The 144,179-nt window shown below is 41.7% G+C and overlaps 1 protein-coding gene across 1 annotated transcript; it reads left to right on the top strand.

Moving 5' to 3' along the window:
- The first annotated feature begins 41,751 nt into the window (after positions 1 to 41,751).
- On the top strand, positions 41,752 to 107,082 carry TMEM132A (transmembrane protein 132A). Its single transcript, XM_075217195.1, has 11 exons — positions 41,752 to 42,187; positions 57,820 to 58,040; positions 58,660 to 58,866; positions 59,999 to 60,300; positions 60,379 to 60,522; positions 79,018 to 79,204; positions 86,539 to 86,682; positions 86,795 to 86,976; positions 93,373 to 93,667; positions 96,496 to 96,690; positions 102,872 to 107,082. The coding sequence occupies exons 1-11, from the start codon at positions 42,142 to 42,144 to the stop codon at positions 104,018 to 104,020; spliced, it is 3,072 nt and encodes a 1,023-aa protein (XP_075073296.1). The 5' UTR covers positions 41,752 to 42,141; the 3' UTR covers positions 104,021 to 107,082.
- The last annotated feature ends 37,097 nt before the right edge of the window (positions 107,083 to 144,179 follow it).

Genomic DNA, 144,179 nt, shown 5'->3' with positions numbered 1-144,179 from the left:
TGTAGGCCTCCACTCCTTCCAGGATTAATAGGCCGATCTCAGCGGTCATTCAAGGCTCTTGGCATGCAGGAGACAGTCGCGCTGCTAAGGGTCACAACCTGGGGGAATTTTAAGGGGAGCAACACCCTGGGACCCGCAGAAAATCTCTTAGGTGGGAGAGCCGACAGTCAGTACGTCTGGTCAGTATGGCCGCCAAGCCACGCCCCCTTAATATTTTCTTTTATAGTCCGAATTATTCAGTATCTGCACTATAGTAATAATGCTACAACCACTATTAATATGTATCACCCCTTTTATCGGCTTCAACCATTTTAGGGGAAGCACACTTTTTCTTGTCAGATAAATTCTGGTGTTATCACGCACAAATGTTACATACACTGCTATCTAAGGCCTTATAGTGTACTTTTCCTATGTGTTTTACAGTACTTTCACGTGGCTTGGAACTATCTTTTTCTCCTTCAAGCGTTAACTAGAAGTAATATTTGAAATCGAGGGAGAGGAAATCAACAACACAGGGGTGTGGAGCAGGTAAGTTTGGGCCATTGTGATACAAGAGGAATGGTCTACACCCTGTTGTGTTCCTCCAATAAGGTCCATATTGGAAAAACAGGCAGCGTATTTAAGCAATGCATTCTCAAACACGTTGGATGTATCAGGAATGTACAAAAAGATAAAGAATGTTTTAGTATCACCCGTTGCAAAGCATTTCTCACAGGTATATAGAGGGGACACCCTCTCTCTGCTAGCCTTTGGCATAGAAAGAATAAGATTACGAATCAGGAGAGGAGACATGGACAAGATGCTTCTCTAAAAGGAAAGTAAATGGATATTCCTAATGAATTCCCTGTATCTTTCTGGCTTGAATGAAGGTAATAGTTACGCTAGTTATTTGTAACAGACAGTGAGGACTATGAAAGATTACTCTGGTATGTGGATCACCTCTAGTATGTGACTTCCATTCTATGTCATACTTGCCAACTCTCCCAGAGTACCCGGGACACGCCCGAATTCTGGGTAGGTCTCCTGGACTCCCGAGAGAGCTGGCAATTATCACACATCTCACTAGTTTCGCCCCGTGTGGTTCACTGTGCTTTGGTTTCCCTTGGTTACCGCTATCTGCTGTTCAGCCTGGCGTTCCTTTATCAACGGACGCCATCTTGCCTAGTGGTCTGTGCATGCGTTTCCCTGGGAACCTTCTAAACCTCTGCTCCGCAGTGATTGGATCATCTGCAGCCAGTTCCCTTTATAAGGGCCCTCCTCCCTTTAATGGGTGTCAGATCATCAGGTCTCTCTACCTGATAGGAAGCATTCCCTTTGACTTCTGTTGTTTCTGATGTCGTGGATGGTGCAGCCTATTACTACTCAGAACTCCTGTGCTGCTCACTGCTTCTCAGCAACTACCTGTGCAGCTCATCACTACTCAGCAACACCTGTGCAGCTCACCACTTCTCAGCATTACCTGTGCAGCTCAGAATATCTGTGCTGCTTACTGCTTCTCTGCAACTACCCGTGCAGCTCATCACTACTCAGAATACCTGTGCTGCTTACTGCTTTTCAGCAACTACCTGTGCAGTTCATCACTACTCAGTTACCTGTGCAGCTCATTGGTTCCCAGCATTATCGCCACAGAGCATCGCTCTTTGTATAATATATATATGTGTATATATAATCCGGCTTTCGTGACAGTATAAGCTTACCATGAGGAATGGATCCTGATTGAGAACCATCAGCCAAAGACTTGTTGCAACACTTGGTGGGTTGTTTCGAACACGAGGATGCCACTCAAATTCAGACTCTCCAATGTCTTCAAGCTGTTGCATCACGTCTGGACACACTACAGGCATCGTTACCCATTCATCCTGTTGTTACCTCAGCTGGTGCGGCTCTTGCGAGAAGTAGTTAGAGAGCGCGATCCTGTATATTTATAAGTTACCTCAGCCGTGGCCAAGACCACGGTTTCTGTCAGCTTTTCCTCCCTGCGATTGCCAACTCCTCAAAAATTTGATGGTGAACCCAGGGATTGTCGAGGATTCTCGAATCAATGCTCAATCCAATTTGAGCTACTCCCTTAGAATTTTCCCACAGACCGCTCTAAAGTCGCTTATATTATATCTCTGTTATCCCTTCTGCAAGATATTGCTGCTTTCACAGCTACATTCAGGAAAATTTTCGATGAACAAGGTCGTGTCTCTTCGGTTGCTTCAAGTCTTCTCAGACTGCGTCAGGGTTCCAAGACCCTCACCCAATATGTGATCCAATTTAGAACATTGTCATCAGAACTTCAATGGAACAATGAGGCCTTAGTAGCCACCTTCTGGCTAGGTCTCGCTGGACGAATCAAATATATTACCCTCTACACTTGACGCTCTCGGTATGCCATAAAGTGGATATCCGTTATCGGAAAAGGGCATCTGAAAGGGAATCTCCACAACGTTCCTTGTCTCCTAGTTCCTCTGACGAGCCGATGCAATTGGGTCGAACCAACAGGAGAGACAGAGAAGAATCTCAAATAAATTATGTATTTACTGTGGTGAACCTGTGCATCCTCTTGCTTCCTGTTCCAAACGGCAGGGAAATGCCAAAAACTTCTGATCGGGGAGTCAGGTTAGGGACATTCAAATTCTCCCCGAATATCAGTCCATCCTCAATTTGTGCCATGCCAGTAATTCTCCATGGACCTTCTGGTCCCAAACTGTTATCAGTATTACTGGACTCTGGGGCAGCTGGGAACTTTATTTCCTCCTCAGTGGTCAAATCCTTGTCTCTGTCCACCTGTCCACTAGGTACACCTGTGCTCATTACCGCTATTGATGGAAGTCTGATTAGTAAAGGGAAAATTCTATGCCGGACGGAACCTTTGTTCCTTCAGATTGAAACATTACATTTGGAGAAAAATAATTTTTATGTATTGGCGTGCACCACTAGCCCCATCATTCTGGATCTTCCGTGGTTACAATTGCACTCCCCTCAAATTGATTGGACCTCTTCTCAGATATTGTCCTCGGGTCCTTCTTGCCATTCCAACTGCCTGATTCAAGTGAAATCTCTACTCAGCATGACATCTCTCTCCGCGACTGCCAACACTTCGCTTCCATCCCAGTATTAATCATTTGCAGATGTATTCGAGAAATGAAAATCTGAATTATTACCTCCTCACCGCATTTGGGACTGTGCTATTGATATTCTTCCTGGTAAAATACCACCCAGGGGTCGGGTCTTTCCTCTATCTGTTCCTGAAACGCAAGCCATGTCAGATTATGTGAAAGAAAACCTTGCTCGAGGCTTTATTCGACCATCTACCTCTCCAACGGGTGCAAGATTTTTTTTTGTTAAAAAAAAAAAAAGACGGGACATTACGTCCTTGTATTGACTACAAAGGTCTCAATGCTATCACCTTTAAAAAAAATCGGTATCCCATTCCTCTGGTCACCGAATTATTCGACCGAATAAAGGTGGCACAGATATTTACCAAATTGGACCTGAGGGACGCCTATAATTTTAGCAGGATATGTGACGGAGATGAGTAGAAAACGGCATTTAATACTAGAGACGGCCACTACGAATAACTGGTTATGCCTTTGAACTCAGCAATGCCCCAGTACTGTTCCAAAGTTTTGTGAACTAAATTTTCAGAGACTTTCTGTATTCTCCCGTTGTCGTCTACTTGGATGATATTTTGATTTTCTCGCAAGATTTAAAGTCTCATCTGGCTCATGTAGCGGAGGTGCTGTCTAGGCTCAGAGCTAACTAGTTCTTTTGTAAACTAGAGAAATGTGTTTTCAAAACATCGGAAACATCGGAAACTACCTTTTTGGGTTACATTGTCTCGAGACAAGGATTATGCATGGATCCAGAGAAATTCAAAGCTATTATCAACTGGCCTATTCCCTCCGGCCTGAAAGCCATCCAACGTTTCTTGGGATTCGCCAACTCTTACAGGCAGTTCATCCAGAATTATTCCTCGATTGTAGCACCAATTGTTGCCCTCACTAAGAAAGGGGCGGATACCAAGACATGGCCAGCTTCAGCATTATCTGCATTCCATGCCCTCTTCCACAGCTCCAGTTTTAAGACAACCTGTTACGACTTACCTTGTCCGTCGCTCTGTCCGGAAGCCGCACTTCCGGTTTTCACGATCACGTGACCACAACCCGGAGGCTTGTCCCCAAATGTATTTTAACTCCTCTCTGACACTGAGTGTCAAAGCAACACTTACCTGTTCCTGGCTCCTGTTCTTCGTGGATTCCTGTGTCTCCAGTCTTCTGTGTCTGCCTGTGTTTGACCCTGCTTGTTTCCACTATTCTGGCATTCCAATCCCTGTGTACCGACCCGGCTTGCTGACTACCCTTCTATTCTTGTGACCCGTGTACCGAACCGGCCTGATTGACTCCAAGTTGCCTCCTGATTCTGTCTACCGCCATTCCTGTGTACCGAACCGGCCTGACTAACTCCGCATCTTCTGCTCCTACCCCGCTGCACTACATCTTGGGGCGAACCTGAGGACTGCGACCTGCAACTCCTGGCAGCAAAGCCCATCCCGCCATGCGGCGGTTCTTGGTGAACACCGGGGAGATTGTTAGACTCTGCACCGCAGGTAAGCCAGCGCTAATCAGGATTAGTGATAGTAACCAGTATCTGTTACAGATTGCTCTGACCATGGATCCAGCAGGAAAAGATCTGTTCGAGCATTTAGTAGGAAGGATGGATAAACAAGAGGCCAACCAAGAGCAACTCCTTAAGTTCCTTAATAGTTTATCTACTCGGTTGGACGTCATCCAGCAGCAGCTTTTTCCTCTCAACTACGGATACCTACCTCCTAAATTCGATGGCAATCCTAATTGTTGCAGAGGGTTTTTGAATCAATGCTCCATACAATTCGAGCTTCTGCGAGGGAATTTTCTTTCTGAAAAGGTGTCACTCACCGGACCGTGAGTGCCTCTACTCTGGTGCGAGGTCCTCCATCTTTTCTACCTACACCTGTGTGGAATCGTGGCCGCTCGCTATCCTGCCATCTGCGCCTGCGCAGGTCTCGCTATTAACTTCACCTGTCCATGGAGGTAATTGACAGGGCAATCACCTCACCCTATTTGCGGCACCTGCAACCCTAGGTAGGGGCCTGATCTTGAAGTCTCATTCCCAGTGAACTTCTATAGGTGTGTGCAGATCCCATACTGCTTCCAGCTTTACTCGTTTGTACAGTTTCCAGACGGTGTGCAGCTTTCTCAGACTACAGCTTCCACGCTGCTCCCCTGTTGAACTCAGCGGCGGTTCCCATACCGCTACAATGCTATCATCCCGCTGATCGTGTCACAGCTTCCACGCTGCTCCCGCCTCCACTCAGCAGCGGTCCTCTTACCGCTCCAACGCTGACACTCTGCTGATCGTGTTACAGCTTCCACGCTGCTTCCCTGCTCAACTCAGCGGTGGTTCCCATACCGCTACAACGCTTCACCTCTCAGCTGATTCCGGATCTACACAACTGGGTATGCTCTACTAACTACTGACTATTACCTATTTTGCTCACATACCAGTTGCATCCATTGTTGTTTGTTGCGCAGGGTACAAGTACCCATATAGACTGTGTTACCGCATTGCTCCAGTTAGGACAAGCTGTCACTCAAGCTCGATATCTTCTCACGCTACTACTTGGCCTCATTGTGCTTAATCTGCTGTGATCAGCTTCTCCTCACTGCAAGGCACCAACTATATACAGACTATTCATTGTGCCTTCCAAGACATTGCTCTACTCGCGCTGTTCCCATACAGCCACAGTTTGCCTTTCAACTTCACTCTCCTGCACCTGGACAAGTCCTCACTCCTTCACACAGCAGTGGTACAACTTGCTGCACGCAGACCACTGACTTCCCTGCTACATACCTGCACCTGGACAAGTCCTCCTATCACAGCGGTGGTACAACTTGCTACTCGCAGACCACTGACTTTCCTATTACCTACCTACACCTGGACCCGTTTCCTCACCATAGCGGTGGTACAACTTGCTGCACGCAGACCACCGACTACCCTGCTACCTACCTGCACCAATCCTATTCTTCCCATCAGAGCAATGGTACAACTTGTTGTTCGCAGACCACTGACTCCTCCTCTACCTATCATCACCGATCCACGTCCACTTCTCGTGTCTACATTATCTTCAGTTCCAGTTTACAGCTCCATGTCGTTGATTGCCTCAGACTATCTCTACTCTCCTGCTGTTGTTTCGCTCCAATCATTCACATGCCTGCTTTGAGGTGCGTGCTATATCCCCGCCTCTCCAGCAGAGTGCCATCTGGTGAAACTCGGGTAGCAACTCCTAGTGCCCGTGACAAAAGGCTAAAGTGGCCTATGTCATATCACTGCTGTCCGGCCAAGCTTTAGCATGGGCTTCTCCTTTATGGGAAAAGAATGATCCCATTCTATATAACTTCACCACTGTCACTCACCGGACTGTGAGTGCTACTTCTAAGGTAGCTAGGAACCGTGTCCGTCCATTATAATGAGGTACTGCGCATGTGCAGTCCCTTTTAACCTTCAGTTCTGTTCCTTTAACTTAATTGGCTGATCAGGCAACACTCCCTATATTAAGCACCTGTGGTCAATACCACGTTGGCTGATCTTGGAGTCTCATTCCTCAGGAGTCTCTGAAGGTGTTCCAGTGCCTGCTCGTGTGTTCAGCTGATGCTGATTCCTGTTTGCCGTTTGTGGTTTCCAGACCACTTCTACTCCTCGTGTTCCTAGTGTCTTCAGCAGCTGATTCATATCCGCTGCCTCCGTATATCTACAGTTACAGATTACTGCAAACTCTCCTGTGTTTCATCGTGACTCCAGCAGCTGATTCCTATCCGCTGTCTCCGTATATCTACAGTTACAGATTACTTCAAACTCTCCTGTGTTTCATCGTGACTCCAGCAGCTGATTCCTACCCGCTGCCTCCGTGTGTCTAACAAGTTACAGATCTCTCCTACTCTCCTGTGTTACATCGCTACTGTTCCAGCTGATTCCTGTTAGCTACTTCAGCGTGTCTACAGAGTCCTGCTCGTCTCAGCGCTCCAGTCTGCATTCTACCTGCCATCAGCTGACCCGCTGCCTACTGCTTCTACAGTGTGTCCATTCGTGTCAACTTGCCTGTTAGCATCGAGTCTACGCTCCTCGGCTTCCAGCTCTGCTACATTGCTTCAGCTCTCCCGTGGTCTCCTGCTGTTCAATTCGATATACTACTGCTTCCTGAGTATTTGTCGTCCTTGCTGGCCTACCTACAGTGCGCTGCACCTACCTGCCGCTTCCATTCTGCAAGGACTTCTCATCTCGTCAGTTCCCTGCCGCTCAGGTATCCCTCCAGCTATCTCTAACAGCCTGCTCATCTGAACCACGGTATGCATACTTCTCATTGACTGTGCTGGTGTATTGCATATCCATCTGGACTGAGTTGTTCTCCTCCGGAGTTTCCATCCTCTGAGACTATTGCTATTATTGACTGTGTTTCCTTTTGCTGGACTATTCTAGTGACTTTGTTTATCTGTGCAGTGCTGTTCATTCATTATTATTATTGTGTGCAGTTCAACGTGGGATCAAGTTCAGTGTACCCGTGTAGACTCTGCATTGCATTTATCTCCTCGTGTCCTTCCTCACATATATATTCAGTGGTACAACTTGCTAGAGGCAAACCACTGATTCCTGTTTCCCTGTGTCACCAGTTGCATATATTCTCTCACATAAGCAGTGGTACAACTTGCTACACGCAGACCACTGACTTCCCCGTTACCTTCAACTGGATTCCATTCCTTCACTACAGACAGCGGTACAACTTGCTATATGCAGACCGCTGACTTCCACCTCCTTATTACTCCTGGACATTCTGTCTCACTATAGCAGTGGTACAACTTGCCGTGCGCAGACCACTGACTACCCTCACGTGTCCTTGTCCATCCAGATCCTCGTGTTCAGTTACCTATTGTTTACCAGTGCTGCTAGTCATAGACTTTCTGAGCATTCTCTAACCATCTGCTGTTTCCAGTTCCATTATCACCCTGCCATCAGAGTATCATATACCAACTCTACTGCTCTGATAAGACCATCAGCGGGTGATACTGGGTAAAGACTCCTAGTGCCCGTGACAGTAAGATCAGGCCATGACAGACCCAGATTCGGAACCCACAGCTAAAGAGATGCTGCAGCATCTGGTCACCCATGTGGAACAACAGGATGTTCGTCAACAACTATTACTACAATGTTACCAGACGTTAGTCTCCCAAAGAACGTCTGGGCAGAATATTACAGCTTCTGTTGATGCTCCTGTGCTTTCCTCCGTTTCCCCAGTGCCATCCCAGGTGTCTACGGCTTCCACGCTTCACCTGCCAGCTCCATCAAAGTATGATGGAGATCCCAAAACATGTAGAGGTTTCCTCAACCAATGCTCAGTACATTTTGAGCTCCAACCTCAAAACTTTTCGACTCATCGTTCCAGAGTGGCCTATCTCATCTCATTATTCTCCGGACAAGCTCTCGCATGGGCTTCCCCTCTGTGGGAAAGAAATGATCCGTTGTTACAGGATAGTGCCAAATTTATTTCCATGTTTCGTAATGTATTCGATGAACCAGGTCGTGTTATTTCCGCTGCCTTCAGCATTCTTCGTTTATGACAGGGTTCTCGTACAGTAGGACAGTACGTCATTCAATTTAGGATCTTAGCCTCTGAGCTTCAGTGGAACACTGAAGCTTTAATTGCCGCCTTCTGGCAGGGGCTCTCGGACAAAATTAAAGATGCACTGACTACTCAAGAACTTCCTACGTCTTTAGAAGATTTGATTTCTCTTTGTCATCGTGTGGATCTCAGATTTCGTGAGAGGGACTCTGAGAGAACTACTTCAGCTAAAACATCTCTTCGTTCCACTTCTCAAATTCGTCCTGCTTCACCTCTGGTAATACCGATGGAGATTGGACGTTCCAAACTAACCTCTGCAGAGGAATCGAAGAACTAAGAATAGACTTTGTATCTATTGTGCTGATGCCACACATATGCTCCAGTCATGCCCCCAAAAAATCGGGAAATGCCAGGCCCTAACTAGTTCTGGAGAGGTGAAGTTAGGGTCCCTGGAGTCCTCTCCATCTTCTACGAAATAAAAAATCTGTGCATTTGACGTTACCATTTCATTTGCTACTAAGTCTTTTGAGTCCCAAGCTCTGATTGATTCAGGAGCTGCGGGAAATTTCATTTCTGAATCCCTTGTAAATCAATGGTCCCTACCAGTGATTACCCTGAAGACTCCTGTTACGGTGACTGCTATCGATGGATCACGTATTATCAACGGTCTCATCACCCAAAGTACGTCTTCAGTGACCCTTCAGATTGGTGTTCTACACTGAGAAGAAATTTCGTTTCTAATCCTTCCTGTTACTACAAGTCCGATTGTTTTAGGCCTTCCATGGCTTCAATGTCATTCTCCCCAGATTGACTGGCGCACTCAAGTTACGTCTTGGGGATCTTAATGTCACCAACATTGTCTTTCTCGTGTTGTTCCTCGTAAAATACAGCAAACCTCCATTTCACCTTCCTCACCGGGACTTCCTCCTCAGTATGCTGCATTTGCCGACGTCTTTGATAAAGCTCAGTCTGAACGTCTTCCCCCTCATCGTTCATGGGATTGTCCGATTGACCTGTTACCTGGCAAGACTCCACCTAGGGGTCGTGTGTATCCACTTTCATTACCTGAGACTCAGGCTACTGCTGAATACATCCAAGAGAATCTCCAGCGAGGATTTATTCGACCTTCTACTTCTCCCGCTGGAGCTGGGTTCTTCTTCGTGAAGAAGAAAGATGGATCATTACGCCCTTGCATAGATTTTCGTGGACTTAATGCTATCACTATCAAAAATCGGTATCCCATTCCTCTGATTACTGAGTTGTTTGATCGGATCAAGGGAGCCCGGATTTTTACTAAGTTGGATCTTCGTGGTGCCTACAACTTGATTAGAATCAGGTCCGGTGACGAATGGAAAACAGCTTTTAACACCAGAGATGGGCATTATGAATACTTAGTAATGCCCTTCGGGTTATGTAATGCCCCTGCTGTTTTCCAGGGCTTCATTAATGAGATCTTTCGGGACTTGTTATATGTATGTGTCGTAGTATATCTGGACGACATACTCATCTTTTCCCAAGACCTGCCTTCACATCACCAACAAGTGGCCGAAGTTCTTTCCAGACTCCGGAAAAATTCATTATTCTGTAAATTAGAAAAATGTTCATTTGAGTTGCCCCAGATTCCATTTTTGGGTTATATTGTTTCCGGAGTTGGTCTACAAATGGATCCAGAAAAGGTGAATGCTGTGTTACTTTGGCCTCAGCCAACTACTCTTCGTGCCATTCAGCGTTTTTTAGGCTTTGCCAATTACTATAGACGCTTCATTCAAGATTTCTCTTCAATTGCATCTCCCATTGTGGCTCTAACTTGCAAAGGGGCCAATACTAAGCAATGGTCACCTGAGGCTCTCCAAGCCTTTCAATTTCTTAAAGAGTCCTTCTCCTCTGCTCCCATCCTTCGACAGCCTGATGTGACGCTTCCCTTCTTCCTAGAAGTAGACGCCTCTAATGTTGGTTTAGGAGCCATTCTCTCCCAGAAATCGGAGCAACAAAAATTCCATCCTTGTGCCTTTTACTCTCGGGGTCTTCTGCCTGCGGAGAAGAATTACACCATCGGGGACAAGGAGTTGCTGGCTATTAAAGTAGCATTGGAGGAGTGGAGATATTTGTTAGAGGGAGCTCGTCATCCGGTGACAATTTTTACGGATCATAAAAATTTGTCATACCTACAGTCTGCTCAATGTTTAAATCCTCGTCAGGCAAGATGGTCTCTTTTCTTTTCCCATTTTGATCTAATCATAACCTTCAAACCAGCTGCAAAGAATAAAAAAGCAGACGCTCTATCTCGAGCCTTTGTGGCGTCCTCAGACGTTGAAGAGAGTCCTAACCACTTTATATTAGACCCGAAATGTGTTTCTCTGGCTGCTTCTTCCACTAAAGTGCTACCATTTAGGAAGACCCTCGTGCCTCCTGCTCTTAGGAAAAAAATCCTTTCATGGTTTCACTCTTCTCGTTTCTCTGGACACGCTGGTGAACGCAAGACCTTTGAAATCCTCTCTCGAAGTTATTGGTGGCCTTCTATGAGGAGAGATGTCAAAGAGTTTATCGCGGCATGCGATTTATGCTCCCAGTTCAAGACCCCCTGCAGAACTCCAGCGGGGTTGCTTCAGCCACTACCCATTCCATCTAAGCCTTGGACCCATATTAGTATGGACTTTGTTACTGAGCTTCCTCCTAGTAAGAATTGCAACACCATTTGGGTAGTGGTGGATAGATTTTCGAAGATGGCGCATTTCATTCCCTTGTCTGGTTTACCTTCTTCTTTTACCCTGGCTGAACATTTCATTAGAGAAATTTTCTGTATCCATGGATGTCCGTCCGAGATCGTGTCAGATAGAGGAGTACAATTCGTTTCCAGATTCTGGCGGGCCCTTTGCAAGACCTTGGGCATACGATTAGCACTCTTATCTTCCTACCATCCTCAATCGAACGGACAAACTGAAAGAGTCAACCAAGATCTTGAGACTTTCTTAAGGATGTTCTCGTCAGCCAATCAAGACAACTGGGTAGAATTACTTCCTTGGGCTTAATTCGCTCATAACAACATGTACCATGAGTCATCATCTAAAATTCCATTCTTTGTGGTTTACGGTCACCATCCGTCTTTCCCGGAATTTCCTGCCCTCCCGCCCACCCAAGTTCCTGCTGTTGAGAATTTGTGTCAAACCTTCAAAAATATTTGGGCTCAGGTAAAAACCTGTTTAAAGAAGACATCTGCCAGATATAAGTCTTTTGCGGACAAAAAGAGACGGGCTATTCCACCATTGAAAGTCGGAGACCGGGTGTGGCTATCTACTAAGAATATTCGTTTGAAGGTTCCATCCATGAAATTTGCTCCCTGTTTTATTGGTCCATATAGGATCATTCAAGTTATAAATCCAGTTTGCTTCAAACTTTTACTTCCCAAGAGTCTTTGTATTTCCAACGCCTTCCATGTTTCCTTGCTCAAACCTCTCATCATCAACCATTTCTCGGTCCCTCCTTCAGCACCTCGGCCACTTCAAGTTCATCAGGAGGAAGACTTTGAGATTACTCAGGTTTTGGATGCTAAAATTTCACGAGAAGTTCTTCGTTTCCTCGTGCATTGGAAAGGCTTTGGCCCTGAGGAGCGTTCATGGATCAAAGCTGAAGATCTCAACGCTCCAGCCCTCTTGAAAAAGTTCTATACCAAATTTCCGGACAAACCCGGTTCCAGGTGTTCTGTGCCCACCTTTAAAAGGGGGGGTACTGTCACTCACCGGACTGTGAGTGCTACTTCTAAGGTAGCTAGGAACCGTGTCCGTCCATTATAATGAGGTACTGCGCATGTCCAGTCCCTTTTAACCTTCAGTTCTGTTCCTTTAACTTAATTGGCTGATCAGGCAACACTCCCTATATTAAGCACCTGTGGTCAATACCACGTTGCCTGATCTTGGAGTCTCATTCCTCATGAGTCTCTGAAGGTGTTCCAGTGCCTGCTCGTGTGTTCAGCTGATGCTGATTCCTGTTTGCCGTTTGTGGTTTCCAGACCACTTCTACTCCTCGTGTTCCTAGTGTCTTCAGCAGCTGATTTCTATCCGCTGCCTCCGTATATCTACAGTTACAGATTACTGCAAACTCTCCTGTTTCATCGTGACTCCAGCAGCTGATTCCTATCCGCTGTCTCCGTATATCTACAGTTACAGATTACTTCAAACTCTCCTGTGTTTCATCGTGACTCCAGCAGCTGATTCCTACCCGCTGCCTCCGTGTGTCTAACAAGTTACAGATCTCTCCTACTCTCCTGTGTTACATCGCTACTGTTCCAGCTGATTCCTGTTAGCTACTTCAGCGTGTCTACAGAGTCCTGCTCGTCTCAGCGCTCCAGTCTGCATTCTACCTGCCGTCAGCTGACCCGCTGCCTACTGCTTCTACAGTGTGTCCATTCGTGTCAACTTGCCTGTTAGCATCGAGTCTACGCTCCTCGGCTTCCAGCTCTGCTACATCGCTTCAGCTCTCCCCTGGTCTCCTGCTGTTCAATTCGATATACTAATGCTTCCTGAGTATTTGTCGTCCTTGCTGGCCTACCTACAGTGCGCTGCACCTACCTGCCGCTTCCATTCTGCAAGGACTTCTCATCTCGTCAGTTCCCTGCCGCTCAGGTATCCCTCCAGCTATCTCTAACAGCCTGCTCATCTGAACCACGGTATGCATACTTCTCATTGACTGTGCTGGTGTATTGCATATCCATCTGGACTGAGTTGTTCTCCTCCGGAGTTTCCATCCTCTGAGACTATTGCTATTATTGACTGTGTTTCCTTTTGCTGGACTATTCTAGTGACTTTGTTTATCTGTGCAGTGCTGTTCATTCATTATTATTATTATTGTGTGCAGTTCAACGTGGGATCAAGTTCAGTGTACCCGTGTAGACTCTGCATTGCATTTATCTCCTCGTGTCCTTCCTCACATATATATTCAGTGGTACAACTTGCTAGAGGCAAACCACTGATTCCTGTTTCCCTGTGTCACCAGTTGCATATATCCTCTCACATAAGCAGTGGTACAACTTGCTACACGCAGACCACTGACTTCCCCGTTACCTTCACCTGGATTCCATTCCTTCACTACAGACAGCGGTACAACTTGCTATACGCAGACCGCTGACTTCCACCTCCTTATTACTCCTGGACATTCTGTCTCACTATAGCAGTGGTACAACTTGCCGTGCGCAGACCACTGACTACCCTCACGTGTCCTTGTCCATCCAGATCCTCGTGTTCAGTTACCTATTGTTTACCAGTGCTGCTAGTCATAGACTTTCTGAGCATTCTCTAACCATCTGCTGTTTCCAGTTCCATTATCACCCTGCCATCAGAGTATCATATACCAACTCTACTGCTCTGATAAGACCATCAGCGGGTGATACTGGGTAAAGACTCCTAGTACCCGTGACAACCACCTTCAAGAAGATTTTTGATGAGCCAGGAAGAGTATCTAATGCCGCTACTGGCTTATTACGTCTCCGCCAAGGAAACCAATCTGTGGGACAGTATGTCAGTCCACTTCCGAACGATGGCCTCTGAACTTCGCTGGAATGATAAGGCCCTTGTGGCTACGTTCTGGCAGGGCCTTTCAGATTGGATCAAAGACGAGCTGGTATCCCAAGAACTCCCTACGTCTCTGGACGATCTCATCTCCCTTTGTGTTAAGGTTGACTTGCGTTTCAAGGAGCGTAATTCCGAGAGGGAACAGTCTTGGCGCAGTATGGTTCGTCTAGCTCCTAATTTCGAAACAAGGTATGTCTGTATTGTGGAGAGAGCGGCCATCTTCTGGGTTCTTGCCCCAAACGCCCGGGAAACGACAGGGCCTAACGTGTTCGGGAGCTGTATCGTTGGGCCTCTTCACTCAGTCTCCCTCAGCTCCTTGTAGTAATGATAGCCGGACTATTCCTATTTCTCTTCAGTTTGGATGTACCATCATCCAGCAGTCCGCACTTCTTGACTCCGGAGCCACAGGGAGTTTCATTTCAGCTGCAGTGGTTATGCAATTTTCTATTCATACGCAAGCCTTAGAACAACCTATCTCCCTTCTGGCCATCGATGGGGGAAGAATCCCTGAAGGGTCCATCTTGGTACGCACCAATCCTCTCCTTCTTCAGATTGGAGCTCTTCATCAGGAAAATATCCCCCTCCTTGTCATCCAGAAATCTACCAATCCAGTCATTCTAGGACTTCCTTGGCTTCGTCTCCATTCCCCATCGTAGACTGGAGATTGGGTCATATATTATCCTGGGGACAGTTTTGCTTCTCCCACTGCCTTCAAAGGATGGTTCCTCAAGAGATTCCAAAATGCTCCCAAATGTTTCCAGTGACTCTTCAGCCTGAACCTTACCATACCTTATCTGATGTTTTTTGCCAACAAGAGGCCACCAGACTCCCTTCTCACAGAATCTGGGATTGTGGCATTGACCTTATGCCTGGCAAACCTATTCCCCGAGGCCGGGTTTATCCCCTTTCCATTCCGGAGTCTAAGGCCATGGAGGAATATGTCCAGGAAAATCTAAAGAAAGAGAGGCTTCATCCGTAAGTCTGCCTCCCCCGCTGGGGCCGGCTTCTTCTTTGTAAAAAAAGAAAGATGGGGGCCTTCGCCCTTGCATAGATTACAGATGCCTGAATGCTATTACCGTTAAGAATCGGTATTGATTCTGAATGCCATTGATTTCTGAATTGTTCGACCTTATTAAGGGTGCCACCATCTTCTCTAAACTTGATCTCAGAGGAGCGTATAACCTCATAGGCATTAAGGTGGGGGATGAATGGAAAACAGCATTTAACACCCGAGACGGCCACTTTGAGTACCTGGTCATGCCCTTTGGGTTATGCAATGCCCCGGCTATCTTTCAGGGCTTCATGAATGAGCTCTTTCAAGATCTCTTGTATCAATCAGTAGTCATCTACTTGGATGACATCCTCATATTTTCTCAATATCTAGCATCTCATCGCAGACATGTACTGGAGGTTCTATCTCGTATCAGGAAGAATCATCTATATTGCAAATTAGAAAAGTATACCTAATAGCAGAGACAAATTCCTTTCCTGGGATATATCATTTCTGGCACCGGACTACAAATGAATCCCACCAAATTGAAAGTCATACTTGACTGGCCTCAACCTTTTGGCCTTAAGGCTACCCAACGCTTCCTAGGATTCTCCAATTACTATCGTCAGTTCATCAAAGGTTACTCTTCACTTGTGGCTCCCACCACTGCATTGACCTGTAAGTCTGCTGATGCTAGTGTATGGTCTGCTGAAGCTACCCAAGCTTTTATTTTATTGAAGTCTCTCTGCTCCTCAGCACCCATTCTCCAACAGCCCGATTGTTCACGTCCTTTCATCCTGGAGGTAGATGCGTCTTCCGTTGGTACAGGAGCATTACTTTCACAACGGAGCTCTTCTGGAAAACTTCATCCTTGCGGATTCTTTTCCTGTCGCCTGTTACTTGCCGAAAAAAATTATGGGATAGGTGACAAGGAGCTCCTGGCCATCAAGTTGGCTCTCTCCGAATGGAGACATCTGCTAGAAGGGGCACAATTTCCGATTACCATCTATACCGATCATAAGAATTTATTATACTTACGTACTGCTCGTTGTTTAAATCCTCGGCAAGCAAGATTGTCCTTATTCTTCTCATGCTTTGATTTTAACATCACTTTTCACCCTGGATCTAAGAATACGAAGGCAGACGCCTTATCCCGCTCTTTTGATCCAGCTGACATGGAACCTCTGGAGGACAATAAATTCATCTTAGACCCCTGTAGGCTTTTGGCAACTACACACCTTAACAAAGGGTGCCCTCCGGGCAAGATGTTCATCTTCACATGTCTGCGCACTCAACTTCTAAACTGGGCTCATCGCTCTCTCTTCTCCGGGCATGTCGGCATCCGTAAAACCTGGGACTTGTTGTCCCGAAGTTACTGGTGGCCTTCCTTACTGGAGGATGTAAAGAGATTTGTTTCTGCTTGTTCTGAATGTGCTCAACACAAGACCTCTAGGAGAAGACCTTATGGATGTTTGCTCCCATTACCCATCCCTGAATATCCGTGGTCACAGATCTCCAGGACTTCATCACAGACATTCCACCTTCCAAATCCTGTACGGTGGTGCTAGTGGTCACGGACCGTTTCTCTAAAACGGCCCACTTTATTGCTCTTAAAGGTCTTCCATCCTCCTCCTCCCTAGCGGATATCTTTATTAAAGAGATTTTTTGCCACCATGGTTGTCCTCAACATATTGTGTCCGATCAAGGATCCCAGTTCATATCCAAATTTTGGAGGTACTTTTGCAAGAAGTCCAGAATAAAACTTTCCTCCGCATATCATCCCCAGTCCAATGGGTCTACGGAAAGAACCAACCAGGAATTAGAGAAAGTGCTAAGAATAATCAAGATAACTGGGTGGATCTTCTCCCATGGGCCGAGTTCGCCCATAACAATCATTTTCATGAGGCCATCGCTAACTCTCCTTTTTTGTCCTTTATGGCTGCCACCCTAAACTACCCACCTTTTCGCAAATTGACCCTTCTGAAGTTCCGGCTGTGAACTCATTGTTTCGTAACTTCTCTTCTATTTGGGAACAGACCAAGATAAATTTGAAGGAAGCGACCATTCGTTCCAAAAAATCCTACGATAAGAGGAGAGTAGGCCCAAGTTTTTCTATCGGTGACAGAGTATAGCTATCCACTCAAAATATTCGTTTAAAGGTTCCTAGTAAAAATTTTGCTCCCAAGTTCATTGGCCCGTTCGCTATTTCTGAGATCATTAATCCGGTAGCCTTTAGGTTGAGTCTGCCTCCTTCTCTTCACATACCTAATGTCTTTCACGTTTCATTGTTGAAACCAATGGTAACCAACAAATTCTCCACTCTATCCAGAGTTCCTCCTCCAGTCGTGGATCAGGATCAAGTCGAATATGAGATCAAGTCTATTCTGGATTCTCGCAAGGTTCAAGGTGCTGTACAGTTTCTGGTGGATTGGAAGGGTTACAGCCCTGAGGAACGCTCCTGGGTAAGAGCCGTTGATCTACACGCTCCCCGTCTACTCAAATCTTTCCACAAGAAATTTCCCTTGAAACCATATTAGGTGTTCAGAGTCCACCTTAGGGCAGGGGGTACTGTTACGACTTACCTTGTCCGTCGCTCTGTCCGGAAGCCGCACTTCCGGTTTTCACGATCATGTGACCGCAACCCGGAGGCGGTCACGTGATCGCATCCAGAGGCGGGGAATTTGAATCCCAAAATGTATTTAAACTTCTCTCTGACACTCGTGTCAGAGCAACACTTACCTGTTCCTGGCTTCTGTTCTTCGTGAATTCCTGTGTCTCCAGTCTTCTGTGTCTGCCTGTGTTTGACCCTGCTTGTTTCCACTATTCTGGCTCTCCAATCCCTGTGTACCGACCCGGCTTGCTGACTACCCTTCTATTCTTGTGACCCATGTACCGAAATGGCCTGATTGACTCTGAGTTGCCTCCTGATTCTGTCTACCGCCATTCCTGTGTACCGAACCAGCCTGATTGACTCTGCATCTTCTGCTCCTACCCCGCTGCACTACATCTTGGGGCGAACCTGAGGACCGCGACCTGCAACTCCTGGCAGCAAGGCCCATCCTGCCTTGCGGCAGTTCTTGGTGAACACCGGGGAGATCGTTAGACTCCGCACCTCAGGTAAGCCAGCGCTAATCAAGATTAGTGATAGTAACCAGTATCTGTTACACAACCCAATACTTTGTTACCATTCTTTGTTGAAGTGGATGCTTCTTCAGCGGTTGGAGTCAGAGCAGTATTATCCCAGAGGTTTCCTCCAGAGAAACAACTTCACCCATGTGCCTTCTTCTCTCGTAAAATAAGGAACTTTTAGCTATGACAGAATGGAGATATCTGTTGGAAGGAGTATTGTTCCCTGTGATGGTTTTTACTGACCACAAAAATATACTTTATCTTCAGACAGCTCAATGCATGAATCCCAGACAGGCTCATTGGTCTCTCTTCTTTTCATGTTTTAACTTGCATGTTACATTTCGGCCAGGATCAAAAAATAAGAAGGCAGATGCATTGTCCAGAGCTTTTTCATGTGAACCAGAACTGTCGGATATCACTAATTGTCCCATCTTGAAACCAAATTTTTTACAAGCTTTATCAGTATCTCCTCCCCCGACGCCTCCTCCGTGGAAAAGATTTGTACCTCCTAACCAGTGCAAAAAACTTGTACGCTGGTATCATTGTTCCCGGTTTATGGGTCACGCTGGCACAGCCAAAGTCTTTGAAATAGTTTTCCGAAACTATTGGTGACCTACTCTTAGAGCAGATGTTAAACAATTCGTGGCAGCCTGTCAAGTCTGTGCGCAACATAAAACTCCTCATCATTATCCAGTTGGTCCCCTGGTGCCGCTTCCAATTCCTTCCAGAGCTTGGACGCACATCTCCATGGATTTCGTGACAGACCTTCCGCTATGCAAGAAATTTAACACTGTATGGGTGGTTGTTGACCGCTTTTCAAAAATGGCACATTTTATTCCGCTGACTGGTCTGCCTTCAGCTCCGCTGCTTGCTCAATTACTTATCAAAGAGATATTCCTCCTGCATGGATGCCCTCTCGAGATCTGTGATCAGGGAGTTCAATACACGGCAAAATTCTGGAGATCATTGTCTAAACTGTTGGATATTCAGTTAAACTTTTCCTCATCCTATCATCCTCAGTCCAACGGTCAAACTGACAGGGTAAATCAGGATCTAGGGCCTGATTCATTAAGGATCTTAACTTGAGAAACTTATTTCAGTCTCCTGGACAAAACAATGTTACAATGCAAGGGGTGCAAATTAGTATACTGTTTTGCACATAAATTAAATACTGACTGTTTTTTCATGTAGCACACAAATACTGGATAGCTTATTTGTACACTGAAATTTAAAGTTGATATTTGTGTGCTACATGAAAAAACAGGCAGTATTTAACTTATGTGCAAAACAGAATACTAATTTGCATCCCTTGCATTGTAACATGGTTTTGTCCAGGAGACTGAAATAAGAAGTTTCTCAAGTTAAGATCCTTAATGAATCAGGCCCCTAGAGACTTTTATTCAGTTATACTCTGCTTCACAAGACAATTGGGTGGACCATCTACCATGGGCCGAGTTTGCCCATAACAATCTTTATCATGAATCCACGTTATCCACCCCATTTTCTATTGTGTATGGGTTACTTCCTAATCTACCCAGCTTCACGACCGTTTCTCCAACTCAAATTCCAACAGCCAACAAACTCCACCGAGATTTCCTGTCCATATGGGATCGGACTCTCAAATGTCTTAGGAAGGCATCTCATCGATTTAAACGGTTTGCAGATAGAAGATGCCGAGCCGTACCTGAACTGAAAGTGGGAGACAAAGTTTGGTTATCAACCGAGAACATTCGTCTTCAAGTCCCATCCATGAAATTTGCACCCCGTTATATCGGTCCTTATAAAATCCTCCGAGTGATTAATCCTGTGTCAGTCAAGCTGAAATTACCAGATTCACTACGGATTGCTAATTCGTTCCATGTGTCTCTCATTAAACCTCTTATTATTAATCGGTTTTCCTCTACTCCGGCTCCTCCGATGGTGCAGCATTCAGATGAATTTGAGATTTCACAGATATTGGATTATAAGATCTCACGAGGCAAAATAAAATATCTAGTTGACTGGAAGGGATACGGTCCCGAAGAGCGTTTTTGGATCAACGCCTCCGATGTTCATGCTCCAGCTCTGATGAAAAGATTTCATAAGAAAAATCCCAGGAAACCAAAACCTTAGGTGTTCAGTGACCACCTTTTTTAGGGGGTGTGTGCAGGGGGAACAGTGGATTACAGGCGTGGGCGCGCACGTTCCGGGTACAACCGGCACATACACAGTGGGGAGAACCGCCAGGGGTGATGACATCATCACCCCTGCACCCCTGGACACAAGAAGCTCCACGTGTGTGTGGTGAATCACCACACACACGCTGCTGCTGGGGAGGCTAGGAGTTTCCAGGTCTGGACTATAAAAGGCCAGACACGGGACTCCCCCTCCCTCTCTTCCTGCCTGCCTGCACCTGGACAACACTACAAAAAACACACTACACTACAGAAAAGGGTTAATAGGAACACTAGCGGAAAGGGCAAATAGGGATACACTACACTACAGGAAAGATATAGGAAAAACAGTATACTATTAGGGATACACTACACTACAGAAAATATATGATACTACACTACAGCAAACCTACACTATGCTGCAGAAAAGGACTCTATACTACAGGACTTGATAAGTATCATTGATATATATATCTATAAAGCTATAGGTGTGTTTGTAATGTGAATTTAACTATTTATCTACATATAACTGTGTAGCTATAGTTTGATATCTGTGATAGTTACATCAATATTATAAACACTGATTCTTATCAAGGATACATATAAATCAAGGATAGTGTAAGGAAAAAGGTGGTGAACCTAGGGTTAATTTTATATTGATATACTATGTTATGTTGAACAACGATATGTGTGAACTGTGAACACAAGCTTTTCTGTGTTTACAGTAAAATACTTTGATTTACATACATATATGTTGTGAGTATTGGTTATTTAGAACGAATATATACTGTTAAGTACTGCTGAGATACAGTGATTACTGGATAAATAGTTCTGTAAAGATTGTGTTATTTAATGTGGTCAAAAGACTGAGTAAAGCAACACTGTGTAAGGAAAAGTGCATAAAAGTGCGAGTTTTATAGCGAGTGTATCTAAGAACAGAATAAGAGGATAGCGTGCGCATGTAAGGCGCTACCACAGGTCCTTTTACATTGGCGAGGCAGGCCCAACTGTTTTAATTGTAATATTTATACTAGGATATAGTAGTGAAAATTGTTATATTGTAAACCTAATTCGGTAGAGGGGCGGGGACGAATAGCATAGGTGGTAATAGGAGGTGAAAAAGGAGGTGATACTTATGTGTTATTAGCGTACGCTTTTTTCTGGAAAGAGGTTTGGACAGATAACATTGTTTTACTTGAGGCCTAGAAGAAATACAATTAATTACAGCGAATCTAGTTTAAAATTGAAAGCTTCTTGGATACTCGTTGTTTTATTTCTTTAAGAAGGAACGGTTTGTCACACTGTGAGCGTTTGTGAGAAACGTGGATTCACTTTTCAAGGTTGCAACAGTCCTTTGGAAGGGTCCTGCTGAGAGGAGAAAGATGTTCCTGAACTGAAGAGTATCTCTCTGGAAGCAGCATTTTTAAGTCTCGAAGGCTTAAAGGGACCGGTATTGCTACAGTGAGAAGTAACACTGAACACAGAACAAAAATGACTTCTGTATCTGGACAAGCGAGTATTATTATTATTATTATTAATATTTATTTATAAGGCGCTACAAGGCATCCGCAGCGCAGTACAGAGACAAACAAAATCACAATACAATGGGAGACAGCACAGTACAGTAAACACAGCAACTCAGTACGCTCAATGCACAGCTAGAGAGGGCGGGGAAGGGGGAGGGAGGATCCGAAAATGACGGGGCCCAAGAAGGGGGGCGTGGAAGACAGGGAGACCCCCAGGGGGGAGGAGGGAGCGAAAGTGGATGAATTTTATTACCATTGAGAAGTTGTCAGTAAATAGTATGTTTAACCCAGTGATTCCTAATAATTACACATCTGCTGAAACATTATGGACAACACTTTTAGAACAGGCTTATACACATGATACGCTGTGTATTAACAGGAGAACCGTGTTCAACAAAAAAACTAAACGTCTCCAAATGTTAGCTAAATTGGTACATGCTTAGGATTTGGACATCTAAACACACTGAGATGGTACTTAAAAACAAAAAGGGCACTGATGCAAATTGTCATTGCCAGTGCTGCATTGAAAAGATTAAAAGTGTTTCCATACTTGAAACACAATTGGAAAACAAAGATATGGCCAATATAGATAGGTAAAAGCAGATTTGTATGCTCAATTCCCAAATATTAGAGAAAGAAAAATATTACACAGATGTTGATAAGGAATTGGCAGAACTGTATACAGAGATCAATGTATTCAGGGATAAGGTAGCATCTAATGAAGTTCTAAATGCTGATTTACAAAGTGATTTAATCAATAGAGCACAGATGATAACTAGTATGCAAAAAATAATCAATGAGTTACCACCCTTCTCCACATACATCCATGGCTAGAAAGCAGGTATGTATAACAGATAAGAGAAGCAGTGAAACAGGGAGTATAGGACATAATATACATATGCCCATACTTACCCCTGTGATAGATCAGAGAAATCCAATAGCCTCAGTGGCTGTCCCTGTAGCACGCACATTAACTTATTCCCCAACACCCATGGGGAATAGATCTAATGGTCGTGCACAATTTTTGGATGATCAAGTTTTTGGCCTAGGCAGCGGTTGGGAAACTGTACATACAGCTCCTAAACCACAAACAAGTCACGGTAATGGCACAGGATTGCATGTTCCCCATTGAAATTATAGTATGTAGAAGACATAATTTCTGTTGACAATCCGTAAGGAAATTCCAAAATATGATCCCATTATAGACCCCTTTACCTCCTGCGATATTTTTGAGGGATATTATGACAAATTTATTCTCGACCCAGAACATCGCATGGACTAAATTGTGGTTGCCCACTCACCTCAATCAGAGGTATGCAGTAACTGGAAAAACTGCTCCCACAAATGGCCAATTACACGATGAGGATACTGCTTGATACTGGGGCAGAAATTTCAATCACTAATGTAGAACATGACTTACTACCAGACAGCCCTCAGTGTGTGGTGACTGGATTTGATCACCAACAAGGGGAGGAGGGGTAAAAGCCCAAAGAATTGAGGAAGTCACTGTGGAAATCAACAATGATTTCACCTTGAAAATTCCTATGTGGTATTATTCATGTTCTGATAACGTTATCAAAACTGATGTAATGACACAGAATGGCTGGATCTTAGATCTAGCAAACTGTTTGCTATGGAAGGGCCCACAAAACTCAAAGGTCTGTGTGATAAAGAAACATCACTTAGGACCACCCATACATGAAATTGGTGGAACAGTTAACATGGTTATACACAAATGGCCAGAGGTCTCGCATAACACAGACCTTGAACCTATTGTATACAAATTCCCAGAGCTGTGGGCTCAAGGGAAGAATGATTGTGGAAAGATGATTGATGTTCAGGTGGACATACAAGGACCAGATCCACCACCTCAACGCCAATATCGTTTCCCCCTGAAGCTATGGAACCAGTGATAGAAGCTGTGACTAACTTAGAAGCAAGGGGGGTGGTCATAAAGGGAAATTCCAAGTGCAATAATCCCTTATGGCCTGTCAAAAAGACGGAGACTAACACCTGGAGACTCACAATTGATCTCATGTCAGCACAGGTGGTAGCAGAGACACCAGACATATTGGCAAGAATAAACGGCAAAACTTAGGTATTCTCTACCATTGATGTAGCCAATGGATTCTTTTCGATACTATTGACAGAAAGCTGCCATTACAAATTTGTGTTCACTGTGCAAGATACACAATACATGTTTTGCGTAATACCCCAAGGATTTCACAGCAGCCTCACATATTTCCATCAGGCATTAGCAGAAGTACTGAGTGTATTTTCACACCCAGAATGCCTGCTGCAATATGTGGATGATCTACTACTCCAGAGACTATGGAGAAACATTTGACACTCCTGCAGGAATTTTTAGCCCTCCTTGTACGTGCAGGGCTCAAACTGAGTCCTCACAAAGCAAACTTCGCCAGGTCAGAAGTCATATATCTGGGAGTCAAGATCACTCATGGGACAAAAGGTATAATGGCCGCCCAAATTGAGGCAATGGTCAAATAACCTAGGCCAAAAACCCTACAAGATTTGCGAAAATTTCTTGGGGTTACAAACTTCATGAGGGAGTTAATAGAGGATTTTGCTACAAAAGCGAAACCACTTGTTATGTGCGTATTGTCGCTAACCAATAACGATTGTCGAACCTCGATTTGTGTTTCCAAAGCACAAAGATTTATTCGCAATAAGTGGAATAATATGCTCAAGCGAAGTAATAGTAAATACAGTCGTTACTTATCGCAGGCGCTCTGGATCCAGTGCAGTCATTCAATCCTGAAGTCTGGGGACAAGATGTCTGCACTCTGGATCACAAGCTGCTGCTTATATACACAATCAAATACAGTAATACAATGAAGATGGTATAGCTTGCATCTATTGGTCCGGGTCTCAGGAATGTCCAAGGGGTCGTCAATCATTGGCTGGTTCATCCTAAGGAATCCAAAGGAGGGGGTCATCTCTGCAGGGGGTATGCTCTGCTCTTCCCGCCCGGATTCCTTAGTCTTAAATAGTTCATAATTCCCTATCATTCATAACTTGCGTATGCACTCTGCGATTCCCTCGCAGAGTGAACCAAACAGTAGGATATGTAATAAGGTTCATTATGATACCACTCATGATGTTATTCCTTTAACCCATTCCGTGTATTTCACTAATATGCATGTAACTCTGATATAACATATAAATACTACTATATTTCGACATAACTGACTATGTGTTGCAATTACCATTAATGTGTACTATTTTATAAGTATGCGTGTTTGTGCGAATGTATGGTAAAAGACCGATTACTGTTGCTGCCACGTGTAGTGGATGCGCACGCCCTTTCACGCCGTAGCGTGCCCTTGTACGTCATAGCGTACCGTACGCATCTTTTCAGACAAAAACAACCAAGTTTGCTAGACTTTAATTGAAATGACTTTATCCAATTTGCTGACTTCGACAGTTCCACCCTTTGATAGTGTAATAAACTATCACCCAATCACCGTTTCAAGTTCAGGATTATACAATACTTCTTCACAGACCATGATCTCAGTATCTGGTACCACCCTTTCAGTCTCTTTCTCAGTGTTACTCCCATGAGACCGTTTTCCACACTTCAACACAGTAGGAACACATTTGACAACTAAACCAATTGCTAAGATGACACCCAGTATAAGGAGAAGGAGCTTACCTACACTCGCAATCATTTCCTGTACCCACTCCCCCAGACCGGAGAACCATTTTGCTGGGTTCAACCATGAAAACCAACCCGCCACCTTTTCCCCGATTTCATATAACGAAGAATTATGGCTCTTTCGAAATTCCCATTTCAGCTGCAAAATTTCATCCATCTTCCGGTCTATAACCTCTTTAGGGTCTTCAGTATTATTAGTAATGTACGTGCAACATTTGACACCGAACTGGGTGGCCAGTGTCACACAGTACCCATCAGTAATAGAGGTGAGATAATTTAGTACCAGTCTATGTTGCACCAACTCCTTTTTGTACGCTTGTAGCTCCCTTCCAGTATACCTGAAAGTGTCATCATACATCTCGGTGATATTATCTATTAATTTAGCTAGGTCTTGGATATATTTAAAGTTTAATGTTCCCCGAGCGGTCCTGGTGAGATCTAGAGCAACCATAACTTGGAAACCAGCAGTTTCACTAATCAATTTTGTAGCTATGGGTTCCTCACCAGGAATCATATTTCTCTTGCCACGGTATTCATACTGTGTGTGTATGTATGGTGGTGATGTAGTCTTGTGAATATCTACCATTTCTTCATGAGTAATAGTCATGATTTCAGGAACCAGTTTAGCTAGGAAACACAAGCCCTTGGAACTCGGAGTCACCCAGGAATAAGCTTTCCTTCCACAAACAAAATACACATCATCAGGGAGAACATAAGGAACAGTATGCCCATGAATTATATCACACAGTTTTGATAAAACTACCCATGCCTAGTGTCTCCATCTGCTCTAGACACGTGTCGGCATTAATGATATTTTCACATTTATCTGTAGAGACTTTTCCAATAGATACCTTCTTATGTTTGGTTATACGCCCTAACTTGTGACTTCCATCAACATTCCTGCCTAGTAGTGACCTTGTGAGTCTCTCTCTAAAATGAGTGTGGCGAGCCATTGTCTGATCTGATAGGTCAGCCTCCCAATTCTCCAGGCGCTTTGCATGAGATATGTTTAGGCACAGCAAAGATCTGCCTATGGAGTATTGTCGAAGCATCAGACTAGGGGACCTAGTGTTATTGTACCTCCCTTCTATGGGCCTCCCACCCCTTAATTCGAGTACTTCGGATATGTTTAGAGGGAATGGCACTAGTCCTATGTTATGCTGCCCTTGAGGCACGTGAGAGCACACCCAACACTCGGTTTGGTTTAGCACCTTACCCACCAGGGAGTGATAATCCTCCAAAGGATGCCCGCCTATATTCAGAGTACTGGGGGACTGGCATCGTTGGATGCATCTCTCTTCAACTAGGGAGTTGCAGAACTTGCAGATACAATACTCATCAGACAATAGCCCCTCACACTGCCTCCGAGTTCCTGAGCTAGCAGACCTTTTCATAACCCCTGGACCAAGTTTGATAATGGGCTGCTCAGGATATCCTATTAACTTTTCTTCGGCCTCCATTTCATCCGTATCACTCCCAGAACTCTCCTCCGTCCTCCATCCTCCTTCACAAAAATAGAATGTCCTAGAAAAAGTAAAAACAAGGAAAATCCTGGAACAAAAGAAAAACAAAAACTGCCACTCCATCGCTGGAAAGATCGTTCTGAGGCAACGTCTCTGGTTCAGGTGTCTCAACTGCAGGCTTTAGGTCTCCCGGAACAGGCTCACAAGTGACAGCTCTATGTCGTCGGTCTGAGTCTTGTCTTGCACTTTCTCCGGATTATGGACTCTCCTGCAGTGGGTGGAATGGACCCAAGTGTCTCTCTCTGCAACCTTCAGTAATGTAGTACTGGTCAGCAGCACTTGGTGCGGATCATAACATAGTATCCAGGTTCAACATCATGACAGTTCGTCTCTGGCATACCAGGTGACAGCATTTTTAGTTTTTGTTGTTGTTGTTTCAGCTGTCTACTCATTCTTATTAGATATTTTACAGTCACTTCATTATTACACTTTAAGTCGTCTTGTGGACTCACGATCAAATGAGGTTGTCGTCCGAACAGTATCTCAAAGGGGGACAGATTAAGAGGAGGTCTAGGAGTGGTTCGAATGCTGTGGAGGACCAACGGCAAAGCCTCAGGCCATGCCAACCCAGTTTCAGCCATTATCTTACCTAGTTTGTTCTTGATAGTACCGTTTACTCTCTCCACCTTACCACTGGCTTGTGGTCGGTAAGGGGTGTGGAGTCTGCTACTGATTCCCATGAGTTTACACATATTTTGGAAGATATCACCAGTAAAATGGGTACCCCTATCACTTTCAATGATTATAGGGATACCGAACCTACACACAAAGTCTTGTACAATTTTCTTTGCAGTGAACACAGCAGTATTAGTGGCTGCCGGATATGCTTCTACCCAACCGGAAAACACATCAATACACACTAACACATACTTTAGATTCCTGCACGGTGGTAATTGGATATAGTCAATTTGTATTACCTGAAAAGGTCCGTCTGTAGGAGGGATGTGGGATGGCTCAGTTGGAATAGTTTTCCCAACATTTTTCCTCAAACAAGTAAGACATGACATTGCTTTCTTACCAGCTTGAGAGGAAAATCCGGGAGCACACCAGTATGCTCTCACCAGTTTGCACATACCTTCTTTACCCAGGTGAGTCAGACCGTGTGCTGCTTCAGCCAGGCTTGGATAGTATGTTCGGGGAGCTACAGGCTTACCTTGTCCATCCCTCCAGAGTCCTGAGGACTCTTGACCACATCCCTTCGCCTTCCAGACCGCCTTCTCCTGCAGGGAACACAAATCTTGCATTTCAATTAATTTCTGCGTGTCTAATGTCTGAAAAACCATCATAGTCTCGGTCGATACAGTCATAGGTTGCCCTGCTGCCCATTTAGCAGCTTCGTCTGCCCTGTTGTTGCCCAATGACACTGGGTCTTCTTCAAAGGTATGGGCTTTGAACTTTATGACGGCTACTGTTCTGGGTAACTGTATCGCTGTCAGAAGTCCTTTTATGTGTTGTGAGTGTGCTACTGGTGTACCTGCTGCTGTCGTAAAGTTTCTAAGACGCCAAAGGGCCCCAAAATCGTGCACTACCCCGAAGGCGTACCTAGAGTCAGTATATATATTGGCTGATTTACCCTCTGCCAATTCACAAGCTCTCCTTAGTGCTACTAGTTCCGCCACCTGGGCTGAGTGAGGTGGACCAAGGGGTTCAGCTTCTACCACATCCTGATCGTCTACAACAGCGTAACCAGTACATAGCTCTCCTGTCTCTGTCTGTCTATGGCAACTTCCGTCTGTATAAAACGTAAAATCTACTTTTTCTAAGGGGGTGTCACGTATGTCGGGCCTTGCAGTAAAGGTCTGATTCAGGTGTTCCATACAGTCATGCGTGTCAGTATTCTTGCCTAACTCATCATCAACCAGGGTCTCCTCACCTCCCACCCTTTGTGTCTCTTGAGACACATACGGAAGGTATGTAGCTGGATTTAAGGTGTTACATCGTTTGATGGTGATGTTTGAGGGTGCCATCAGGGCTAGTTCCCATTTTGTGAACCTAGCTGAAGAAACATGTCTGGTTTGGGCTGAATTTAACAGAGCTGATACATCATGGGGTGTATAGATGGTTGAATTATGACCTAATACTACATCTTCGCTCTTACTTACTAAAAGGGCCGTTGCTGCTACACTTCTGAGACATGTTGGGAGTGACCTTGCCACATTGTCTAATTGTGCACTGTAGTATGCTACCGGTCTGCTAGCGTCACCATGTTTCTGTGCGAGGACACCTGCTGCACAGCCATCAGCTTCTGTACAAAATAGCTCAAAAGGCTTTTCATAATCAGGTATTCCCAATGCAGGTGCTCTTGTCAGACTATCTTTAAGGTTAAAGAACGCTTGCTCTGACTCTTCTGTGTGTACAACACGCTCTGGCTTTGAGGAAGAGACTAGCTCCTGCAATGGTAATGCTAGAATAGAAAAACCTGGGATCCAGGACCTACAGTATCCACACATCCCCAAGAAAGTACGAATCTGCTTCTGGCTCTGCGGCAGGGTCATGTGTTGTATGGCCTCAATTCTGTCGGTTGTCAGGTGTCTTAGCCCCTTAGTGAGGCAGTGTCCTAAGTATTTGACCTTAGTCTGACATGGCTGTAATTTATCCTTTGCCACCTTGTGCCCTGTTTGTGAAAGATGAAGCAACAACAATTTAGTATCATGCAAACATGACATAAAAGAATCAGAGCACAACAACAAATCGTCCACATATTGAATTAGAACAGACCCATTGTGGGGTTGAAAGGATTGCAAACAGTCATGTAAGGCTTGGGAGAAAATACTGGGGCTGTCAATGAACCCCTGGGGTAGTCTGGTCCATGTGTATTGCACTCCCCTGTAGGAGAATGCAAAAAGGTATTGGCAGTCAGGGTGAAGAGGGACTGAAAAGAAAGCAGAACATAGATCAATGACAGTAAAATGACTGGCAGACGGTGGAATCTGCATGAGGATGACAGCTGGATTCGGCACTACGGGGAATTGGCTCTCAACAACTTTGTTAATTCCTCTTAAGTCCTGGACTAATCTATAGCCCCTCCCCCCACTCTTCTTCACAGGGAAAATGGGACTATTTGCTGTACTGGCTGTACGAATTAAAATCCCTTGTTGTAACAGCCTCTCAATAACAGGATATACCCCTAGTTCCACCTCCGGTTTTAATGGATACTGTGGGATTTTTGGAGCTATCCTACCACTTTTTAGATTGACCATGACAGGGGCTACGTTTGCCATCAGTCCAGTTTCCTGTCCATCTCTGGTCCATAGGGAACCTGGTATTCCCAGCAACATCCCCTTTACTTGAGATGGACTTTGTTCTATAACAGTAGAGTGTAACATTAACCTTTGAGGGGTGTCCAATATATCCTGTACCTCATGTGCGACCTTCTCCGGCATATCTAAGAACACACCATCAGAAGTACAGTATATGACACAACCCATTTTACATAACAAGTCTCTCCCTAGCAAGTTAGTAGGAGCCGCTGCAGCCAAGAGAAATGAATGCTTAGTATGCAGAGGCCCGATAGTAACTTCGGCGGGTTTAGTTAGAGGATAATGTAACACTTTTCCCGTTACCCCCATAGCTGGAATAGTTTTACTGGTCACCTGTAGGTTGAAAGGAGAGGTTATCACAGATCGGGCCGGCCCTGTATCTACAAGAAAAGTTTGTTTCCTACCAGCTATGTCAACTATCATTGTTGGTTCTTCACTCTGACTCTCAGTTAACCTCACTGGCTGTAGACTACAGGTATGACCTGACCCCTACCGCTGACTATTGATTTCCTGCGCAGCATTTGCTGCTGTAATATGCGCGGGTAGATGTGAGTCTTCTAGTCTATGTGAATCTCTCCTTGGAGGATATCTATGTGACCCACCTTTCTGTGTATTGAGTCTTTCCTTTTTACACATTCTAGCGTAATGTCCTTCCTCGTTACAGTTGAAACACCTGATCACTTTAGGTTTCCTGTTATATGGGTTGTATGCTGGTGGTCGTGTATGCACCCCTTCTAGAGCCTGTATACGTACCGTCATTAACCTATCACTTTTCTCTTCCCTTTTTCTAAAAAGGTTCTTGTCATGCTCCACAGCAGACTCCCTAAGAGAGTCTACCGTGACGCCTCTCCAATTAGGTAATGTGGTTTGTACTCTCGTCTTTAAATTTTCTCTAAGGCCATCCATCAGTACCCCTACAGCTACCTCTCTGTGATTTGGATCCTCACTTATGTTGGATATCCCAGTGAATCGTGCGATCGCTGTTATAGCTCTAGCAAAGTAATCTGAGGCAGTTTCACTATCCTTTTGTTTAATGGTGAAAATCTTACTCCAATTTACTACTACTGGAAAACAGATGGCTAAGTGTTTGACAATTTGTTTTATATTCCGTTGGTTAATCTCATCAGTCAAGGTGTCATCTTCCTCCAACAAACAATCTTCAATAAATTTTTGTATGTTAGTATTGGGAGGAAGACACGCCCTCAACACTACCCGCCAATCCTTACTGGTTGGTTCGTGAGCATTTCCTAAGTCTTTAACAAATTTCTGACATTTAGCTAACTCTTTTCTAGGATCTGGGAATTCAGTCATAATGGAACGTAATTCTGATCTAGTCCAGGGACAATGCATTGTAACATTTCTTAAAGGAACTACACCATCCTTATCTGGTTTCCCATTGGGAACTGATATTGTGCGGACCGGGAACGCACCCTCTGGTACACTGACTTCAGGAGACACTACAGGATTTACTGGTCCTAGATTTAGAACGCTTTCACTCCTAGTGATCACGCTACTCTCACCTATCTCAGCCATTTTCTCATACTTGCGCTGAGCCTCTAGTACACTAACGGCATGGGCAATGGCCGAAATCACAGTGGGTTCATCTTCACTTTCAGATACACTTGATTTAAACTGGTTTAAAACAGGATACAACTTAGCAATTTTTCTATTTTCAGTTTTAACAACGGCTGTACTTACCCCTCCCGCCACATAAGGTGGCGGGGGCGCGCTTGCGCTGAGTTCGCCACGCTTCGCAACGGTTACATCCGCCTTGCGCGCGCTTTTCGTCACGCCTACTTCCGGTTTGCATTCGCTGCTCTGCCACGTGTTACTTTCCATTTGCCACAATTTTAAACAATCATTATGTTTATTCCTCACTTTCGTTGAGGTAATCAACCATACTTTATCTTTTACGGTATTTAGTACCTCTGCATTAAAACTTCCTATTGTTGGGAAAGGCCTATCACAAGTTTTGGTCATCTTGACCCACGTGTCACAATACACAGTTGCGTATGCACAATATTTCTTACACATGAGAAATTTCGCTGAACCAATAGGGCCTTCCTTAGGCAGTACACTGACCATCTCTAGCGTATGCTTAGCACCCATGTTGAACAATATACCTTCTACCCGGAACACAGACACACCGCAATGCTCTGTTCCTTCCGGCCAAATGTGAAATACAGACACACCGCAATGCTCTGTTCTTTCCACCTAATAATTTCAACTCTGTTGCTATACTCACCGCTAGAGATCTATAATGCTCGGTGAACGTATTTCCTTTAGCCGCGTTCACTCGCTTTTCTCACCCCTGGCGAGGATCCCTAATACAGAAATATCACTGTGGACCCTGGCTCAACCACAAAAATCTGCTGAGTTTATTATCGCTGGGAGCGCAAGTTAATACAATCAACCTGCCTTTCCAGTATAATTCCTCCTAGCTGCTTCACCAATTCGCACTAACGGTGCGATCGGATCGCACTGCCTACCAATACTAATTATTAGCAAACCTTGCGATCTATTGGTAGCGCTTTGCGAAAACCCGGTTTTCGCATTCGGTATACCTGCCCTGTATACCGTCCTTCAGTTGGGCAATCCGCCTCGTCAGACAGCAACTGAGCACAATCCACAATAAAACAGTGTATCTACGTTACAACATCACACACTATACACCTTTTCTGCGCAGAAAATCAAAAGTTCCCAACAACAGTAATAATATCTCAGAGGCTTTCACAAGTAATTATACTATACATGTACAATAACTATCAAAACGATTGTTTAACCACGTGGCAAGTCTACCGGAAGTTCGCGTATGCACAGCAGGAAATACACATACGCTAAGCAATGCAATACAGTTAAAACGCACAATGACAGAAAAAAGAAACAGTTTTCTCTTTTGTCCCTAGGTTCTAGTTAGCGTGCCCTAGATAATGCAAAACGGACATTCGGTTTCGCAACACAGAGTAAAATTCAGGTTTTGAACACCATGCGTTCTTACCCGTTTATGACGCGTCTCCACCCTTTGTTGAGGAACCGAAATCCGTTGGTCTTGCGTATCATCGGCAACGAAACCTCCAAAGCTCACGAGCCCCCAAATTGTTATGTGCGTATTGTCGCTAACCAATAACGATTGTCGAACCTCGATTTGTGTTTCCAAAGCACAAAGATTTATTCGCAATAAGTGGAATAATATGCTCAAGCGAAGTAATAGTAAATACAGTCGTTACTTATCGCAGGCGCTCTGGATCCAGTGCAGTCATTAAATCCTGAAGTCTGGGGACAAGATGTCTGCACTCTGGATCACAAGCTGCTGCTTATATACACAATCAAATACAGTAATACCATGAAGATGGTATAGCTTGCATCTATTGGTCCGGGTCTCAGGAATGTCCAAGGGGTCGTCAATCATTGGCTGGTTCATCCTAAGGAATCCAAAGGAGGGGGTCATCTCTGCAGGGGGTATGCTCTGCTCTTCCCGCCCGGATTCCTTAGTCTTAAGTAGTTCATAATTCCCTATCATTCATAACTTGCGTATGCACTCTGCGATTCCCTCGCAGAGTGAACCAAACAGTAGGATATGTAATAAGGTTCATTATGATACCACTCATGATGTTATTCCTTTAACCCATTCCGTGTATTTCACTAATATGCATGTAACTCTGATATAACATATAAATACTACTATATTTCGACATAACTGACTATGTGTTGCAATTACCATTAATGTGTACTATTTTATAAGTATGCGTGTTTGTGCGAATGTATGGTAAAAGACCGATTACTGTTGCTGCCACGTGTAGTGGATGCGCACGCCCTTTCACGCCGTAGCGTGCCCTTGTACGTCATAGCGTACCGTACGCATCTTTTCAGACAAAGACAACCAAGTTTGCTAGACTTTAATTGAAATGACTTTATCCAATTTGCTGACTTCGACACACTGTATGAATTGCTCAGAGGTGAGGAACCTTCATTGAAAGGATAGGCAGAAGCACAGGAAGAGGCATTTTCTACTCTGAAAAGAGATCTCTTTTCTGCCCCAGTTTTGGCCACTCCACACCCAGAGGGTGAGCTGGCAATTAAGGCTCACGCCGGCCCAGAGTCCTTATCAACAGTCTTACTACAAGAAGTAGGATCTGTGACTAGACCACTAGGGTATTTCTCAAGACTTCTTTCTCCTGTGGAAAGAGGTTTTGATGAATGTGCAAAACAACTGGCTGCAATACATTATGCTGTCAAAGTGCCAGAACATATTGTGGGTTTTAGAATCCTTAATATACAGACCCTACACTCTCCATTAACCCTTCTAATCCGGAACATGCTGCCTGGTGTCTCTCAACAGAGGTTTGGGAGATGGATAATGGATTTGAGTGGAAGCAATCTCAAAGTAAGTCACAAGGCCACATATGTATTATCTTAACTGCTAAACACAGCAGGGACGAAACATGACTGTGGACAAATTCCATATGATGAAACAATGACTTTGTTTAGACAAACAACACATCCGGATGACCGAGTCATCTTTGTTGATGGGTCTCGGTCTTACATGGATGGGAAATATGTGACAGGTTATGCAGTCTTGGATAAGACTATAGGGCTTCAGAGTCTTGTTAAATTACCTGGTCATATGTCCGCACATAGGGCAGATATGGAGGCAGTAAAGGAAGCCTTACTACTCCAACCTTCAGGACCACGTACTATATATAGCGACAGCTCATATGTAGTTCGGTACCTGACATTACACTTGGATACCAGGCACAGGCGCGGATTTGTGGGCAGCCAGAATAAACCCCTGCAGCATGCTTCAGTGCTCAAATTTATGAGAATGGGGAATGATGCATCCCGAAGAGGCTGCGATCATTAAAGTTCCTGCTCACCAGAAAGGGAATGATCCCCTTGTCATGGATAATAACTCTGCAAACGAAGCGGCCAAACTGGATGCTTTATCTGGGTTTTTCCGAGACCCACAATACAAAGAAGTATCATCTTATAAAGTGACGATACGAAACAAGACTCTGGAAGAAGGCCCAGAGTCATTTGAAGAGTAACAAGCAACGGATCAAGCAAAGGACACTTATAACGAGTGTATCTGAGAAAAGAATAAGAGGATAGCATGCGCATGTGAGGCGCAACCACAGGTCCTTTTACACTGTGGAAGGATCCCTACTGGCCAGAGCTGCTGGTTAGCGGGAAGAGTGGTGGTACCGGAAAACTAGGTCCAAACCTCAGGACAGCTGGGAACGGATTAGAGTTGGGTCTAATCTGAAGGTCACAGAAATTTCAGCATAGAAGAAGGTGTCAAGCAGGTCTTTGAAGCAAGTGATGTTTATTTGCTCAAGTGCCCTGATAAGGACACTTCACACCGGTTTAAGGTACCAGTGATCAAGGGGTCAGAAGAAACAAGAATGATACATTTCAGTACAAACCAGTGCTGTTTTATACATTTTTGGACACAGCCTTACAGGGGGTAAGCCAGCCCCCCTGAAGTCTGAGTTATTTTTAGTGTCAGGATGCACTATGTTTCCCCAAAAATGGATTTAAATACAATTTATACTTAACAAAATGTACACTTATCTGTGATATCCTAAAACTTGCTGTGATTTCCTGCATCCTGTTTTAGAGACAGAGGAAATCTAACAGCAAGTCTAATGAAACCTTCCTGTGCCTTCAGGTGTGTTGGACACTCACATATCAAAAGGTCTAATTAACATGGGGCCCTTTTTTCAGACAGTTTCAGCATACACATTTCCTCCCTGGCCTATGCCTCAGAAATAAATACATTTCCTCATCTATATTGCTAACTTGGGAATTCCAAAAGAAAAGTTACTACCCCAAACAACACATTTCCATACAAAACATCCCCTTGTACCACCATACGTGCATTTGCAATTATATACGTTGGTGCCTACACCACTAATTGAAATACATTTCTACATTAAATTATTTCTACATGATCCAGCCACAAATAAGTTATTTATAAGTGATCCAGCCACAGTGACAGTATATGCCCTCCTATGTTTAGTTATGCAATGGTCTCTGCTGCATTTCTGCTCGTTTACCAGCATTCTCCTTGCCAAGCACAGGTGTTTCTAAGTTCTGCATGTTGGCAGGATGTCCGCAGCTACTCTCAGGACGGTTGCCTAACTACCACATTAGTGTCCTCTCCTCCTATGCAACCAATGCTTTACTATTCAACTGGTTGCTTCAGCTCTCAGTTTCAGCTGTGCAATCACTTAACACACTCATGCAGATAATCATCCTGCAGTTTCTGATTGGTGCTGCTGCCTTTATAAACCTCTTTCTGGCTTCATACCAATGCTGGTGATAGCTCCTGCTTGACCTATTGTGCTTTGCATCCTGACCTGTTTGGTTATCAATGTTTGACCTGGACTGGTTAAAGGATCCTGCTGTCTTCTCCACTCCTGACCCCTGGCTTGTTAAACAGATCTGCATACAGGGGCGCGCTGGACCGGGGGGCAGCGGGCACCCGGGCCGCTCAGTCTAGTGGCTGTTCGGGCTGGCCTCCGCCGTGGATGCAAAAATTTTTGTTATATGTCACGCGATGCGGCCGCAACAGCGCACAGGCGGCCGCATCACATGACATGCGATGCGGCCGCATCACGTGTCATGTGATGCGGCCACCTGTCTGCATATATATCTTTATCTGCCATGACTTGCTAAAAGGAACTGCTGTCTTTTCTACTCCTGACCTCGTCTTTTCTGTTAGTTGCATTAGGTTAATGCAACTAACAGAAAAGACGATTCTCAGTTTGCAACACTACACCATCTTGTTGCGCATTACTTCCTACTTTGTTCTGTTCACTCCATCAGGCAATTCATCATCATTTCATCATCATTTATTTATATAGCGCCACTAATAACGCAGCGCTGTACAGAGGGGCTTACAGTCAAATTCCCTAATATAGACACACACTCACACACAGACATAGACATACAGGGAGGGAGACAGATGCGCAGACTAGGGTCAATTTTTGATAGCAGCCAATTAACCTACAAGTATGTTTTTGGAGTGTGTGAGGAAACTGGAGCACCCGGAGGAAACCCACGCAAACACAGGGAGAATATACAAACTCCACACAGATAAGGTCATGGTCGGGAATCGAACTCATGACCCCAGTGCTGTGAGGCAGAAGTGCTAACCACTAGGCCACTGTGCTACCAATTGTTAATCATCAACTACTAATACCCAAGCTGAAGTCCTGGGGGCAACTGAGTACTGTGGAACAAATCAAGTTCCTCGGAAGTGGCACTGCTGTAGGTGAACATCTTGAAAAGTGGTTTTAGTAATTGAGGATTACATATACTTTGCCCTTAACACCAAGGATGCCAGAAATATGCTTCACTCTACTTGGTTATGCTCCCTTGTCCAAAATTTATGCGGGTGTGAAAACAAACTGAAAACTGGAGGTGTGATAGTATAACTAAACACTATTATTTATACAATGATATATTTGGTTGAAAACAATATGCTATTTACAAAAGTGAGGGGAAAAAAAGGGGGGGGGGGATGTTTGCTGTTTGTTGCCACTGATGGTCCAGCTGCAGTGTGTGAGCACTCAGTGTACAACGCAAATTCACCAACTTCGCAAAATAAATAATATTATTTTAGCTTAATAATTTTGTAAACTATATTTTCATTCTGTTATGCGCCGGACCTTTCGTGTTCTCTTGCCAGAGTGCTGTCTGAGAATTACCTGGTGGCACTCTCTGAGAAGTACATTCCAGGCATCACCGGGTTGCCTGGGGTTCCAGCTGCCATCTTGCGTTGTGAGCACACCAACATCTATCCTTTATGAAGTCTGTTACCTTACTACAATTGCCTGGCCTCGGCCTCCAGCTTGATACTACAGGTATTTAATTAATTGAATTAGCTTGCACTTTGACTGCTTTTTGGCTCCTATAATCTGGTTCCAGACAGCAGTTACTTGCTCCTGTTACATACTTGTTTCCAGCGCCCATATATATATATATATATATATATATATATATGTTTGTGTTCATCGATCAAATATTTATATATCTATATTATACCCTATCTATCTTATAACTATCTAAGGAACAAAAACTCTGAATTTGGACATAGACACAATGGCTGAAATTGCCTCTTTTTGGACAAACCTAGAAACACTCTGAACGAAAACTGTGGATCATTGGTACCCATGCAGGAACTTTGGTGAAAAAAGTGATAACACCACACACAGAGACAGTTCAGTGATTGTTATGTAGTAAATATAATAGTGATAAAGGACAACTAACGCACAAGAAAAGGCATCTAATCCCCCAATACTAAAATATTGGATCTTCTTTGAAGGATTATAATGCTGTTTTGGATATGTAAAAGTGTTTACATTTAACCTATAATTATTTACTACACCTGTGCAGATGTTCATAACCTTTTTGCTTTTTAAATTATTGCTCACATATCATTAACATTATTACTGTTTGTCAGGAGCCGCCCACGATCTTCCGGGATGGCCGCCTGTGCCTCCTCTCCAGCGCGTCTGGTTGCCTAGCAACTCCCGGCCGCCCGGCTACAGCTACATTAGAGCGTTCCCGTTGCTAGGCAATGGGACGCTATACTCTGAGCACGATGGCGCTAATTATGACAGCGCTGCGGCGCTGAGCTTCCATTGACCCACAGTAATATATAAACCCTTCCTGGCCCTCCTACCAGTGCCAGTTTCAGGTCCCTACCTGCCTCCAGCATTTCCCTGTGTTCCAGTTCATTGCTTGTCTCCTGATATTTGCCTGCCTGCCTGTGACCCGGATTGCCTTTGACTACGCCTTTTGGATCTCCCTTTGTACCGCGCTTGCAGAACGCTACTGACCTGGCTTGACTCACCTTCCCTTCGGATTCTCCTTGTGTACCTTCATTGCCCGCACTGTTACCGAACCGGCTTGTCTGACAATTCTTTCCTCGTGCATCGCTATCTGACTCGTGGAAGGACCGCGACCTGCGTGTCTTCTGCAGCTGAGTCCATACCTCCTTGCGGGGGTCCCTGGTGAATACCAGGAGCACGTTAGATTCCGCACTTTCCTTCGAGTAGTGCCAACGATAGCAGGTACGCTATACTAAGTTGTGACACTATTGACATAGTTTCAAGTTTAGGTGATACTTTTTGTATAGCTTATATCTATCTACCTATTGCTCAATATCATGTCTCTCGCTCCCTCTCATATCTACCTATAGATCTCATATCTAGATAGACAGTTTTCCTGGTAGGGGCACGTCGATCATTTGCTGGATTGGATAATAGTGGTCAGACCCTCTATTTTGCATAGCCAAACCCACTTTACATTTTCCACTACACTTGCAACAGAACACTTCCCTTGCTCACACCTGATCCCTGCCCAACTGTCACTCACAACAATAATGATGATTTAGAAAATTATAGGGAACATTGTTAGCCACTGAAACTGGCTTTATATTGTAGTTACCAGCAGAATGAGATCTTTTTATGTACATGACAACAGAATTGACTCTATTTTGTATATTTGCCACAAGAATGGATTCTGCTTTGTATGTCATTCACCTGAACTGACTATGTTTGCGTAATAGCAACCATAACTGACTGTTTTTCTTATTGATACCATAATGTACTCTGCTTTGTGTTATAGGCACCACAATGTGCTCTATTTTGCATACTTGCCACTATTTAATTTGCTCTGTAGGCTGAGCTAAACTCTAAGGGCTAGATTTACTAAACTGCGGGTTTGAAAAAGTGGGGATGTTGCCTATAGGAACCAATCAGATTCTAGCTGTCATATTGTAGAATGCACTAAATAAATGACCGCTAGAATCTGATTGGTTGCTATAGGCAACATCTCCACTTTTTCAAACCCGCAGTTTAATAAATATACCCCTAAGTATCTGATTTAGTATTCTCAGTAGAGCTCATTTACTAATATTGCATTTGAGTGCAAAATTTGCACTAAACTATAACAAACAATACACTTCATTGATTATGTAACATGCACTAAACAGATAAAAGCTGATTGTTTGGGCTAAGTCAGTTTATTAAGTTACATTTCTGATAGTGGCCTTGATCTTTGTTATGTGGAATTTATACTTTTTACATTTTGTTATTACTTTCTTGATAATGCAGTAAAATATGCAATACAAACTAAAGACTAAGGGGTATATTTAAGAAATAACGGTAGTGCACTATCGTGCACTTACCATGTAATTTAGTCCACGATGTGTCCAACTCAAATTTATTAACGGTGCATCGCAGCAGATATCATTGATATCTGCTGCTTTTCACTCCTGATCGTTTTTGCGAGCAGTCACCATACAACAGTATGGTGACTGCTCTGGCCGCAATTTAGCAAGTCCCGAAAAAATGTTTTTTTCGGGAACTTGTTGTGTTAATGTACGCTGGCGTACATCATCCGAAATGCTGCTAAAACTTGTGTTCTTCGTTATGTCCAGCTCTGCTCTCCGGAGAGCAGAGCTGGACAGCGCATGGGCAGGGAGTGATCTTACGATCCCTCCCTGTCACAGCTTTAAGCTCTCCAGACGGCACATGCGCAGTTGCATGAAGAAGAGAAAGTACACCGAAGAGGAGGAGATCCAGAGACAGCGCGACCGAAGAGACAGTGGTGAGTATGGTTTTTTTTTCAACACAGAAACAGCAGTTTTTCGGAACTGCTGTTTCTGTGATCCATTTTTCATAAATTTGAGAAATACATCAATCCTTATCCATGCGATAAGGATTGATAAGTATTTCTCACTTTCCCCGATACATGATAAATGTGCCCCTAAACTTTATATAACAATTGTATTTACTTTTTTCAAGTAGAAGAGGTCCACATACTCTGAGGTATATTTAAAACTGGTTCACACCATAAAAAAAGAGGACAATAAATTAGTATTGTCCTCTTTTATATGGTTTGAAACAGTTTTGCAACATTTTCAGCAGTTGCATATAATGTATATAATTTATTTTTAACTCATTTTCATGTCAAATAATACTTTTATGCTTTACTTATGTGTGTATGTCAGAAGAGGGCTTTACACAGGAGACACCAACCACACTTTCATAATAAATTAGGCTGATCATTATTCTAAGTCCGTGGTGAAATACACAACCCTCTGGCTGCTACATTTTCTTACTTCATTTCCCGGTTTGTTCCTACATATCCAGGTGATTTATTGTACCCAACATGAGTCCTTATATCCATCCAAGTGTGTGTATATGTGCATCTCACCTCGGCTTCCTCCTCTCCTCCCCTCACTCCCTCCACCCTCCACTGTATCCCCTCCCTCTTTTGTCTATCCTTGCCTTTGTATCATCTTCAAAATCTGTGAGCTAAGGATATAGACAGCAAGCACAATCACATATACTGTATAGGCAAGGTGACACGTTCGAATTTGTTTACGCAGCCAATGGTCGTGTAAACACATACGCTCAATTACCGTGCAGCGCTTCCAATCACCGCGCACAGACAGGTTGGATTCCACATACTGATTTTAGGGAGTTGTTGCACACGTCCATATACACCACAGGGCACAGTCACACCCATACATTGACACGCCTTAAGGCTGCACATTGGTGGTAAGTGACACACACATTGATGCACACACAATGGCATAGACAATCTGACACACAGACACGGATGTATTCCCCGGTAAACGCTCGGGGTCACAGCTTTGCTGAAACATGGACAATTTCCTCTTCTTCCTGGGGATCGTGAGCTCGACACGAGGTACTGGCTGTCTCCATTTGTCTTCTAGGTTTTTGTCCATGTTTACATTTTGTGTGTAAGCTAGATAGCTGGAAAAATGGTAGCCAGAATAATACTGGTTACTATCCCTGTTTTTCTTTCACTCCCTTCTCATTTTAATTAGCATGTTGTGACTAAAAACTGCCTGGGTAGTGATTCTAGACATTTATTTGCTATGTCACAGGTCTGTTATGGTGTCTCAAGTGTTGGATTTTAAATATCCATTTTGTTGTAGATCCTGTTACAGTGCTATGTTTATGTATCAAAATGATCAGTCATGTATTGAGGAATATATCAGTATTATATTTTTGGGTCACCTGTTTTCTATTAAGCATTTGAAGAACAAAAAAAAACAAACCACAATGTGATTTGGCTGGCAAATTATGAAATTTTAATTCCAGTTGGTTGATTATATGGGCACAAAAGGACAACTGACCCTAATCTATGTTCAATGTGGAGCCAAAAGGTTCATCATACAACTGCACCAAAGTAGCTCCATCAGCTTGGCTGAATGTTTGGATCATTCAGATTTGGTAATACGTGTCTATGTGCATGTATGGTCAAATATGATAGATCTGGCTGGGATGTGTGATAACTGTTTACCAAGAATTATCAAGCTTCTCTTAACTTGCCAATAGCCCACACACTCCATTTTTATGCTGCGTGGACATGGGCTTAAAACATATGCATCAATCTTTTGTGAAGCAGAGGAATAGTGCCCACACACTTGGCGCTGGCCTGCCAATGACATACAGGACTCTAGTCAGGTGATCAGCAACTGTTATGAATAGTTCTACTTCTGCTCTACAATTTCTTCCATCCTGTATTTTCCCCTTGGTGGTAACTTGATTGTTGGGGCACCCTTCAGGAGAAAGTTACTGAATTTTAGAACACCCAGTTTAGTTCTCAAAGTAAAAAATAATAATTAAAGTTTAAATCTTTTGTTTCAATTCTACCTAGAATTGGTATGTCTGCTCCAATCAGAGCAAACAGTTGCTGTAAAAATGATAATATATTTGTCGTTGCCTCTAGCTCTTATTGTGGGGGACATTCCAATAAAAAATAATAAGTGAAAGAATAACAATAGAAGATACCATTTAAAAAACAAAAACATACACATGACTTTTTACTGTCTATAACTTTACCTAAACTAGAAAAAATGCACATATCTGGTATCAAAATAAATGAGATAAATAGAGGACCACATTTAAAGCCGCAATCCAATGAAAAAATCAGGTACATTTTTTTCTTAACATCACTATGGCATGCTGTAATAAAAATAAAAATAACCATTTCCCCTGTTTGTTTGTTTGTTTTTTTTTATTCTTCAGGCTTCTATTAATGATTTATGATTATGGACCATCATGGCAACCACAGCCCCTATGAGGGCGGTCTGCACTGAGACATCTTCCTTCCCCGCCCCCTCTGCTATCACATGACATGCCGAGAGTCTGTGAGACTGTGTCTGACAGCAATTTTTTTTTGTGAAACAGATATGTTTTGAATTTGAGATAATGATTTGTAGGTGGATAGCTAAGAAAATTACTATCAGATGCATGATTGAAAGGTATTTTCTATTTAAAGAGAAAAAAAATCTATGTGACACTGCTGCTTTTAGGACATATTCCTAAGGGAACATTAATAACCGTGTTACCTATTTTATTTTATCTTATAAAATAAGACAATTTCTTTAAAAATACTTCCCTATCTGTCATGAAAAAACATGTTATAAAAATGCAATTGTAGCATTATTATTTTTGCTATGTGCTGGTAAAATGACAAAAGATCCGTGAGGGAGCTAAAGAAACATTTGAGTGGAAATCGTCCTTTTTCGTAATGAACAAAAGTGAAGTTTAGTTTACTAATTTTCAATAAAAAATTTAAAAGCATCAATACAACATAGTTTTTTTTTCTTTAAATAGCAAATTAAACATGCATCTAATTTATTTTTCTTTGCTATGCTCCTTTTCAATATTGCAAGAATTATCGGCGTCGTAAGACTTGATTATACCTGATTTAAAAGCAAGTTGGTTTTTTTTCTTATACTTGTTAAGCAAAGCTTATAAGCATACATTATTGTATACAGAACACCTTGCAGTTTGTATAACAGAATCGGTGGAGCGCTGGGAAAAATGGCTGCATGCAGCAGCCCTCATTGCTCCGGCTACCATAGTAAAATCTTTTGTGTAGTTTATAGTGCAGCTTTAAGTGCAAAACTAAGTCAGACTCCTGAGCTATGGAAGCTTTTTTTGTTTGCATGGTTGCTGTCTGACAAGTGCATTTTATCTAAAAAATTAATACTAATGTAAGGGCATAATTTAGCTGTAAACTAAGTATATTTTGAATTGCATTGGGAGTTTGTAGGTGAGTGAGGTGAAGAAAGTTGTTAGAGAGAGAGAAAAAAAATGGTGTGTAATTAATCACCTTTAAACAATTTTCAGTTGCTGCTGCTGTTGTTTGGTGTTTGTAACTGAGGCTACGTCCTAGGGTAGTGCTGGGCAACAAACGTCCCTCATAGCACTCACCTGGGCCCCCCTATCGTTCCTGCTTTGTTATTGTCAGATTTGTTTGTTATAGCTTCATTGAAATGCCCGCTGATATGTTATTTACATACAAGTGTCTCTTCCTTTGATTTAAATGTATTGTTTTAACATATTACGATATTAAAGGTAACGTGCAACTCTTTTGAAACTTTGTTCTCACTTTTAATAGAGCGTTCGAATTATATTTTTTTAAGGCCTCCCTGCAACAAAGTGTGCTATGTACTTAATGCTCCCATAGAACTGGTCCGTTAACTTACATAGTTCAAAAAACAATCAGCCTTAACTTGTTTTAACCAGCCTTTGTGAATGTGCATTAATTGCCTGATTATAATGCCTGTGTATTTAAGGCCCTAAGTGCAACACCAAGTGATATCCTGCCAACTGTCTGAAAAGTGCAATTGTTATGAGAAGTGCATAGGTCAGCACAAGGAAATAGGAAAGCAAGGTATACTTACTTTTGCATATTTAGATTATTGTTCTCTGTGGTCAGTTTCTGTAAAAGCTTTTTTTTTTTGTACTTTTAGGGCCTGATAGCCTGATTTATTAAGGAAAGTTAAGTAAAAAATTGAGTAAGTAGTCTCCTGGATAAAACCATGTTACCATGCAAATTAGTTTTCTATTTTTCCCATAAGTTAAATACTGTCTGTTTTTTCATGTAGCACACAATACTTGATAGCTTATTTGTACACTAAACTTTAAAGTTGATATTTGTGTGCTACATGAAAAATAGCCAGTATTTAACTAATGTGCAAAATAGAAAACTAATTTGCACCCTTTGCATTGTAACATGTTTCAGGAGACAATTTTTTATTTAACTTTCCTTAATGAATGCCTTGAGTCATTAAGGAGAGCAAACCAAAAGTAGGAGTAACTTTGCACCTTTGCAAAACTATGTTGCACTGCAGGGGGAGGTAAATTTAAAATGTAGGGATAGATTTATAGTTTGGGTAGGGCATTTCCTAGATCCACTTTTATTTTCATATTTTAAGTCTTAAAAATAAAGCTATCAAGTATTTGTGTGCTGTGTTACATGACAAATAAAGCCAGTGGCTTCTTTATGTGCAGAATTATAACCTAATTTGCACTCTTTGCATTGCAACATGGCTTGTACAGGAGCAAATTACCCCCCCCTTTTTTTTTTGCCTTGCTCTTCTTAATGACTCGGGGCCCTTACTGTTTTTTTAAAAAAATGTAACCGCTAATTAATACTTTATTACATGGCTGCAGAGTTAGTAAAATTGTGCAAAAGACACAGGCCCATCAAGTTTACCCTTTTATAAATAGTAATTATGTTGATCCATAGAAGGGAAAAACACAAAATTCCTGGTACAACAGATGCCAATTTAGGCTCACAGGGGGAAAAATTCTTCCTGTCTCCAAAAAATGGCATTCTGTTAGATTCTGTGAATATATCAACCCCCCACTAATGTCCTTTAGTAAATATAGCTACAGATACAGAAAACAGCGATTATCTAAAGCTTCATTAAGCCCCATAGGGTTTAAAGTCGATAGTTTGAGTATCCATGCTGATTTGCTAAGACATAACTTGGAGAATCTATCACCCCTTCTAATATTGCTTTCAACATGTTCTACCCCTATAAGGGACAGACCCTCCGAGTCACCATTATGGACATTAGCAAAGTGCCTTGAAACACTAGGAACCATGATCTTGTTTATTATGTTTCTCCTATGCTCCCTAAAACAAGCTTTTAGTGGTCTTGTGGTCCTGCCCACGTATTGTACAGGTTCCTAGTGGTTAGCACTTCTGCCTCACAGCCCTGGGGTCATGAGTTCGATTCCCAACCATGGCCTAATCTGTGTGGAGTTTGTATGTTCTCCCTGTGTTTGCGTGGGTTTCCTCCAGGTGCTCCGGTTTCCTCCCACACTCCAAAAACATACTTGTAGGTTAATTGGCTGATATCAAAATTGACCCTAGTCTCTCCCTCGCTGTCTGTCTGTCTCCCTCCCTCTCTGTCTGTCTTTGTGTGAGTGTGTGTCTATATTAGGGAATTTAGACTGTAAGCTCCAATGGGGCAGGGACTGATGTGAATAAGTTCTTTGTACAGCGCTGCGGAATTAGTGGCGCTATATAAATAAATGGTGATGATGATGATTGTAATCCACATTTTCATTCCAAAACATACACCACATATGCTGTGTCACAATTGGTAAAACCTTATCGGAAAATTTATGTTCAAATAACTAGATTTCACTTCCCTAGATTTATTTATAAGATGTTTACATGTAAGTCAAATCGGTTTATTACATCGAAAATAACAGACAGGTTTCTTGATTAACCAGCATTCTCCTATTGCATCTCTTCTTTGTCTAAGAACACTCGGGGCTAAAATTCTTTTCAAATCCAGGTTCTTTTTGAATATCGCTACTGGTCTATCTTCTAAACAACTATTCAAAATATTGTCTTGTTTTAAGATGCCAAAATTCGAAAACAATATGTTCTTACTTTGTCTTAATTTTGTGTTGAAAGTGGATAAAAAGCAAGGCATATTTGTACTTTTCTGGTCCCTTGTTTTTAGTTTCTTAGCATTTAAAAGAGAAGTTCTATTTAGAGTAGAAGCATATGCCCCAGCTTCCTCAAGTAGCTTGTCCGGATAACCTCTATCTTTGAATTTCCCTAACATCTCCTTTGTCTGCCTAAGAAACACATTATTGTCGAAACAATTTTGACCTCAATCTGCCCACCTGATTCTTAGGAATATTCTTTTTCCAGGGATGATAATGGTTACCAGTATAATGTAAAAAATGACATGCATCAACTGGCTTATTGAAGTTAGAAGTCACTATTTTATCTCCACAGTGGGAGAGGAGGATATCCAAGGAATTGACCTTGTACTAATCAAATGTGTGTGTAAACTTAAGATTATACGTGTTGTAATTAAGATAGGAAACTCAAGTGCTAATTCTTCACCCCCTTTCCAAATAATAAAAAGATCATCAATGAAACGTCCATAGAGAACCAGGTTCACCCCAAAAGGGCTATTCCAAATGTATTGATCCTCAAAATCGCCCATATACAAATTGGCGAAGCTAGGGACGAACCTGGTCCCCATTGCTGTTCCTAGAGTCTGTAAATAAAAACACCCTTCAAATCAAAAATAATTGAGACAAAATAAACAAAATTGCTTCCAAAATTAAATCACGTCTCCCGTCTCGAATATCTGTATCTGTCCTAATAAAGGATATAACTGCTTTTACACCACCACCATGGGGGAGGTTTGTATACAAGGCCTGTACATTTAGTGTCAGAAACCCATACTCGCCACACCATTTTATAAAATCAAGTTAAGTTAAAATATGGAGGGTGTCTCTCTAATATGAGACCCTCAGATGGGAGACAAATAATAATCAACAAAGGAAGATAAATTCGAAGTTAAAGAGCCCACACCCGAAATAATGGGTCTCCCAGGAGGTGCTTCTAAAGAGTTGTGGATTTTAGGAAGATGATCGAAAATGGGAATAATAGGGTGCTCCATATATAAAACCAAAAATTCTTCCCTGAATATCACCACCTAGTACTTTATCATCGAGAAGATTTTTCATCTCACTCTGAAACTTCAGGGTAGGATCACCCTTAAATGGCTTGTAAAACAAATTGTCCCCTAATTGCCTAAGGGCTTCATCGATATAAAAGGTACGGTCCATCACTACCACCCCACTCCCCTTATCTGCTGGTTTGATTACTAAAGAATGATCTTCCTGTAGCTCCCTAAGAGCTTGACTCTCTAGTTTATTCAGATTTCGTAAACCCAATGTCTGGGAATTTTTGAATTTCTTATCAGAAGGGCCAGCTCCACCCACACCCACCTTGCTATAGAATTTTGTCCCACACAAGGACATAAAATCATCAAGGGTTTTGTTGTAAAATATGGTAATGGCCGGACTTTTATGACTAAGAGGAAAGAAATTAGATTTATGTTTAAAGATGGACAATTTATCCTGTTGCTTGTTATTCGGCTTGATATAAAAAATCATTTCTGTATTTTCACTATTAATATTATTTTTTTCCCACAGGGTTTCCAAATGTGATAGTGCTAAATCATCCCCACTATCTAAGATAATAGGAGATATATCCTCATGATAATCAGAAAATTTCTTTTGTGCTTAATATCTTTTTCTGCAAAGATTGCGAATATACTTATTTAACTCCAAAAAAAGTCAAATAAATTGGGTTCTTTACTCGGGGCAAAATTTAATCCTTTAGAGAGAAGATTGAGGTGATCAGTACTAAGTTTTTTGTTTGAGATATTAAACACACCCCTGCGGATTATATAAATTTCGCTCTCCTTAGGGCGTTTTCCCCTTCCTCTCTTTTCTCTGGGTCTCTTGTTCTCTTGGGTGTTTTGGATTGTAATACCTCAAACCTGTTTCTGTGCCTCAATGGTCTCCATCCCGGACTCCCTTTAAAAAAATCCTTTGATTCAAGCCTCACAGAATCTTTATATTTCGGCCTGGTACCTTCATCTATAAATCCTTTATTAATTTTTGATAGATTTCTTGCCTCTCTAATAGGTCTATAACTTGCACTATGTTGTATATATTGGGGTTTTAAAAAATGATTTTTTTTCTTATTATTGAGATTTCTCCTGGGGCTTCTAGACCTCATATAATAGTCCCATTTATCCTTATCTCGAAATTCTCCCCTTAAAACGTCCCCTAGAATCTTCTCTATTGGGTCTTGGCTTAAATGACATTTTATTATATGTTCTAACTCTACCCTTATCATAAGCCAATCTATCTCTTTCAAATTTATCTGATTTTCTTGATACTAGATCCTGTTCAAACTTCTTCTTAATTTTGTCAGCAGCCAATTAACCACCTGTCATCGACTGGTTAATACTGGGAAATGTCTCGTTGGTGGTAGAGCCTGAACACTAGGAACACTCACTTGCAGTCAGAAGTGATAGTCTGGGGTTGATAGGGGTTATGTGCAATCCTTTTTTTGTTTTATTTTTATTTATATAGCGCCACCATTTCTGCAGCGATATTTTGACATATTTTTCCTTCTAAGATTCTATTTCTATCTACCTGTGTATTCAAAAGCTTCATCAAGAATCTTAAGGGTTTTTCTTCAAACACTTATAATAGTTCCTTTGCTTGTACCACAAATGTATTTTCACCTGAACAATTTATTTTTATTCTATTTAGTTGATTCTTAGGAATGTTTTTTAACTATGGTTTGTAGTGATTGCTTTTATACTCAATATAATTGTTTGTAACCAATGATGCGAGAGCCGCAGGCTGAGAGGGTTAAATCTAGAAAGTGTACAGTGTGAGAGCTACATGTGCTAGTGAAGGACAAATTATAATCATTCATATAAATAATGGTGACAAAATCAGAAATAGACTCCAAAGTGCCTTCCCAAATCCTAAATAAATTGTAAATGTAACGGCCATAGTACACGAGGCTTGTCACAAGAGGGCCACCCCAGATGTGCCACTGTTCAAAATGGCCGTGTATATGTTGGCATAACTCAGGGCGAACCTGGTGCCCATGGCCGTTCCAACATTCTGTAAATAAAAAAGTATACACCAGCTGGATAGTGGATTTTATCTGGGCTGAACTCGCCTATAAACAAAGAGGACGGATTCTCCCCAACAACCACTACATTGTACAGATGAGTTTGTACCGCTTTCTATATAAAGATTAAGCTGGATCATGGATTTTATTTTGACTGAGCTTATATTAAGAAAGGGGGCGGTCTTTCCCCATCAGCCACCACATTGCTTGGGCACGTTTATACCACTCTTCATAAAAGACTGAGGTAACTCTATCTGATATCACGTTTTTATTTACATAACTCATGATTATAGACTGTTTTTTGTACACAGCTGTTTATGGAAATCAATTACGAGTGGACTGGCCACCCACCCTATAGTGCTCTTAATCATTTTTATGCGATACACTAGAACTCAGTTTGACCATTCTCAGGATTGTTATTTTTATTAAGAGTATATATTTCTTATAGTTTATCATATTTATTAGGTATCATTTGTTATACTTTTTCAACTGTAATTGTGTAGGCATTATTGATTATTTTGTTTCAGTAATTGTATTTTTCTATATAAATTTTCCGCCATATTTTTATGCATACTTTTTATAGTCTATTTGTGTGTTAGGGAATTTAGACTGTAAGCTCTATTGGGGCAGGGACTAATGTGAGTGCATTCTCTGTATGGTGCTGCAGAATTAGTGGCGTTATATAAACAAATAAATGATGATTCAGAGGACAAGTCCTATCTAAAAGATACACGTTAGTAAAATTTAATGCATCGCAAAATGTTGCAGGGGTGCTAGGAAGTTTGTAAACCTTTAGAATTTTCTGAATTAATGCATAATGTGACCTTAAATGTGTTCAAATCATGATACAAGTCTTAAAAATAAATAGACAGCCCAATAAGTAAAATAACACACAAAACTATATACTTTGTCATTCATTTACTGATCAAAATGATCCAACATTAAATTTCTTTGTTGGAAAAATGATGTGAACCTCTGTGATAATTGGTTCAGTTAAGGGGATAATTAGACTCCGTAGTGTCAATCAGGTGTGAGTTTGGGTGGCCGTGCCTTATATATATTTTTAAAAAAAATATAAACATGAGTCTTCTCTACAAAGAACTGGCTTCACCACACTGGATTGAGAGCGCATGCCAAAGGCTTTTACTGAGAAAAATAGTAGGTCATTAGGCTAGAAATAGCTACAAAATGAGTTTTCAAGACCGTGGACTTTGCCAATCCATTGTCTGCTAGATAGTGTGCTGTGACAGGATAAACTTTCTTTGCCAACCTGTCTTTTTCATTTTTTTTTTTTTTTATATATTTTTTTTAATCTTGCATCCGTTTATTTGAGTGTCTTTCTTGCCACCAGTAACCAGTTGTTACTGACCACTCCTACTAATAATCTTGGACACCAGACACTCACCAACTGGGTATGCCACCTGCTCACTAGTTGTAAGAGAGTAGTCGCTGCCACCACCAGGCTCCTTCATCGGAACCTGGAACCACTTTTCGTGTCTAGCTGCTGCAGTACTTATTCTCTGGTTACTGGTTGGTTCCTCTTGCCCGCTGTCTTGGATCAGGACTGCTGGGTAACAGCAGAGTATTGAAACAGAGTCCTAAGTTGAACACAGGACAGCAGGCATTAGTCAACATGCAGGATCTTGAAAGCAGAATGGTCTTTATTGCTCAAAAGTAGCCCTGACAACAGCAGATAAACATTAGAAATCAATACATTAACAATACAAAAATGAATACAGTTATAATGATATTCATCAGGCACACTGCATCATCAACAGGTATACAGTTTTAAAACAAGTTATTTGTAAGTGATACAGCCACATGTACATATGGAGAAAATTCTACACCATTGTTTCTCTCCCCAAGAGAAGTCGTCCAAAAGAAAATTGCTCCAAGAGCAAGGTATAAAATCGTCTGGGAGATCACAAACAACCCCATGGTAAAGTCAAAGATTCTGCAGGCCACTCTTGCACTGGCTAATGTCAGTGTTCACCATCAGGCAAACATTGTACAAGAATAGTGTGCATGGGAGGATAGCAAGGAGGAAGCCACTACTCTCCAAGAAGAATAATTATGCCTGTTTCAAGTTTGCCAAAGTACAACTGGATTAGCCAGAAGAATGTTCTGTGAATGAATGAATGAATTTAAAATAGAACTTTTGGGCTTGAATGAGAAACGTTATGTTTGGGAAAACCAAACACTGCATTCCAAAATAACTTCATCCCAACCATGAAAGATGCCATGACCGCATCATGCTTGGGACTGTTTTGTTGCCACTGGACCAGGGCGACTTGACATCATTGATGAAACTATGAATTCTGGATTGTACCAGTAAATTCTACAGGAGAATGTCCGTATTCTTCCGTGTAGCTCAACAGAAGGTAGGGCTTGCAGCAAGAAAACAATCCTAAACACACGTCCATCTACAAAACATGGTTGAAGCAGGAGACATGTCATGTTTTGGAATGACTGAGTCAAAGCCCAGAGCTTAATTCAATCGATATTTTGTGGCAGCACCTAAATCATGGTGATCATGCAAGAAAGTCAAACAACATCCATGAGCTGAAACAGTTCTTTACGGACTAGTGTGCCACAATTCCTCCAAGCTGATGCGCAGGATGGATCATCAGTTACTGTATATGTTTTGAATGATCAGTGCTGCTCAAGGTGTTCACACCCAGGCCCACCTTCAGTGGGGTAAAGGGGGGTACATTTGTGAGGGGCCCGAACTTACTAGGGGGCCCGGCAGTTATTCATAAAAAGTCTGTGCTGTACAGACGGGATGTATTGCCCAGAACTCCCTCTTTGGGCCAGGGCCCTGTATGATTCCTGTGGCTGGCCCCATCTCCAAGACCTGCCATCTTTCTTTATGCTGTTGTTGAATCGCATACACGCAACACTGGAAGATCCTGTGAACCAGGAAGTCAGGGTGCGTTCCACTGTGGAATGCATACTGCAGATTAATTTCCAAATGGTGCGCTCTTGTTAGAAGCAGTGTGTGGATTGATACTTACTTCGAATTGTAAGGACACTGTTTGGGACCACTGTACAAATTCTCACAAAGTGGATAAGGATCCAGGAGCAGCAGAGGAGGACTCAGTTACTCAGTAACTAGTAGTTAACATTAGGAACCACTGAGGTTTACACATCAGAATAGTCTGAATCCCGGACAATTCTATACTGAATGGGACTTGTATAAGAATCAGACTGTGTAAAGAACCCTAATCCTCATAGACCACTAACTTATCAACCTTTACATCCTTAAATAAATCTCGCTGACTTATAAGGCTCTTGAATATTAGTCCCAAGTGAGCAATTGAATTCATAATAATGACCTAAACCATTCATACATCAACACAACAAGGTGTAGCGATAAGTTGTATATTCTCATTAAAAATAATTTTGAAGCTGGATATCCCCACAACTTGGCAGCTCCCAACCCATACTAACCTTCAGCCCAAGCAGGACTTTGCCTGCAGTTCCACAGACCTCTCACCATATTTCATATGACTGCGGATCTAATAATCCGTTTCTCCCACCCTGCCTCCTATGTGTGTCCACAACCTCCTATCTTTGTCCCTGACATCTCACAAGGGACATGCATCTCGTGACAGGCACAATGACCCATGTGTGCAGGCTTCAAGAGAGGCTGATAGAAGAGTCTGTTTCTCCAACACAGCACTGGTAAAAGAAGGCAAGTGTGAGGAAAAGGGGGGGTGGAGGGGATTTTAACGTAATGTAAGTGGGAGGTAGGTTAATTTAGATTAGGAGGTTAATTTAATGGTGGGATGAGGGTGTGGGCTAATTATTTTATGGTGCTTTTAATTTATTTCTTGGTGATGATGGGGCTATTTAAGTTGAGTTGATGAGATCTTTATTTTAATGTTGCTGTGGTTTAGGGACTATTAATTGAATGTGGGGCTGAGCTTGGGGATTTATTAAATGTGAACATGAATTATTTAATGTCTGGATGGTTTTGGGATATTTACTGTAAATGCTATTCATTGTTGGGGGGGGGGGGGTAGGTTTATGTATTAAATGGAAATATCATTAGTTTAATATTGCGGCAGGTTGTTTAACTTTATTAAACGTGGGTTCTACCGAGTTAACGCCAGGGCTGGTTGGTACTTTCTATATTTCATGTATCTGTCTTTTTTCCAAATAGGGCCCCAACATTCCAAGATTCAGTCGAGCAGCAACTGAGCTAAAGACTCCACTAGCAGCCATAGGATGTTAAAGCTGCAAAAACAGGTAGAATACAGCAGGACAGTCCGCCACTTTTGCGTCAAACTGTCCAAGGGAGATGGGGGTCGAGGTGTACTAGGGGGCCCTGATTGTTCATTTGTACTGGGCCCACAATTTCTGATGGCAGTCCTGTTCACTCCAGTTACTGAAACATACTTTTCCAACAAAGATCTTTTAATGTTTGATCATTTTAATCCATAAATTAATGAAAAAGTAGCCTATATCCTTTTCTATGTCGTTTTCTTTATTTTTATGACTTTATTTTTATGACTGATTAAGATTTGGTCACATTTATACTGAAATTCAGACAATTCTAAAGGGGTCACAAACCTTATAGGACCACTGTGAATTGAGAGTGAATGTTTTTTACAAAATGTTCTGTTTGCAGACCAGTGGTTTACTATAATCTGCATGCTGTTTGCGTCTTTTAAAATTAGAGTATATAAAAATAAATTGTGTTTTTATGCAGCGTAATAATATTTGTGATTGAAAACCATATCTGACCACATTGAATAATAACCCCCTCTAATTTTAATAGTTTGTCATTAGAGATTTTTTTTTTTCTTTTTAGTCCACTCTTTCCTCCCTGATTTATTGAGGCGTGTGTGTGGTTTTTGTTGTTTGTTTTGTTTTCCAATCTTTGTGTGGCAATAGCTTATTTACCTATTGGGGTCAGTGGGGGTATTTTCTTTAGAGATCTTATTGCAGACCATTTGCTCATATAAATGGTGTGTTTGGAGCTGCAATCACAGGGCTGAGCTTTGCAATTTTTTTTCAACAGAATGCGCAAGAAGAGCATATATTTAGGTCCGTTCCAAATTTGTTTTATTAAATACATGACACCCCAAATCCTTCCCTGTGATGGCATGCAGGAGGTTTTACTACTGCTGTGGATATATTTGACCTCGGAGTTGTCATAAAGTACCTTAAAACATTGAAAATAGCCAAAGAGAATTTTGTATGCAATTTAATGTACAAAAATAACAACTTATAGAGTACCTGTTATACCTTTACTAACAGTAGGACATATTTGTGCATTATACACCAGTCACCTGGGATGTCTTCTTCCCAGGTCCGGCGCTCCCATAAGGCAAGGTTAGGCACTTGCCTAGGGCGCCGGGCTCTGGAGGGCGCCACAGATTAAAAATTTCTTTAAAACTGTGCGGCGACCGCTGACCATACCTTTCACGGCCGCCGCACAGCTTCACATACATCCACAGGGAGGGCGGGAGGGACTATTGCTCACCACCACCGCAGCCTCTCTGCTCCGTCTCCTCCCCTCCACTCACTGACTGACTGTCGGGCGTGACATCATCATCACGGCCCGACAGTGTCAGTGAGTGGAGGGGAGCAGAGAGGAGGCAAGTTAGAAGCAGGTAAGAAAAGACGCACATTTTCAAAATCGGCGCCCCCACCCTGCACACTTACACACTATTTTGTAAGTGTGCAGGGTGGGGGCGCCGATTTTGAAAATGTGCCGGGCGCGGGGCGCTGATTTTGTAAATCTGCCTAGGGCGCCACGGACCCTAGCACCGGCCCTGCTTCTTCCCTGTACCATCACCTGATAAATAAGCCAGCTAATAGTGTAAGTACAATTAGAATCTAACAGTGTCCTATTGATGCTGCTAAATCAATTATTGGTGCTGTTGCCTCATTGAAACAGAGCTTCAGAAGGTTAGTGTGGGAACATCATTGCATGTGTAAGATTTAACATCTTATCTCTACGAGTACTACTCTCTGACTGTTCTGAGATATCGTCTGTGCTCTACTGCCACTTCATCCATATAAGACACCAAAGGGCAAAATTTTGGCATTGATTTTTACAATATGTACTCTAATATTACCCAATCAAAATGGCGTTGGCCATTTGGGAATACAGGCATTATCTAAAGATATTCATAGTTTTTAGACAGTGCTTGACTATAATGCAGGTGTGTCATTTAGCTTTTTACACAGTGATAATAACTTACTAACCAATCCTCTTTTAAAGGGGTGTCACACTATATATTTTATATCCAAAATTAACAAAGTTAGTATATATATATATATATATATATTTATTACATACACATAATTTAGTTGCAGATACTTGCCCTAGAGATTATGGGATAGATTCAACTCCTTGTGTATGTATTGAATCTTCAGATAATTAAACAAATAGAGTCCACTTTATGAAACCAGTTTTAACAAGTGTGTGTGCAAAAATCTACCAGGCTGATATATATTCATAGAATTGCAGTACCGTATATACTCGAGTATAAGTCGACCCGAATATAAGCCGAGGCACCTAATTTTAACACAAAAAACTGGGAAAACTTATGACTCGAGTATAAGCCTAGGGTGGGAAATGCAACAGCTTCTGGTAAATTTGGATGTCACAAGGAAATATAATTATGGATGTTGCTCTTATTGTCCTCTGTATGTGTACAGCGATATTGTGTAATTACCTTGGTATGGTAGTTAATGCGCTTTAACTGCCATAATCGAGGATGCTGCAGCTCCCAGATCTGGTTTGTGTCCTTATGCGCACCTCTGTCCGTTGTTGGTATTGATGTAGTGGAGCGTGTCGTCGGTCAACGCGATGTTTAGGGCATTATGGATGTGCTCGGGACCACTGTGTGTCTGCCGTAAATCCCGATGATGTGGTGGTATTCCCCTGTGTAAGCGCTGTGCGCTCCGTGTCTGGCTCTGTTGCCGGATGTCCTGCTGCTGCAACCCGCGCATGCGCAGTAACCGGTGCTCGGAGAAAGAAAGAAATCTATTGCGGTCCTGGAGCATCACTCGAGTATAAGCCGAGGGGGGGCTTTTTCAGCACAAAAAATGTGCTGAAAAACTCGGCTTATACTCGAGTATATACGGTATACACTCTTAATTAATACCATATTTCTTTTACTGTCCGTGATCATCACTTTAAAGGAGAGACACAATTAGGCCTCACAAAATAATAAGCGTAGGAACAAACTGAGCTCAGGAGTTCAGCCAATGGAAGTTCAGGGGAAGAAGTTACTTTCACTGGATTCTGATTGTCATCCATGGTGCTACACCTATTTCATAATGTGCTACCATTTGTATAGCTTTAACTGGTATGCATAATGCAAGAAAGCAGTAACTCGCCTTACTGTTTTGTTTTTTTTATAACCTATCGCCATACGCATGAATCTTCTAATGATGCACAATGAAGAAAGAAGACATGCATTTAGATTACCATCTGCCTGTATTGGCTGCATATAGTTACTTTTTCTGTGTACCATATGTGTGTGCATTACATATTTCTTTTGCCATTGCAGCAGTCAGCAGTTCTCTGAGTATTCCGACGCTTCCAGTCTCCCTAGAGGTGAAAGATGTGCCACAGTACTTCCGTTTACAGCATGCGGTGCCTGGAGAGGATTCTGCAGTATCGCCACAAGGTGCTGTGGCACAGTCGCACAGAGAGACCTTTTTGGTTACTCGCCTGGGATCCCGAGAGCCACATGTAAAAGCATCATTTCAGAACATACAAAACCACCAGGTAAAATAACTATCTGATCAGTGTGCAAAATAAAAACAAATTGCATGTGGTCGTTCTCTGTATACTTACATTCACACATTTACATTGTAATATTGCTATATCTGTCATGTCTATAACATAGCTTTGCTTAACTTATCGGAGTGACAGACAGTGCTTTCTTTAGAGCATTGAGTCGCCTTAGGTAATAATGCTTGAAAGCGTCATCTTTGCACACTGCATGTTTGTGCATCGCTTTTTATGGGTTTAGCTGGGTCAGTTAAGTCTGGTTTTATTATAAATAAAACTGATCATGCATGATTATACAGAATGAAAACCAATAATGAGAAATAAGTTCAGCATACAGAATAAGAGTGCAATTTCCATCCCCAAATACTGTGCCTAGTATCAATGTATTGTGCTTTTTTAAAGTCTCTTCTTTCTGCCTATTATGTCTAACATTCCTTTATAAGTCAGTTACAGCCTGTTGTGCACACTAAGCAAAAGTCTGGATTCAAAATTTCTTAAACATTTTTGCAAGGAATTCAATGGTTATCATTCTGTGGTCTGCTTTTTTTTTTTTTGCATTTATTTTATTTTTTGTAAATTCAGTTGTGTATTCTCTTTTGCCTGTTAATTGCAGAATGTTCCATGGGAGTTACTGGGAGCCCGAGTGAAAGGGATTCGAGGAGAGGTGGTTGGTGGGGAGGTGTGCCCCTCTGACCCTGTTGCACGCATTTTATTTCACCGATCAGGTGCTGATGGGCAAAGCAAACTTTCTCAGGACCAGTGTGTCAGTGTGAAAGCAACACATGGCGAGTTGAGTATTCAAGGCTCCTGCAAGATACAGGTGGGTCATCTTGTATGTCCTTACCACCTTTCTTTATCTGGTATTGCTTGCAAGGGCATGCTGATCGCTTAAATGCCCTGTGTTATTATTTATATTTTCTTGTATATCTGACAAAGTAACCCCTGTCTTATTCTTTCCATACACTTTGAGATGTTTCAAGAAATTCAGAGTAATTGGTCCAATACCACCAGGTGTGTTGCCCCAAAATGACCATCTTTATAATAATCCTGTAGAAATCGATAAGATTCTTATCAGGGATGTTTTTAAATGCAGCCAAAAGATAAATATTGGCCTATTCTTTGCAGTTATCTTTCAACCCAATTAACAGACCCAAGTGACGTCCGAAGTGATCCAGCTGTTCGGCCAGAGTGCCAAACTGAAAAAAGTCAGATGTCACACGTCACGTTATGTTACAGAATTTGCTTTTGATGCATGGGGCATAGGCTCAAAAAAATTCAAATAATAATAATGTGTTGCTGATAGGGCTCAATACTAGTGTGTGTGTGTGTGTGTTTTAAGCTCAGGTCCTAATCAGGAACACCTTAAAAATGATCAGAAGAGAAATGAGGGGTCAGGTCTGTGATTTATAGGAAGAAAATGTACATAGGAGATGTATTCCTGCTTTACACTATATACATCTATATGCCTGGTAACCGGTTGATTTGATAATGTTATGTACATATGTTTTGCCACATTGCACAGAAAATATTGTGATGCTGAAAAAAAGTTTAAAATTTAGACATATTAATAAAGTCCCCATTAAAATATAATGCATTGCAACAATATTACAACTATGACCATACCTTTTTATTTGAGAGGTCCTTAGAGTTTGTTTTTGTTCTCTAATATGCCCAATTTTATGCCACTAGTTTTTACACCAGAAGGGAGCATTGGGGAACATTACTTTACAAAGGGAATCCATACACCACATATTTTCTCGTCTTAAACCTAGTAGCATAAAAATTGTGCAAATAAATGCTGAGCCTTTTGTCTGATTGTAAACCTTTCGTTTTATTGTACATTAGATTTTAGAGTGTCCTTTTCAGTTACCATGCCATTTCAAATGCTTTATATTGACGCACACATTCTGAGGTTGGTTGTTGATTGTAATATGCAATATTCCTCTTTTCAGCTTCCTCTTGATGTCTGTGTGGTGGAGCTTCTTTTTTCACCTTTCTGGTTCACTCTTGTCTCGCTCCCTGTGAATGTGACCCTGCATTACTCTGTCGCAGAAGAATGCCAACACTCTGATGAGGGATCAGATATTGTAGGGATTGTGCAAGTAGTGAGTGTGGGCACACCAAAAGTTCAGCAACTAAGTGTGGGGGACTCTGTGATAGTCACACTTCCTGATAAGACTCTGTTGCCTGGAGAGGTGTTCACAGCTTCGATCAGTCTCAGACACAACTGGACACAGCCTAGCTTCAGCTTGAGGTGAGTTAATATGTGATGTTACTGTCTGACTCATTAGCAATATGTTGGATTTGACCTAAGACTGTTAACATGTTACAGGGTGCGCTGCCGTATTGGTTTGGAACTTCTATTTGCTCGTTCTGCTGCTCCGAACACTTGGGCTGTAAAAATGGAGATGCAGCGAGGTGCCAAACACCATACTGTAATAGGACACGTGACACACAGAGGAGTTTCAGAGCGCAGGTGAGGATGCAGGTTGACACCTGATACAGATGCACAGACTTCTGGGAGTTCATGATTCAAATATTTCTTTTAGCTAGTCACAAGTGTTCATGCCCTTGGAAGATCCAGTAAAGCAAACATTAATAATAATTACATATACATAATGTATACACTGTTCTCAATATACACCAAGTGTAAATGTGTTGTGTACAGCATATTTTGTCATTTTAATTTTGTTAAAGGATTGCAAACTTTCAAGCCTCTCAAGACAATGATTAACACATTTTTTTTCGTGTGGAGATTAATTTTACATTTGTTGTGAAGACCCATTGGTAGGAAACCTAGATAAATGTCAAACTTAAAGTAAATTTATATCTAGGTTTAACTTGTGATAAAAATATAATTCACTTACAATCCTTATTGAATGAATAGATTTCATTTATTAATACTTTTCTCCTTTTGCGCATGAAGTCTTCTGACACACGTATTCTGATGACACACAAATGTGTCTGTACACACTGGTTAGGAATATCAGCTTTATGATAAACTGCTATACGATATCAACCTTTTAAAGTTGCTTACAAAAAGTGATTCAGTTTGGTCATCTATACACGCTGAGGCAGTCCTTTTGTCTGTTAAAGCAATAGTCAGTGATGATATCACTGAGACACTTCAAGCAAAATATTCATGAGCATTTCTTCTTAGTGAATTTATAGACTACATGTTTGTGAATATTGATACAGCACTTTTCTCTTTCATCCAATCTGCGGGACACTGCTTACCATGGGGTTGTGTGAGGGAAGAAGGAGTTTGGCACTTAACTGGTTAACTCTAATGCATGCTGCTGACAGACCCCTCCCCTCTGCAATCTCCCCGCAGCCTCCAGTTTTTGTTGAGTGCCCAAGGGAGTTGTGCTCACTTAGAAGAAAAAAATCTTCACCAGTAGCTAAGTGATTTATTTAATTTTATTTTAACTTTGCTATGCAGAGGTGTGCTCCGTTTTCCGCACAGAGCACACTGGTAAAGAAGCTGCTGTCAGATGAGAGCTGGACGGCTCTCACTAACGGCAGGATTTTTTTTCATGTTTGTGTGGCTTCTGTCTAGAATTACGGGCGGCTCATATAAGCCGCTGTCACGCTGTTTGTTACCAGGTTACTAGCGCTAACACGGAGGCAGAGAGCGCCAGTAAACCCTGCCGTCGCAGGCTGACATTGTGGTCTATTCCAAGTCCCCTCCTCAAAAAAAGGAGGGGGAGAACTTTGTATCCGGCCGCAGGATCTGGAGATCTGCCCGGGGAAAGAACCTAACGGCAATTACTGCTTATAGAGAAGCAGTAAATCGCCCTTGTCAGCCAGTGCAGCAAGTGCAGGACGGGGAGAGCTGAGATAATAGAGCTCCCACGTCTGCAGTGGAAGAGTGGACTCGCCCAAGGCGCCAAATCTGCCTGGAAAAAGAGTCAACTCCTTCTGGAAAATAGCAGAGCAGAGCAGCTGACAGACTTCTCCTTCTCCTGATAGCTTAGCCCTGGAAGCTAAGTACCAAAATCTTTTTTTTTTTTTTTCTATACTCCCTATTCTATAGATAGAGATGTATTGGAAGATTTATGTAGGCATTTAAATATAGTGGGGTATAGTGTATTCCCTGTATAGATACTCTTGCTCTCATATATAACTTTTTATACAGGGATACTATATTTTGACCCTTGTCAAAGATCAGTTAGTGTCTTCTGCCTGCTTCTTGTGTGTTTGCCTGTTTTTACATTTTTTTGCTGCACTGTGTTACCTTAAAATGTCTGACCAGGGTAAAGCACCTCATGCTAAGTATTATACTTGTTCCAAGTGTAAAGTTAAATTACCCATTGAACAGCAGGACCCGGGGGCGCCCTGTACTGACTGTGGATGGGGCTCCCATGGTGGCACAGCCACAGACTAGCGCCCTAGCCATAATGGAAACACCAGCTGCCCTGATGCAGAGGGTTACCACATTGGTACAGCTGCTTTGTAAACCCTCAGAAAATCCAGCGGTTGCTGCGGTACTCCCTTCAACCTCTGGAACGATAGCCTCTCTTCGTTCAGGAGAGACCATGGGGACTGCCGAGTCCGTTGTTTCCGGACAAGCGGGAGATCCCTCTACTTTGCCATCTCAAGCCTCCCTTATGGGAGAGCTGGCTTGGTCTACATCATTAGTCAGGGGCCTAGATTGGTTAAACCGGTTTTTGGAGGACCCAAGACATTTACCTAGAAAAAATAGACAAAGGTCCTCTAACCCCCTTCTGTCCCTCTCTGACTCAGAGAGATCCTCAGAAAAGGAGAGTGAGGTGTTGGAGGATTCTGATTACGCACAGGTTACGGACCCACAGGAGTCTCCCAGATATCAGGGGATTGATGACCTGGTGGTAGCAGTGTGTCAGGCACTGGGACTTCTGGCCATAGAGGAGACTAGATCTACAGATCGTAGTCTATTTAAAAAGGTCAGAAGACGGGCTCGCCACACTACACTTCCGGTTCCAGGAACAGCTTCCTTGCAGGACCCCACTGACTGCAAGATAGAAGCTTTCTTAAAGAATATCTACACGGCAGCAGGTTCTTCATTCAGACTCATGTTTTCATCAGCATGGGTTGCCAGAGCTATGGAAACATGGACTGACCAGTTGACTACAGCTTTGCAGGATTCTGACCTGCTTCCCCTTGTCCTGCACCTTAAGGAGGCTTCAGGGTATGTCTATGAGGCTGCCCAGAACGCAGCTTCCATTTCTTCCTCTGTTTCAGCAACAGCAGTGGCGACTAGAAGAGCCCTATGGCTGAGGTCCTGGGATGCGGACACCGAATCTAAAAGTCTTTGGAGTCCCTCCCTTATTCCAGTGGAGTGTTATTTGGCTCGAAATTGGATAGCATAATTTCCCAGGCCACTGGATGTAAAACTTCTTTCTTGCCATGTTTGTTTGGCTCATTTAGACAGCCCTTTCGAGGGGGCCCATCTGGCAAAGGCAAGACACTCGGGTCCAGATCTTTTGGCACCAGAGGACACTCACTCCGAGGTAGGTCTTTCTCCACCTCCTCCACAAGCCGTCACTCTTCTAAGCTCCCGTATAAACCGGCAGCATGACAACCATCCCTCCTCTTCTAGCGGCGGTGGGAGTGGGGGGACGTCTGCTACTGTTCCGGGATCAGTGGGCAGAGTCCTCCGAGGACAGGTGGATTCAAGGGATCATGACAAGAGGTTACATAATAGACCTAGCGGGCCCAGTCCCTCACAGGTTCTTTGCAACAGCTTGCCCCGCCATCCACAAAGAAGACAGGCAATGCTTCGCTGTGTTGCCTCTATTCTTTCAGCAGGAGTTATCCAGGTAGTTCCGGAAAATCAAAAGAGACAAGGATTCTGCTCCAATCTCTTTTTGGTCCAAAAGCCGGATGGCTCCTTCTGCCCCATCTTAAACCTAAAACAGTTGAACCGTCACCTGCAGGTGCTCAGATTTCGAAAAGGAATCTCCGAGATCAGTTATCAACGGACTGGAGACCAATCGGCTCATGGCGTCGATAGATCTCAAGGATGCCTACCTTCTTGTTCCTATCTGGAAGGCACATCAGGCTCTTCTCAGATTTCTGGTAGGATCTGCTCACTACCAGTTCAGGCCTCTTCCGTTTGGCCTTGCCACCGCACCAAGGGTGTTTACAAAAATTATGGCGGTAATGGCGGCTTATTTTCATTTCAGAGGTGTGCAATTAGTGCTCTATCTGGACGACTTACTAATCGAAGCCAAATCCCAGTGAATACCTTGCCAGAGAAGGACTTTTTTGGGACTTATAATGGATACCATCAATCAGAGTGCGTTTCTTCCAGAGGACAAGATACGATCCCTGCAGTACTGGGCGATGCGAATTTTGTCCTTCCAGAGACCGTTGGTCCTCCTGTGCATGCGCTTACTAGGAAAGATGGTGTTGACCTTCGAGACTCTCCCTTATGGTCGAATCCACTCTTTGCTTCTAATGAGACCACAAAGAGAGTGATTCGGCTGGTGGATAGTCCGGGACAACTTGCATGACGGATAGTCCGGGACAACTTGCTAGTGGGCAGGTCCTTTGCCCCAAGGCCTTGGATCTTTTAGTATCCACAGATGCCAGCCTTCGAGGGTGGGGGGCTGTAGTCCTTCATCTCAGACTTCAGGTGCTCTGGGCTACTCAAGAGACCTCTCTCCCCATCAACATGTTAGAACTAAAAGCTGGGTTAAAGGATTTTACAGGGTGCACAGTCCATCCTTCATGGCCAACCGGTCCGTCTGCAGTCCGACAACACCCCGGCAGTGTCGTAGGTCAACAGATAGGGAGGCACCAGGAGTGCAAGAGCAGTGGAGGTGATGACTCAGATTTTCACCTGGGCCGAAAACCACGTCCCCGTCATTTCCGCAGTCTTTATTCCAGGCATCCAGAATTGGCAAGCAGACTATCTAATCCAGCATGCAATTCTGCTGGGGGAATGAGCTCTTCATCCGGAGGTTTTTCAGTCTCTAGTCGTTCAGTGGGGGATCCCGGACCGACACCAAATGGCGTCTCGCCACAACAGAAAGGTCCTACAGTTTTGCTCAAGGGCAAGAGATCCCTTGACAGTGGCGGTAGACGTAATGACAATGCTCTGGGACTTCGGGTTAGCATACCTATTCCCTCCCATTTCCATGATTCCCCCGGTCCTTCGGAGAGCCAAGCAGGGCGGACTGCCAGTCACTCTGGTGGCTCCAGCTTGGCCGTGGAGGGTCTGGTATCTAAAGATTCTGTTAATGGCGGTAGGTCCAGTTCTTCGGCTACCTCTTTGAGAAGACCTTCTACTTCAGGGACCATTCCTACATCAAGACTTACCGTGGCTGAATTTAACAGCATGGCTGCTGAAGCCAACCTTTGGACGGCCAGAGGGTTCCCTTCACGAGTATTGGATACCCTCCTCAAAGCTAGAAAACCAGTTTCTGCTCGGATCTACCACCGTATCTGGCTTGCATACATTAGATGGTGTGAGAACCGGACCTGCCACTCGGATTCGTTCCGACTCTCTAGGTTTCTTGCCTTTCTCCAGGATGACCTGGATAGGGGTCTTCGCCTAGGATCCTTAAAAGTGCAGATTTCGGCTCTTTCAGTGTTTTTTTTCACCGACGCGTGGCAGACATACCGGATGTCAGGACCTTCCTTCAGGGAGTCCTGCATATTCAGCCTCCATATGTTCCACCCACGGCACCCTGGGATCTTAACCTGGTCCTTAATATGCTTCAAGAACCTCCCTTTGAACCGTTACAGACTGTGGAGTTTCAGTTTTTAACATGGAAAGTAGTTTTTTTTCTTCCAATCGCATCAGCTCGTAAAGTTTCCGAGCTGGGGCCCTTTCATGTCGAGAACCTTATTTGGTGTTTCATGATGATAGGGCAGTTCTCAGAACAGTGCCATCTTTCCTGCCTAAAGTAGCTTCCGGTTTCCATGTAAACCAATAAATAGTGGTTCCGGTGTTCACGGACGACTCACAGGTGCCTGGAACAGGACCCATGAAATTTCTGGATGTAGTCAGAGCTCTCCGAATCTATGTCCTTAGGACATCTAAGATTCGCCGTATAGATTCCTTGTTTATTTTATTTTATTTCTCAAAACGTGGTTGGCGGGCCTCCAAGCAATCTATTGCAAGATGGCTGACGTCGACCATTAAGCAGGCTTCTATCAATGCTAACCGACCTGTGCCAGAGCGTATTGTTGCCCATTCTACCCGTTCTGTGGGGCGTCTTGGGCTGCGTGAAATGGGGCCTCAGCGGAATCCGTTATGCAGAGCATCCACATGGTACTCGGTCCATACCTTCACTAAATTTTACCAATTCAATGTCTTTGCGTCGGCAGACGTCATTTTTGGCCGTAGTGCTCTACGTGCCGGGCTGTCGGAGCGGTCCCTCGCTTAAGGGGGCTGCTTTAAAAAGTCTCCATGGTAAGCAGTGTCCCCCAGATTGGATGAAAGGGAGAGAGAGGATTTTTATACTCGCGATAAATCCTTTTCTCTGATTCTAGCTGGGGGACAATGCGTTCCCTCCCTTCTGCTCTTCTGCTATGTGGTCTTTTGGTTGGTTGACTCCCCTTCCTTGGGGCTTAATATTTAAACTGAAGGCTGCAAGGGGGAGGGGTCTGTCAGCAGCATGCATTAACAGAGTTAACCAGTTAAGTGCCAAACTCCTAATCCCCTCACACAACCCCATGGTAAGCATTGTCCCCCAGATGGAATCAGAGAAACGGATTTATCGTGAGTATAAAAATCCTCTTTTTGTTGATGACGGATATGCTGTGCTAATTAGCCTGTGCTAATTGCAGTTGAAATGTATGAATCACAAAGTGCTGACAGCAAAATATCTTGTTTGCGGACATTCTTTTTGCATTTCCATCATTACATCACCCTGCCATCACTACTTTTGTGTTCTAAAAGAAAGAAAACGATATATAAATATAAAACTATATTTAAATATATACATATGATCAAATACTCTCTTGGGAGCCATATATATTTATGGTGTGTGTGTGTGTGTGTGTGTGTGTGTGTATGTGTATGTATATATATTATATATGGAACAGGGCGCCACATAGTGTATTACCACAATATATGTTAAACAACAATGTGAGAGTAAATGAAGTGTGATATAATGTTTTTTGTGACTCTCAAGATAAAAACAGGACCAAAATAGTGAATAAATAAATAAAACACTCGTGGGAACACAATATATCCAATCCCAGGTGAGATCACCACTGATAATATTTCTGCGTACCAGATATAAAACCTTTTATGTTTGTCTGTATAGCTGATGTGTCACGGATCAATGTAGAAATACAGCTAAGGAGCCATAGATAGGTGAAAAAACAAACAATGTTTATTGCTGGAGAGACTGAACAGATGATGTAATAATGGTCTTGTAGAAAAAAACAGGTATACACAGTTGCAGGTAAACAGGAGGTGTGGAAAGATTCCAGGCAGCAAGTACAGGGAGATGCACAGGAAAGTACCAGGTTCACAGATGAAAACAGGGCAGCAGAATGTATGTTGGGATCCCAATGCAGCATGATCACAGGAGGAAGAATCCACAGAGTGCAACAACAGGATATGACATCAATAACCAGCAAGGTGTGCTGGGAGTGACAGGTATATAAAGGGAAATGAGAACACACCCAGGTGCATGGAATAATTAGTGAAGCAGAGTTAACTCCTAGGTAACTAGGAGCACAACAGGCACAATAGCAGCACCTCTGGTAATCAGAGGTACTGCTGCAAACACAAGAAATGAACACCAATGATAAAGTCTTATAGTCCAGGAGGCAGGAGCTGCCAGGCAAAGCAGTATGCTGCAGGCAGATCGTGACATGATGATGTCTCTAATACTGCTACAAGCCTCCAATGCCGACACTTCTCTTTGGAAGGGGAATCACCGAATACAGCTGGGACCTCAGAACTATAAGTGCAGTAAAAAGACTAAAATAGTGTAATATTGTATAATACAGTTTTTAATAAAAAAAAGGGTAAGTATCACACTTGCATAAAATCACATACAAAGTGCATATAATGGTATCTTTATGGTACTCATCTAGGATGCATGCATTCTCGCGGGACTTGTGATAGTCAGTTCTTACCAAGTCTCCATGGCAGCCTCACTATGGGACATGCAACATCCAGTTCTCAGAGAATCTCGTACCACAATATCCAAGTAAATGATAGCAATCCTCATTTATCCAAGTAAATGATAGCAATCCTCATTTATCCAAGTAAATGATAGCAATCCTCATTTATCCAAGTAAATGATAGCAATCCTCATGGGATTGCTATCATTTACTTGGATATCGTGGTACGAGATTCTCTGAGAACTGGATGTCGCGTGTCCCATAGTGAGGCTGCCATGGAGACTTGGTAAGAACTGACTATCACAAGTCTCGCGAGAATGCATGCATCCTAGATGAGTACCATAAAGATATCATTATATGCACTTTGTATTTGATTTTATGTAAGTGTGATACTTGCCCTTTTTTTTTTTTTTATTAACTGTATTATGCAGATTGGCTATGGGTCTGTCAGATAATGATAGGTGTCCTAAATGTGGGATGGGAGGGGCAGACTTGTTTCATTGTTTCTGGGGTTGTCCGGTTATTAGAGGGTTATGGATACGCATGTGGAGGTTTGCTACTGCTGATCTGGTAAATTATCTCCCTTTCACACCAGACTGGGCTATATTGGACATTCTCCCACCAAATGCAGGCAGTGGCAAGAAAATGCATCCTCCACATGTGGATCCAGAGCACATCCCCCACACTAGACCTCTTTAAAGAAAAAATGTTCTTTGCCATGAAAATGGACTGGTTGGAAGCCTCCCTCCAAAAACAAAATACACAGGGAGATTTTTTGACACTTGGGAGAGCTTTGTTGGCACTTTGTCAGTCCCGCTGAGAGAACAAATACAAAAATGTTTTCAACACACCCTTTGGTACGAAACTAGAATATTCATGCAAGACCCACCTATCTTTCTGGACTAGGAGAGTGCTTGTGTTGCCTCGGTCTCTCCAGGCTTTTGTATCTTATGTGTGATATCATATTTATAGTTCACTTCAGTGACTCACATATGACGACTTTCCTCATACTATGTGTCATGGTTCATGATTATTAAGTATAAACATATCTTTGTTCTAATTTATTTACTGATGTGTACATGTTTGACATTCTTCAATAAAGAAATATAAAAAAAAAACTGTATTATACAATATTACACTATTTTAGTATTTTTACAGAGTACTGGGAGTCAGGTGCTGGGTTCAGTAATGGGATCACCAAGATCAGTGTTCTCCTCAGAAAATATTTGTTAGCTGGATGGCATTAAGAAGCCGCCGGGTGGGGGCAGTGTAATTTTGCAGTAATATTCAAAAATGTTGGAGGTTATTGCTCATGCCATGACTGGTGGTCAGTGGTCTAACACACACTGCTGGCTGTAGTGCTCACATAGTGCCAGTTATAATAGGAGAAACAATTGTTTCTCCTATTGTAAAAGAATTCTGTTGGGCTCCAAGAGCCAGATGGCAAGTTAAAACAGCACATAGGTGTATATGTGGTTTAGATGTCTGTGTTTTAGTTAATCAGTTTTTGTTTAAAGAAAAAAGAAAAAAAATTAGAAAAGGTTTAGGTGTACGTGCCTTTGGTGTTTGAAACTTAGCATACATTATAGCTTCTTTTTTTTTTCTCAATTTCTGCAGTTAGAGACACTGAAATGATTGTTGGGCATAACTATGTAATGTTCTTTTATTAAATGTTAACCTTTGCTAAATACCGTGGATCTATTACCATTTCCTTTCTGCATCTATTACTAGTTCCTGCATCCTTTCTTGGGAGATATAGTGTGTGTGTGTGTGTGTGTGTGTGTGTAATATACATAAATAGAGCCAGAGAGTGCTCATAGTGCAGTAATCATTTGACACCAAGATAATGTGTATACATCTAATACAAATTGTGTACAATAAAACAATACATTTTGGCTTATATGTAATCGTCATAAAATGGTCCCAAAGGAAGACCCAAATCCAGAAGCTGAATGGTGAACTCCTAAAAGATATAGAAGAAACGGCCCTTGAGGTTCAAGAAGATGCTCTGTTTGGAAACTTTGAGGGTGGGAGCCAAACCTTTCACCCCTAATGCTCTACTTGAAACGCGTAGGGTGGTTTTGCTGCATAATACATTACTTTGTTGCCGCTTGTTTCGGAATTGTGACAACGCTTTAAATGGGATGATGATTCAGATAAGCCTGATATTGAACATTTTTTTTTCTCTTTCCTACCATTGGGGGACACTGCAATACATTAGGGTATAGTAGTGGGACTAGGAGTTTAGGCACTTTTCAACTTCTTTGATTTTCACTCTCCTCCCCTACTATGCCCCTCCTCTCCTTTGGATACCTCAGTTTTTTTTAAATGCCTTAGTAGATAGGTCACTTTGGTATAGGCTTCTTCTTATACTTGTATTAGTGTTAGGTTATTTTTCACGTTTTTTATTTTATTTCCCATTTAGGTGCAGTGCGGGACCTCGATCTCAAGACCCAGAGGAGTGAATAGGACTTCAGCTCTGTTCACTCTGGGTGCCGGTGCAAGTAAGCTCAGTGTCCCTTCCTAGAAACTCTGTCGGCGATCCCCCTAGAGACTAGCTATAGGGGCCTTAGATTTAATTAAGCTGAGACCCTCTATAGGCTAGTGGTTAGCTCTCTTCTGGGGGACACAAAATATTTGTTTCCTTCGGCCATTTAGACGGCCGCGGCCCCAGTATGTTAGGAGGACGGGAGTGAATCTGTATCAGCCTTTCCTGTCCGCCGGCCCGTTCTACTTTCCGGCAGCAGAACTCCACCCCTAGACACGAGCAGCGGGGGAAAGAGCAAACGTTCGCGCTCAATAGGAGGCGATTCAGTTGCTGAGCCCACGCACCTGGGCACTGTAGTGTGGAGACTCCTCTATATCGGCAGCCTTATTATCGCACGCTGATTGCCAGACAAAGGCATCAGCGATTAAGGGAGGCAGCCATTTTTAGCGAGGGCTATAGGAAGGATGTCCTCTCTACTTCCTGGCGTGGAAGCGGCCATCTTTCATTGTGGAACTTGGACATTGGGCTGCACGCTGCTCCTCTGCTCTGCCTCTCCTCTACTGGAATCATTGCACTCTTATTGCAATCTTTAACAAATGATTATCTTATTTTACTAGGCTGCTTACACAATCAGTACTGTTGTGCAGTGTCTTCAGATTGGTGTATTTTCTAGGATTTACCTGGTATAGAAACCTGGTAAGATCCGTTTTGTTTGTAGTCGGGCCTTTGTTCTCAGACTTTTCTAGACAACAGAATACAGTTTTCTACAGTGTATATTGTATTTAACCTATATATATTTTAAATATATCTGAGAGGGGGACATCCAAACGCAAGGGATGCTCTGCCATGTATGTACTGCATTATACCTGTGCCAAACATAATGCTAAATTATCTGTTGAACAGCCTAACCAGGATTTTCGCTGCATGGCATGCAAGGCTGAAATCCAAAAACGACGCGCTCCAGCACAGGGGGCGGCAGTCATGGAAGAATCGGCCTGGGCTAAGTCACTGACATCAGCCATGGCGGATCTCACCTGGGCGATGATGCAATCTGCAGAGGTACGTGAGGGTTCTGTTTCACACACTTCTTCTACACATTCACTAGCAGACGCAGGAACATCTTCACAATCCGTTCAGGAAGAGGAACGCCCGCTTACACCTTTACACAGGGCCAAGAGAATCTTCTCTGATGCAACGCAGGGCCGCGGTCAAGACTCTGACCATTCCTCAGAAGAGGAAGGTGAGGTAGACTTTCATCAGCAGGAGGATACTCCATTAGCTCAGTAGATTCTTCCCCGCCCAGAATATAGATAACCTTATTCTGGGTATCAGACATTCTCTAGGGTTTGCTGAACCTGAATCCATGGCCCCTTCAGGGTTCTCCCTTTTAAAAAGACTAATGCGCAGGTGGCTGCTTTTCCTCCATCCCCTCAAATGATGGAGATGGTATCTGATGCATGACAGAGGCCAAATAAGCAGTTTATGATGCCGGGTAAATTTAGATCCTTTTACCCGCTTCCGCCAGAAGACTTCAAAAAATGGGAAGCTTCCCCTAGGGTGTACACCCTTGTGGCACGGTTGTCTTCCTCTTCGGCTATTCCGACTCAGGAGCAGGTTGCTCTAAAGGATCCCACTGACAAAAAGTGCGATCAGGCCCTCCGTTCACCTTACGTTGTGACAGGCAGTATGTTTAGACACACTATGGCGGTTGCCTGGGCTATACAGCTTTTGGCAGAACTGCTGGTTAAGGGTATTCAAGATGACTCCCCACACGCAGAAATTTTCTTTAGCTGAACATATCCTTGACGCTTCTGATTATGTAGGCCAGGCAGCCATAGATGCTGTGTCTGTCTATGCCAGATTCTCTGCCCTCATTATCGCTGCTCGGCGTACCTTATGGTTAACACTGTTGAACAGCGGATGTTGATTCAAAGCAAGCTCTAGAGGGTTTGCCTTTTGATGGAGTAATTCTCTTCGGATCAGAGTTAGAGAAGGTCATTCAGGTGGCCACAGGAGGAAAGAGCAACGCTCTTCCCATGGGTTCCAGTAGACCTCAACAGGGACGTTTTCGGTCCTTTTGTTCCTTTGGCCGAGGCCAGGGCACCCCGTTGAGAGGCCAGTCCTCTGTCTCCAGAGGAATTATAGCAGAGGCAGGGGTGCTATTAGGCGAGTGGCCTCAAGGCCGGGCAATAAGCCTGCAGTGTGACAGTCTTCCCCCTCGGGAATCTGTGGTGAGGGCATGCCTTTGTTTCCAGAGCCAGTGGCAAACATCCAACACGGATGTTTGGACACGAGAAATTGTGTCCCGGGGCTATGTCATAGAGCTTGTTCAGTTTCCACCATGAATATTCTTCACCACAGCAATCCCCCCTTTTGTCCCCTCAGGCGCAAGGCATTTCAGAAAGCAATTCTGAATTTGCTGGCGACCGGTGTTATTGTTCCCAATCCAAAGCAGGACAGAGGTCAGGGGTTTTACTCCAGCCTCTTCCTAGTGCTAAAACAGGATAGATCATTACGTCCAATTTTAAATCTGCAGGTAAGAACGCAAAGGTTCATAATGGAGTCCCTTCGGATTGTCCTCTCCGGAATGGAGCAGGGGGAGTTTCTGGCCTCCATAGACATCAAGGATGCCTACCTGCACGTTCCCATATGGAGGGGGCACCATTGCCTCCTCCACTTTGCGGAGGCATTACCAGTTCAGAGCCATTCCGTTCGGCCTAGCGACCTCTCCCCGAGTGTTCACCAAGATCATGGTGATCATGGCGGGGCTCCTGCAGCAGAAGGGGGTCACAATAGTTCTCTATCTAGACGATCTCATTCTAAAAGCACCGTCGGCATCTCTCTTGTCTTGTCACATCCAGACCACTATACAGTTTCTGGAAGCTCATGGGTGGATTCTGAATTTACCCAAATCATCCCTCATTCTGGCTCTGCACATGTGCTTCCTGGGTCTCATGTTTGATACAGTGACCCACAGAGTCTATCTACCGGAAAACAAGATCCTCACTCTCCTGCGCAGACCCAGAACCTTACTTGTGCAGAAATGAAGCTGCATGAAACTCTTAAGAACGATGGTTTTGGTGTTCAAAGCCGTGCCCTTCGCACAATTCCACTCTCGCCCTCTTCAACACGAGATGCTTCGAAAGTGATCGAGATCTCGGGAGCATTTAGACAGACAGATCATTCACTTGTCAGTTCCCACTCGTCTTTCCCTAGCGTGGTTATCCAGACAAAATCTGGACAAGGGTCAGACCCTTCAGACCAGCCCATGGACCTTAGTTATGACAGACGTAAGTCTGCTAGGCTGGGGAGGAGTAACACAGTCCCTGAGATTTCAGGGCCTCTGGTCCGTCCAAGAGGACACACTCTCTATCATCGTCCTAGAACTCAGGGCAGTGTACAGGACATTGACGCAAGCTTAGAGGTTTCTGGCAGGGAAGCCTCTTCAAATTCAGTCGGAAAATGCCACGGCCGTGGCATATCTAAATCACCAAGGGGGAACTTGCAGTGTAAGGGCCATGCGGGAAACAGCCAAGATCATGGTATGGGCAGAGGGCCACGTACCCCAGATATAAGCCGATTACATCCCAGGCATGGAGAATTGGGAGGCCGTCTTCCTCAGCAGGCAGAGGGTTCATCCGGGTGAATGGTCTCTCAACAAGTGGGTCTTTGCCCTCCTAGTAGAATGCTGGGGCATGCCAGAGATCGATCTCATGGCATCCAGACTAAACCATCAGGTTCCCATGTACTGCTCAAAGTCTCGAGACCCTCAAGCGCTTTTCACGGACGCCATGACCGTTCCATGGCACTTTCGGCAAGTGTACCTGTTTCCACCAATTCCCATGCTTTCATGGGTACTGAAAAAGTTAAAAAGAGAGCAGGTTCTCGCAATTCTGGTAGCCCCTCATTGGCCAGGCAGAGCTTAGTTTTCAGTCATTGACACTGGCAGCGGGTCCCCCCTTCCGTCTGCCAATGCAACCGGATCTTCTCGTTCAAGGTCCCTTTTTCTGCCACGATTTAAATCGCCTAACTTTGATGATGTGGCTATTGAGACCTTGATTCTCAAGGCCAAGGGATTTTCACTAGAGGTCATCGGTACTCTGATCAAGGCCAGGAAATTGTATTCCTCAGCCATATATCATTGACTTTGGAAGACATACATTCTTTGGTGCAAGGTCCAGGGTTTCCACACATCCAGGTTTAGTCTTCCTAGGTTGCTGGCTTTTCTGAAGGCCGGCTTAGATTAGGGACTCCATCTGGGGTCCCTTAAGGTTCAGGTGTCGGCACTCTCCATTTATTTTCAGCGAAAGCTGGCAACCGTCGGGGATATTCAGACCTTCCTGCAGGGGGTTCTTCATGTGCAGCCCCCCTTCATTCATCCGGTTGAGCCTTGGGACCTCAACCTGGTGCTCAATTAGCTCATTCATTCACCGTTTGAGCCGCTAGATTCGGTGGATTTGCGTCATCTCACTTGGAAAACAGTTCTCCTCTTAGCTATCTCGTCAGCTCATAGAGTGTCGGAATTAACATCGCTCTGCTGCACTTCTCCTTTCCTAATTTTCCACAAGGATATAGCGGCTCTTCGCACCAAACCCTCCTTTATTCCGAAGGTTGTGTCAAGGTTCCACTTAAATCAGGAAAACGTGGTTCCGGCCTTCCGTCCTCCGCCTTCTTCTTCCTCTTCTTCTTTCACTTCGAATGAAGACTTACGCTTGCTGGATGTGGTTCATGCCCTTCGGTGTTATGTTGACCGCACGACTTCTGTCCGTAAGACCAAGGATTTTTTTTGTTCTTTATGATGCGCAGAAGCAGGATTGGCCGGCTTCCAAACAGTCACTTGCCCACTGGATCACTTCCACTATTAGACTGGTTTATGCACAAGCATATCTGCCTGTCTCAGTATCATTAAGAGCTCACTCCACCAGAGCAGTTGGCGCTTCTTGGGTGGCGGGTCATGATGCTTCGGCGGAGCAGCTATGCAGAGCGGCCACATGGTCATCTGTCCATACAGTTTCTAAATTAAACAGGTTGCAGGGCTCTGCATCCTCTGATGCGAGCTTTGGGCGCAAGGTATTGCACGCAGCCGTTCAAGAGCATTCCCTCCTTTAGAGGCAGCTTTGGTATGTCCCCAATGTATCGCAGTGTCCCCCAATGGTAGGAAAGAGAAAAGATTTTTATTTACCGTAAAATCGATTTCTCTTACTCCATTGGGGGACACTGTGCACCCTCCTTTGCTCTGTAAATAGTTCTGTTGTGTGTATTTTATATTCTTTGCCGTATATGGGGCTCCCTTTTCTCGTATGCTTGGTTAGTCAAAAGGTATCCACTGGAGAGGAGAGGCATAGTAGGGGAGGCGAGTGAAGATCAAAGAAGTTGATAAGTGCCTAAACTCCTAGTCCCACTACTATACCCCAATGTATCGCAGTGTCCCCCAATGGAGTAAGATAAAACCATTTTTATGGTGAGTAAAAGTCTTCTTTTTTAAGTGTTTTTAACCATTTATGATTTATATAATTTGGAAACATTTCTACACATGTGCGGCCACTAGGTGTGGTGTTTCTTTTACATCTTGTAGAAGTTCAGCATTCAGCTTCTGGATTTTGGTCTTCCTTTGGGACCATTTTATTATTTTATTACAGATAAGCCAAAATTCATTGTTTTATTGCAGGCAGTTTTTACTAGACGTATACATACTCTTTTGGTGTGAAATGATTACTGCACTATGAGTGATTTCTGGCTCTGTTTTTCCATTTATAGATTTGCTCCCTTGCTGGTTGGGGGTTGTTAAGCAGAAGTATCTGCCATCAACATTTAAGTAAGAATTCATGTTGGGGTGCTGACAACAGATGTATGTTGCCTTGGCAAAGCCTGTCTATACATGAGATGGCTGTTTTTATCAGTTGTCTTTAGTCTGCTGTCATTTAGAAGTTTATTGGAGGTTTTAAGCTACTTCATCATAAATAAGTCATTGCACTCATCCAAGAGTTCCTTAATTTATTATTATTATTATTATTATTATTATTATTATTATTATTATTATTATTTTGCTTAGAAAGTTACCATATGCATTCACTTTCTGATAGGAATGTCATTTAAAATAAAAAAAAATATTAAGTAAATATTGCAGAGAATAATGGACTATAAAAAAAAATCTGGCTTGGTTGTCTGCAAAATAAACCTTTATCTATAATGAAAAAAATATATTAAAAGTAAAGCACCATGCTTGTAACAATTGCTGCTTTTTACTCTTTAAAAGAACCACACATATGTTCTCATGTAAATATATCTAAGAATAAGGTAAAGGGTATCCAGCGCTACTGCCTGTTTCACATACAAACTAAATACTGCACACAGAAAAAATATACACATAGTGAAACATTTTGAAAAAAATATACTTATATTTGGTTGAAGTGTGAATCCTATTGTCACTGCTTTGTGGTCTTCACTCCGTATAAATTTATCATAGTGATGTATGACATTTGAAATACAACATAGTGTAACCTTTTTTGATCATAATAACATAGGTATAAAATAAAAGTGGGATGGATACAATGGCGCTGGGGGAATAGGGCTCACCCAGACATATAAACAGTACAATATAGAAAATACATGGACATGTCAAAGTTGACATGTCCATATATTTTCTATATTGTACTGTTTATATGTCTGGATGAGTCCTATTCCCCCAGCGCCATTGTATCCTTTCCATTTTTTATGTAAAGGTGCCAATAGACCCTGAATGAGCTGCAGGTGGTGATAGTTATCCTCCAGAACGTCATCTTCGTTATTATTAATGATATTGTCATTATTGTTATGCTTATTGGCTGAGACTTTTTATAATTTTTATTGTACCTTGGACAGATTCCAATATTCTTTAATAATACTCCTTTTGTTACTTATTTTGCTATCCCCAACAGCGCCGAACTTAACCCCTTGTGGTTAGCTGGCTGATAAAATAAAAGTGACCAAAAGGGATATTTATTCGTGAGAGTTACTCCAGGGAGTTTGTTCCACCGCGTTGTCTCTCCTGTGAAATTTCACCTACTAGACAATCCATTATAAAATTGCCTTCAGTGATCAAGTAGATTAAGAGCAGTGTGTTAATTTGATTGTTCCTTCACCATACAAATCCCCTTTTTGTGATTAAACTTACTAGAAAAAAAAAAGAGGTGTTGTATCAAGGTACTTGATGTCTCTCTTTTCCCTCTATGGTGTTATTAGGTAAATTCTCTGTGTGGGTATGCAAAAAAAGTAATAAAGGAACAGATCTAGTGTGATACCGTTTTTAACTCTAAAAAATAAATTTATTGCACATAGCACCTGTTTACATAATATCATAAAGAAAACATTTAAAATGAGAAAAATAGAAGAGCTTGGTATATGAGGATCCCTACCAGATGGAAACAGGCATGAGCATGATGTTAATAAAGTCTCCGGGGTTCTGCACAGTCTCTGCTCCTCTGGTTATTAGATGATATTGGTGAGATACTTCTTGTTCCAGAATTTTCAGCACATTCAATCCTGTTATTAATCTACTTGATCATTGAAGGTGATTCTATAATAAATTGTCTAGTAAGTGAAATTTCATAGGTCACTTTTATATATGCCTATGTTATTATGATCAAACAATGTTACATTATATTGTATTTCAAATTTCTTTTTTCACATGTCATAATGAATAACTTATACGGAGTGGAGACCACAAAGGAATGATAATAGGATTCACAATTCAACCAAATATAAGTATATATTTTTTTAAATTTTTTCACTATATGTATATTTTTTCTGTGTGCTCTATTTAGTTTGTATTTGAAACAGGCTATAGAGCAGGATACCCTTTACCTTTTTCTTGGCTTTATCAATAATGGTTCATGGTGTGGCAAAACAATGTCACAATTTATGACAGAGAGCAACGATAAAGAGTTTTCTAACCATTTGTAATCGCCTTTAAATAATGTTGGCGGCTGCTGCCATGCGGTACTTCAGAGATTATGCTGAAAAGAAAACCAAGAATAGTCAAGGCAAGCCGGGTTGGCAACGTTCGGATAATGCAGTACCCAAGGGGAATTCCAGGAGAGCTTCTAGACCAGACGAGTGGTCAGGAATAGCGAAGGTCATACACTAAGATTCTCAGAATAATACAGGAACGCTGGCAGTGGTGCCTGGTGACCAGATGCAACAGAAGAAATGACAGGCGACCATCCAGAAACAAAATAGGATTTTTCACATTATCTTGCAGTAATGCTCAAAATATGTAACAAATTAAATCAAATAGTTTAAATTGGATGTTCACAACAAGAATGTGGTATAAATAGGGAGAAGTGTTCTTGGAATGGCAGTACCATATAACCTCTGTGCATTATTGTTTCATTTTGGTATATATATATATATAATTTTTTTTTTTTTCAGACCCCCTCCAGTTGTCGCACTCTTGGATTTTCTGGTAAGCAACGTTTCGCTGGGCTCCGCTGTCTCTCGGAGAATTACGTTCCAGCTAGATCTTCCTGGAGCTAGTGCAGCAACAGCAGGTGCCCGGGGCAGTGCTGAAGTGCTGGTATCTGATCGTGACCTTAGAGCCATCATCCCACTTGTGAAGGTACAATGTAGAACATTTCTGATGATCGTCTTGAATAGTATCTGTGACTGTTGCCTATTATCTGTGACCTAACACTGTAGACTTCTTAGATAATGTGTTTGAAAGCTGCATGCAAAATATATATACATATATATATATATATATATATATATACTGTACAAAAGTGTTTAGGCAGGTGTCCAAAAGTAAAATAGAAGTGTTTAATAGTTTTTTTTTTATCAATTAACAAAATGCAAAGTGCATGGACAGTAGAGAAATCTAAATCAAATCAATATTTGATGTGACCACCCTTTGCCATCAATGCATCAATTCTTCTAGGTACAATTGCACATAGTTTTTGAAGGAACTTGGCAGGGAGGTTGTTCCTAACATCTTGGAGAACTGGTGTCGGACCTTCTGTGGATGTAGGCTTGCTCAAATCCTTCTGTCTCTTCATGTAATCCCAGACAGACTTGATGATGTTGAGATCAGGGCTCGGTGGGGGCCATATCATCACTTCCAGGACTCCTTGTTATTCTTTATGATGAAGATAATTATTAATAACATTGGTTGTATGTTTGGGGTCATTGTCCTGCTGCAGAATAAATTGGGAGTCAATCAGACGCTTCCCTAATGGGTTAATAATAACCCTCATAATAACTCATTATTGTACCGCTCTTCAGCCCTTCTGTGGTGCCCCAAAATCTGAGTACCCTGGGGTGTATCTATATGTTTTTAATTTGTTAATTTAATTTGTTAATAGTTAAAAGTGTTTATAAAGATTTAAAAAAATATATATATTTTCTTTAGGGAGAAGTGACAGTTGGGAGTGGTTGGTGGTTGCCGGGAGTAACAGGAAGGAGGAGTGTGTGGCATAGCAACAAGTCCACTGACTTTGGTAATAACTGTGAACTCCCAGAAGGCAGTGGGAGAGGAAAGTTCTAGACTTCTGAGGGAGAGAGATCCCTGTGTCTGTATAGAGTGAGAGAGAAAAATAGGAACAGAATGAAAATCGGACAAAGTGAAATATAAGCAGATTAAAAGTGAAGTAAGTGTAAGAAAAGAAGAGAAGAAGTGAGCCAAAGCTAGGTGTGAGTAAAAAGGAAAGTACTGAAAACAAATAAGCAGTATAGAGATCTGTGACATCACACCAAACAGACTGAGCTATGTACTGAGAACAGTGTGAGAGGAGAGAAAATAGAGAGGTCTGTGAATACACACAAAAGAGACTGTGCAATACAAAAGAGACTGTGCAATACAAAAGATCATCAGTTTATTTGGCGTGAAAAAGTTATTTATGGGCCCCAACCACGTGCAGCACTTCTACTAAATTGCTGTGCACAGTTCAACCCAGGACTGAGTGTAAAATATGGTAACGTTACCAAGATAATAGTGGTGCACCAAATGTTTTAGTTGAATATTAATGTTTAGTGATTTACCTGAAAATTGATTTATTGTTCTTATATGTTAAATGCTATTGTGCTCTATGTTGATCAAATTAATATTTTGTCATTACCATTGAGTTGAAGGGGTCAGTGGCGCGGTTGCTTACCAAAATTATCTTTACCGCATTATTAATAAACCCAAGTTATTTGTCCAATCCTTGTCCCTTTCATTGAAGAATTTATCTCCTGACCACCGGATATCCGACCGAAAAAGAACCTGACTCGTGTCTGGAGGACAAGGTAGGGGAAGGAACTCCCATCAAGTACTCGGCCACCACATAACTTTGGCGTCACGAACAGGATACCGCCCGCCTAGGAGCATTAGAACAACGCTGGGCCTCTAGGCTCGCCAACTACCGCTATACAGTCGAATATCGGAGCGGGCGCAGCAACATAAATGCTGATGCGTTGTCCAGGTTGCCGCTACCCGAAGAAGAGGAGTTAGAAAGCGATGCCAGAGACCAGGATGAGATCCCGGTTTTCCGGGGTCCTGCGCAGGCCCCCATTCAGAATGTAATGGACGTCGGGGACATGACGAGGTCAGACCCAGTGGGCCACGAAGAATGGACCAAATGGCAACAAGGGTGCCCACACATCCAACGGGTGAAGACTTACCTGATAGCCCGACGCCAACTATCCCCGGTTGAGAGAGACGTGGCTCCCGCAGAATTTCTACAACTATGGAGACAGCGGGATCGACTATTAATCCGTGGGGAACTGGTGTATCGCAGGTGTATCGCAGATGTATCGACCCAAAGACGCACCTGGCCAAGGAACAAATCCTCCTACCCAGAGCTGCAATAGACACAGTGCTGCAAGCCTACCATGACGAATCAGGGCACTTTGGGAGTAAGAAGACCGAAACTACCCTGCGGAACCGATTTCACTGGCATAAATTGCGCCAAGACACCGAAGATTGGTGTAAGGCCTACATGGTTTGCACGGCCCGGACACGAGCTGGTGTCCCTCGACCACGTGAAGATGGAACCCAGTTCAATGGGATACACATACGTCCTCACCATGGTGGACCACAACACGAAATTCGCAGTGGCCGTGCCAGTAAGAGACCTAACAGCCCGAACCACCGCTGAGGTCTTTTGGAGGGCGTTTGTCCGACCCTATGGGTTCCCGCAGAAGATCCTGACCAATCAAGGTCCGTCTTTTTTCTTTACTAGTACCATGGGCGCCGCCCAGGGGCTGTAGCTCTCCCTGATCACCCCATTGGCCCTCATGTCCTCTAGCATCTGTCGGACTGGTTGATACAGTCCTGGGGCTATTGGCCGGTGTCGCTCTTTGATGGGACGGGCATCCCCCGTCGGGATCTGGTGTCGGATCCGTTCTACTAACCCCAATTCGGATGGATTCCTGCTGAAGGCCTCGGCATTCTCTCGGACGGCCTTTAGGACTCCTTCTTTATGGTCTTCATGAGTTGCTCCATCACCAATATGTATTTCGTCCCACCACGGGGTGCCTGTGTCACTTTTGTGGCCCTGCTGGGCGGGCCAGGATGTATGCAACACGTCTTGGAACGTGGTCCATAAAAGGGTGGCCAATGGTTGGTGCCGATAGAGCTTGACCACGTGGTTGTGTGGGTTCAGCACCCTCACTGGGACCCTCCCATTTTCCATTGCCACCAAGGCGCTGGCTACCACGACCTCTTGTCTATCTGGGAGCAAACATGACTCAATCAGGGCTTCATATCTGCAGCCGCTGGGTCCGCAGTGGGCTTTACCCCACACAATCGTTTCTGCGTTGGGTTTGCGTTTTACGGGTTTTCCGTCCGTCAGACGGACCTTGCCGATTTCTCCCGTCTTTTGTACAAAACGCTGATGTCCTTGTAGGACCTTGATTGTCTTCTGTAAGGCCTGATGACCGGAGGAAGCCGCTTGGGTTAATTTACCCTTCAATGTCGCCACTAGCTCATCCAGGCATCTTTGTAGCACATTCATCCCCAGGATGATGAGGCTATTTTCCCTTCACAGGGGGTGGTGATAAGACAGCCTTGTCTTGGCAACAAGGTCGCTCCGATCTGGATGTCCGCTTCCCAATACCCTTCACATGCAATCTCAAGGCCGTTACTGGCGATCAGCTGCAGCCAGGCTGGGGGTGGTGATAACAGCTGCTCTTTGCCCCAATACTTGTGGAATGTAGGGAGCCGGATGGTCGTAATCTGCGACCCCCGTGTCAAGCATAGCCAGGGTCTCCACTCCATTAATTGTAACGGGTAAAGTGGGACATTGTCCGATGAACTGGGGCCTCCAATTTTCTGGATCCGGATCTATTCCCGTGGCTCGACCCGAGATTCGGCCCTCGAATCTCGGGGTGTCAGAGTTTAAATGTTCGTTTTGGTCGCAGTTTCGTTCTATGTGTCCTATCCCATGGCACCGGCGGCATATCGGGCGCCCTTGACCATCGAATTGGTTAGACGATCGCCGTACATACTCGCGAGGTGGTTCCCACCTGCCTCGGACTGGTCTTTGTCTTTCGGGCCTCCACTTTGGTTCCCCGTAGGTGGGTGCCAGTGGCCATTTGGTCCATTCTTCGTGGCCCACTGGGTCTGACCTCGTCATGTCCCCGACGTCCATTACATTCTGAATGGGGGCCTGCGCCGGACCCTGGAAAACCGGGATCTCATCCTGGTCTCTGGCATCGCTTTCTAACTCCTCTTCTTCGGGTAGCGGCAACCTGGACAACGCATCAGCATTTATGTTGCTGCGCCCGCTCCGATATTCGACTGTATAGCGGTAGTTGGCGAGCCTAGAGGCCCAGCGTTGTTCTAATGCTCCTAGGCGGGCGGTATCCTGGTGAGCCATGGGGTTGCAGTCCGTCACTGTGACGAAGGGGGTGGCCGCCAGATAGTCCCGGAATTTTTCAGTCACCACCCACACCAGGGCCAGAAATTCTAACTTGAACGCACTGTAATTAGCGTCGTTTCGTTCGGTCTTTTTTAGGCTGCGGCTGGCATAGGCAATCACGCGTTCTTGCACTTGGGCCAGTACCGCCCCCAGTCCCTGCTTGCTGGCGTCCGTGTACAACTTGAAGGGGATGCTATAATCCGGGTATGCCAGGAGTGGGGCTTCTGTGAGCACTTTCTTCAGGTGGTCAAACGAAGATTGTCGGGCGTCACTCCACTCAATCAGAATCTTGCGATTATACCCGTCCTTGGGGATCCCACAAAGGAGTTCTGTTAACGGGGTGGCCACTTTAGCAAAATTTGCAGTGGCCGTGCCAGTAAGAGACCTAACAGCCCGAACCACCGCTGAGGGCGTTTGTCCGACCCTATGGGTTCCCGCAGAAGATCCTGACCAATCAAGGTCCGTCTTTTGAATCTCAGCTATTCAAAGAATTGTACGCTTTCTACGGGTGCAACAAACTACGCACGACCCCTTACCACCCCCAAGGGAATGGCGCTTATGAGCGTATGAACCAGACGCTTATCCACATGCTACGAGCACTGACCCCGAGTCAAAGATCTGAGTGGCCAAGGTCGCTTGCCGAACTGACCTTCATCTATAATAATACGTGTCGCACCTCGACTGGATACTCACCCTACTACTTGCTGTTTGGACGAGCAGGGAAGCTTCCAGCAGACATGCAACTCGACCTCCCTGACACAGAAACCCCTTTGCCGCCACAAACCTCGTGGGTACGTGAGCATCAAGACAGGCTGCGGGAGGCCAGCCTGATCGTCCAGCAACGCCTGGAAGAGGTGCACAAACGGCAGAAGAAAGACTACGACCGGGATGCGCAGGCCTGCCGGCTGCCAGAAGGGAGCATCGTCCTCAAGAAGAATAATCGACCCCGGAGTAAGCTGGATCCCAAGTGGGAGTTGAACCCGTATGTGATTACGGCCGAACCCATATCAACGATGGCTGTTTACCAGATCTCGAGACCAGACTGCACCCGTCCACAGTGGATTCACCGAAACCAGCTCAAGCTCCGCCCAAGGCCAGATCAAGGGTCAGAATAAATATCAAGGGATGACTGGGACGAAAAACCAGATGATGGCGAAGGGACTCTGCCTCAGCTGCCCACTGACCCTTTCGAGCTACTATTGGCGGTAGGCTGGGCTACTATGCCACTACAGAGTCAGTCTCGGCCGCCAGTCGAGTTACCATTATCCCTTGCGCCTGTGGAGGTGGTCCCCTATCCCGAACTAAGACGCTCCACGAGGAGTACGAGGGGTACACTTCCACGGCGGTATCAGGATTAAAGATCTTTCTCACTGAAACTGTTGTATATAATGTATATTAAAACTGTTGTCATTGAAAATGTTTGCTATTATAAATGTTGTAGATGTGTGATTTGAGTTGATAAAGAACAACCACCTTTATGTCTTAATGCGTGAGGACACGCACCTGAAAAAGCAGGGGTGAATGTGGTGCCCCAAAATCTGAGTACCCTGGGGTGTATCTATATGTTTTTAATTTGTTAATAGTTAAAAGTGTTTATAAAGATTTAAAAAAATATATATATTTTCTTTAGGGAGAAGTGACAGTTGGGAGTGGTTGGTGGTTGCCGGGAGTAACAGGAAGGAGGAGTGTGTGGCATAGCAACAAGTCCACTGACTTTGGTAATAACTGTGAACTCCCAGAAGGCAGTGGGAGAGGAAAGTTCTAGACTTCTGAGGGAGAGAGATCCCTGTGTCTGCATAGACTGAGAGAGAAAAATAGGAACAGAATGAAAATCGGACAAAGTGAAATATAAGCAGATTAAAAGTGAAGTAAGTGTAAGAAGAGAAGAAGAGAAGAAGTGAGCCAAAGAGAGGTGTGAGTAAAAAGGAAAGTACTGAAAACAAATAAGCAGTATAGAGATCTGTGACATCACACCAAACAGACTGAGCTATGTACTGAGAACAGTTAAATGCTATTGTGCTCTATGTTGATCAAATTAATATTTTGTCATTACCATTGAGTTGAAGGGGTCAGTGGCGCGGTTGCTTACCAAAATTATCTTTACCGCATTATTAATAAACCCAAGTTATTTGTCCAATCCTTGTCCCTTTCATTGAAGAATTTATCTCCTGACCACCGGATATCCGACCAAAAAAGAACCTGACTCGTGTCTGGAGGACAAGGTAGGGGAAGGAACTCCCATCAAGTACTCGGCCACCACACTTCGGCTCAGAACATGAAAAAAAACTGGGAGACCCAGATACACCAATCTACTGTCCGGAGAAGTCTGGCCAGAAGTGGTCTTCATGGAAGAATTGCGGCCTAAAAGCCAACCTTCAACATGGAAACAAGGCCAAGCGACTCAACTATGCACGAAAACATAGGAATTGGATGCAGAAAAATGGCAGCAGGTGCTCTGGATTGATTAGTCAAAATGTTAAATATTTGGCTGTAACAGAATGCGGTTTGTTTGCTAAAGGGCTGAAGAGCGGTACAATAATGAGTGTCTGCAGGCAACAGTGAAGCATGGTGGAGGTTACTTGCAAGTTTGGGACTGCATTTCAGCAAACTGGGTTGGGGATTTGGTCAGGATTAATTATGTCGTCAATGCTGAGAAATACAGGCAAGTACTTATCCCTCATGCAATATCATTAGCGAAGGCGTCTAATTGGCTGCAACTTTATTGTGCAGCAGGACCACGACCCCAAACATACAGCCAATGTGATTAAGAACTATCTCCATCGTAAAGAAAAACAAGTATTCCTGGAAGTGATGATATGGCCCCCACCGAGCTCTGATCTCAACATCATCAAGTCTGTCTGGGATTACATGAAGAGACAGAAGGATTTGAGCTAACCTACATTCACAGAAGATCTGTGGTTAATTCGCCAAGATGTTTGGACCGACCTTCCTGTCGAGTTCCTTCAAAAACTGTGTGCAAGTGTACCTAGAAGAATTTATGCATTGATGCTATATTGCAGACAAATAAACCTTTTTGTGTTCTTCTTTCTTGCAGTCTCATGAGATCTTGAATACAGCTCCCCTAACTGGCATTTCTCAGAAGATACCAGTGCGAGTGTTGGCTTTGGAGGCTGGGGGATTTGTAATCGATGTGACCAAGCAGGCGGGTTGTGAAACCCCAAATGCACAGATCATACAGGTTCATATCTTCTAATATTGTCTGCTTTTATTGTGATCTACTTGGCTATCGTTCTTTGATTCTTCTTTGCCAAATATAAGTTCTTTCTGTCTTTGACCATTCTTCCTGACAGGTGTCAGATGGCTGTGACTTTCTGTTTGTTGGTGGAAAGGAGACTCAGGGAGCCGTGGGTGTGAAGGTGGAGTTTTGGTTAGAGCGCCTTCGTTCCTCTCTTTCTCTTTCCCTGTGGGTGCCGCTGCTACCGCTGAGAGTTGAGGTGTCTGACACTAAATTGCAGCGTTTACCAGGCTCTGGGTAAGGAATTTATACTATGGATAAGCGTAAAATTCCACTCCAGAAAATATTAAAGCCTTTTGTTTACCTACTCATATTTGCAAATGTTGTTCATGTAATATTGTACTGCACAATTGCTGCATATGTAATTAGCACTCTTTAAATTAATGATTGAATATTCTTTGGTGGGGTCTTCTAAGAGACATACACAATAACAGAAGTACTATTTACTTGAGTATATGATTATTTACTTCTTAATATTATAAGTCTCCTTTTATAGATGGCTCATTTTATCTGTTTTGACACATATGCTTTTTATGCTATGCTCATCTGCGATGTTGCTTGGTGTATGCAAATATTTTTGTGATTTAAATGGTATGTTTGTTGAATATAGCTAAAGGAACAATTGGTGATAAAGATCACCCAAATAAAGTTGATTCTTGAGGCACTCCAGTCCATAAATATAAAAGCAAACTTCATTAAGCATTTAATTAAAACCTATTAGCCAGGATTCAAAATTCGTCAGATTATAAAAAACAAAGTGACAAAAGTATGAAAAATAAGTGATTAAGAAACTAAATTGGACCCTTCAGAGAAGCCGGTTACACTAATATTGTTCAATATATATATATATATATATATATATACACAAGTTAACCTGTGCATGATACTCATGCATTCTAGTCAAATCAAGATACTTAAGGTCTTAAAAAGGTTCTTGTCATGCATTTGGGCCTAGCCCAGGCCTCCTCAGGGGAAGGTCGTTATTTCCCGACGCAAGCGCCCTTTTTAATGTGTGTTCATGAGGTAAAATTACCTCACGAAAATGAGTTTGACCCCTCAACTCGTAAATTTAGCCTTTACTACCCCTCCCACGGCGGGAAGGGGGGATGATGGAAGTTAACTGACTTGACTATTCTAATTTTTTTGTCAAATAATGTCAGTATACCAAATTTCAGGTTAATTGGATGAGCCCTTTCTGAGAAAATAGTTTTTTCCACACACACACACACACACACACACACACACACACACTAACGCACGCCTCTACACGTGTGTTCATGAGGTAAAATTACCTCACGAAAATGAGTTTGAGCCCTACCAAATTTCAGCCCTTTTTGAATTTTTTTTCCCACACACACAGTAAGAATTTAGTAGGTCAGTGTATAACTCTGCCCAGCAGGTGGCGCTGCAACTTGTTTTTTTTTTTCCACAGACAGACAGACGCCACTAAGCATTTATATAATAGATATGTGTGTGTGTTTTGTATGTTTATTAATTTTGCTCTGCGAGGTGGTTTATAAATAATATATAATGGTAGGGCCCACACCTGAAACCCTATTATTATTCCTCACATTACTCATCTAATATGCCGTCCTCAAACTGTGGGAGTTAATTTCAGTAATATCAATTTTAATATTTATAGCCGCTATTTGTCCATACTATCATGCCTGAAGATATTATAGGATGTTGGTATGTGGTGCAGGGATACGGCTGAAGAACTTTATTAGCCTAAAAAAAAATATAAAAAACCCTTTATGTTGGTCATTGCCATAACAAATCCAAGGATTAATTGTAAGTATATATAATCCCTTCAGTGTTTCTAAGGATAGAGCCCAATGTTATAGGGAAAACATCACATTTATTATCATATAGTGCAGATTGTGCTTATAAATGCAATCTATGGAATTTAAAATTGTACTATTGTGAAGTTAACTTCAAGATCCTACCATGAGGTCTAACACTATCATTCTACTTTTGCCTTTGGTCAGTTTGTGCAGTGGCAGACAGGGACAGCAATTTGCGAACTGTGCAAATCCATTGTTTTTATTTTGTATATTAATAATTCTTTAATTTTATTAACATGTAACCATGGCCTCTATAAGGGATGAATTATTTATGTGTTGTGACACTGGCACCTTCAAAATTATGCTCACGTGTAATTCTGATATATGCTTTATTTGTCAAGATAGCAGACAATTTACAAATAGGCAAGCAATATCTAGTTAGCGACCCATAGCACTGACCTAATCTAGACCACCTGTCTATTAGATCAGCCAGCTTGTCCAACATTAATCACCCAGTCTGCAGGAAACACAAGCTTATGAACTCTTAAGCTCCTCCCCAGCTTTAGCTTGATTGACAGGTGGCATACCCATGTCTCCGTCCTCCTGACACTTCCCCTGAATTAAAGTGTTTAGAACAGGTGCTCTGTTTGGCCTATTTTCAAGGCCCCGTTACAGCCATACCCTGGTGTATGATAGCTTTGCTGAAAGATTCTCTGCTAAACACATATGGTAAGTCAATCAAAAATATTGGCACCATTGCAGTTTTTTTCCTAATAATTCACAATTTCTTTCATAAAATTGATGAAATTAAAAATATATTTTGGTATCCATATATGTATTCTTTGATTTGAGGTCGTAGCTTGTTTCACAAAGAAATCCTTAAATGTGCCAGACAAAAGTAATGCTACCTTTTAGAAGCAGTTATAAACAATTAGATTTCAAGCAAGTAATTCTCCTTCACTTTGGAACTGAACTCGCCTGTGGTGTGTATCAGGTGCCTACAATATAGAAATCGTTCATTAAACAAGTTTGAAAAGTGAAAAGGATTCATTCTCTTGCTTTGTGTCAATGTGTGTACAGCAGTATGCATTGAGGAAAGAAAGAAAGCCAGGAAATTATCTAAGACTGTTAGACAGAAATTGTTAGCTAAGCATGAACAATCTCAAGGCTATAAATCAATCTCCAGAGACCTTGATATTTCCGTTTCCTTCATACGTAATGTTATTAGGAAGCTGAAGGCTTAATTGAAGATTGCAGCATAGGATTATTCAAATGGTTGAGAAAGCACCTTGATCACCTGCCAAACAGATTCAAGATGCTTTTCAGGCAGAAGGTACAACAGTTTCAACTGCAGCATCTGTCAACCAACTCAATGAAAGGGGGTTGTATGATAGGAGGCCCAGGATGGCCCCACAGCTGAGCGAGAGACATAAAAAGCATGACTGCAGTTTGCAAGAACACTTTAGAGCAAGCCAATTTTATTTTGGGAGAATGCCCTGTAGACAGATGAGACCCAAGTTGGCAAAAAACATCATCCCTATATTTTCAGAAAGCAAAATTTAAAAAGACCTTCTCTACAGTAAAACATGGATGAGTTCAGTGATGTTTTGGCATTGCTGTGCTGCATTTGGCACTGAGTGTTTTGAACGTGTGTATGACATCATGCAATCTTGAGCACAGTGTTGAACCCAGTGTCAGAAAGTTCGGTTCTGTTGAAGGCCACGAGTCTTAAAGCAGGACAACTACCCCAAACACTCTTCAAAAAACACCCATAAGCTGCTGGACTATACTGAAGTGGCCAGCTATGAGACCAGATCTAAATCCTTTAGAACACCTGTGAAGAGACCCGGGCAAAGCATGCTACAAATGTAGGAAAACTGGTTATGGCTTTGGAAAGCAATTGATTGCATTTATTTTGAAGGTTGAGCTACCAAATATGAAATGAATCGTGTCAATCATTTAAAAGCTCATTTGCTCAACACCATTCTCGCCTGCATCTCCGCACTTGACTCAACTTCTAGCAACTATCACTGATGCAAGCTGTGCTTAATACCAAAATGAAAAGGTTAAAGTTTAAAACTCTTTTATGGTCACAGAACGGGCCCATTGGGCCTTAGAAGGGCTTGGTTCCAGAGGAGCCCCACAGACTGGTCAAGTATTCGAATTTCTGTGATCGCAACGCTGCACTTTCTCTGTGCATTCCTACAGGGAGAGATCTGGATGTAAAACCATTGCATTTCACTTTTTCCAGACAATTGGAATTGCAAAAGCAAATATGATTTCTTGCAGGGTAAAGGAGCCTACATGAGTTTTTATTCCATGCGATATCTAAGTTGAGGTAGTGGATGGTGGAAACGCATATTATTTTATTCCTCCTCCACAGAGGATGTTGTTATTAAGTAGCTTGGTTTACATGACACCCCTTGCTGGGTCTGTCCAAATCACAAATAATACAAGGTACTATGCTGTTATAGTATATAGTACTCTAGCCATTAGCCTATGTTAGATCTATCTGGCTCTTTGTGACTTATTTCACTAAAGCGCGACCATCCCTTACTGGACTCCAGTATTAGGCTATGGAATTGGGTATCTTTAAATCAGAGGAAGATGTTTTTTATGTTTGTTGTTGAAGTTTGGATGTGTGTGGTGTGAATGAATAAGGCACTTTAATTTCTTCTCTTGTTTAATGTTTTTGAATGCAAGTTGCCTCTGACAGGATGGTCCCTCTGAAATTCTACTGCATAAATATGGTCCAAACTTAAACAATCTCCTGGAATGAATTCTAGAATGAAGAGTGGACTAGTTCTTAATTTTCTTAGCTCATGTAAGCCAGATACTGTACAGTCCTCTTGCAAGAAGCACATCAGATTGGACAAAAGTCTCTATAGCTATGTTGTCCCTTGATCTGATGGACATGTCCAAGACCACGTAAAATCACAAAGTGGGGTCAATGACTGCTAAGTTGCATGGTGAATAAAAGTCGCCAACGCTCTGCTGACTCCAAAGCTGAAGAGTTCCAAACGTCGGTAATTGGTGCAGTTCTTTTCATACTGATGTGTGTTCCGGTATGCTTGTGAATGCATAGGCTAGCAGACCTAAAGCCTCCTCATGTGACTCATTGTTTAGTTTTTGTTTTGTTTTTTAGAAAATGCTGTTCGTGTGCTTTCCACTATGTTTGCTTACCTTTACCTACTGTTTACTTAATTCTGTGTATTCTTCCCATATTAAATACTGTAATCATTGGCTACTGTTCTTTAGCAGATGAAAATTGGGAAGCAATATTTCACAAGTCCCACCAGATCACACCCCCTGGAGGTACTGGTTCATCCAGTGTTTACATTTTAATTTAGCAACTATTTGACTGCAGTTAAAACAGATCTTGTTTTTTGTTAAGAGACTTGCCCGAAAAGCCATAGTGAACCTGGCCCCTTCTTACTTATGGTTTTGCTATAACAATCTTCTGAAAATACATTTTTCAGTTCCTTAATGAATAACTATAGGTTCCTCATGTCTTACCCCCCCCCCCCAAATTTTATTTTAGATCCCTTTTTAGAATGCCCTCCTTAACTAGATATGAAGGTTATTACTTTAAATTTTGGTTCAAGTAAAAAAGCCCGTACCCTCTCTTTTTTCAGAAGTTGTATGTGGCAGTTGGCCTAATTAAGCTAATAAATGTGGCAAGAAGTTGTCCTTGAAAATGTAAGAAAATATGGTCCACTAGGATGGGTTGTCAACATAGTCCAGTCCCCTCTTCTCTCCAGAGTACCGGAGTACCTCCTGGTCTGAGCACTTCTAATACTTATAGACCGTGTAACAGGAAGCCTTTTTCTACCAAAAACAAAACCTTAAGACAAAACAATTAAAAATGACACCAAGTGTATCCTGTGCTTCTTTCTGCCAGCAGCTTTACTAATTTAGAATAGGGATATACACTTCCCCAACCAGCAGTAGTGAATGAAATAAATAGTAGCTAAAAATTTGAGCGCTAATATTGTTTTATAGCAAACTGAACAATCCCCTAAAAATCTCCAGCACCATTAATCAGAAAACAAACGTTTGTCAAGTGACATACATGAAAATTTATATTTTAGTAGGAGATATATCCTCTTCTCTTCTATATCATTCGTGAAATCACAAAATATTATGCATGTGTAAAAGAAAAAGCAAACATAGTGTGATACTGTAAAAAACATAAGCTATACCACATATAATTTGTGTTCTTTGTGATGGTATTTTTCAATGCTTCTGGGATTCCTTCCCCCTATAGAAAGTGCACTTACAAAAACAATGTGTTTATGGAGTATATCAAAACACCTCCTTTGATCTGTGAAATGTGATTTCCACCTTCACCTCCAAACTTCCATTGTGTGTAAACTTGCAAACAGTAAAAATTATTTAGATCATTGTATTTTTAATTTATTTTTATATTTTTTTAGTAGTCAGATTCCAGTTGTTTGATGATGGCTATCTCCCCAATGGATATATTGAGCAATCAAAAAAAGGAAAAAATATATATCTTGTGTGATATTGTAAACATAAAGTTTTAAGTTGTCAGTAAAAATATTAGAAATATATATAAAAACATTGAAAATGCAGTCCTAGGGCAATTAGAAATATTGATGGACTCCTACCAGATGGAGATGATATTGCACATGGTAAAAAAAGACTCCCGGGATGATTGCAGTAGAAAAGCTTCCAAATGCTCAAATCCTGGTAGTAATGTTCATCTGTGCCTCTAGGTAAAAGAACCTGTGAAACTTGACTATGCTGATTTTACTAGGTCATTGTACTGTGAATATTTCATTTTGTAGGATTAAGGCATGTTTTTAACAGAGTGCCTTTCTCTCAGGTCTTTAGATAATCCTCCTGATGAAAACAATGGCGATCACAGAGCCTCCTCAGATCGCAGAGGTCAGAGTTGCCGTCCTCAGTATCAGAGAGCTCGCGTGCGGTTTCTTGCCTACTTTGTGGCTCATTCGTTGGATGGCAGCCGCCAGTTGACATACCTGTTGGGTAACGATTGGCTGTTAGATGTGTCACCCCTTATCAGAAGCCAGGCTGTCATCAGAGATCAACGCATTGCACGTCTAGAGGAGGAGGGAACTGTTCTTATTGGCCAGCAGCCAGGAGTCACATCCGTTGAGGTAAAGTTCATTGCAGGGGTTTGATTCAGGAATGGTGTGTGATTCTTCAAATTCTCTAATGGTTTTATTTTAAAGCTTCTTTCTTCTCAGCCAGTGATACATCTATAAAGATTGGCTGAATCAGGTTTTGGCAGCTGCCATAGACTTCAGTATTCCTGCCTCGCAAACTGCTAATGAAACGGGAATTGCGACATAAGAAGGCAGCTGCCTAAAAGTTAGGGTAGAGCAATTTGCTGCATGACTCTCAGGGTCCCTCCTTTTGAATATAGGATGTACGGTTTTTCTGTAGTTTCTCCTGTGCAGAAAAGTAGCATAACAAGTGATGGTCCTTTTTAACCACTTATCTTACTCAATGATGGCAAAAACTGTACCCACAAACTGTTTCGTTTGGTTCCCTGACACCTGATGAACATAATACAGCTTCCATAGATTTTACTGCTTATACTGGGCTTAAATTAAACATATTCCAGTATGCTATCAACCCCCCCCCCCCCCCTAAAAATGTATTCACAATATAATTCAATATATTGACCATAAAGTGGCTAAACAGTTTATATTTTCTATACATACACGTACCAGTTATGAATTAATGACATTCAGAACAGTGTTATTAGCATGATTGTGTGAGCAGAGATTTTTTAATATGTGTGGTGTTAATCTGTGTGAGGTTATATGTGCAATTTCCCTATGCCAAACACCTTTCACATATGATTTGCTGCTCTGTGAAAGAAGTTCCATATACCTCTATCACTACATATACCTTGTTGTATGAGATGTATTGCTTATTCATACATAATTTGTTTCAATAATTTATGGCCGCAAAGCTATGGGATCCATTGTCTGGAATATTTGGTAGTGCAGGATTACCAAATGAGGGATAATATGAAAAATAGAGGGGGCCAGTTCCTGGGAGAGCACAATTACAGGAAATGCAAAAATCCAGAGCCAACAGAGTGAAGTTAGAAAATGAGTAGAGAAAGAGATAGGACTTAGTGCCTGGTCTCCAACTATATATGGGATGCAAACAACGGTCACTAATATTATAACTCAAGAAATGGACTTTCATACCAGGATCAGCGGTTTTCTTCCCAGGGATATAGACACCCAGAGGCTGGGGGCTAACGGAACAGCTGTTGAGCATAGGAAGAGGCAGAGCTTAATACCAAGATTGGTGCTACCAACATAGATTAAAAAAAACAAAAGGAATAATTGATGAGCTGACAGACGGGAGCTGATGTGGCTTATTACCAGGATCAGGACTGTCTCTGTTAAAAACACAAATAATTGAATCCAACAGGACTACTTTTAGAACTTGTAGACAGCACAAGAGGAGAAACTTAATACCATTGTCAGAACTATCACTCACAGCAAATGTAAACAGCTTGAAAAATAATTCAGAACTGGAGGCCTGAGAAACAGTTGGAACTTTGTTACCAGGGTCAGGGATGCTACCTACAAATAGAAGAAATAAGTGGTGGCGAACCATTCAGTTGAGGAATTGGCATGCATTATTTTTATTTAATTTTTTTAAAGTATATTTTATTGACAGTTTTTCAGCTTTAACAGCTTACAAGTTAGATTGTAAATCAAGCAATTTGTTACTAAAAGTAAACTAATAAGAACATTGTTATAATGCTAAATAACAGATGAGGGTGTAAAAAAGGAAAAAGAAAGGGGGGAAAAAGGGGGGTGGAGGGAGCAGCATGCATTATTAATAGGGTTGAAATGGAAATGTACAAGTGATTGCCTTTTTAAGGTGTTTAGTCGCTGAGCAACATATCACCAGTACCTTAATGCATTTTGGCCTCATAGTTGTATATTATCTATTATCTACAGGTTTCATTTGGGGTATTTTGCTCCTGAATGTATAAAATATATCAGTTTATTCTGGTACCATATTCATGTCTTATATCCATTTATGTATACTATGTGCACAAGATGTATCCTGTACTTAAAGGACCACTATATGTAAAGTAGAAAATGTTGCCTGATTTAAAAGTAAAAGAGATATTAGTCATGTTCACAAATGTATATGTAAAGCGAACCACACGAGAAACAGCCACACTGTTCTATCTGAGAGCTAAGCAACAGGTTCGCTGTCTAATTTGGCCACACTTATTGTGGAAGATTTACTGTATTTATATCAGGTATTTTACATTGCCTTTTAACTATGTTTGGTTAAGGCTATGTTGTCTTATGCTTAAGTGCTGATGAACGTTGTATTTTTAAGAGGCAATGGGAGTATTATGGTCTTCTGACTTATGCCTTCCTTGTATGTTTTTGGTAAATCTCTCACTTGCATTGGATGAAAGGAATGAAGAAGAGATTTTAGATTGATCCAACCGAAATACCCTTTTTGTATCCTTAGGCTTCAGTGAAAATAATTCTTCCCTTCTTGAGATAATCTCTCCCAAGTAACTGTTGTGCATAGGGTGGCAGAGCTTCTTTTAGGTCACAGTCTTTGTGAAAGATACCTCTTTATTCTCGTGACTTGTAGCCTTTCACAAAGAGTGTGATTTTAGAATGAATGGGTGTGATTTAGAATGAATGGCATAGGAGGAAGACTTTTGTTTTAATCCCCATTATCTCCCACAGGAGACATCTTAAACCAAAGATATTGCTATACTAAAGCTTCTTAAAGGACATGCCAGAAAAAAACAAAACTGGTTAGGTGAATCTATGTAGTTTCATCCTACCCTTCTCCCTGACTGTTTATGCATTACTTGTACTAGCATTATCTAATTAGAAGAAAGGTACTTTCCAGATAATTGGAAACTAACTCTCTTGTTGTCTCTTTTTGACACTGTGTTTGTACTTGATTCTTAAAGGTGCGATCTCCACTATCGCATTCTATCCTTGGAGAGCAAACAATCTCGGTCTCATCGGAAATGGTCTCCATCTTGGAATTGCGTTCACACTTGCTCTGGGGTATATCCCTCTCTGTCAGCCCATCTCACGTCAACCACCCTGGTGCTTTTAGTGTTTCATATAAATCCCAAGAAGCAATAATGATTCCGAAACAGGTAAGCAATTAAAGTTTAGTTACACATTAATTACGAAGGAGTGGACCATACATCTGATAACGTCTTGCATAGTCTTCTTGCATATGGGCTTATTTTGAGTTCCACACAACTGATAATTGAGCAGCAAGATAACTGCATATGTGTTGTAACTGTATTAGGGTCCTGGAACTATGAAAATGCCATTCATGAGAATTTGCAAATTTTCCTGACCATATTTCTCTTGCTGAAATTTTGGGCTGTCTTCTCTTTCACAATACTTTAAAGAGAAGAATTCATTGGACAACCGCCTTACATAAAAAGCTCTACATGCTACTACAAGCTGTGTGTACAATCTGCCAATAACAACAGCTAGGAGTGTCCCTTTTTTTTTTCTTTAGCAGGCATTTAATGCAACCACAAAGAAACAACTGCAACCGTGTATATGGTGTCAATCAAGAGGTCAATGCACTGCAGTGAATATAATGAATTTATTAAAAATCCCATATGAACTTTACTAAATCTGCCCAGATAAACTTTGCAATTTCAGGTGGTGCCTTTGATACTGGTATTTGCCTAATATTCATGCATTCACTCATGTTTGTATGTATTTGTATAGTCAAAATCTGGATCTGCTTCTTTTACTTTTACATTTATATCCGCAGTGATCTAATTTTAAGCTCTGATTGACGGCTGACGCATGTTATGTAATGTTATGTTTTGTCTTTTTCTTTATCTAATTTGTTTGCTTCTGTACATTCTGTACTAAAATTCAATAAAATAATACTCGATTCAAAAAAAATATCACATATGAACTACGTTAGGTGAATAAACAGTCACTCAGCTCAAGGAACCAGTTGAATCTCGTGTTGTATTATTTAGGAGCTACTTTTAGAGCTGCCATATGTATGTCAAGCGTGTATGGCTTGATACACAACTAGGCCTATGCTATTTTACATGTTGGTGTTATATGTGATTTTTAATAAATTCATTTTATTCGCCACAGTGCATTATTGAAACAATATACAAAGGTGGGGTCCGCGCTCCTAGACCTGTAGGTAAGCAGCCAATGGGATGTGGATAGGGCTAGTCCTAATCCCCAGAAATTTCTAATAGTAATAGATAGATACCCAGGCGCTGATCTGACAAAAGGATATAACATGCATATATGAAACGGCTTACAGCCAAGTTTAATATTACAATAATAGTGTTGAAGTGATGTGCCGGCACACTTAAATTAATGACAATATATTGTACACCTAAATGCAGAAGTGAAATCTTGGATATAAATTAGAGTCCACTAGCATACAGATAATGCAAAAAAACCACAATGGCTCAATGGTAGCTAGCCCCAAAAAAGTTGTATCAAGAAGGTTCAACTGAATCTTGTGTAGGGGGCACCATATACACAATTGCAGTTGTTTCTTTGTGATATTCCTTTTCTTGGGGATTGCAGCCCCCCGGCAACTTGTTATATTATATTATATATATATATATATATATATTTAGTTTAAATATATTTTAATTCAATTTTTGTCATATGAACGGTACAGCATATGCTATGATACAACTCATAACAGTATTAACATCGAAAGTTTATAATACAGGTAAGGTATAGACCTCAGAACCACTACAGGAGGAGTGGTCCTCAAGATTGATAACATATAGAAAGACGTGAATCAAAAGTTATGAGATATCTGGAGTACCTTAAAGGGAGGACGGAGAGGGGGAGGAAATATCAGAATTTGAAAACAGAGAGCAAGAGGATAGTGGTGGGGGGGGGGGGGATTTGTTAGTAGAGGGAAGAACAGAGGAGAAGGAAGGGAAAACAGGTCCTAGCGAGATTCGGCTCAAAAAATTTACTGAAATATCTATATTATCCTTCTTTAAGAAGGGGAATGTGTAGCGGTGAAGTAATCCTGCCACCTATGCCAAGTAGAGAGAAATTTGTAAGGGCAATCATTAACTACACTAGTCATGTGCTCTAGGATATATATATATATATATATATATATATATATATATATACATATATATATACATATATACATACACCAAACACTCCAAATTAGTTCCGAAATAGAAGGGCTCATTGTTTCCATTTCCTGGCTATTAAGCATCTGGCTGCGGTCAGAATATAGCCCGGGAGTAACCACATTATTTTGTGGGTGTCAGTAGCTAGTCGAGGAAGGAGAAAGTAAGATAGATGGAATGGGGATCTTAGATAAGTTATTTTATAAATAAGGTCCGCTACCTCCTTCCAGAAGGGGTTGATTTTTGGGCAGCTTCACCAAATATGGGACAGGGAGCCACGCTGGCCACAGTTGCGCCAGCAAAGGTCAGAGGTTGTTGGATAGATTGTTTTCAATTTGGATGGAACTAAATACCAACGGAATAAGAGTTTGTAAGAATTTTCTTTTATCTGAGTACAGATAGAGGATTTGGCAACTGCCTCGCAAATCTCCGTCCAAAGTTTCAGCCATCTCCTCCTCCCAGCAGAGCTCATGAACCTCCTTCTCAGGCAACTTGTGACTCATTAGTAGAGAGTAGAAAGTGGATATTAATCCTTTTAGATGACGTTTTGTTTTTACAGAAGGTTTCTAGGGGGGAGGGATTGTGAGGAACACGAGGGTCTATTAAGGTGGAGAAAATGTGACGAATTTGAAGGCATTGGTAAAACACGGAGGACGATAGGTGAAACCGCTCACGAAGAGCAGCAAAGGTCGGGAAAAATCCCATTGGGACTATATCGGAAAGGAACAAAATATTTTGCTTTGTCCATTGGGAAAAAGATTTTGGATTGACACCTGGAGGGAAAGAGGGGTTATGCCACAGTGGGAACATCTGCTTGGGATTAGCCAAAAGTTTGAAAGTGCGGATGCAATATTTCCATGTTTCTAAAGAGAAGTGAACTGTTGGGGGGAGAGTGTGCAAAGGGGGAAGATCTTTAGGGTCTAGCCAGTATAAGATACTGGGGGATAGCATCTGAAGAAGGGCCGCTTCCGTGTCAACCCAAAGTCTGCTCTGAGGAAGAGAATGAGAGAGAACCGCTTGGGTGAGATGAGACGCCAAGTAGTATTTGTGGAGACAGGGAAGACCCAGGCCACCGTTTCGAGCATGACGAAAGAGAACTTTGAGACGAACTCTCGGATGCCGGCCGGACCACACAAATTGTGAGATGCTTGCCTGCAGATATTTGAGAAAAAGTGATGGGACTCGTACAGGAAGGGTCTGGAAGAGATAGAGAATCCTTAATTGAGGCCACTCTACCAATCCAAGAAATATACTTCTGGGACCAGGATTTGAGATCTCGCTTCAGGGTGGCTACTAGTGGTGGGACATTGGCAGCAAAAAGGTGATACACAGACTAGGATCTTTTCCTTCCTTCGGGATGACCACTATGTTAGCTCTGTTGGTGGTGCTGTCAAACTTTTGACCCTTAAGAATCGAGTTAGAGATTTACAAGCATGGGTGAGAGGACAGGGAGCAACTTTTTGTAATATATTGCCGTGAGACCGTCCGGTCCCGGGGCGGACGCATTTCTCAAAGATTTAACTGTATATTTCAATTCATCGGTGGATATATCTTGACTGAGTGAAGAAGATTGCGACTCACTAAGCGCGGGGAGACGACATGTATTTAAGAATGTTTTGATTCGAAGTCTGAGGTCTTTAGGGGAGGGTGCATCAGACTGCAATCATACAATTTGGAGTAGAATTCTTGGAAACTGTTAGCTATCTTCTGTGGGTCAAATAGTTTACTGGAGGAGGCATCTTGAATATGAATAATTCTGTTGCGGGTCCGTTTGGTGCGTAAACTATGAGTCAAAAGAGCGTCCGCTTTGTTTCCTTTCTTGTAGAATCTTTGGCGGAGACATTTTAGTATGTTGGCTGCTTTTGTAGACAGAAGTTGTTGTAACTGAGCTTTTACAGCCAGGATTCTGAGATAAGTTTTGCGTTTTGGGTAACGTTGATGCTTCTTGGTGAGAGAAACCAGCTCCGATTCGAGATCCTGGATGCGTGCTATGCTGATTTTTTTCTGGGCTGATGACATGCTAATTAAGAGGCCTCGGATAGTGGCTTTATTAGCCTCCCATAGGACAGAGTGTGAGATATCTGGGGAGGAGTTGAAGTTCTTGAACTCCACAATTGCCTGCGACATTTTCTGTAAGTTTTCCAGTTTGGAGACGAGGGTGTCGTGCATGCGCCAGGACCGATTGGGCCGGACTGAGGGAAGGATATCAACATTAAGGGAAACCGCCGCATGATCCGACCAGGTAACTGGAATTATATCCGAAGAGCGCAAGGAAGGAGTGGAGGATTTATCTGTGAAAATCATGTCTATGCGTGTATGGACGTTATGAGGGACGGAAAAGTGTGTGTATGCACGAGCAGGCGAGTTCAGGACTCGCCAAGAGTCATAGAGATCATACAGCTTAAGTAGGGAGCAAAGATGATGAGAGTCTCTAGAGGTCCACAGAGAGGAGGGAGATGGAGAGCGGTCTAGCTTGGCATCCAACATGACGTTGAAGTCCCCACCCAAAATGACGGGTCCCTTGGCTGATTGAGAAAGTTTAGCGAAGAAGTCTGAAAAGAAGGATCCCTGTCCCACATTAGGAGCATAAAGAGTCGCTATGGTTATGAGCATTTGAGAAATAGAGCCAATCAATATTGTATATCTGCCTTGGTCATCTGTTATTGTGGAATGTACAGTTAACGGAACTGACTGGTGGACTAGGATAGCAGTGCCGCTAGTTTTGCGAGGAGAGGTGGAGTAGAATGCATGCGGGAAGGTTCTATTTGTGAGACTTGGATGCGAGTGTGTGAAATGCGTTTCCTGCAGGAGGACTATGTGAGCCTTAAGGTGTTTTAATTCTTGTAGCGCCATGGTGTGTTTCTGCGGGGCATTCAAACCGTTAACGTTTAGAGATATAATCTTGATAGTCATGGTCGGTGTGGAAAAGGAAAGCTTAATGAGACGAGTCTGCAAGCTAGGCAAAGAGGGAAAAGCAGAAGAGGTGTTAGTATGAAGGGGGAGGGAGGGGTAGGAAAGGGACCGGAGATGGGGGTCCCAGGCTACAGTTTAGAACAGTGTGGATGACACATCCTGTATGTCAGAGGGGTTCGTGGGGGTCGTGACTGGCAGGCCGAGTGACCGTCAGGGACAGGTGCAAACTAACAAAATTTTTAAGTTAGGAGGGGGAAAAGCATAGAGAACCTTGGGGAAGGGATCGTAATCAGAGAGGGCTTTTTGAGGATGATGCCATGTCCAGGGGGAGGTCCCAGATATATATATATATATATATATATACTAGGTAGTTTTCTAAATGGGGTCTGAAGAAAATTAAGCACATCCTAGTGCAAATATAAAATTGTCAATGTGAAAAATAGATATTGGGCCAGTGTTGGCTAACCTGTGACACTCCAGGTGTTGTGAAACTACAAGTCCCAGCATACCCTTCCAGCAATAAGCTGCTATATATTGGCAAAGCATGCTGGGACTTGTAGTTTCACAAACACCTGGAGTGTCACAGGTTAGCCAACACTGTATTAGGCAATGAAAATGTCCTTATTTATCACTTAAATCTACATACAAATTCCTGCAACACTTACTGCAATCTCATTCTATACGTATCTGTCTATTCTCCCCATTAATTGAGGCAGCATATACACACAATATGGTTTAACTATGTGGGAATGGTTTATCTAAATTTGTATGAAGTTTGAAATGATAAATACATTTGCATTTTGATATAATATTGTCCGATCAATTTTCTTCTGGTTGTAGCAGATTGCCAAATACATCTCTCTTCACATTGACAGTCAAATTATTTCTATACTAGGATCTGCTTAATTTTAATCAGACTCTAGTTAAACTCCAGGTTTTTCTATTTCTGGTTTTATTTTTACATCCATTTACATGCTTTGCACTTGTGTTAAAAATGCAAGTCTGGTGTAGTATTTATAACTGCTATGACAAGGCTGGTATTTAAAGTTTGATATTAAATTGATTTTATATTTCTCAGATTGCAGTTTGCTTCAATTCTATATTTTTGGTAATATTCTTACGGCTGTTACAAACATTTTAAAAACTAGATTACATGTAATTTTATGTTGGCATGACTGCTCCCATATTGTTAATACATTGGAACAGAAACTTTTAAGTTCCTATACTGACAACTAACTCTGTTGTTTTTGTCTTTTAGGAAGCCGTCCTGTCTATCTGGCTGCTATTCAGTGACCTGTCAGTCGCTCCAATAACACTTTATAACCCTCTGGAGTTGTCTTTATCTATTGTGTCCTCTGATCCCTCTGTTTTATCAATTCGTCGCACTGGGGTGTCAGCAAGCTCCTGGTCCTTGCCAGTGTTAGTTTTAGAGAGTCTAGGTGAAGGGCCTTTACTGCGCATGTCTCTTTTTCTGCCAGAGCACTGTAGAGAAGGAGAAGCTTCAGGGTTGCTAAGTGCTGGGTATGTTAGAGTTACATTTCCAAAGAATGGTACCCAAGGCGGTGAATATCCTGGAGGTGACATAATACAGGGTGATAGTGACCTGATCACCAGGGATGGTGACATAATCTCAAATGCTAACAGTGTTATTCCAGGAACTAGTGACATAATTCTAAGGAGTGATGACCCCACCATTGAAGATGATGAATCTCTTTCTGGCTTGGATGATATTGTCACAACACGGTGGGGAATTCCAGGGTTGGAGGAAGGACTTTATGGGCTTCTTGCCATCTTCTCGCTGCTAACACTCCTCTTCTTTATTAGTTGTTTGGCTTTTATCAGAAGACACAGGAAAAAATCAGCACCTGAGGATCTTGGGAATCCTGAGGCCCCAAACTGGGTGTGGTTGGAAGGACCAGAAGCTGATGGACCAAGGTCCCAAGGAGGAGTCGGTGAGGAAGAAGAGGAAACTGGACAATGGGAGGGAAGGGAAAGGGGACCACAAAGTCTGACCAGTACTTTCCATCCAGTGAGAAATTCCCAAGGGGCTGAGACTACTATTGGCCATCAGTCTGATGTCCGATCCTTCTCTACATCTGCAAACCATTCTAGGGCCTGCTTGGAAGCCAAAAGAAATGAGGTTATGTCTTTCAGAACAACCCCACCCCAAGGCACGACAAGAATGGAAACAGTGCCTGATGATCCTTCTGTGCGCTCCATCTTGGTTGCTAGTGAAGAGGACATTATGTGGGTATGCAAAGACATGGGAATGAGAGAGCCGCAAGAAATCCTGAGCTATATGGAAAGGATCAGGGGTGAAACACCTCATCGGGAAGAAAGAAAGAAAGATGGGCCAAGGGGTAGAGGAATGGATGTAGTGGGGGCAAGTGTGAGAAGATTGACTTAATTCATGAACAAAAGCATTGTGGAATAAAAGGGATTTAGCAACACAAGGTTAAGTAAGATGAACTTTCTGAGACGATCCACTGACCTTTTTGAGGCCTTGTGCAGCAACATATGTATAATGCATTTTATAATCCAGTATTATGTAAGAGATATGAGAATGAGGTGTGAGGACCTACATTCTCTAGTGTTATTAAGCAATGACTGAGATGGTTGCAAAAAATATGGTATTTGTGTAGTCCCAGTGCTGTGAATGGTAAAAATCAAGATCTTAAAACAACCCAGCTATGAAAACTTGAAGGAAGATTTTTTCTTTGGTGTGTGTGCTCTATAAATATCACAGCCAAATGTGCTTGGGAATCTACACTATAGTTAAAAGGATTGCATTAAGTTAATGGATGATAAACTTGGTAATAATTAAACCAACTATTCTTTAGCACATGTAGATAAACACAATGACGTTTCCTGAGTTAAAACTCAAGCGATTTATTAAGTTTATGTAACCGTGAACTTCAGTGTTTTAGAGAATGATTATCTGTGTTTGACAGCATACCAGATCAAGACTCCTCTGGGCTCTTGGCAGTACAATTTCCGGGCCATCAGCATTTCTTGTCCCCTGCTAATTTTATTCAAGCTAATCTGAGATATTTGTTTGTCCATGGCCTTCATAGATCTCACTGTGTGATAAAATGGGTATTCATGCTGCTAGCTGCTTGTTCAGCGTAACCACCGAATGACCGGATCTGTAGCCAATTTAGAGATACACATCGATTGACAAATTGGAAAGGTCCAGGCATTTGTGGACAGGCAGGGCGAACTGTTTACTATAGACTCTGTGTGAATTCATTGGCTGTCTGGAAACACAAAGGGCAATAAGGTCTGGTTTTATATCAGGATTAATCATACTACTCAATCAAAATTGTGAATGGTTGTTTTGTATCCTTACAGTTTCAGGCCTTAGGCACCAGCCTATATTGCCTTGTGGGTAAAATGGTGCAGGTTTGAGGACATGAATACAGAGAATCTGCATCTGCCTGATGCCTGACAAATAGTGAAAACACAAGTGTTCTTATTCTTTTATTTAAAGTAGATAATAAAATAAGTGTTTTTTTTTTTTGTTTTTTTTTAATATATTATAGTTTTTATGAAAGTGGTATGAGGCAATGGCACAATTGAGATATATCATATTCACATTTAATTTAAGTAAGAACATAAATAGACTTTGAGTGATATTCTACATTCTAGTCACTTGTTATAATTGTTAGTTGTTGTGAGACCCTTTCACAATACATTGATATGTGCTTTTTATGGTCTGTGAAAATATACTAAGTAAAAATAGGTATTTGTGAACAAGTGACTATGATCTAGGTATATTTCATTCTGACTTTAAAATGGAGGACATTCAGTAGTGCAGTGGTTGCCAAAAAACAACAACCCAAAGCATCTTACAGCCTTGCAGACACCTCCAAATTGTCCCTCTACACTGAACCATCCAGAATGTAAAGCGTTAAAGGGTTAACTGTGACGAGCTCCATTCACAATCTGGAGAATTTTACAAAGTTAATTTTTTGACATGATCATTAACACATTACTCCACTTAGAGGAAAGCGTGTTCTTGGTCGGTAGTAATTCTGATGTCAAAATGTTAGCGTGATGTTTCCCACAGACTGTGCTGCAAAGTCATCCATGGTTGAATAAGGCCCCTGAAATATATCTTCTTGTTCCCCTTTGCACTAGATCCATCCAGGAGAATTTTGAGAGATAAGTTATATCCAATAGGATTTTCCCCCCTTACATCTCAATTTTTATTTTACTTTGAGGCTGTTATGTGCTATGCATGACTACACTGCTGTATCACAGGCAGAAAATAACACTTTTAGAAAAGATATTATCAGCAGTGGAAGAACAGTAATTTTGCACATGAAGTTTGTGTACGTACAATGCCTGTCTTGGATGATGGTGAACACGTGGATAATCTCTCTACATTTGGAATGATGATGTCATAATGACAAAATAGCCAGACTTGGCCTTTGCACACTCGAGCAGTAATTATGAACATTTTATGTGTGTTCTCAAAGTACTTTGACAATGTAATAAGATAAGCAAAATGGCTAATACACACACCGTTTTTTTTGGTTTTTTTTTGTTGCTTTGGGTAATTTTGCTAGATTGTGTTCAGTAGCAATAGGAATGCTCTAAGAGTACATGGTGCATTGTGCTGCACAGGTGCTTTCAGAACAGAACTCTGCTCTGACAAATTATAATGTTGTCACTTTTATCTACCATTGATTGTCAATGCTCCTGTGTGCGAGCCCTTAAAATTCTTTATTCGCATAACTATCCAAGGAATTTTCAAGAAAATATTCATCTATGAACTGCACAGGAACAAGGATTTGGGATGAGGTTGGCAATCATCAACATTTATTTATATAGCGCCAGCAAATTCCGTAGCGCAATGACATTTTTAAAATTCTAACCCTATACTGCAGCCTCTCTATTACTTTTGCTGGCAGCAGATCTCATAGGATTGATAGCACCTCGAATAACACAGATATTTTTTTAAACTATGACTGTATTTGAGTGTGCCTATAAAATGCATAACCCAACTAAAATTTTGAAAATCTAAAAAAAAATCTTTGTGTAATTTTATAGGAAAGAAAAGCACAGACCATTTTATATGTTATGTAGTGACATGTTTTGAGTATTTACCAAAGGGTTAATTAATTTATTGAAACAATCCCAAATCTGAGCTCTTGCAGTATTCATAGGGAGCAGTTATATAGAGCAATAAAAGGGAATGGGTTGGGGAAATGTTTGGTGCCAATTACGTTCGCCCTACTGTTCTCCTGCTTGTTTTGATGGTGTCACACTTATTGAATTTGATGTACATTGCATAATGTTCACAACTCTGCTTTTGATACATGCTTATGAATCAGCCTTTGTCTGATTACCCTGTATTTGAGATTTGTTGAGAGTAACTATAACACACTCAAAGGACAATTTGGCTAGACCAATAAAAGCACAAACGTTAACCATGTATTGTAATAAACATTTATGGGCTCCTAATTCACTGTCTTCTCATTTTTAAATTGTTGGCAGGACTTTTTTTTTTTTTTCTTTTTTTTTTCTTTTTACATTTTAACTGCACACCAGGGATGATGATTATTCTGTTCCAAGACTTTACATAGAACTGTCATGGGGCTGTTTTTTCTTTTTCCAGAACACTTCTGGGTATTCTTAACAGAGCACTCCTAGTTACATGTTACAGTTTAACTGGGCTGCTCCTTCCTTTTTAGTGGACCCCTATAGGAGTATGATGGTGCAAACTAATTAAAAGCAGCCAGCAAAGACCTCGTGGATTCTTATTGGCAGATCAGTTTGACAATTTTACCCAGCCGATTAAGTGGGGAATCGTTTCATAGTAACTGAGGTGCCCTGGCAAAGAAGGCAGCAGTGTGGGGCAGGAGCACCTTAGTTAAACTTTAATGTTTAACTGGGAGTGCTCCTTTAAACCCAGAATGTTTGTTTATTAATAGTATAATACTGACTCTTGATGCTTCTAGATTAACAGATCTATTCGATATAGATGCCTAAAGCTAAATTATAAGCTCAAAAGAAAGCCATGAGTGTTGAATAACTAACATTTCACATGGATGTCCTGGTTTACAACCTCAAAAATTGATGACCGTTCATTTCCACAGATTGACATTATTCATATTGCTCAGAGACTTTTATTGCATGACATGATCCAATTGTTGCATTTCAAACCCATTACAAATCTAGTTTTGTGTAATATTGTTTGTTAAACTGTGACCGGTTTATTATCAAGCTGTTTTGTCAGATTCATTCCGCCACATAACTTTTTCTTTTTTGCATTGTAAATGAAACTGTTATGGGAACCAATAAAAATGTGCAATGCTTGGTAGTGCATGACTATGCAATCTGTGTAGATAAAGGGAGATATTGTTTATGCAATAGGAGCCATTGCTACATAATTGTTGGCTCTGTCAAACACTACATAGTATTCACGGATAAATACATCTCCCAAAATCCACAAGTCTCCAGAATTAGTTGGCAGATTCATGGCCTGGAACCCACTGGTGCATCCCTGTTGGTTCTGTTGGATGGACAAGAAAAGTATTGTAAATATGAGCATACCAGTAACAGTTTAGCTCCGCTCCACATAAATGTGGAATGTACTTGCTAAGTAATGTTGCTCAACCTACCTGACGCACGTAGGCACTGGCTGGCAGTGGGTACTGAACACCATTGATGGTAAAGGTAATAGTTGGCATATTGCTAATATTGTTGCAGTTGATCACATACTAAGAGCAAGATAGAAAAATACATCAATTATTGGGATGGAAACCATATAGACATATAAAGGTATCTATTAAACAACGGCTTTGCTGACATGACTTTCCACCCAATGAGTCATTTCACCTCTCCATTTGAATTCTGACTTGCTCCAATGTAGTACTGAATGTTTGCAATGGGAGTGGATGGTCCAGCCAGCAGGGAGGTACCAGTATCAACAATTGCTTGGCAGGATCCGCTGCAAGCGATGACCTGTCCGTTGATAGATATGCTGTGTACAGAGTGGAAAAGAAAGGTTTAAATCTCTTTAGTGGTCTACTTTTAGCGTCTGTGTATGTATGTATATATAATTAATATATATATATATATATATATATATATATATATATATATATATATATATATATATATATATATATATATTGTGCGTTTGTGTGTGTGTGTATATATGTATATTTTTTTGGGTTTTGCTGGGTAAACATTCAGTCATTGTTTTAATTTACTGTTTTAGTTACTTCTTTCCAAAAATTATTGGGAGCCTTAAACACAGCCTTACTCACCTGTCCACTGTTATTTGCCAATATGTTTCAGCGGTCAGAGGAACCCAGTTTAGGTTGCCACTGTAATAAGATGTGTCAACTCCACCGAACAGAACAAAGCTGCCGCTCTGTCCTTGACTGTGAAGATAAAGAGACATTATCACAGACAATTGGTGGTTCCTTAACAGCAGTTGAGTATGTAAACAACTAAAAAAAATGTATGCAAGTTGTAGGTGAGATTCTTTTCAGTCTATGTACTGCAGGCTCCATTGGTTGCACAGGGGAGGCCACAGCTGTGGTGGAGCTCTGAGCGCCTCGAGAGCCTCTACATACTCCCTTTGAAGAAGTCTTGCCGCTTTTCCTCTAAGACTATGGGGGCTGCCTCTTCAAAAAAGCATCAGTATTTTCAGTTTATTAGATATTGGAACTTTTCAGTTGGGAAATACCGCACAGATGAACACCACTCCATTTTAGTAACAAAGAGCTTGTGTACAGTCTTCCTTATTGTGAGTTCTTGTGATGTCACTTTGCAATTTAATTGCATAGTGCTGCCAAATTAGAAAAATGATAGGCCTGTGTGCTGTCCTATTCAAGATGCAGCTCCTAAAACCTAATGGGATAATGTAAGCAATTCATGGGTCTTAAGCTGTTACGGATCAATATATTCCTGCATGACCTGCCATCCCCTTATACTTGTAGGTTGACAACAGAGGTAAGACACAAGAGGGAGGCCAACAATAATAGACCTTTAACTATGTCACTGGGAGATAAAAAAAAACACTTAACCTAAATTACAACTCAGTATGAAAGGCATATTGTAACATGTAAATATATGTATAAATAACCTATACAGAACTTTGAAAGGTGGGTACATGGAATTGGCAGGGCAAAGATAATTAGTACTTTGTGAATGGCACTAAAAACTACATTCTTGGTTTGGGTGGGTTTATTTTTTAAGTGTCAAAAGATAAAAAGTGCAGCATACAACAGTGCTTTGACTACCCACTATATTGAATGGTGTATTACTTTTTACAAACACCTGTGTGTTCAACGTAATTTCGGTAAACTTTATAGGTCCGTATCATTTATAGTCCTAAACTCACGAGCTCAGATAGACAGAGAAGAGATCCTGGGGAATGAGACTCTGGCTCCACATATTATCAAAGACAGGTGTAGCTTGAGAAGATGCCAAGCTTGGAAATGCCAGTCCCAAGATCCCATCGAATGGAGAGTAATACAAGAAAGAGCCAGGTTCAGACTGACTCAGACCAAATATCTGGTTTGTGATTTGGATGTTTCCCACCTGAATTTGAAAGAAAAATAAAAAAATATGTATAGTGTACATGCACAAAAACTTGATTAAATATTTCTTCAATCAGGATTTAAATAATAAATATGCAAACAAACATCACACTTGTAATTTAAATAAAGTTTCTATATTCAATTTGCATTAGTTTCCCAAAGTGACCTTCAAATTATGTTTTTGTTGATATTCATTTATAAAATTTCTCTAGGCAACACAGCTCTAACCACTAGCGGAAATACTGCTAAAATGCTAAATGAAATCAGTGATAATGTTGGTTATTAGAAATTGTCACCTGACAGAAAAAACATTTTGCTTTTTTGTTTTGTTTTAGGTCTGAGGTATTAAATATAAAGTAATGTTAAAATTAAATGACACATGTAGAAATACGAGAGCACTGGGCAAAGTTCTCATAACGTCTCCCAGGAGCCTATTTTATAAAGCTGCAAGACACATTGCTAAAGCTATGGGTCACTGTGGAATAGAGCTCTGTAAAGAACATACTGCTTACGTTCCTACGGTTGCACCAGAAAGCCACAGCATACCTAAAATATAATTGTTTATTCATGCTAGACTATCTTTACTTCAGAAACTACACCATAGCAAAAGACTTTTAATCTTTTTTTTCGATGCTTCCAATGTTCTGCAACCTTATGTTCCCATCAGTTCAACCTAAATAAGGAACGTGGGCTGGATATGCGTTACACTAAACAACCACTTTCTTAATCACAAGCTCTTCACTGAGGGGAAATTACACATTTTAGTTTCACAATAATATTCTTATTCTGTGTATATGCATACTTTATACATTTTACATACAGAACCTATAGTATACATTATATATTGCACTTGAAAAGATCTACAAATCATACTGCTCTTTACAGCAATGTTTACAGTGTGCTAGAAATTACAATGCTAAAACCTTTCTTGAGATGTGAAATAGTTTTTCCATTTGGAAGTATTTTATACTTAATTGTCAATTAATACATGATTAAACATAAGTGTGAATGAATAATAAAGTGATGGCATTCACAGCTATATAATGTCCCTTGTATATTATAAGTGTTATGACCATATGACCTGGACTCACCTGAACGGTGTCATATCCCAGGAAACCAGTCATACTGCCAGTGCCATATTGTATGGATACTGGGGTGTTGGTGGCCTGGAAGGTGGATGACTTTTGTGGGTTAAACATGTGGTGGTTGGCTGAAAAATAGATGGTCATATGTTTAGATGCAACAGGCTAGATACAAAATAGATAAGCACTGCTCAGCTACTCGGGGTACAAAATATATTCTGGGGAGGTACAGGGCAAATGTAGTGGACAAGTGAATAGATAATTTTATATAAGCATGAAATATATGTATTTGTTAAAGGGCAAAATGCCCTATGGCTGGTCGAAACGTGTTATCGCCTGTCAAGGTGCTTAGCAAAATACATCAAGGGGTCAATTCTAGTGAAAACAAATATCACCGGAGGTAAGATTTACCAGGTCTTATCTGCAATTGCTTCTCCATACAAAGCCTGGGGAAGCCTATTTAACAGAGATGGCGGTGGTACAACTACCGCCGCAATCCTCCTCCTGTTATCACCATCTCAGGATGGTGAAAACAGAGGAAATTAATGGAAACATGCTTTATTATTTGAAAAAAAACATTTATATTTAACTATATTTTTATTAAAAAAAAATTAATATATTTTTTTAAACTTTTTCATTTAATTTACTAAGTGGATCTGACAGCACAAGTCTGGACTCAGCTGCCTTAGTGACATTTTGATGATAAATTACAGCGATAGGTGATTTTCTATTGCGCTATAGATATTAATATATAGACTCCTCTTTTATGGTCTGTTAAATAACTGACCTCACCCAGATTTGATGAATGGGCCTAGGTAATTTTTAATTTCCATTTCCATAATTCATTATTATTATTATGTTTCAAAAACTAAATGATTTGTGAAATTGGACTTAATGATACTTGTCTACTCTTCTGGAATGTCCAGGAGTTTCCCGAATTCCGGTAAGGTCTCCTGAACTTCCAGGAGAGCAGAATTTCTCCTGCATTTTGCATGCTTCCTAGTGAAGTGGCCAGAATGGGTGTCTCTATGATGTGATTGCATAATTGTGTCCCAGGAGGGGGGGGGGGGGGGGGCAGGCCCAAATGACACTCAGAAAAAAAGTTGGCATGTATAGACATAATTAGTTCCATTTATTCATTTTATACAGATAGAATGTGGTGATGGTTGGGACAGAAAGTTAGTGGTAGGTAGGTGTGCTATGGGGCAGCCCAGAAAAATAAAAAATGTAAAACCGGGCCTGGGGACCAAGAAGCTACAAAATGTAAATGATAGGGCTTCAGCCCTAATTACACATTGTTCCTTGGAAAAATCTATCGAAGTGAGGGTCAAAATTATGTCTTGTATGTTACAAAACATGAAAAAAATGTTATCGAAATAGAAGCACTGCGTGGACAGGCCCACTGTAACTCAAGATGGCATCAATAGGAACTAAAGATCTACATTCTATTTGAATATATATATATATATATATATATATTTAAATATATATTTTTAATATATATTGCACAATTTTCGGAATAGCCACTTTAATTGTGAGTTCCCAGCATCCTGTATACAACATCTGTGTACTGTGGAGGCAGTCATGTTGTAGGTCTAGCTAGTATTTGTAAGGGTGCAACAGATCAGTTCATTAGAAACAACTGCCTCATGCCCAGGGAACACTGGTCATTATATGCTTCATTGATGTATCGGGTTCCTAGTGGATTGATATGCTCAAGTATATTGGTACAGTCCAAAAAAAGCAACAGGTGATCTTTACATGAGCTGTGAGAAATGGAGAAACCATGAAAATGGTTTCAGGGGATTAATGGTGATAACGGCATTGATGGTGTTACGCTTATAAAAACATTGGGTGAGAGAGTGTAAAATACTCAAGTAGTAAAGGGATGTCATAATGACAGGACTTTAGATTTGAATGCAGGCGATGGGAAACCAATTAGTTGTAGATAATTAGGTGGCAGTTGAAGTATAGAATCTTGCAAGTAAGAACGGGTCATGATAATGGAGTGGATCACGGTCTAGAGGACGGTGTACAATACGGAAACACCTATTTCACGATATTTTCTGAGTTTCTACAAGGCATTAGCTGAAGTTACAGAACAAAGCTAGGCATAAGATTTTATAAAAATGGTGATCGTAAGGAGATTTCATGCAGAGGAGTAGCCGGTTGTAGGAATAATGTGTCCCCAGTGTTATTAGGAGTTTCTATGTTACTCACTGCAGGCTGGGCTGGAGCAGTACACAGATGGAACCCACAAATTAGAAGATCCTGTATCAAAGATAACGGTGAAGGACTGTGGTGGTGTTCCAATGGAAATAGTCCCAAAATACTCAATCTGAGGGGAACAAAACGTGAGAGCCATTTAGGAAAGAAATACATACAAAAAAAGGAAAATCGGTTTTCTGTACTTTTGTTTACAAGTTGCCAGACACCCTGGACTGAAAATTGAAAATGTATGCAAGATGTTAAAGTAATAAGTGCATATTGTACACAGACTCAAATCACGTCGGTAACCTGAGATTTTGCTTTCTGGGTGTTACCATGAGAAGGTCTCTTAAAAGTGAAGGTAATACTGTGTTCTGTTTACTGACAGTTTGAGGGAAAAAAATTCTGGGACCCACAGATGAGCAAGAAGATGAAGCAGGTATATGTAGACCAATCTGAGCGTGTTTCAGCTCAGTCAAGTCCTTTTGTCCATGTATAGGCAAGTTTGAAATGGGAGGTGAACATGGAGATAAATTGAAGCCCCAAATTAGATTACAAAAGTGCCTAATTTTCCAGGGAGGTGGAAAAATCTGAAGAAGCAAAAGTGTTATATGTCACATTAAAGTCCCACCACTTTAAAGTGACCCATTTCATTATTATTTCCATTGTTCCTAAGATACTTGATTTAGTATTTCTTTTATGTCTTAAATTACTGTTGAGACTGAGGGCACGTGGTACCTATGTGTGGTTGAAGCATTGTTTTTTTTCCCCTTTGGGTAAGGGCATTTAGAAATGAGTACAGACGATATGCCTGTTTTACACTTCATAAACAAGGCTCTGAGTATATTAATGATAACAGAGATGTTTAAGTCCAGTTAAAGTGGTGCTGGAAGAGTATTCATGCATAGAACTTGTTTAAAAGTATGATATCTGAACACTTGTAGAATGTAAAAAAATATCTGTTGTAACAGTCACCATACATTTTTTTGATCAGTAAAGTGCACTGGATAAGACTTGATAGCATGCAGTCAGCAACTTTTAAATATTTGTTTGAGCTGACGTAAAAAAAGGTAAGACAGAGTCATTCATCATCATATACAACACATCAAAGTATTTTTTTTAGATTTGGTTCAACTTTAACATGAGTAGAAGATGCTGTGCACTTGGCAGTGTAAAGTTAAAGAACATCTAACCACAAAAGTTGGCCATCAACAGTCTCATGAAAAATTATAAAAACATTACTTGGATATCTGTTTTACATGGGAGAATCTGTTTTTAAATCACAGTAAAGATATCAGCACAAGACAACTTTGGAATAGAAAAAAGTTTCAGTGTAATGTTCCATTGAAAAACAAAGCATCTCTTCAGAAAAAGTGATATGTTCTATATAAATTGTTACTCACATCCATGTAGTTCTGCAGAGGCTCAGCAGATGATTGAGCCAAATTAGTAAAGTATTTAGTTGCTGGATTGTAAGGAAGTTTGTTTAGGTATTCACCCAGTAACCCCAGTTTTCTTAGGCGGTTCCGGAGAGACTCGCCCTTTCTGAGGGGTACCCTGTAAAAGATTTTGAGAAATTAATTTTTATGTATTGAGTACATTTGTGATGCTACTAATCCATTAGGGCACATTACTGCAGTCAGAATAGATATCTAGGATGTAGAATGCTCTGGGACCGGAACTTGTTAGATGGTTTTTATGATTGATTTAACTATGCACTCATTTATTTGATTTTGTTTTGTTTTGAATTTACTATTTGTGCATTTTCCATTGCAGAGACAGATCTGCAGTAAGTTCTACAATCAGGTTATTACAGGTTTTCGGATATATCTTATAATAAAGTTTGTATAAGTGTTATAATATCATTGGATGTTGAAAAATTTACTTTTGGTCCAGAAACCTTGCTTTGCCTAGAGCATTAAGTTATAACCTGGCCTAGCTGCTTATAGTCTGCAAGATCCACAATCAAGGCACAAGTACACTATATAGTGAAATATAGGCAAGACTGGGAAAAAGATATATGTTGTACACTCATACACACCCACAGTGTAAAAGATAATACAACATATTGTTTAAAAAGTAAGGCAAAATGGCTTTTTGTAACATACTTCACCACATCGCATTGTGCCAGAACCACCAGCCCCAATAGAAGAAGGATCTTCATGACTGCTAACTGAGATTTATCAGGGTAAGAATCAGCCTCTGCACAGTGGATATGGTGCGAACTCAGCCACTTATATACACCTCTAGGCATCCACCCTCTGCCCTTCAGTGGAGCTGAATCTGATGGGAATTGTTCCATCACCTTGGTGATAGGTGCTGCCATATCTTTAGTATAGAACTAGTTATCTGGAGTGTCTGGGAAATGGCCAAATACACAACAGAAGGTAGATATATGAAACAAAGTCTGAGTAGTGTTGTTTCGATTTTTCTGAGGGACACACACACACACACACACACACTTTTTTTGAATATTTGAAAAACATTTAAAAAAATTTTTACAATCTCCAAATGTAAAAAGCAAAATCAAGGTGCTGGGGACAGGAGTGGAGAGAGCAGCAGCAGGTCCCTGGCTGCGGTATTTAAGTAATGGGATGGTTCTCTGAAAATGGTAAGGTTTGTATAAACCATTTCAGATACAGTGCAGCAAGTTAACAAACTTTACAAGATGCATCTGAATGTTGGTGATTTTTCATGTGTTGCTGGAAACACAAGGATTAATCACTTGTTAATATAACAAATGTTTGGAGAAGATAGGAGAGTACTGTGACGCAGGGAGATATTACTATGTCCTTAAAATTGGTTCAAAGTTACTCAAGAACACATATGGAGATTTAGCACATTGGAATTTCTTTTGTGTCTATATGCAATGGTAATAGGTCTTAAGGCTGCCTATCGTTGTAAATATGTGTATTTGACAAACAGCCCTTCATCATCAACAACATGTGGAGGTTATAAGTACAGAAATTTAAAGGGGGCAAAAGTTATTTTCATCATTTAAAACTTACAGAATGTTCCTGCAGAGTGTAGGTTTTTTTTGTTAAATTGAATATTTGGCTACTGATCTAGCACTGATATTTTAAGGAAAAACCTAATTAGATTCAAATCACTCTAATATAACTTTGCTTTCTCATTTGATCTTTCTAATACCTTAAATGTGCTATTTGATCTGCATATTTTCCTAGGAAACTAAAACAGGTTTTGTTACTGAGCTCAACAATGTATTGATAAGGTATATATAGGATAGAAACCTTTAGAAAATTATTATAGTGTGATCCTATAGTTAAAGGAAAAAATCCAGGAGACCAAACTTTGGGATATAATGTACATAAAAATGTAATTTCAAACTATAGTGCCATAAAATTATATTTATTTTTGTTCAGCACATAATTAAAACATTTTGTATCCACATGACATGAGTGTGTAAGTTTGAATAGGTTTCAATATAGGGAATGGGGGATGCCACAATATTGGGGGTGAACTTGGTTATTGACTTTCGCAGACTGGTAAGTCAATAAGAGAGACTACCGAGAATTACTCCACATTAATACTGCAATTCCTCAGCTTTATTCTCTCGGCCCCAGTAATGTTAAGCAGATGAGAATTCAATAACCAGGCAAATGTCTTAATTAAAGCAAGTAATATCATTTCATAACAAGTCGGCACAAGAGAGCTATAGCATTTTAAAGATTATGTGTAATAATAGTACTATGAGCTTGTAATACTACAACAAGGCGAAAACGCATACAAATACAGAAATATGAGAGCCATCTCTGTGGCAGTGGCACAGATATTGGGGACATTCCTCGAGGTTAGCTGGTCTTCTATCTATTTACTGCTGTCAACATGAAGGGAAAAAGAGAATAGACTGCGCTAAAGATTCAGAAAAATAAGAATAAAAATCAAAAAGCTAAAAAATATCGCAGAACCTTAGATATAAAAACACAACAATTTATTACACATTATAAAAACAATATGATTAAACATTATTATAAAAGACACTCTTAATAACCACTTGATTTAAATATGTTAGAACAGGGCTATTACAATAAGAAATCGGATAAGATAATATCAGCAGAAAGATGAAATAAAAATGCTTGAGGCATAGCTCACTAAGCAGCAAGGATGTCAGTCTCTCCTGGAATCCAGGATCATACGGAGAAGACAGTTGGCAGTATTCCAGGTTGTTGTAATAAGGAAGATATTTCACCCTAAATATAAAGTTCTCCAATACACTGTTCCTCCAGAGGAAGCAGCAGCAACCTTAAATGTAAGCATTGAAATACATTTTCTGATGTTGACCTAATGCTCTAAACTTGATTCTAAACTCAATTCATGGCCCATTCATTGATGTGGTGCCAAAGTGTTTCGCTATGGTTAATTTGAATCAGAAATGGAATAATTCCTAGCAGAAAAAACCGTAATACATTTCTGTGCATGTGGCACTTTCATCAGCATATGTCCAAATAAAATGTAAGTGAGAAATCTACAATCACAGATGATCATTGACTATGCCAGATATGCTTATGAATAAAGAAATTTGCTTATTTGTGATAAGTACATAAATAATATGAAAATGGTAAAAAATTATTATGGGTCCCATTTATTAATTAAAGGGGCCTTGTCCTGTTAATTTACATCTGTCATTGCAACGATGACAGATGATTTTTCATAATCATTTATTATAATATCATCCCAGGACAGGTCTTACATAGGAGGCTGTCCCAGCATTGACTTCATCTTAAAAGTGTCTGTCTCTCCTCTCCAATCACTATTGCAAAGTGACTTTGCATATGTGTGACCTAAAAGGTCACGCATGTGCAGTGACATTTTGCTATAGTAACCCAGAGGGGAGAGTAGGTAAGCTTTGGTGAGGGTTTGAAAATCTCTCTACCACAATGTTCTCCCCATAGGTTTTAATGACTAACCCCATCTTCAGATGACTTGTAAGCTATTGCAGACAAGTTCTAAAATCTAAGCTTTTAAAACTTGATAAAAGTACCCAGATCACAGTCCCCTTTGTCTATTATGGGGACTACGGTTAATGCAGTAATTTGACTAATGCAGGAGATACCTCCTATATCTCTTGCATTAGGCTTTTCTTTAATGGCAATTTTACTTAGAAATGCCTAAACCATGCGTAAAGAGCAGTTTCCGTATGGTTTAGGGCTTTATAAATCGGTCCCTATCTATTTAGCAATCTGACTTGTAACAACATTATTGTCACTCCCTGGACTGTTAGTTCCTCTGGCTCAAGACCTAGGTTCCTCTCCGTCTTGCCGGCGCCTGTCTTGCGCCGCGGCCACCCGCCATCTTGACCAGGGGTCTGCGCATGTGCAGACCTACAGACTGTTAAAACCTTGTTCCTCTCCTCATTGGATGATTAATTACTTCTTACTATTTAAGACACCTGCTGCCCTACTACCTTTGCCTGTTCTTGGTCCTCATTCCTCTGAGGTACTAAGAAGTTCTCTGTTCCTGTTCATGGTTCCTGTTTGCTGTGGACGCTTATCTGCACCTGCACAAATCTCTACTCCACACTAGTGGTAATGCCTGTCAGCCGCAGACCGCTCCATGCTACTTCGTATCTTACCTGCACCTGGACAAGTCTCTACTCCACGCTAGTGGTAATACCTGTCAGCCGCAGACTATTCCACGCTACGTCGTATCTTGCCTGCACCTGGACAAGTCTCTACTCCACATCAGTGGTAATGCCTGTCAGTCGCAGTCCGCTCCACACTACCTTGTATGTTATCTATTACCGGGACTGTGTTTCTACTTTGTATCTGTGGTAATATCTGCTAGTCGCTGACTTCCCTGCTACTTTGTATTATTGGCTGCTCGTATAATCTTTTCTTCAGTTGTGAAGCATCCGTCTGTTAGTTTACCTGCATTCTAGGCACTTCGGAACCTTTCATTCCCAGTTACTACTGGTCATCATTCTCGCTGTGTCTTTACAATTCCTACTACTCAGAGACTATTTAATCTTCTGGCATTCCTCCTCCTATCCAGCTCTAGGAGGTCCTTGCTCTCATTGTGTTTAGCTGTATCCGCCTATTTACCATACTCTCTAGAGGGCCGCGACCTGCACGGTGGAAGTCGCTAAAACCCATAGTTCCTTGCGGGAGTTCCTGGAGAAAACCAGCCACTGTGTTAGACTCCGCGCCTCTGGTGAGTAAAGCTACATCTGGTAAATTCTGGGTCAAGACTCCTTGTGACCGTGACAATTATTATTTGTAAATATAACAAACACTTTGATTCAGAAAAGTCTCAAGAAATATCTACCCGTTAATTGTCTGCCGGAGTTCTATCATGTGGCACAGAAAAAAAGAAAATAACTTTCTAAGATACAGCACACTATTAGACTGAACCAATTAAAAATTACTTACTCAATTTACTAAAACTCAAAGAAAAAAAAATGCTATCCATTTTAATATACTATATAACAGTGGGAATACGTGAACAGTTGGAGATGATTTTACGCCTCTTAGTATAATATATATTGGCTTTAGAGGCACTTTTTGGCTAAAAGTGGTATTAGTTTATCTATAGCTATAAAAAAACTTTGGATGGGGAGCCCACATTTGAAACAACTCCTTCAACTGCCGTAGATATTCAGCCTCGGACTTAGCTGTGTACAGATGGCTGTTGCATCATCAACAGCACTACAAATAACTTCACGGAATTGTTCCACAGTACTAGTGATTGTACCCAATTTACTTTGGTCAATGTGGACGCACTGTTTATAGACAATTGTGTCATCACCAGCCATGTCACTATCATGAAATTTTTTTTCAACTATTTTCTGAAGGGCTTCCAGACCTGGGCATTTGTCACATCGATGAAGCATACAAGCTTTTGAGACTGAAGAACAAACAAGGATTTCAGTTAGGTCTTTGTAGTCTATCTTTAGTGGTAGAGCAACAACCAATAATTTTAAGTTTTGTTGATTTTCACAAACACACACTGAATGAATACCTCTTGCAGTAACGCTAATGCACCATGGAAGTCGTAAGGAACAAAACAGTCTTTGAAAGCAAAATAAAGCTCTTTCAAGATTACTAGGCGTAGCCTTTTCTGTTTGTGAATTATTTTTCTTCCTGGAATTTTTTCAGAAACAAACTCTTTTTTTCCCAGGACACATCCGAGAATGTTCATCGTCTTCGTAAAACTGCTGTACCTGATGAACGATTTCTACAAGAAGGGCTTTCCCTCTATAGTTTCTAGATTCTGCCAGTATGCCATGGGTTACATTAAGTTTTCTTGATTGTTTTACATGTATTTTGTTACATTAAATTCTTCTGGAGTCTGCTTAATTGTCCAGCTGTTTGGTGCCAGAGTTAATATTTTTTATTATTTCTTGTCGTGGTGCCTCTTCACACATTTGCTTTAATTAATTTATCAGAATCTGTAAATCATCACAATTTGAACATTTGCTTACCTTCTGGGGGGATTCTAGTGATGTGCTAGGAAGAGACAATATTTGAGTAAGCTTGTCTGGAATGGCTGTACTTTTCTGCTCTTTCTTTCTTTTAGCATATGCCTCCCAGTGTCTATTCTTTACCCTATGCAATTTCACTGGTATACAACCAAGCTTTGTAATACTTTGATACAGCTCATCTGTTTCTGCAGGTTTAGTTAAAACTCTTCACTGGGGATTCAACTTCTTTTGTAGGCATATCTATGTCTGCTTGTTTATTACATTTTGACAGTTGAATTCTCTGCATTTTGGGCAAAGTTTCTCTCCTGGCTTAATAGCAATACAGAAGTGGAAGTTGCTCAATCAATTTATAGGTTCATAGCAGGTGCTTGAAAGGGTGGGGTTATCCTGAAAGGAACAAATACAGTGAAAATCCCCCAGCACACTGCTATAACCAGAAAAAGAGCTGCCATTTCTACTTGTACATAAAAATGCAGATGTCTCAGTTGCGCACATTTGCAAATGTATGGAAAGCCACCCACCACTGCATGGCGCTTCTGCTAATAGGGTGGTCTAAACTATAAACAGTGAGAGTTCCTATATTGGGCCATACATATATGTGTTTTTAAAGAGCTAACTTACCAGGAGACAGCCCAAAATCTGGCTTATTAACAGCATGAAGTTTGCACTCACCATTTTCTTTGGCCCACTTCAGTGACACAACGCTTACGCTTTTTCTGGCTCCTATTTTGTGAGACAAGAAAGGATTACAGCATGTTTTCTGAAAGTCTTCATAGTTTAACAGCAGTACCTTTTCATGATGGCAGCAGACTGAGGTTCCAGAATTACTGGTTGCATTTGAAACTTCAGTTCTCAGAATCAAAAGTTATTTTACTTCATCTGTAAAGTGGTCCCAGCTATGTAATCCAGTGGTTTTTGAGTAGATAGTAATATGGCAGTCCGTATTTAAAAGACTACCAAATGTGCACTTTGGGGGAGCAGCTGCCATGATTGGCTATCTTTCTGTCTGTCTCCCTCTGTTCCTCTTGAAAGTTTCAGTTTTAAAAGGGAATCCCCTTCCCATCAGTTTCTGTTAAGTTTCAGATTCTGTATAGACAGGAGAGGGCTGGCAAATTTTGGCCCGGGGGGGCAAGACTTGACTCAGCAGCCAATTTTAAAGAAAAAAAAATGCAGGTGGCCCAGTGACCCAGCCCAAGGTGGCCCATTATGGGACCGGCCTGGGGGGCAGATGCCCCCCTGCCCCCCAGCCCAGTCTGCCCCTGTGTATAGGAGGGTTATCCCATTGCCTCAGTTTTGTTCACTTTTTGGGTATGGTTTTTAACCTACCATGGTTTCTTGTGTAAATAATGTATGCAGTACAACAGTAATCAATCGTCAACTTCATTTTTTTTCCCCACTATGAAACAGAGTACCATGCTGATTTTTTGTGTGGTAGTAATGTATACCTTTGTTAAGCACCTAAAAAATTGGGATAGCTAATGTTGATTTAACCTAGTGTTTTTAACTAGCTTGCATTTTTGCTGTATCTCAAAACATAAGGCAGATACAGTAGTTTGGTTTGGATTTCTGAATTCGGGAGGAAAAGTTAACTTAGGGGTCCAAATTTTGTGGTAATTCCTTAATAAACACACATGATATTTCAAAGAAACTGGAATAAATAAGCAGTGATTAGTAAATAGTTTAATACATTGAAAAATCAATATTTCAGAAACTAATAGCCAGACAGTCGAGATATTTGACAGAAATAGTTTTTTGGACATCCATGGGTGGTGGACATTTCAATTTTTTGGGGGTGATCTGATGTGGATTGACCCATAGGTATAATTAACCAAAGTCTAAATCTAAAGAATCATTAAGAGTTCTGATGTATCCAGAATGATTCTCTCAGACAGACATTTAAATCTGTCCCTGTCTGTTTCTAGTGGAAATGAAGGGTTACTTTGATGTTTTTCATAAGATGATGTGGTATTCTGTGATCAGGTTTTTTCAAAAAAATGTTCTGAAGGTGCTCAAGCAACCAGATTTTCAATTTTCATATAGGATGTCCTATATATTGATGCCCGCTAGGGCAATGGATCATATGTATAACATAATTAGTATTGCAGTCGATGAATTATTAAATTTGAAATTTCTTCTAGCTGTATGAAACTACATGTAATACATTTTGGGGCTCCCCATTTGAAACATCCCAAAGTTTTTTAGGAAACCAGGAATGCGTAGCTATACTCAAGTAACTTGTCTGTTTTTCTCAAAAAGAAATCTTGGAGCTAAAAAATTATTCAAGCTTTTAGCCTTTTTAAATACAATTGTAGCTTGTGGTTCCAAATACAACTTTAACAGTGGGTCAAGAGACACATTCTGATCATTTTGTTTAATTATATTTCTTATTTTGCTTGGCAAATTGTTATATCTAGAAATAAAAATCAAAGAGTTATTAAAGGAAACAAATCCCCTTTTTCCATTTTTCCCAAGGATAACAATGTTTCCCTATTCAAATTTCAGTCTTTTTGTAAAGAATAATGTAATAAATCAGCTAGGAATTTTTTTTAGATTAGTGGCTTGTCTGTAAACTTCCTATCGGTTAAACAGTTTTTGCATCCTTAGTTTGCCTGAGGGGATAGTTCTCAACCAACCATGATGGTTGCTATGGAAATGCATGAAATTGTTAAGATAAACCTCTTTCTGATAAGTAAAAGTATGTATTTCAATGTCTATCACCTTTAGGGTGATATTCAGGAAGTTAATAGGAAAATGGTCAAAAGTGCTTGTGAAAGTGAGATTAAAGGGATCAGTATTAATATGAGAATTACAATATGAAATAGAAGTTGCAAATCCTTTACAAATTAAAAATAGATAACAAATGTATCTAGCATAGAGGACCAGGTTCGCCGTTAACCCGCCATCCCATAAATAGAATAGTTCAAAAAATCCCATGTAAAGAGTGACAAAGCTTGGAGTGGTTCACCTTGCTTTAGGTGGGTACACAACGTTGCAAAGACCAAGAGGGTTCCTGTACTTCAGAGGCTGAAAAAATTGTGATTTCTATAATCTTGGTTGTCCTGACAGTCCATCCATATCACACTGCAGACTTACTTTAACTGCTCCTGCACTGTGTTCTTTGATTGCACTCGCTGTAAACAGAAGGCGCACAGTACTTCTAGGCTGTTCGTACGATGTGACATAACCACTTCTAATCAATGGCCGTCTTTTCAAATCACTAGCTATTTAAACCTGTTTTGACACAGCAGTGTCAGAGCAACAGGTTAATCCCTATACGTCTGTGTCAGGATCTGCCTGCAAGCCTTTGCATTGCATACTGCTTTGCCTGGCAGCTCCTGCCTTTGGACTTTATTATTGTGTTATATATATTTTGTGGCAGTATCTCTATTCACCAGAGGTGCTGCTATTGTGCCTTCCTTGTGTGTACTAGGGGTTAACCTTCTCATTAATTATCCTTTGCACCTGGTGTTCCCCTACTTATAACTGTCATTCCCAGCATACATTTCTGGTTATTGTTATTACATTCTGTTGTTACTTGGTTGTTTCTGCCTTCTGCTATGCTTCTGGTTACTTGCTGCTTGGGATCTCTCCATACCTCCTGCTTTCCTGCATCAGCCGTGTACCTGGTATTCTCTGCAAGCTCATATTACCTCCTGCTTCCTGCATCAGCTTTGTACCTGGTAATTTCTGCAAGCTCATATTACCTCCTGCTTCCTGCATCAGCTCTATATCTGGTATTTACTGCAAGCTCATGATTACCTACTGTTTTGTACACTTCAGCAAATAAACATTGAGTGTTTTTCACCATATTCGTGGCTCCAAGCTATATTCCTGCATTTAACCATGACAGTCTGGCATATACTTACCTTTGGCTATTACCTGGTATCTGGACCATGGCTAGTTTTGTGACCATCCTTTGGATTCTGAGCTTCATTAACCATTCAGTGTACCCAATTTGTCTGACCTGTCCCTGGATTTTGACTCTGTACTTCCTGACCTACCTGTGTACCAGTCCCCAGCTCGTCTGACCACCCATTGTCTTCTGCTGCCTTCGCCATATCTCTGTGTTACACCGAAAGGCAGTCTAGAGGACCGCCTCCTTCGAGTTCCCGGCAGTGAACCCATCCCACCTTGTGGCGGTTCTTGGTGAATACCAGTGGGCTCGTTGGGCTACGCACTTCTGTCCGCCAGTGTAAATTTTGGCTTACACTTGGAATCCATTTCACTTTGGACAATCCGGAAATGTTATCCCCAGTCAGATTGGTCCCAGGGTTCTGGCTATATCTGCTCTGAGATTATTAGTGAAGAGAATAGGGCTATAGTGGTGGGGTATATTGTTTTGTGTACATTTTTAACTGTAGACAGTACAGAATGATTCATTAACAAACGCAAAGCGACCATAAAGCTTTGCACGCCCTTACTGTAAATTGAGTATGTGCATTCGCCTATTCCTCTTTTGGTTCCCTGAAATCCGTAGGCTTTAGTAAGTGTCCTTTGTGCTTAAAGAGGAATTGGATGTTGCTGCATCCTCTGGTGTATGGCCCATTTCAGGGATTGCGCAGACCTATTTTATGCAAAATAAACCACATATTGGCATTTACATGCCTTAATGAATCGGGTCCTACATCTCTTAATGTAAGGTATAAGGTTTAGTGAATTATATAACGATATTAGTGCGCAGAATGGGGACACAGTGCAATGTATGGGTGTTCAGTGCTATATGTTTAGCTATTATTCTTGAAAGTGTGCGTGGGGCAATAATAATGTATTGAATATGAGGTAATTGTTGATAGCCTTTAATATGAGGTAATTGTTTATAGCCTTTTTTATGTTTTCATTTTTTAAAGTGGTCCTTACACTTTGAAATTAGAGATTTATGATCTCTGACACCTTTTTATGGAATGCCTATGAATCGCGGGGTGTTGCATGAAGTAGTTCCTAAACAAACTCTGCTGTACAGTCATGGTCAAAGTTTTGAGAATGACACAAGTATTGCTTTTTACAATGTTTGCTGCTTCAGTGTTTTTAGACCTTTTTGTCATTGTTATCGTATACTTAAGTAAAATTACAAGCATTTCATAAGTGTCAAAGGCTTTTATTGACAATTACATTAAGTTCATGCAAAGAGTCAATATTTGCAAAAGAGACCCTTCTTTTTGAAGACCTCTGCAATTCGCTCTGGCATGCGGTCAATCAAATTTTGGGCCACATACTGACTGATGGCAGCCCATTCTTGCCTAATCAATGTTTGGAGTTTGTCAGAATTTGTGGGTTTTTGTTTTATCACCCACCTCTTGAGGCTTGACTACAAGTTCTCAATAGGATTAAGGTCTGAGGAGTTTCCTGGGCATGGACCCAAAATTTTGATGTTTTGATCCCAGGGCCACTTCTTTATCACTTTTGCCTTATGGCAAAGTGCTCCATCATGCTGGAAAAGGCATCGTTTGTCACCAAACTGTTCTTGGATGGTTGGGAGAAGTTGCTCTTGGAGGATGTTTTGGTACCATTCTTTATTCATGGCTGTATTCTTGTGAGTGAGCCCACTCCCTTGGCTGAGAAGCAACCCAACACATGAATGGTCTCAAGATGCTTTACTGTTAGCATTACACAGGACTGATGGTAGCGCTCAGCCTTCCTTTTCCGGACAAGCGATTTTCTGCCCCAAACAATCTGAAAAGAGATTCATCAGAGAAAATGACTTTACCCCAGTCCTCAACAGTCCAATACATGTACCTTTAGCTGAATATCAGTTTGTTCTTGATGTTTTTCCTGGAGAGAAGTGGTTTCTTTGCTGGCCTTCTTGACACCAGGTCATCCTGCAAAAGTCTTTGCCTCACTGTGCATACAGATGCAATCACACCTGCCTACTGCCATTCCTAAGCAAGCTCTGCACTAGTGGTGCCCCGTTCCCACAACTGAATCAACTTTAGGAGACGGTCCTGGCGCTTGCTGGACATTCTTGAGCGCCCTGAAGCCTTCTTCACAACTATTGAGCCTCTCTCCTTGAAGTTCTTGATGATCCGGTAAATGGTTGATTTAGGTGCAATCTTACTTGCAGCAATACCCTTGTCTGTGAAGCCCTTTTTGTGCAAAGCAATGATGACTGCACGTGTTTCCTTGCAGATAACCATGGTTAACAGAGTAAGAACAATGATTTCAAGCACCACCCTCCTTTTAAATCTTCCAGTCTGTTATTCTAACTGAATCAGCATGACAGAGTGATCTCCAGCCTTGTCCTCTTCAACACTCTCACCTGTGTTAACAAGAGAATCACTAAAATGATGTCAGTATGTCCGTTTGTGGCAGGGTTGAAATGCAGTGGAAATGTTGTTTTTGGGATAAAGTTCAATGTCATGGCAAAGAGGGACTTTAAATTTAATTACAATTCATCTGATCACTCTTCATGACATTCTGGAGTATATGCAAATTGCCATCATAAAAACTGAAAAATAATATTTGTGTCATTCTCAAAACTTTTGGCCATAACTGTAGGTAAGGTGTCCATCCTGTCATCTAAAGGTATTGTTTCAAAGTTTGGTATGTGTTTTCTGTTTGCCACATTAAATTTAAAGGAAAGGCTCAAGATAAGACTGAAGTCACTTTATTCCCTACCTATCAATTTCACCAATAACATCAGTGCAAATATAAAGATCGTTTTCCAGGTAGGACTCATTTATGGAACAATGCTGCTTCACTCAGGATCCAACCACATCAAAAAGCTTTACCTAATAGTATAAAATAGACAAGGATAGTACAAAATGTGCAGCATTGAAGCCCCAGTGATTGCTGTATCAAGTGAGCTTCTTAATCATCTAATGTAAACATAGTCACTGAGGGTATCATTTGATATATACCATTCTACAGTATTTGCACTCTAACCTTGTTTATTTTATATCTTTAAATACTATTATGTTAATAGGTGGATTTTAGCAATTTGCCTCGGGATTCCTCTTACCATCAGTAATCTGCCTTTACTGACAACTCCTATTGGTACTACTCGGCCACCAGATACTGACTGCAAGTACCAACTGCCCATCTCCATGGTGCCCCAAGTTGTCCCGGGCCGGATACCCAAATTCCAATTTGGTCTGCCTTGTGCTCCAGTGGTGAACGCACTCAAGCGGCCGCGTCACATACTACGTGATACGACCACGTCATCCATTGATACAATATTGTACTACAAGCTGTAGTACAACATTCTATCAATGGATTACGCGGGCACTTCGAAGAGTATGAGATGCGGCTGCCTATGCGCGGACTGCATAGTCTGCCTGCACCCCATTTCTCTAATAGCAGTGCTGCAGGGCTCCTCCCCTAAGCTACGGGGGTCCTGTAGCAACAAATTACTGTGGGTGAGTGACGCAGCCATGCGGCCGCGATCACCACGGTCTTGATGGATCAGGGTTTCAAATTGACACCCTATGCCCTGCATCTATTTCTCTCACCAGTACTACCGCTGAATGTCAAAAATGGCCAGAAATTTTACGGGCCATGAATAGCATCTCCTGCACTGACCTCTTATTTTTTAAGAAATTCTACTTCACCAAGTATATTGTATGTGCAAAGCATGGTACATTTTGAAAATTCACCCAGTTGTAATTCTCACACAACGTTCGCTCTGTTATCGGCAATGAGAAATCCTGAGGAGAGTCTTAGTGGGAGGAGCCATTTTACTGTCACATTCATGAGTTTTTCCAACAGATTGACACTGGTATGTTTCTTTGTGAAACCAGCTATACAGAGTGTAGCCTGTGAATGACCTTGACCTTATTGAGTGCTAGTTCTACTATGCTGAAAAGATGAGCACGATGATGGTGAACTTACTGGCACTGCTGCTGCTGATGCCGATACACCTACCCAGTGGGCTGTTACAGTCAAGTAGTCTTAATTTGACCAGTCCTGCTTGTACACATATCCATAGTTAAGTGAGCAGTCGGTATTTTCTAGGGACTGAATGACGTTTTGCTTAACCTCCCGTTACAGCTGAGGAGTTGGTATTCAGAAGAAATGGAATCCAGATGGAATTTTGTATCATGGACACATAACCTCAACTAATCGACTAAAACCTGATACATTAATGGTGGAAATGGGACGCATATGCAATGCTAACATAGCTGTCATGGCTTTAGTGATCTGCTGTACAACAGGGTGCTGACTGTCATACTTGTTTCCTCTTGCAAATGCTTGCTTCACAGACAATTGTGTAAAACTATGCTTGCTCTTCTTGTTCCCTTTCTGTAGATGTATCACCCTGTGCAGCAGCAGCTGTAGCGTACAAGGATGCCTCTTACGAATCATGGATTGCATTAGGGAAGTCAATTGAAATTGGACGCTGGATTTTGTAATAATAATGGGAAGGTTCATAATGAAGGTGTTTACGCCAGTGAAGATTGCACTTGTCTATGCATTTGTCTGCTACCTGATGTTGGGCTGCTTGCTACTATACACAATTTGCCACGTTTGGAAACACAACTTGAATGAATTCTCTGCAAATGACGTAACAGGGAAGAGGTGCCTAGATTATCAATGTTCCTACCTCTACTTATTTTGGACAAAGGCTACAGATGCCTTGACATATGTTGTCTGGGTGGGATAAAAATATTTCCAAACGGAAGAGGCACTTTTTTTGTCTTATGCCTTGGCATGATAATTATTATCATAAGCATGAGGTGGCGATAACACTGGTGGCTGCCTTAGTTCAATACAATCATTATCATCCTCCTTATTATCTCCTTCAAGAACAACACATTAATTTTCAGATCCACAATTATCCCCCTCATCCTCTTGCACATTTGCAACTGCCAAAGTAGCCTTCTCAATTTCTATGTGTAAACCATCATCATTAATATTACTATTAATACTACTCATCCTCACATTTCTAAGTGGTTGAGGAATTTTGAAAGGAGGCTGCTCTATAATGACAGTGTCAGAGCCCGAGAGTCATGGATACCCTCTTTTGACTCTCCTCAGTATCCTGAGTGTCCAAGTTGTTCTTCAGCCTCAGTTTTATCTTCAAGCAATGATTTGGCTGTTTTGGAGGTGTCAGTGACAGACGTACAATCTGAGCGAGAAAGTGGTGCGTGGGAAGTTAAGGAAGATGCAAGACCGTTTTAGTTGCTCTGTTCTTCAATGGCCATTCTAGTACGTATACCAGTACCTGCAATAGCAGCACCCCTACTAGCAAAAAGTGGGCATAGTCTAAGCCACTGCGGATGGTGTATGGAATGTTAGCTACTTTCCTTTTTTTGGAAAAATCACCACATTCATCAGAAACTTTGCTCTTAATCCTCCTCCTTACATCAAGAGCTGATGTTTTCTTTGATATTGCATTGACAAATACTGTTTAGATTTTGAGGATGCGTTCTTCCACTTTCTTCCTGCATGAACAGATTTCAACAGACCAGCAGAAGGTTTAGAAGAAAAAGATTTAATATTTAATTAGTATAAAACACATTACAAAATCATGCCCAATGATAATTTCAGCATCTGATACATTCTTCAGGGTCTGAAATGATAATTGGACATGATTTTATATATTTATTAAATATTAAATCTTATTTTCTAAACTTGTGTTGGTCTGTTCCAATCTGGTGTACAATTTGGATCTATTTCAATTTTATATGGACCTTGCATGGTCATGTTTTCAAAATCTCGCCCTTTTTTCCCACTTCCTGTTTTGCAAAAGTCACTGTTTTTCTGGGATTTTTGGGAGAGCGTAACTCTGTGTACAGGGCATTTAAAGACTTTGGGTTTATTTTGTAAGAAAGCTATTAGGGCTGAGGAGTGCCTTTGAGGGTTTAAAATTTTGAGAAATTTACAGTTTTTTTACAATTTGGTAAAATATGCCCCATTTTAACGATAGAGGATTTCATAACATTGTGCATGTCAGATAGAGGTGTGTGCTGGGTGTACTCAGAGTGGCTTCACTTGAGAGTACAAATATGGCTGACTGACCCTCTCGCTAAGAAATTTTCTTCTGTGAGCAGGAGAATTTAGCCATATATATTGGGTACAGGGGGGCTGGTTGGTGTTTTGGGGCTGAGGGGGGGGGCACACTATACTAGTATTAGCCCTAGCACCGCTCTCATTTCACAGTTTAATAATCTCTCCGAGCGGTGCCAGAGCTGTGTTACAGAGCCTGTTTAAATTTCCAGCCCCTCAGTGATGTCAGTTAGTTTATTCACTGCACTGAGCAGGGAGCGGGAAATTCAAAAGTGCTCTGAGGTTCCTGCAGTGATTTAACAAAAAAAAAAGCGTGAGGTCCCCCCTCTATTCACTATTAACCCTAGTGCTGCCAGACTACTGCTGGTTCCGTGAAAATGGGGAAAAATTTTGCATGGGGTTGCCCCCGATTTTCACTGAACCAGCACTAGGCAAATCAGCCGGGGTTGGGGGCACTATAGCAGGGGGACATGCGGCAGGGGTCCCCCTGCCATAATGACAAACCAACCCCAGGCTGTTCAGTGCTGGGCTGGATTCCCTAGGGAGTGGGATCCGCCGTCAAAACGAGTGACCTCCCCTCTAGGGACACCCAGCCCAGTGCTGAAAGCACTAGAGCTCTTCCTACTCCCCTGGGCAGTGGGTGTAGAGTAATAATGGTGATTAAAGTATAAAAAAAAAAAACCAGACGCCATTTTGATTTGTTGAACTACAAGTCCCAGTCAGCCAGAGTGCCGTAAATAGTGTGGGCATGCTGCTACTTGTATAACTACAAGCACCAGTATACCCATGGCAGCCAGGGCATGTTGGCACTTGGAGAACCACAAGCGCCAACATGCCCTGACACCCACTGCTGGCTGGGACCTGTAGTTCCACAAAACAAAAATGTTAAATAAACCTCCACACCCCTGTTAAAACCATATACATTTAATAAAAATAATAAACCCACAATAAAAACAATAAACATCCTCATTTATACCACATATTTTTATTAAAAATAATAAATACCCTATACTTACCACTGATATTTTCATCTGTCGTCAGCAGCTTTCAATCCAAAAATGTCTGTCAACCTAGTCCCCAATAATTTTGTATCCAAAGTCCGGTTTGACAAAGTCCAATAAGTATTTCTATCCAAAAGTACTGCTTGTAATGTCTTCTGTTCTGCTTGAGCACAAAGCCCCCCTTGTTGCTTGCAGTCTTCTGATCTCCTTCGCCAGGGGGGGCCCTTGTTGCTTGAAGTCTTCTTGTCTTCAGCCAGGAGGGCCCCAGATTTGTAACATCCATGATTCTTCTTTCTTAATTGAAGAAAAAAAAAAAGAGCAGGACGCCACAAACAACTTCTACAATGTAGAAGCTCCGATACGCAATGAGCTTAGCTCATTGCTCTAGGTCTATTTATAGTATTAGGGAATTTTCCCAAGATGTTGGGGTAAGTGTTGTCGGTGTACTCAGCACCGTTAGGCTGTACCCCTCCCCCAGACCCTGGGCGCTGTGATGTTGGTGATGGCAACTTCAGGCAACCTGAGCTTTTTGGTTCTGCTGCTTCTAACAGCTGTTTGGTCCTTTCATATCAGCCAAACTGAAAACGCAGAGCCATACCTATGGTACATCTCAAAGAGAGTGGGTGTACTCAGCCTGGCTTCACATGAGAATACAAATATGGCTGACTTTTTTTCGCTAAAAGATTTTCATTTCTGAGCTGGAGAAATTAGCCATATTTTCGATCCACAGGGGGGCTGGTTAGTGTTTTGGGGCTGAGAGGGGGCACCCTGTAGTATTATTAGTGCTCTCATTTCAAAGTTTAATCTCTCTGAGTGGTATAGAACAGCTGTAAAAGAGTCGTTTAAACTTCCCGCCCCTCAGTGACGTGAGTTAATTTATTCACTACACTGAGCTGGGGGTGTTAGATTTAAAAGTGCTCTGATGTTCCTGCTGTGATCACCTATCTATCATCTGTGTTCTGTGCCGAAAGCCAACGAGGTAGCGAGTAACATAACACAGATTTCCTTATAGCAGCCCACACGCTTTCCTCCTGCGTGCCTCGGAACCTGAATTTGAGGAGCACACGATATTCACAAGCTGCGCTTCATAGCTGGAAAACATGAGCCACTTGGTGTATTACAACTATGACCTGTTGGTAGGACTAGAGAAGCACTGCTCTTTGTAAAAGTAAGCAATGTTATTATTAACAAAACAGAAAACAATAAGCAATAAAGATAGTGTAAAAGTACCTTTGTTTTCTAAAAATAAATTTAACTAGTGGAAACTTATTTCAGGAAAACAACAAACATTAAAGTACAAAATATTATTTGCTATCTACATTGTGGAGTACAAGTAAAAAAAAAGTAAATTGAATATTGGACCATTATATTATCATCATGTAGATGCCAGAGCAAACCCTAAATAAAGAAAATAATATATTTACCAAACATTTGACAATATCAGTCACGTTATGCAGAAAGATTAGATAGGTCTGTATATCATTTATGACCATTCAGTAATATTCAAGCACTGAATAAAGTTAATGAAGTGTATAATTTAACGTAATAGTATTTTGTATATATTTTGAAGGATAGTCTTTACGTTTATATATAATATTTTTGGTTAAGAGGAGGTATGTTATTAGGCATTTAACACGGGCACTCAATAGTGGTATTATCTTAGGAACCGATTTACTTCTACAAATTAAACAGTGACAAATAACAAAAGTCACGCCATTATCCTATTGACATCTATTAATTATAGTCTACAAATTATACATTTCAAAAGGGTAAAAAAATGGGGTGTATTTTAATTTTTATTTGTTTATATGACTATTGTAGCTCATTTTTTTTCACACACAAAAGTAATACATATCTTTGTGCTGATACTTATACATAAATTTTAAGAACACAAAATATATTTTAGTACTAACTGCTATGATGACTGCGTTTTTTTTTTGTTTTAATTAAAACTTTCTTTAATAATTGCACAAGATGGGACATAGAGCCCTTCTGATAACAATTAAGATAAATAAAGAGTAATAAGTGTCATGACCCTGACAAATGGGTGACACATGGTTTAGTATCTTCCTGAAATGGAGACAAGATGCCTGTTAAGATGTTAAAATTTTGGCAGCACTTTCAGACATTTCAAGTCAATATATGACAATACATTTCTTTTAATCAATTACATAAACAATAATCATTTACTGACAAGGGTTTCCATGGTACCTGGAAAAAGGAAACATAAAGGTCATGGCCTGCTCTCATATACAATGGTACAGTACCTGGAGAATTATGAGCTTGTTTATTTTCAATTTGATTTGAAAAAAAAAATAGTCACAGATGTTGTGGATTTAGCAAAACTATAGCAAAAGTATGTCTGGGGAGACATGCCAGCTCAACTGCCACAAACCTCAAAGAGAAAAATGATTTCCCAAACTTACCTCACCTATTGAAGGGATTCACTTGGCCTTTCATGGTGGCTTCCATGAGGTACCACATCATAATCCTAAGTATTACTACTGTTAAAATCAAGATATTTTAGAGCAAAAGTAAACAATAACTTACCGTAGGCCAATATAAAATTATCCATTCATGGTTCGATATTGCCATAACAATCATACACTTAAATATTACAAGGCAAACAGTAAAAAATGTTGTTATCAAATAAGTTATTATTTTATTTAAAGTCAAAGATAGGGATACTCACATGTAAAAAAAATCTCGGACAAGGTTGAAACGAACTTGACTTCCTAAGATTATTCCATTGGCGAGAAAAACTTCAGGATCCTTACACGAGCCGCGGCAGTGCCTTAAGCCGCCGCGACTATCTGTGTCTCCATGACGACCGGGACATCACTTCCGGTTTTTGGCCGACCGTTGCCCAGGCAACGATTGGGACGCTCTGGTCTGTAGCGCCGCGTCCCGGCATTGAGGGCAGCTGGCGTGTGCGCAACTAGTTAGGGGCTTAATTGTTAATTAGTCAGCCCCATGAGGCTGATTGCCCCAAGCTGGACTTCTCCGTGCCCCATTGGTCAGTCTCTGTATTTAAGGCAGGGAGGGCTTAGCCTCCCTGCCGGTTATAGCGTCCTGTTTCCAGTTAGCTGACCTGCTCCTGTGCTGTACTTGGTGAACGCCTTTTGGATTGATTTCTGTGTATGACCTTTGCCTGTCTCTTGAATCTTGATACCTGCTTGTTGCCCTGACCTCCTGCCTGTTACCTAGCCCTGACCCTGCTTATATCTGACCTTCCCGCCTGTTCTCAGTTTAGGCCAGCCAGACATTATCTACTCAGTTCAGGGGCGAACGCAGGATTTAGAAGGGGGGGTTTCCGCCCCCCCCGGGAAAAAAAAAAATATTGCGAGAGGGAGCTGCTGCGTATGCGCAGCAGCTCCATTTCGGTGAGTCTGAATTCTACAGCAGCCGCGGCGCTGTCAAGCAGCATCCGTGGCAGTGCAATACAGCACTGCCGCGGATGCTTCTTTGACAGCGCCGCGGCTGCTGTACAGTACCGTTGGTTCGCGGAGGGGAGGGGTTCCTGGAGAACCAGAAACCCCCCCTGCGTGTGCCACTGCAGTTCCGGACCGCAGACCTCTGGCCTGTTCCTAACTCCGTGTTATTAAATCCCACTCTTGTGTGCTGCTGTGTGACCATAAACTTGTACTACACTGAGTATAAGACCTGGGGGCATCCGAGTACCATTGAGTGTAACCAGACTCTACGGGAAAGGCGGCTGCTATAGGTGAAGACCTCTTCCGCTAGTTTTACAAGTTTATGATGCACTGGCGGCCATAACATATCCACAGTAATATTGAGTTCTTGCACAAATGAAATGTTATGCTATATGCATATATTATGTAACATGTAGCACACATTAAACATTTCACACACTTTACATGCAAAGTACTGCAAGGCGCTCCCAGATTGTTCTAAGCAGCGGAAATGTGTCACACATGGGGGTCTTAGCCCCACTTACCAGGTCCAGTGACGTCATCTAACGACCATCTGTGCCCTTCCTGGCCACCTATGGCATTCCTGAGTCACTATCTGTAAACATACACTTTTTGCTGTTCTGCTTCATGGGCATGACTATTTTGGATTGCATCACATAATCCATTCTGACAAATATGACTCCAGCAACTCTGGTTACATGATTTTGATTTTGTCAGCCTATCAGCTCACAGGGCATCCTACTTAAATCAGGAACTGCTGATTGCACATTACCAGTACAACTCTCATCCTTTAGGTGAAAGTGTCCTGGCTCTGATCCTGTTCCTGACTGAAGTACCTTCTACCAGCCTTACTAAGTGCTCTGTTCCTGACTGGAGTACCTCCTACCATCATTACCAAGTGCTCTGTTCCTGACTGCTGTATCTCCTTCTTGTCCCCGGCATCCTTCTCCTGCATCCATCTCACACACTTCACTGTGGATTCAATCTCCCATTGATTGCTTCACTGGGTGCCAGTGCGGAGTTTCCTGTGGTTCATTCCAGCTCTGAGTTCCCTGTAGTGGCTTCCAGGCCTGTGTGCCTGTGTTCAGGTCTCAGTTCTGAGTTTGATGCTGCAGAATCCAGTCCTGAGTTCTCTGGTTCCACCAGTACCCACAGATACCTTGTCACTCTTTTGGGTAAGGCCCAAATGAGCAGGAGCTTTCTCAAGGCTGCCAGCCTAAACTTCTCATCTACTAAGCCAGCTAAGCCCAAGGGTCCTGATCTGGATGTCCTAAACCCAGCATTTGTGACAAAACTACTTTTTAAAACTTCAAAAATGAATTCAGTTACACCACGGGTGTGACTGTGTATAATTTTCGCTCTCCCATGTGGTTTTGATATTGGTGTCAGAAGCCAGGTTCTAGATCCGTATCCAGAATCAGCTGCAAGACATGATAAAAATAATTTATGTAAAATTTGTCCTCATAAAAATAAGTACAAAAACAAAATTTATATTTACCAACCAGCCTCCATGTAGTGTTGAATTCTCAAAATCTCTGAAAACTTGCGAGCTCCTAATGATGTAAGAGACATGTGTGGATCCAGGGTAAGTTGCAAACACATTGAGGATACATGAGTTTGCATCACATACAACTTGCATATTCATAGAAAGAAAAGGCTTTCTATTGCAACTAGGGATGTGCACCGGCGACTTTTGGTGTCTCGTGTTTTGTGTTTTGGATTCGGATTTTCGTGATGTTTTGGGTTCGGATTTGTTTCGCAAAACACCTGCCGAAAGGGTTTGGTTTGGATTTAAGGTTTTCGATTCGGATTTTTTTTCGAAAAAAGCATTAAAAGTTAAAAAATTAAGTTTTTGGGCTTATTTTCACTCCTACGCTATTATTAACCTCAATAACATTCAATAACAAGCATTTCCACTAATTTACAGTGTATTCTGAACACCTCACAATATAGTTATTAGTCCAAAATGTTGCAACGAGGTATCTTTCTGGACTGCGTAGTGGAGTGGTCCCCACAATATAATAAGAAAACCATCAACTGGTCTGAATCGCACCGAATAATGTACCTGGACTGCGTAGAGGAGTGGGTCACCACAATATAATTTTAAAAACCCTGAACTTGTATGATTCGCACCAATAAATGTATCTGGACTGCGTAGAGGAGTGGGTCACCACAATATAATAAGAAAACCATCAACTGGTCTGAATCGCACCGAATAATGTACCTGGACTGCGTAGAGGAGTGGGTCACCACAATATAATTTAAAAACCCTGAACTTGTATGATTCGCACCAATAAATGTATCTGGACTGCGTAGAGGAGTGGGTCACCACAATATAATAAGAAAACCATCAACTGGTATGAATCGCACCACAAAATGTACCTGGACTGCGTAGAGGAGTGGGTCACCACAATATAATTTAAAAACCCTGAACTTGTATGATTCGCACCAATAAATGTATCTGGATTGCGTAGAGGAGTGGGTCACCACAATATAATTTAAAAACCCTGAACTTTTATGATTCGCACCAATAAATGTATCTGGACTGCTTAGAGGAGTGGGTCACCACAATATAATTTAAAAACCCTGAACTTGTATGATTCGCACCAATAAATGTATCTGGACTGCGTAGAGGAGTGGTCACCACCATATAATTAATAAAAAACCCTCCACGGCTCTGAATTTCCCCAAAAAAAATTCTGGACTGTGTAGTGGGGTGGCCCCGGTACTAAATTTGATACCGGGGCCAAAATACCTCCTCCAAGTTCCAAGTGTAGTGTTTATAACATATTAACACTACACTAATTCTAGCACGTCAAATCCTCTTGTTTTAAATAATGACAGGGCATTTAACTTTTGATTACATTTTTTGAATTTGTTGACATTTTCTTTTACTTTTTGAACATGGCAAACGACTGTTGAATGGTCACATAATGCCAAAAAAATAGTTGCAAGATGGAATTGTCCTTAAGCCCTCCCACGCACCCTTATGTTGTTGAAATAGGACATGCACACTTTAACAAACCAATCATTTCAGCGACAGGCCTACCAAACAACTGTGGCTGAAATGATTGGTTTGTTTGGGCCCCCACACCAAAAAAAACAATTCATCTCTCCCTGTACAAACTAAACAGGCTCTACTGAGGAAAGATGTCGTCCTCATCCTCAACCTCTGATTCCTCTCCCCCTACAGTGTGTACTTCCTCCTCCTCACACATTATCAATTCGTCCCCGCTGGACTCCACAACCACAGGTCCCTCTGTACTATCTGGAGGGCAGTGCTGTACTTCATTGAGGAATTGATTATTCATTTTTATAAACATAATTTTTTCAACGTTGTGAGGAAGCAACCTCCTTCGCCGCTCACTGACCAGGTTCCCCGCTGCACTAAAAACTCTTTCAGAGTACACACTAGATGGGGGACAACTCAGGTAAAATAGAGTCAGTTTGTACAGGGGCTTTCAAACTGCCTTTTTTTCCTGCCAGTAAATATATGGATTGTCTGACATGTCTATTTGGATGGTGTCAGCAAAATAATCCTCCACCATTTTTTCAATTGTGACAGCATCCAATGCAGCGACAGTAGACATGTCTGCAATGGTTGGCAGGTCCTTCAGTCCGGACCAGATGTTATCAGCATCCCCGCCAGCGGCTCTTTTAGGAAAACTGAGCTTTTTCCTCGCAGCCATAGATGTGGAAGAAAATGAGGGTGGAGCTGTTGGCATGTCACGGTCCTCTTCAGAGGACAATCTCCTGACCAGAAGGTCTTTGCACCGCTGTAGACTTGTGTCCGCAGGAAAAAGAGACACAACATACGCTTTAAACCGAGGATCGAGCACGGTGGCCAGAATGTATTCCTCTGACTTTAAAAGAGTGACCACCCTCGGATTCTGGCAAAGCGTACGAAGGGCTTCATCCACAAGAGCTACATGCTTTGTTGGATCGCAATGCTTTACCTGCTCCTCCCTCACTTTCTCCAGCTGCTTCTGCAACAGCCTGATCAGGGGAATGACCTGACTCAAGCTGGCAGTGACGGAACTGACTTCTCGTGTGGCAAGTTCAAATGGCTGGAGAACCTTGCACAACACGGAAATCAGTCTCCACTGCGCTTGACTCAGGCGCATCCCCACTCCTTTGCCTATGTCGTAGGTGGCTGCGTAGGCCTGAATGGCCTTTTGCTGCTCCTCCATCCTCTGCAGCATATAGAGGGTGGAGTTCCAGCACGTTACAACCTCTTGTTTGAGGTGATGGCAGGGCAGGTTCATGCTTTTTTGATGTGCCTCTAGTCTGCGGTAGGCACTGGCTGAATGCCGAAAGTGTCCAGCAATTTTGCGCGCCACCGCAAGCATCTCCTGCACACCCCTGTCACTCTTGAGGTAATGCTGCACCACCAAATTAATGGTGTGTGCAAAACATGGGACGTGCTGGAATTTGCCCATATTTAATGCCCGCACAATGTTACTGGCATTGTCTGACACCACAAATCCCCATGAGAGTCTAAGTGGGGTAAGCCACTGGGAGATAATTTCCCTCAGTTTCTCTAATATGTTGTCAGCGTTGTGCCTCTTATTAAATCCTGTAATACACAATGTTGCCTGCCTTTGCACGAGCAGCCATTTTGTAGATGCTGCTACTGATGCAGCTGTTACTGTTGCTGCGGAAGGCGATGCATCTACCCAGTGGGCTGTCACAGTCATATAGTCCTTCGTTTGCCCAGAACCACTTGTCCACATGTCCGTGGTTAAGTGGACAGTGGGTACAACCGCATTTTTCAGAGCACTGAGGACACTTGATCGTACTTCTCTGTACATTTTTGGTATCGCCTGCCTATTGAAGTGGAATCTCGATGGGATTTGGTACCGGGGACACAATACCTCCATCAACCCTCTAAATCCCACTCCACTGATGGTGGACACCGGGCGCACGTCTAACACCAACATTGCAGTTACAGCCGCAGTTATACGCTTTGCAATAGGGTTACTACTATCGTATTTTGTGGTCATGGCAAACGACTGTTGGACGGTCAATTGTTTTGTGAAAGACTTAGCGGTCTTACGACTTCCCCTCTGGGAAGATGACCGACTAACAGCAGCAACAGCAGCAGTGGCAGTAGTAGGCGTACCGCTGCAGGATTCCTCGGATGAATCCCGTATTGGAGAGGACTGGCTGCTGACTTCGCCTGCAGGACTCAATCTGATGGAGATCGTGGAGGAAGTTGACTAGGAGGGTGTTGCTGGTGTGTATCCAACTGGACCACGGGATTTAGGTGTCCCTGTATCGATGATGGTCCTAGCCCCAGTTCCTGAACTAACCACTGAACTATGAAGGTTATTCAGGTGACGTATAAGGGAGGATGTCCCTAGGTGGGCAAGATCCTTATCCCTGCTTATATAACTCCAGACCGAAGAGGTGCATTTTTTGGTCTTCTGACCAGGCATGACGATGGGCTTTTTCATCCCATGGACATCAGCTGTTTCCCCTCCTGGTGCCTCATTTACAATAACCACATCACCATCCTCATCATCAAGTTCCTCCACAGCGCCAGCTACATCATCAATAGCCTCCTCCCGAGCCACCTCTTCCCGTACAGTGATGGGAAGGTCAGGCTTGACAACCACCAACACCCTTGGACTCGCCTTGGGGATTTGTGATAATTTCTCTTTAGAAGGCAGAGTTGTTTGCTGTTTTGTTGCTGACAGCATAACTCTCTTAAATTTTTTGTAGGGGGGGGGAGGAGGAGGAGGGCTAAGATCCTTGGGTGAAGATGGACCACTAGTCATGAACATGAGCCAGGGCCTAAGCCGTTCCTTGCCACTACGTGTCGTAAATGACATATTGCCAACTTTACGTTTCTCCTCAGATGATTTTAAGTTTCTCTTTTTGCTTTTTTTTTGAGAACTTGGGCTTTTTGGATTTTACATGCCCTGTACTAGGAGATTGGGCATCGGGCTTGGAAGGCAACGTTGATGGCATTTCATTGTCTAGCAGCAGCAGCTTTAGCATTAGGAGGAAGTGGGTCTTGATCTTTCCCTACTTTATCCTCCAAATTTTTGCTCTCTATTATATGTAGCACAAGATACTGCATGATGTGTGAACTTGGTAATATTGCAGTACCAATGGGCTTATACTGCAGGATTGGTTTTGCAAATTTTGTTGTAATTTAATTTTTTTTTTTAAAAATTGTATTTTTTTTTTATAACTTTTTAAAAATTTTTTTAAACACTTGGGAATATTGGGGAAATAACTATGCCCTTAGAAGCACAGAGCATGGGACACAGGACCACTGGACTGAACAGGACACAGCACACAGGACCCAGCAGCACCACTGAACTCAAAATTGACAGAGCACAGCACACTGCACCACTGGACTGATACTGCAGAACACAGCACAGCACAGCACAGCACAGAACTAAACAGCACAGCACGAGATCTACCAGAACAGAGGACCACCTAACACACACTCTACCCTGATCAATGCCCGAGTGAAGATGGCGGCGACTAGCATGGAATTTATAGGTTCCGAGTATCGCGAGATCCGACAGCGGGATTATGACTCAGAGCCTCGGTTTCAATTTTTCATTTGGCGCCAATACCCGGATCTGTCTCGGATCGGCAACGTTCGGGTGGGCTCGGATTCAGGAAATCCGAGTGCGCTCATCTCTAATTGCAACATATTTCATTCATGTCTTGGGAGGGTCTAAACGCATTATGTGTACAGTCAATAGCTCCCGTGACATTTGGAATCTTTGCAATAGCATAAAAGCCTTATTTAACCTCCGTGCACTCTCTCTGGTCACTTGGATAGTAAATGTATTTGTCAACGTGTTTTAAGATGGTGTGGATTACCTTTGGTAAAACAACTAACAAAATGTTGTCTGGGAATATCCACCCATAACTGCCACAGTCGGCTCAAAGGATCCCGAAACCAAAAAATGAAGCGTGCACATTATTTTTGTTACTTCAGGCACAGCATTGGTCCTTATTGTTTTTTGGATCAAATTAATCCTTGATCTGTTCATACAGGGCCAGAATGGCGACAGAAGGCAAGCGGTACAGTCTAATTATGTTTTCCTCGCATAAACCCTAAAGAGCTGAGAGTGGTCTGAAAACACAGGGACTTCGAAAACTTATACTATTCTCTTCATCCACTGTGACATCTTTGTCAGTTGAGGCTGCAGCTGTCGCTGAGGTGAGTTGTATCCTAAATCAAATTCTCAGCTACTGAAGGAAAAATTATGGTGTTTTCAGGACTACAAAGTTCTCATCAGTTACAGGATAAACCTAGTAAAAGTAGAATAAAAATGTTTAATAATTCATATTCAAGTTTTGCATTTTTTTCATGGAGGTTGCAATTAGATGAGTATACAATTGTACATAGAGGAGAAAAATAACTTTGATGGAACAGGGATTGATTTTAACAGTGATTAGATAACATACAAGAACAAAGAATGGGGACCTGTTGCTTAAAATTGAAAATGTTTAATTTTGTCCGGGAAACTTTGAGTTGATTATCCTTTCCCCTAGTTAACAAAACCATTATAGGATTATACTAAAATCCAGTGGCTGATTTCATTCCTCACATCATATGTAATTTTTATTAACCTCGGTTATATTTGTAGCAATCATAATTTACACGTCTGTTTAATACGCTATCTCTGTTATAAACCACATGACCACCAATTTCACAAAGGCAGGCTTTAACCTATGCAAGGTAAAATTATACACAATACTAAAGAGATTGATGGATCTGGAGTAATGGCATGTTTAATACTCCATCTGACAAATATGACAGACTGTAAAACCCACTTTCTAGTATTATAACTGACCCTAGATCAGAACATCTCTCCTGTTAAAAAAATATATATATATATATATATATTTTTTTATGTAAATATATGCCCACTGTACAATATATCACAAATTATGGTAACAAATATATAGATGCCAGCACTGTCATATATAGATTCCCAGATACCTATATAAATATTCCTACAGAGACATAAATAACAATTTACAATGGAGCCTCAATCTATTTTCTATATTACTAATATTGCTACTACATATAAACATATTAATACTATCATTGTAATTGCAAATGATGCATATATACTTTATTATATAGACTATAGGCATATTTGTATTTTCAGAGAATGTTGTTTATATATATCTCTGGCGCCACACAATGCATTCAAAAATGGCCATAAATCATTAAAAATACTTTGTAATAAACGTATTTTATTCTAGAATGAATTGTATTCATATATATATTAATCACCATTGAACAATTGTTTCATCAGTATAAAAATACTTAAGGTGATATATAAAAAAAAAATTATATGCAAAAAAATATATATGAAAAAAATAGTCAATAAAAGTAGTCAATGATATTGTTCAATGACGTATCCTGCAGTTGTATTGTTAGCTTGATGTAATTCCCATACTAGATTTAGTATATTCATATGTCCATATGTCCAAACACTCTCTTGGGTATCTTCTGGCAAATCCACGCCGAAGGTACTTCTCAATATGGCCATTTTTGAATTCATTGTGTGGCGCCAGAAATATATACAAACAACATTCTATGAAGCTAAATTTTGGTAGCCTGGATATTGCTACTAATCTCTAGCATTTCAATTCGAGACACCTATGGTGTATTTAGATATTGTAATGTAAGGCAGCCCTGATTGTATTCATAGGGAAAGCACTTCTTCTCTTTACAATTACTATATTTGTCTTTTCAACTATTAAAACAGTAAACATATAGTTGCATACCAATCATGACCTCCTCTGTGTTGCCTGCAAATGCATAAGCAGGAAGGAGTGAATAAGCTTGCAGGCTGTCAGGGGAGGGATCTACAAAGATCCCTCTACAGTGATTGTGGGTGGAACCAAGGTAG

Source organism: Mixophyes fleayi, chromosome 6 (assembly GCF_038048845.1).
Source record: "Mixophyes fleayi isolate aMixFle1 chromosome 6, aMixFle1.hap1, whole genome shotgun sequence".
NCBI classification, from domain to species: domain Eukaryota; kingdom Metazoa; phylum Chordata; class Amphibia; order Anura; family Limnodynastidae; genus Mixophyes; species Mixophyes fleayi.
This window is presented reverse-complemented; position numbering and strand designations above follow the sequence as displayed.

Coding starts and splice junctions, on each gene's coding strand:
- TMEM132A (XM_075217195.1), top strand. CDS start 42,142: ATGGACAATTTCCTCTTCTTCCTGGGGATCGTGAGCTCGACACGAG. Junction 42,188..57,819: donor GATCGTGAGCTCGACACGAG/GTACTGGCTGTC, acceptor TTGCCATTGCAG/CAGTCAGCAGTTCTCTGAGT. Junction 60,301..60,378: donor CAGCCTAGCTTCAGCTTGAG/GTGAGTTAATAT, acceptor AACATGTTACAG/GGTGCGCTGCCGTATTGGTT.